We start from the raw sequence: 144,179 nt of genomic DNA on the forward strand, positions 1-144,179 counted from the left end.
AAAGATAACACCATCATCCATCTAATAAATAAGAAGTTATCTCTGAGGGTGGCAACAGCTCGGGAAGGTCTTCAACATCATGTGTCTGTGGAAGATATCGGGCTGGTTGCGGGTTTTTTGGACAGAGGACAGACATGGCCCCTCTTACACTGGTGTCTTCACGTAGCAAAAAGCAGTTATGCCTTTTTCCTCCTTCTTCTCCCATAAGCGGTAAGAAAAAAACTCAACTAAAGGAATCTCCAGTGTCAGGCAGGATGGAGACTGTTGTGGGGAGATGGGCCCATTAAAAAAAGCACAGCCTGGCATCCGCGACTGGCAGAACACACCTACGCACACCTGGACACACATGCCAACGCGCACAGCTCATTAGGTAAACAGGAGGTCCACCCCGTGCCGTTCATTTCTGACCAGTCTTTAGACTGTGGTCCACTTATTTCTTCTCCAGGTCACACTGGATAACCCCAAGCAGACAGAGTTGTGGACAGAGTTTTGAATGAAGGCCCACAAAAGACAAAAAGCTCACACAGGCGAGGGCAGGCAGAGTAGGAAAGGTCTGCTGGCCCGTCCCAGGCAGCCCTCACCGTGCGGTCCTCAAGAAGTCCTTTCTTTCTCAGGCTGCCGCAGGCCATTTGGAAGAACGCCTCCTCTGGGCTCTTCAGACCACTGGAAGGAAGGAAAAACAGGTTAAGCTCTGTGGGCCAGACCCCAGCCAGGCTGGGAAAACTGGCTTGGGACAGAAACTCGGGGATGCACCAGCCAAAGTCACCAGGCTCTTCTGGGCGGACAAGTCCACCTTCTGCTGGTTAAACCGCAGGGGCAAAAGCTCCTGAAACTGTGCTTTCAGCGCCAAAGGAAACAAGAGAATGGGGATGCGCGCTGTCATGAGGGCCTTCATTCAACTGGAGGTGATTCAACCCCGTCTGCGGCCAGTTCCCTCACCAGGGGTGGCTTACTGGGCAGCTCATGAGCTGGTCAGGGCTCTGGCAGCAGAATGGCTTCCCCCGAGGCTATTTAAGAACGGAACCCCTGGGCTTCCCTGGTGGCGCAGTGGTTGAGAGTCCGCCTGTCGATGCAGGGGACACGCGTTCGTGCCCCGGTCCGGGAAGATCCCACATGCCGCGGAGCGGCCGGGCCCGTGAGCCACGGCCGCTGAGCCTGCACGTCCGGAGCCTGTGCTCCGCAGCGGGAGAGGTCACGACAGTGAGAGGCCCGCGTACCGCAAAAAAAATAGAATGGACCCCCTTGTTGCTCAATGGGTGGGCCCTGACGGTGTCCTCTGTGACTGTTACGGGGAGGCAGCGTGTACCCATTCCCCAGCAGCTCCTGAGTCCAGCCCAGCCTGGACATCTTCCTGCTCTGGTCCCTCCCATGGTTCCTCTGGAGGTGGGAAGGTACCTGTCAACTCAAGGAGAGGGGCGTCAGCCTTGGTGGCCATCTCTGGAAGGTCAGATCCATCCCCAGGTTCAAAGCTAACATCCTCTCAAATGGGGGTAGGGAAGAAGTGACATTCACAAGAAATTTACTCTATCCTAAATGACTCTGCCAAGGTGCAGCCCGATGGCACAAAACCTAGTATAAATTTCCTTAAAAAGGCATATGCAGTTTTCCTATTGGTGCTAAAAGACAAAACAAAAATATCTATCTTCATTAGCTCAATGGATGGTCCCCTGAGGTGGAGGAGATGTGAGTGGGGCCTTCAGAGGACTTGGGTCTCATCCTAGCTCCCCTAGGGACTCAGGGAGGCACCCACGCAGGCCTTTAGCAGACTCAGTTTACCCACACCCTCCTCCTTAAGGCTATCGTGAGGGTTAATGAATCAGCACCTTCCTGAATCAGAAGGGCTGCTCATGCACAATTACGATGGCTCTTGAAATGAAGACCAAGTGAACGGCGCTCCGGGGCCTTCAGTTCCCTCCGGGTCAGATCACCAGGAGGCCTCATGAACACCGCAGCGTTCCAGCTTCCCAGGCGCTTTTCTTCCTGTCTTCTCCATGCAACCGTGAGCTTCTGGAATGCTGACTGTGCTATGGCCATACCACTCTGGACGCGCCCGATCTCGTCTGGAATGCTGCCTGTTTACTAGAGAAGGACACCCCCAGGTGGACGAGTATGGGGTGATTGTCTCCTGATCCACTACTTCCTAAAAAGGAACTCTAAGTTTCTGACAGGCTTTGTGGGTCAACCCAGTGGTCCAGAAACTTGTTCATGTGAGACTTTTGAGAGCCTGTCTGGATATATTTGCTATTTGACTCAAGGAGCCCTGAGCAAGGGATGCTCGGATGAGGGTTCCTGAGATGTGAGTTTGGCCTCATATCCAGATGTCCAATCTTTTTCGTGGATGTTGGAGAAAATATTCAAGCAACAATGGTAAACTGAAGGAAGATCACAGGATTCTAAGAGTTTAGAGTCCTTCAAGACCTTCCATAGGCCAAATCTCTCATTTCACAGATGGGAAAGGGGAGATGATTTCTCAAGAGAAAGAGAATGAACATCTGCTGAATGTCTACAGTCTGTGACACACTAGGTACTTTATATCAGTACTTATTCAATTTGCACAACATCTTTTTAACAAGCAAACTAAGGCTCAGAGAGGTTAAGTTACTTGTTAAAGGTCACACAGTCACCAGTAAGGATAAAAGAGCTCCCTTCTGAGTAAAACACACATTAGAATAAACTAAACCTGACTCGGTAGGATGAATATCCTCTTCTTTTTCTCCCTTCTTTCTGCTTCATCCTCCAAGAACTTCTGCCCTGACCTGGAGAAGGTGGTCCTTTTCTCTACCCAATAGCGTCTCCCGAGGGAAAAAGGCCTTTCCTCGAGGCAGCCCTCTTACCTGTTTCTGAGTGGCAGCAAGCAGTCCTTCCCTTCAGGAGGGCACTTGGCTTCTCGTGCCGGCAGATGAGGGCCCGGCACCATTCACAGTGTTTTCGGACCTGGCAGCAGCTGCAAAGGCGCAGAGAACACGGTCTTGGCAGGAGCCTGGCAGGGGTGCCCAGCTGGTGCAGCGTCTGCCCGAGGGGCCTGCTGGGCAGCTCTGGGCTCTAACCCAGCCTTCCCATGGGGCCTCCGGAGGGAGAGACACAGCAGGGGGCTGAGAGCTTTGCAGGGTGGTGGCCTTTGGGGCAGGAGCTGGCCACCTGTGAGAGGGCCTGTTGGCCACCCCAGAGGACCAGCTCCATTCGGCTGCTCTGCTCTGGGTTGGCAGGGTAACCTGGCAGGCAGGTACCTGGCTCCAGCTGAGAGAGGGGACCGGTCCCCCACCGGCTGCTTGCTCCATAAAGCAGCAGTTGGGTAACTCCAGAAATGCGGGAGCAGCCTCAGAACCGCTGTCAGGACTGGGCCAGAGCCACCACTTCAGGCTAGCCAGGGCTGGGAGGGCCAGGGACGGGGTCAGCCATCAGGAATTGCCAGCCGAAAAGCTGGGACTGTGCGTGGGCTGCAATGGACCCACAGAAGGAATGGAAGAATAAATCATGCACCTCCGTGGCTTCGAATCTTTTTCTGAGGACTAACATTCTCTAGTCGTGGCAAACTCATCCTCTCAGTGAACCCAAAACCCGGAGTCCTAAAGCATCAGGACCATGAATGCTCCGGCCACCCTCTGTGGGCAGGAATGAACGGTCTGCAGAGTTAGCACAAAAAAGGAACCAGAGAACCCAAGAGAAGGGCAGAAAAGGAAGCACTAAGACATTAAGTACCTACAGACACTGATGGTTGTTTCCCTTGGGATAGCAGGGAGGACTGTTTCCACTCATCCTAACCCTAAGGTATGTGTAATCTATACACCCAGTGTCTGGGGCTGGGAGGGGTCTCGTGGCTGACGTGAGCCTGGAAACAGATGAGGAAACAAGCCTGTTGCTGTGCTTCCCTGTTGGAGCCTGGTGACATTTCACGATCCCCACCCCAGCCCCTCTCTCTCGGCATTGCCCCAGGAAGGTTACTGGAGCCCCTGAATCTCTGGGCAGCAGAGCTGAGAAGGGACCCTGGGACATTTCTGCCCAAGCTGCTTCTGCCAGGGGTGGCCAGAGCAGTCTCCCGGGCCCGGGTCCTTCCTGAGCCACAGAGTCCGGGGTGGGACCAGCTCGCCCCATGCGGGAGGGACCTAGGCCTTGACTCCAGATCTATCAGTGACTGCTGTCTTGCTGTCACCTAGCCAGGAGGGCTCGCCCCGTCACTACCCAGACAGGAATGGCCCAGGGAAGTGAGATCAAGGCCTCTAGGTCCCTCTGGCATGGGATGAGCTGGCCCCAACCAACTCTGCCACTCAGGAGGGACCCCGTGCCCCGGCAACCAGCAGTCTGGCGGGGGCTTGGTCTCTCAGGGATTCTGAACTTGATCTCTGGCAAGGATGGACTTGGAAAGGACAGAGGAGAGATGGAATGGCTGCCTCCCTGGGAACTCCTCCCTGGGAATCAGAGAGGCCGCCCAGGTACCCTGGGTTGTTTCTGTCTTTAGAGAACATGGCAAAATGAGCTTTTCACTCCTCCTGGGGGGGCGCACGTGGGCACCGAGTCTTGTTCCTACGGCTCTGGGACCCTCCTGGCCACAGAAACAGGACTGTGGGAGTGACGGGCGCCCCCACATAGCCAGCCGGCCATGAGAATCGAGGCTAGTGGTCAATAGGTTGCTCCTGCTTCCCCAGGGGGTCTTCACGAGTAGCAGAACCTGAGCTATGCCCCAGCCTGCAAACATGTTTTCCCAAGACACATGGGAGTAGAACAGCCCAGCTGAGACCTCATCCCTCGCCCTTAACACTGGCTGGATCCAGGAGGAGGATGTGAGTGCGCGGCGGCTACTGTCAACAAGCTGGGGTTCTAGGGGCACCCCGTTCATTCCCAGAACCAGGAGCGTGTGCTTTAGACGCTCCAACAGCAACAGTCAATAAACAAACGGGACGGAGACACTTATTTATCTGTCCCAAACCCAGGCAACCCCAGAGGGCTCAAGTCTGGCTTCCTGCGGGAACACGCACTGCTTCCTCCAGGCCTGGCTAGAGGGACCTGTCTACTTACTGTTTCCACCACGAGCTACTCTACGCTGAGCTAACCGCAGCCTTTGGCCGGTATGTCCCTTTCTTGTGCGTGTCCAATTAGGTAGCATACGCTGAGGGCTTGCTCTGTGACTTAGAGGTCTCCAGATACTTCCAGGGAACAAATCTGGCCAGATGCTGGAAATACAGCCCTAGGGCCTCTCCCTTTGCAGAGCAGTCCAATCGGGAGATATGGGCAAGCGAAGGAGGCTAAGAAACACCGGGAAAAGGGCTCAGTTGGTCTAGGGCTCAGGAAGGTTTCCTGGAAGATGTCAGGCAGAGACTGAGTTTTGGAGGAGGAGGAATAGGGCAGAGAAGTAGAGAAAGGGGGAGGCCTGTCCTAACAGCAACAGTGGCTTTAGGATTCGCCAAGTGCCTTCTGTGGAGAGGAAGCGAGGCCGCTACTGCCCACGGGAGGCTGGGAGCCGTGTCTAGTTCCCTCTGGAACCCCTGCACATCCCCATGACAATGGTGAGGGCTCCAAGCCCACGGCAGAGAGAGAGCACCTTTGGCTCTGCTTCCAATGGGGCACCTCCCAGGATGTGTGCTGCAGACCCGCCAGGACGTGTGCCTTTCACACAACGTGGCTGTCACCAAAGTTCCTCTTTGCTTTGCTAACACTCATCAGACATCACAGCAGTAAGCTGTCGTGGTGGCCCTGTTATGGCCCCGGGAGGGCCTGCAGGTGGGGGTCCCGGCCTCGGGGGTAGCAAAGACTCACTGTATCAGCACACACGTGATGATGAGGACAGTCAGGGCCACGATGGAGACCACCACCAAGGCAGTAATGGCCTGCTTCTTCTGGCTGGCGGCCACCACGGCCAGGAGGTCCGCGTGCTCACAGCGTGCACCGACGTACCCAGAGTGGCAGCTGAGGAAGACAGGAACATCAGTGTGCTCTCCAGGCAGAAGTCTCATTCTCCCCACTCCCCAGGGAGGCTGGGCCGGAGGGGAAAAGCCCAAAGGGGCCCCTCCAGCCTTTGCTATTGGAGGCAAAGGCATCAGCAAAATTTCTCCTACTCCCCTGCACAGGCTCCTCTTGTCTGGAGAACAAGGGATAACTCACCAGCTTATCATCTGAGGGGAAGGTGCTGCTGAGGCACTTCGTTATTACGGTAACCGTGCCAGGTCCCGGGGGAGTGAGGAGGGCGGCAAGTGTGTCCAAGACACGGAGCTCATTTTGGCAGTTCATAAAAATCCAGGTTATTTTTAAACTAAATGTGTGTATTCAGAATCCCTAGTGATGAGAGAAAGACAACATGCTAAACCAGCAGAAGACAAAGACTGTGGTTTGCTTTTTTATCTTCTTCATCAAGCTTAATTAGTTCTGCAGACATTTACCAGGTGGGGCGTGTACTGGACTAGAGGCCAGCACCACTATCTGGTAATAACAGCTGGCCTCTCTCCGCTAGAGGATTAGTAACGTCACAAGACGCTGCATGTTTATGACCATGCATGTAGCCTGTAAAGGGCAATAACAACACAAGGTGATAGTATTGCTTGTATTGCTACTATTCAGAGACTCTTTGGCATCAATCATTTCAGTAGCGGCCTCGTCCTAAGAGCTGAGGGCTGAAGCTGCTTCTTCCACGTAGCCCTCACCTACGCTAAACTCCCCCCACCCAGATTCTGGCTGGGGCCACAAGGGGTTCGTGCATGCATGGTGATTCCTCAGGACATGTTCTAGGCATAAGGAAGCGATGGTCATTTTCTGATGCAAGCCCTTTTTTTTTCTACCAAGCATATGATTCTTCTCAGTAGAAGATACTTAGCTTACACACAGGTCCCTTTGTCTGGGGTGACTTTTTTGTTGTAATGAAAATGTTTGATCACCACTGCCTTCTCAGGTGGGATAGCTTCCTTCCCACAGGGGACTTCCTTGAGGGGCAGTCTTGCACCAAACATCACACTGGATTTAAAGGTTTTTGTCCCTCCCCACCGCCCTTCGGACACGACAATGATAGTTAAATTTTTTTTTTTTTTTAAGAGTCTACCTTTTGATGAAATAGCCAGACTGTCACCTTCACTTTTAGATTAAAAGGCTTTGGAAGGGCAAGGAAAATGAAGGGGGATTAAGGGTCCTGGTACGCCTGCTCTTGTGCAGGGCCAGCCCCAGGGGCGTTGCATTTGTGATTCCCTTAAACCTGGGCTCCCGGGCTGCCAGACCCCACATGCCAGAAGGAGTCACAGGACAAATACAGTGCATTTTCCTGGAGTACAGGTTTTGCTCAATGCTAGCACAAATTGAATCATTTTCAGGTACTGTATGGGTTTAAGGTTATGGCAAACAGGAGATACTGCAAAAATGGCTGCTTAAGGCTACAACCTGGGATACCAGAACATGTAGCTTCTGTCTTTAACGCTGCTTAATGGAAAAGTCTCTCACTGGTGCTCTTTATCCCAAAGCCCAACTGTTATGTACCTCCTTTAAAGGTATTCTTTAGTTTGAATTCTTTTGTCTGAACTTGCTTTTCTGTTAGAGGTTAGCTTACATTTGACACATGTTTTCTCACTTACTCTTTGCACAGAAAAGTCAAGTCACTTGCCTGTGCCCACCCTGCCAGGGAAGAGAGAGAAATCCATTCCCAGGTCTGCTGACCACAGGGTCTGGGTTCTCGCTCACTCAGCAGGGCTGCTGCCCCTGCATACTATCTGGGGATTGTGATGAGAATGCCTCAGATTCAGCTCTTGATTAAGTCTGGCTTTTGGTTTAGCCTCCAATCTTGAAAGTGTAAAGGAGATTTGAGCTTTTAGGTTCAACAAGGGTGCAAAGGGTTTGCAGTCTTCAGTTAGTAAGGAAGCTGGGGAGGGCCAACCGGGATGGAAAATGCCATGTAGAGAGTTCTCTACAGACCCGAGGAGGAGAGAGAGGCTCCAGAGAGGAAGAAGATGCAGGAGCTCTGGCAAGAAGACCTTGTCTGAAAAAGGATCTGGACCACAGAAGTGTGAATAAGAACACAGACTCTCACAGACTTTGGCTAGGATGGCGATGACTGGGGGCTAGGAAACAGGGGCAAGTTTGCTTTTGTTTGGTCTTAATAACAAAATCATTTTGAGGGCAAATTCAGAAACAGCTCACCCTGTAGGCTGGGGAGAAAACAAGGCGCTGGCCCCTTCCCAGCAGGGGAAAGCTGACGGTGGACTGAACTTGAGACTGAGAGGCGATATGCAACAGGCACAGGTGATGCACAAATTGAAGCTGTGGGTGTCTATAGCGAATCCTGCAAAGGGTCCCTCCTCCAACCCATCCTGAATATTCACCCTGCACCCAGATGGCTCCCACCTGGGTTGTGGGCTTCCTCCATTTGGTATCCAACACCCCTTATCTGCAGGACCCTAACCCACCCCCTCTACTTTATCTCCAGTCACCTAGGTTTCAGCCAACCCAAGAAGTCCCCCCACCCCTAATGTCAACTAAACTAGTGCCCAGCACATAGGCACTCAGGACACGTCAGCCTGTGAATGAATGAATGAATGAATGACTACCTTCCCCTTGCCCATCTCAGCTCCTGCCACCTTCTCTGCCTGGAATATTATTCCTCACTTTCTTCCTCAAACTCCATCTCAAAGACCACATTCGCCAAGAAGATATACTTTAAAGACTCACTCATTCATTCGCCCAGTCATCCATCCATCCATTTTCCATAGCTCTTTCTATGGATCTCCCTATGGCCTCTCCTTCTCTGAAGGCCCTTAGGACTATGCCCACCTCTCTGGCTGCCTCTCCCACCAGCCTCACTTTCGGCCAGCCTCCAGGCTCCCGCAGGCAAGACCTAGCTCTACAAAAACTCTGGTGAACCACAGAGCAGAAGAGGGTTGGGAAGCCTGGGCTCTGGGATGGATTGTTAGATGTCTAACCAGGAGTTGCAGTCAAGCCAGTGAGACTTCTCTGTAGCTGGGTGTCAGTCTGCTTCCTCCGAGGGAAGGGTAGTGTGATGAGGGTTTGCACAGCTATTCGTGAAAGGTCCAGGCTACAGGAAGAGCACCTCAGGAGGCAATTTCACCCAGCTAGAGATGTTCCTACTCTAACCTGCAGGCCCTGGGAGAGGAGGATTCTAACACCTCCTCAACTGCTTGGTTCTGGAAACCCTATGAATTAACAAATCAATGCTGGGGACTCTAAGAAATCCCATTTAAATAAAATAGTGGGAGCTTAGTGCTAATTATATTATCTTATCAACGAAGGCTATGCTAAACTCCTACATGAACTATCTCTGTTAATCCCAACAATGACTACTGCATGGGAGGTCTGGGCTGCTGTTTACCTTGTTTTACAGATGGGGCGGGCAGATTCGGGAGTTAAAAACCTAAGGATCTCAACTGTGAAGGAGACCTTTCTGGGGTAATGCAAATTAATCCGGAAGATACTACTCTGGGATAGTGATTCAATGGCAAACTCACAAACTGCACAGCAAAAAGGAAGAGGGGTGGCTGATTGCCCCATAAAGAGGTCTTCCTGCTGTGGGTGTAGCAAGTTGCAAAGATGCCCCCAGACAGTGCCGTCTTAACTCACCAGGGAAGATAACCCTCTAGGCTGGGTCACATTTTGCTGACTTTCCATCCTCTTCCTGCCATGTGTGTGCTGGGCCCTTTACAACCAGCCTGGCCTCAGTACTGCCCCTGGCAGAGGTCTTTCCCATTAGGAGTCTTCATGCCAAAAAGAATGCCTCTGTCCACTTAGTGTCACAGCAGTAAACATTCAAACCCCAGTCTCATTGAGTTAGGGAGCTCAGCTTGCTTCTGAATGAAAACTTCCCCAGTGAGGCATGGGGAGCACCTGAGTTGCTGCCTAATACACGAGACTCCAGGTCATGGCCCAGGTGAGCTCCAAGAAGAGCAAGTCTTAGCACCAAGCAGCCCAGCTGCAGCTGGGAGGCAGAACAGCCAGTGGTCCAGATACTTGAGCTTCTCCCAGGACCTCCCAGGTCAAAATCTCTCTGAAAATGGGGCCTGGGTGTCTTAAAGAAAAGGCCGAGGGTATTCTGAGGAAGCCTGAGTTGAAAGCCACCGTGAAGGTTTACCAGCGAAATCAACTCTGGCTGGCCATTGGAATGGCCTGGGGAGCTTGAAAAAATCCTGAGGTCCAGGCCACAGCCCGGACCAACTAAATCAGAATCCCTGGGAGTAAGGCCTGGGCATCAGCATTTTTAGAGCTCCCAGATGATTCCAATGGGCAGCCAAAGTTGAGAACACAATTTAGACTTTCTGGCCTTGGGGTGGAGGGAGGTCCTTTCTTCTCCCCAGTCGACTGTAATACAGGGATGCTTCTCAGTTGCTCTTTACTAGCCGGGGAGCAAGAAAAGGTTTGGTGACATACATTTTAAAAAAGGTTTCCCAAGCTTCTACTAATATTAGACTTAATTACGCAATTATTTTAGCATAAGTCACACAACGAGGGGAAAAGTCACCTCACCTGGTCACAAATGAATCACACTTGACTCAGCTCCTGTCTCTACCTCAGGTAGGCACTGCTTCCCACCCGGCTGTACATTGGAATCACCTTGGAAGCTCTGGAGAATGCCGGGGCCATGGTCATACCCTTGGAGATGCCCATCCAATTGGTCTGGGCACCCAAGTGACTCTAATGTTGAGGCCTGAGAACCACTGAGGTAGAAGGTCATTTAAGGACACAGAATCAAGACCCAACAGTTCAAAATCTGCCCCTCCCCCTTCTCCTTCCTCTCTTCCCCCGTCTCTTCCTGGGCACTTCCCCAGGTTGGGAGCTGTACAGTGGGCCCTCTCATTCAGGTGCAGGAGAAATGGGAGATGCGGCACCTCTGTTTAAGAAAGGAATCTGAGGGCTTCCCTGGTGGCGCAGTGGTTGAGAGTCCGCCTGCCGATGCAGGGGACGCGGGCTCGTGCCCCGGTCTGGGATGATCCCACATGCCGCGGAGCGGCTGGGCCCGTGAGCCATGGCCGCTGAGCCTGCGCGTCCGGAGCCTGTGCTCCGCAACGGGAGAGGCCACAACAGGGAGAGGCCCGCGTACCGCAAAAAAAAAAGAGAAAGGAATCTGAGCAAAATAGGAATTTTTCTGTCACGAAGGGGAATGGCACATGTGTAAGGCTGAACATTTTCTTATAACATTTGACCATTCAATTTTATCTGTCGAGAGTGGATATCGTCAAGCACAAGACTCTGGAATGCTGATTCTGTCTTCATAATTGTGAAAATGAGGCTCTGGAATCACATGTAGGCTGTTTCCCCCAGATAAGAATAAAAAAGAAGTACATAAGAAAGAAAGGAAAGAGTGTAGCACGGGAGGGGCAAGGAGCTTGTCTGAGCTGCAGGGGCCACCGTGGCTGAAGACGAAAGGCAACGGGCTCCAGCCAGGCGAGTCCCTGACACCTTCTCATTTTTGTTACTGATTCAGTTTGGAGGTTGCTTTGGTGCTTTTCTTAGGAGCAGACTTTGTGGCTTAGGCCTCCTCATTTTAACAAGAATTAAATGATCAATGATACGCCTTTCTTTCTCCTCTGCTGAGGGTTTTCAGACTTCTAGTCCTGTCCAGTTGCTCAGTGTTTCCCCTAAGTCCCTTTTGTACCTGGTTCACAGTGCCTTTTAAAATTTTAAAGAAATAGGATAATGCATGTAGAGCTGTGCTCTTATAAGTGTGTTTTTTTTTTCCCTTAAGGAAAATGTTCTCCAACTAGAGAAAGAATGTTTCTAAGCAAATCGGAAAGGACATACATCAAAATATAATAGAACAGAAAGACAAAGAAAAGTCCACATTGTTGTACACCCTACCACCTTAAATGGCAGTCTGATTGACAAGGAGTTCTTCTGGACTACTTCTAGGTAGTTTTTAATGTAGTTAAGATTTTTAAAAAATATGATTTTGCATCAATTTCTCAGTTAACATCTCTTCACCATTTTACTATGTCATTAGGAAACTGCAGAAGTTGTTTAAAATGGTTGGAAAGTAAATTATACACGATTTGCTTCACTGAACCCTTACCGTTTAGGCTGTATCCAATTTTGATATCATAAACAATGCCAGGGGAGTATCTCTGTGTACACATTTTGTTTGCATTTGAGATTACTTCCTTGGGACAGGATCCCGCAAGTGGGCACAACATGGTACAGACTTTGGAGCCAAAGCGTCATTTGTTTGAATCCCATTCCCCGTGTAATGCCTGTGTGATCTTGAGCCAGTTACTCCACCTCTCTGTGGCACTCATTCTGCGTCCTTAAAACATGATAGTAATAAAACTTACCTCATAGAGTTATGAGCATTAAATGAGTTAACATCTTGTGAAGTGCCTGACACAAAGGAAGGGCTGTACGAGTGCCAAAAATGTAAATGAAAGAACGGGAGCATGTTCCAGGCTCTCGAGAGACACTGTCTTCATAAACAATGGTGTACCCTCTGGCAGGAGGCTAGTGCTCTGATTTGCAGCCACGCCTTTTGGCACAGGCTCCGAGATAAAGTTTTTAATATGGGGGCCAAGAACCAAGGTGACCAAGGGCCAGGGACCATGGTTTTAGAAAAACGTTTATACCAACTTGCCTTTAACATGGAGAAAATCCATAGGGCCGTGGTGGGAGTGGGGACATGAGTCGCAGGACACCTGTACTGGGTTTACCCATTTTTGGCTTCAAGAACTGGATTTACCAAGTCCTAGAACCTCTCTGCTTGGGGCGCTCGGGAGGAGTGGGCTGGAGGGAGTAGGGGCTTCCTCACTGTACAGCCCTGGGTTCCATGGTCTACCCAACTTTCACTGCTTCTTCAGCAGGACTTGGATCCTTCAGCTGTGGTGATGGTAACAACGTGCTGTTCACAATGGTGATCGTGCTGATGATGGCTGTTCTTATGCTCTGCTAGGAACTGGGCTTCAATATTCTCTAATGTGCTAACAGAACTTTCCGTGATGATTCGACAGATGAATGGATAAAGATGTGGTACATATATACAATGGGATACTACTCAGCCATAAAAAAAGAACAAAAGAAGCCATTTGCAGCAACATGGATGCAACGAGAGATTACCACACCAAGTGAAGTAAGTTAGAAAGAGAAGGCAATATCATATGATATCACTTATATGTGGAATCTAAAATACGGCACGAATGAACCTATCTATGAAACAGAAACAGACTCACAGACATAGAGAACAAACAGATTTGTCTATTGCCAAGGGGGAGGGGGAGTGGGGGACAGATGGATTGGGAGTTTGGGGTTAGTAGATGCAAACTATCACACAGAGAATAAACAACAAAGTCCTACTGTATAGCACAGGGAACTATAGTCAGTATCTGGGGATAAACCATAATGGGAAAGAATATAAAAAAGAATGTATATATATGTATAACTGAATCACCTTGCTGTACAGCAGAAATTAACACAACATTGTAAACCAACTATACTTCAATAAAAAAATACATTTAAGAAGAAATTTCTGTGATGATGGAAAGAGTGTCTGTATGTGTGCTGTCTAATACAGTAGCCGCTAGCTGCCTAGAGGTACTGAGTACTTGAAATGTGGCTGGTGAGACTGAAAAACAAATTTTATTGGAGTATAGTTGATTTACAATGTTGTGTTAGTTTCAGGTGTACAGCAAAGTGAATCAGTTATACATATACATATATCCACTCTTTTTTTAGGTTCTTTTCCCATATAGGCCATTACAGACTATTGAGTAGAGTTCCCTGTGCTATACAGCAGGTTCTTATTAGTTATCTATCTTATATATCGAGTAGTGCGTATATGTCAATCCCAAGCTACCAATTTATCCCTCTCCCCCGTATCCCCTGGTAACCATAAGTGTGTTTCCTACATCCGTGGCTCTACTTCTGTGAAAAACTAAATTTTAATTAATTAAATAAATTAAATAGCCACACATGGCTAGTGGCTCCTGTCTCGGACAGCAAAAGCTTTGCATGCATTACGGTCACTGGGTCCTCATTACAATCCTGAGAAGTACTAATCTCTCCATTTTATACACAAAGAAACTGAGGCTTAACGGTGCTAAGTCACTCAGATCTGTCTGATGTCCAAATCCATGCCTTTAACTGCTGCGTTATCCTGCCTGGTGCGTGACCCTCAGTACCTGCTTCCGCTGGGGGTAGAAAGAGGGCGTGCACTTTCTCCAGACTTGTGGGTGGGTGATGTCTTAACCGTCTTAGCCCTACACCCCACCACCTGCTGGTTATTGAGATGACAGTAGATCTACATAAAGTGGCTCACGCACCAACAAGAAAACCACTCCCAAGCCTGATGTCTCAGGAGGCGTGTTCTTGGTCACACAGGCAGTCTGCGTGCGCACTGAAGGTGGTCACCCCGCTCTGGGTGTTTGACTCTGTTCAGATCCCACTGGAATGTGCTGTGGCCAGAGCCAGGTGGAATGTTTTCCTTGGCTGACAGCAATGTGCTTTCACACTTGGCTGTGGGAAAGTCAGAGAGTTTAGTCACCGAGGGGCGTTTTTTGGATAGGTGAGACACTTCGATGAGTTGTCACTGGCTGCCAACACTGGAACCCTGAAAACCTGTCACCCGGGTGGCTTCCTTCAACTGTTTTCCTTTGTTTGAAGGTTTCTGCAGGCAGCAGACCAACGGTTTGCAGAATCTGCCTCAGGGAAAGAAACCGTGTTTGAGTCCTACCCTTGCATTTCTATGGTTTTACTTACTACCTTTGGAAATTCTTTCCCTATTTGTTTTCTGAAGTGGTTGGCTCCTAGCAGGGATTTATTAAAGGGAGACCAAAGATACAATCTAGGGTTCATCTGAAGCATAAATGTTTCAGGATAATGTTCACTACCTTTGGTGATTTCTGACTAGTTATTTGTTGTAACTTTTTTTCCTTATCTCATATTTTAGTGTGAGATGTCATTTTAGTTCTCTGGAAACCTAAGGACTATTGCTCTTATGGAAAACAAAGCTTAAGAATGACAGTATTTTAGAAAGAGCACCCTCTTTTCGGACTATAATCTTGGGCCCCTGTGGGTTTTCCTGTAAGGCCGTGACTGACACGGCCTTAACTTCAAGGTATGTCAGTTTTATTGACAAGGAAGAGTGTGTCAGCTCCCTAAAGCTGGGGTAGTTCTAAGAGCGGGGACAGCAGGTTTTGCTTTCTCTGCGTGGACTCACAGTTTTTGGTCTGGTGGGAATTAATGAATTAGAACATTCTTCTACGTACTGTAAATACAAAAAGGTATAAGGCGTGGTCCTGCCCTCACTGAGCTTACAAGCTCATGTGGCGGCAGAAGTGAGCAAAGCAGGCTGGCGTGAGCAGAACAGAGCGGGCAACAGGAATGACTGGGGACCGACTTTGGCTTCAGTGTTGGGGACCAGCAGGAAGAGGTGGAAACTGGGGAACTTGCGGGGGGAGGCAGGCTGTGTTCCAGAGAAGCTGGGCGTCTGCCTGGAGATGTAAAACCTGACTTCCAAAATGTGCACAGCTAATTACAACCACCAAAGCACGAGGCAGACTCATCTACCGTGGTATGAAACACGTCTGTGGGCTGAATACCACCCCTGGGCCGCCAAGATCCAGCGGGGAAACTGAGGTAAAGAGGCAGTAAAGGTTCACGTGGCCACGCCTCCCCACAGACGGTCAGCTTTCCCACACTGCAGCAGGGTCTCTGCTGATTCTGTAGACCCTGCCCTCGGCCCACAGGAAGGATTCATTGAGAGTCTGTGCCTCTGGAGGAAGGTTTACCTGCGGGGGGAAGGTGCCAACACCTTTCCTGGAAATAAGAGCTATTTGAGGGGAACTCTGTGAGGCTGAGACAGAGTGCCCTGAGGGGCAACAGCTGAGAACATGGGTTTCGGGGTTGGAATTGATGGGACTGAACCCCAGCTCCACCATTTATGGGCTCTGGGGCTCCGGGCAAGTCGCCTAACTTCTCTGAGCCTCCGTTTTCTCATTCATACAATAAGGGCAAGAATCTCTACTTGAGAGGGAAGCTGGGAGAACGGGAGGACTCCATGAGTCACTGTATGTGGAGTGCTGGGAGCCGGCCCGGCACACAGTTACAGCTTTTACAGAGAGCTTACTACTATTATTAACAGTAAGTGAGTGGGGAGAGAGACAGCCGGTCTTCCTGACCACCAGCACGTAATGGTGTGTAAACGTGATGGACAGTGATCTCCCTGAGCCACGAGCGGGGCTTGGGATCTGGACCGAACAGAACAAGGGAGCCACCACCCCCTGCTCTCAGAAGGCGTCCGCCAGCCGAAGGGGGCTCGGCCACAGGCAAGGTTACCTGCTGACCCAGGCTCAAGGCTGCCAGCTCTCAGAGTTTACAACAGTCCCTGATCTGGTGGAAAAACTGAACTTCTGACACACTTTTGATCAGAACTCCCCTCTCTCTCTCCCATCACACAGCCCGGGGCAGCCTGAGGTCCCGGCACCGGGCACCGCTGGAGGGGAGAGGGCCTTCCGCCTGCTGCACTGGTAGGCTTCCTGAGATCTAGGCCAAGAAGCCACCCTTCCTTCAGGGCCAGTGTTTTTCCATAATGACCAGCCTACGATCAAAAGTAATCCCATCAGCTCCCAGAGGCTCCTATGTGTATTTTAATAAGAATGATCACCATGAATGACGAAGACTATTGTCATCATCGTGCTTTGTATTTAGGGGTGGGGAGGGCTCTTGGCTCTGCAGACGTGGCCTGGGGGCCTCACCCAGGCCTCCCAGGAGGAAGGTGGCCAGCGTGCCTCTCCAGGCTTCAGAGGCACCCCGAGGGGCCCGCCCAGGCTCACACAGCTGCACCTCAGGAAGAGGAAAGCCCTACCCACCACCACTTACTGTGGCAGGCTTTCCCGGTCCCCAGTCTCTCCTGGGCTACTCATCCGATACCCTTAAGCATCATGGTTAAGAATGCAGTTTTAGGAGCCAGACAGGCTGGGTCTGGATGTGAGCTCTGCTATGTGATCTGGGCACAGCTTCTCTGGGCCCACCTCGCGGGATCATTCTGAGGGTTACACGAATTAACACATGGACCATGCTTAGAACGTGGCCTGGCATGAAGCAAAGCCCAATAGATGCTGGCTTTTATTAACATTTAGTATCATTAGTTTGGATCATACGAAATTGCTGACTTTTAACCGTTTTTGACCTATAAAAATGGCAACTTCATAGACATGGGTGGTTCTTAATGGGGGTAGAGGGCAATTCTTCCTCTGCCCCCAACCCCCCCACCCCCATCCTGGGGGACATCTGGCAATGTCTGGAGACATTTTTGATTGTCACGACTGTTGGGGGGAGGTGGTGCTACTGGCACGTAGTGGGTAGAGGCCAGGGTTGCTAACACCCTTCAGTGCACAGGCGAGCTCTCACAGCAAGGGGTTACCCAGCCCCAAAAGTCAACAGTGCCAAGGCTGACTATAGGGCCACCTAACAGTACTCCACCACGCACAGATTTACTTCCCTAAAACACCCCTTGCCACGAGTGGCACGGCTCCCACTGCCTAGAGAATAAAGGCTCACTTCCAACAGGCTCTGGCTTCCAATTCATCTCCAATCTTGTCTCCTCCCGACTGTGGCCTCGCTGACTGTAACAGCAGGTCGCCCAACACTCCAGGCCTGGAGCAACCTCTCTGCTCTCCACACCAGCCAACCCCCAACACCTGCTCCGGGAAGCTTTCCTTATGGGCCTTTCTTGCCCAGTCGGGCTGACCGTGGCAATCACTGGTGGCTCCTAACTAAAGTGACTCCTGGGTCCCATTCCTGGAGATTCTGATTCAGGGGACTAGGGTGGGGCTCAGCTATGTTTTCAGAAGCAGCCCCCGGGGGCCCATGCTCAGCCTGCAGTGGCAAATGCCACGCCCTGGCCTGCATCTTTATTTCCAAATTGCTTTGCTCTGTTACCACTCATGTACACCAACCCTCTGTGTGCACTTCTGGCTTATTTTATTAGCTGGATGAGGGCAGAGACCTCATCTTAAGAGACTCCAGCTGTTCAAAGGGATCCAAACAAGTGCCTTGCCCTCCAGAAATTCTAAGTAGTGAATTCAACTTGAACCAAAATTAGGAGTTTGGGATTAACAGATATGCACTACTATATAAAAAATAAACAACAAGGTCCTACTGTAGAGCACAGGGAACTATATTGACTATCTGGTCATAACCTATAATGTAAAAGAATCTGAAAAAGAACATATTCTTTGTATAAAAAAATATATAGGAATAACCGAATCGCTTTGCTGTACACCTGAAACTAGCACAACATTGTAAATCAGCTATACTTCAATTAAAAAAAAAGAAAAAAAGTGAATCCAGGAATTTTCAGACTTTGTTGAACCCAGGAGTCACCTGAGGTGCTTGTTAAAAATGCAGATCCCCAGGCTCTAAACTCTAGGAGTTCTGCCTCAGTGGCTCTGGGCCAGGGCTCTGGAACCTGGATTTTTAACCAACTGGGTTTGAAGCAGGTGTCCCTCAGCCCGCTGTTCTGATTCTCTAACACGTCGGCTGCAAGGCTCTCAGGGGCCTCTGGCATGGCTTCTGGAGGGAAGTGCTCTTTTAGTGGGTTGCTGGCGCGTGGGCAGCCCCAGCACCCCAGAACCCCAGGGGACACTTACACACATGCTGGCTTGTCCTCCTGCACCAAAAACCTGCAGGTTCCATGGAAGCAGAACTGACTGTGGGAAGCAGGGCAGTCATTAAAATGGGACACCACAGCTGCGGCCACGGGTGGGTCTGCTGGGGAGAGAAAAGACATTCGGCTCAGATCCAAGGCATAGCCAGACATCCCACGGGTCCACGCCACCGGAGAGGGAGCCTGGATGGCTGGCGTTTCTGGTCTCTACCAGTACCTCCTCTTCAGCTCTAACTTTCTAACAGCCAGTACAGGACCAGAGATGCCTGCAGTGTGAGCCTTCCAGTGGGGCTTTACTTATTTACTTAACTTCGTAGAAAACAAAACAGTCTTTCCAAAAGACTCAGTGTAATTCAGAGACACCAGAGCAATTTTACTTTTAGAGCCCGTTCCCCAAGAATGACCTAATTTTACTTTTGCAAGGTGATAGTGATGACTTTTTAAAAGAGAGCCTTCATAAAAATCTGTTTTAAAGGTAGGAAACCGAAGAAAGGCACAAAAGAGTACTCGAAAGCCATTAAATTGATGCTGAGGAAGAATAATGACGCAAAAAGATGTTCATGACATATGACTGTAAGTGAACTAGTGCATTTCCAATGTGGTCTGTATAGTATGATTCTATTTAAACAAACACACAAACAGAAATTTAGATGTGAGGAAGTCTGGGAAGGAGTTACATGAACATGGTGGTAGGGCCTTTCTGGGGTGGTAGGATTAGGCGTGATCATGCCATGAAGATGACTTAATGCATAGAAGTCCACCCAGGAGCGGCACAGGCAGTACTGGGAAAGCCTTGATGCGGAGGGAGAGGCAGCAGAGTTGGGTCCACTCGGAGCCCTGGCACCTGTAACTCTCAAGGGTTTGGGGCATCACCAAACCTCTCAGGCCAGCTGGAGGCACTGTAAGGAACCACACATGACCTAATGGCCAGCCCAAAGGGTATCACTTTGGATTTATTTTATTAGACTCCAATAGCCTTGTTTTGTCCAAATAACCCTTGAGACATAGTAGATAGCAATTTCAAGGTGGCATGATACATGTTTCTGTTGCGTCTTTCGGGGGCCCTCTTATATTTTGTGTTTCGGGCATTCGGGGAGTGGGTCTTTCTCAAGTATTTTTTGGGGAAAAAAATATGTGCTTGGAGTTCTTGCTCTTTGAGTGAATTAAGCCCCAATTTCATACTGTGGGATTTTTGACCACCACGAAATAGTAAACTCATGTTGCTGTCTATTACTTCCAGAAGAATCATAATTTTGGAAACCTCATAATTCCAGTGGGAAAAGCAGAGGCTAAAAATATAGCAGAGTCCGTGATGCAGAAGGCGAGAGGGCACTCAGAGGTTATGAGTGTGCGCTTAGGAGGCAGAGAGACACGGGTCTGGGTCCCGCCTCTGCCGCCTGGATGCGGTGCTGAGCTTCCGCCCCTGTGAGATGGGGAGTCCACTGCCTCAACGTGGCCCTGAGGCTGAGCGAGGCCAAGCGGGTTAAATACTGTGCTCAGCAAATTGTCTGGTACGTGTCGCTCAGCTGTTAGCTCTTCTGTTATCATAGCTGACAATCCCACTATGCTAATGAGTCCCCACACGTGACAAGACCACTCTAGTATATGATCTCCCCCTCCCTCCATAAGTTCAGGGCAGCATAACTAAAAGTCAAGGTGGGCCCTTCAGCTACTAAGATAGTGACTTTCACACGTGAGGACAAGCTGGGAAGCCCAGAGCCAGGTGCAGATGGCGACGCAGGGCTGTTGGACGGCCCTGCTCTTGACGGCAGCACATCCCTGTCCAGCAGGGGCCTCTAGGACATGGGTTCCGACTGCCTTGGCTAATAACAGCTACCTGTGAGTCCCAGGCCCAGGTGGCCGATGAGTGACTTGGCCACTTGCTGACAGCGGACGCTGGGATGGTAAGTTGAAGCTGGAAGGGTCTGCTGTAGTTCACATAACTGGTGTCTCTGTGCTGACTAAACTCATCAAGGGGAAAATACGGAGAGATGAAGTGGCTGGAGATTAGTGGATCTAATTTGATTCAGACATTAAAAAAGGCTTTTGCTAAGCTCTACAAAAGGCCATTTAGACAACCACCTCCAAGGGGCTAGTGGGAGTCCCTTGTCAGGGCTTAGAGCCGGGCTTCTTAACATGTGGTCTAGGGACCAGCAGCTTCACACCCCCGAGAACCTGTCAGAAGGCCAAGTTCATGGACCCCACCTCACACTATGGAATTAGGGTCCTTGGGGTGGGGCCCAGTAATCCGTGTGACAAACTCTCCAGGTGGTTTTTTTAGAAGTTGGGTTTACTGAGGTAGAATTGATATACAGTACCATTTGCCCTACAGGGGATTCTGATGTGCACGAATGTTTGAGAGACAGGCTTGTATCAGAGGAAACAAAGGATAGAGACAAAAGGCCTCTCAGAGAAGTAAAATGACAGGGATCCTGAAAGAGATCCTTGTTGGAACTGATCACCTTCCAGCTCTTCAAACTCCTGTGTGATACTAAAGCCTGGAATCTGCTGAGGTTCTCTGGGGTCAAGTGTCAGGTCAATAGAAATACATTAAAAGGAAAACTCAGGATCTGTCTTTGGGAGCTGACAGGGGAGGGGCAGACTCAATGCCACGATCTCGTTTAACCTGTATTTACGGCCATTTGGCCTCATCTCATAAACGACTTGAGGAGGTTTTATAAAAATAGGTACCATAAAAAGGAGACACAAATGCGAAAGACGTGTGTGTGTGTGTGTGTGTGTGTGTGTGTGAGAGAGAGAGAGAGAGAGAGACAGAGAGAGACAGAGAGGGAGGGACGGGGGGAGAATTAGGTGGGGGGAGGAGGCAGAGGAGACACACAGACAGGAAGGGAAAGAGGGAAGGAGGGAGAGACAGAGATGGAGAGAAAGGGCCAGAGAAGGGGAGCGGGGCAGAGAGGAAGAAACAGAGAGGCAGTGAGAAAGGGAAGGACAGAGCAGAGCAAAGGAATATAAGGGCAGGGGTTGAAAACAGCAAAGAGCTCAGGTGTCAGGTTACATAGGAAGACACGCGTCAGCCAGGCCCGCGCATGTGCTGAAGCGCCATGTCTCCTAGCCACCTCAGCGAGGGTGTTCACAGTCCATTAAGTAGAAATGCACCTATTTTGCATTTGCAGGACAGACTCGGCTTTGCCCAAGTCTAAGGTCAGAGAGCAACTTCTCTTCTGCAGCTGCTTTTGAAAGGGACTTCATCACGTGTTATGGTGGACGACATCCTCCACGAAGACAACAGAGAGGCATCTGCCAACGTAAACCGTCTGTCGTTCAACAGCTCACTAAGAGCCGAAGAGCCCAGGCAATGAGGAAACTCCCTGCCCTGGTCACAGTGGTGGCAGCAAATGCCTGCTGGATTTGCTCCCTCCGGTCAGAGACCAGGGTAAGGAGGGGAGTCTGCTGCTTAGAGCTTGGGGTCCCACTCCTCCACAATCCCACCGTTCCCACTCAAGCCCAGGTGCTGAGGGGACCAAGGGAGCTTGATGCTAGTCAATGATCATGATGACTAAAAGGCTATTTATTTTAAACACCTTTTTCCTGATTACAAAAGTGATACATCACTGTGGAAACCTTTTATAAATGCCAATGTAGAATAAAAAAAACATCTTAGGGAATAAAACCCATCTTCAATCCACCATTTAGGGAGAACTACGTAACTACACGCTGCCTGCGTGCCTGCACGCACGCACGCACATACGCACTCACGTAAACTTCCTGTTTCTATTCCGTTACACAAGCCTGTCCTCCTAATATAATCCCAAACATCTTAAAAGTGAGCATTTAGTTCAAGACTGCATTGGGAGCCATCGTGATCCGTAACCCCGAGCGGTTCATCGTGCATAGTGAGGGGGGTCCTGTTTCCAACAGCACATTCAGCGGCTTTGGGGGGATGTGGTTTGCACTGGGGAAGTGGACGGGGAGGAGGGAACCAAATACAGTCCGCAGGTGGGCCACATCCAGAACTTCCAGCATCTTCCCAGAGAATGAGTCTCGAAGCCTCTCTCTGTCTCTCTCCTTTCCTCTCCCTCTCCCTCTCCCTATTCTTCCTTTACCCTCCTCTACTTTCTTCCCCTTCTAATTTTTCTTTCTCTCCTTTCTGAAAACTCAAGGAAATATCAAAGTGAAGGAAGGAGAGGCCTAGACACTTAAAATGGAAAAAACCCACCTCATTTAGAAAAGGAAGGCAGTAAAGGCCAACAGGGAAACTCCAAGGGGGGGCGGGGCGGAAGTCCAGGCAAGGGAGGATAGGGCTGCCCCTTCCCCCGGGCCCAGGACCCTGCCCTCCTCTCCTCTAGGCACCAGGTCTGATTAGCACGCAGGCTGACTGGAAAATCAAATGCTCTGGTTTGAGGAACAGACATACCAAGCCCATCTGCCGCGGGAGTTTCAAAGCCGCTCAGTTCCTGTTGCTCTGAAATTTACGAGAGGCCTCTCGGGCTTGTTAACTAAACGCATGTCTCGCAGACACCCCTGTTCTCCCGAGAAGCTGTGAAAGCTTTGCCCAGAGACCACAGACCCACTCATAGGGCCTGGAGCCCCCGCCCCACTCACAGGAAGAGGGTCTGGAATAGCAATCGAGGGGCACGGAAGCCACAGATTCGATTCACAGCAGGGGTCTCTCCAGTTCAGAAGGGCTGGGAGGCAGCCATCTGGACAGCGCCTTCTGACAGCCCTGCTCCCCTGGGAGCGGCGCCCACACCGCTGAGGTGATCACCCCCTTTAAAAGCTGCCCTAATCGGACTTTCTGCTGGGCTGGTCGCTGGGAGCGGATACCTCACCCTCTTCTCCAGGTGTTAGAAGTTGCAAACACGTTTGCCTGTTGCAAAGCTTACATCATTTATAGCCGTTTCATTACTTCCTCAAATATCATCGCTAACTTTCTGACAATTTAAGAGTGACACCTGGCTTTTTAGTAGGAACTTTCAGCCACGTTTTTGACCTGGGATGAAGTATTTTCTCTTCAGATGCTCTAGTGGGAAAGCCAACTAATGCTTCTGGAATGTCTAAGAGAAAAGGCAGTAGATGAATCTAACGAAGATGGGAACTGGTCAGCAGCCCCGGTGAAGCTAGGGGAGCATATGGACCTGAGTGCATCTGAGACCCACACGCTGATGCCCCCAGGGCCAGGCTAGAGTCACAGAGTCGTCTAGGCTCAGTTCTGGGATGGAGAAGGCTCGCTTTAGACTGTCAGTGGGCCCAGTGTACAGGGATGGAATTCTAGGCTTACATGAGGCAATGCATGAACCTGCAAAATTTAGCCAGCGTGTGAAGGAAAGGCTAGTACAGAGGCTTCACACCTGGGTGGCGGAAGTGCTAAGCCAGGGCTTAGAGAAATGGATGGTACAGAGCACAGGCACCTCTCCAGACAGAGACTGGTAGGCAGGGACCCTGGTCTCCCTGGGCATTTGGGGAGTGAGAAAAAGAACTATCAGAAGTTTTATAAATGATCCCAAGGAGGAAGAGCATTGTCAGTATCAAGCATGGCAACACTGCTGACCTTTACCACAGAGAGGAACATCCCACAAAGGAAGACAATTAATAAGGGCATTTCCTGAGGCTGTGTGAGGGGGCAGATGAACAAGGGGGCAATTTCAAGCGAGCAGTGGAAGTCAGCAGAGTACAGAAGAGTAAGCCCAGCTACATTCACAGAAGTAGGAAAACACATGTTATTCTTAAGGCCTACTGGCCAATCAAGGGGAATTCGATTTTGCTGTATTTGGGATGTGTGTGGCGGTGGTATGACATAAATATAATCACTCAACTCATTCACTATTAAAACTAAGGACAGTGGATACTTTAAAAATAATAGATATAAAGCGATTTGAAAGCAGTCTGGCTTCACAGTAACATCATTTTTTTTTTTTTTTTTTTTTTGGCAGTACACGGGCCTCTCACTCTTGTGGCCTCTCCCATTGCGGAGCACAGGCTCCGGACGCGCAGGCTCAGCGGCCATGGCTCACGGGCCCAGCCGCTCCGCGGCATGTGGGATCTTCCTGGACCGGGGCTGAACCTGTGTCCCCTGCATTGGCAGGCGGACTCTCAACCACTGCGCCACCAGGGAAGCCCCACAGTACCATCATTTAAGAGGGAGCGGTCATTTGTTTTAGTTAAGTGATGAGAGAAAAATAAGTAGCCCTGCAATTCCTCTTGCCATTCCATGGATGGGGGAAGTGTAGCACTATTGTTTTTACTACCATCCCCCACCCCAAGATGCTCAATTTCCTGAGAGTAAATCTTATACTTAAAAGATATATATTTTTCCTATTACATGATCTCTGACTACAGATTTACTACTTTTTAAGCAATCTTTTCCAACACCGGCTACTTTGACCCTATTTGATCTTCACATTTTCCCTGGTCTTAAACTGACTTTAGACCCTACCCATACCTTCATCCCCACTTAAGAACACGGATACCATTTTATCTCCTAAAACCTCAAACCACCCTGTGGGGTAAGCATTACTATTCTCTGTTTTTCAGATGAGAACAGGAAACTAAAGATTAGATAAACTTGCCAGTGGACACGTAGCTAGAAAGTACTAGAGTTGGGATTTTATCTCAGGTCTCTCTGATTCTAAGAGAGTAAAGAGCTGTAGAAAATTAGGACACTATTCAAGTCCAAGAAGACAAATGCTGGGAAGGCACATAATCAAAATCTACAAATCACGTGGCAATGAGGAAGGGGAATTCTCAGCTTGTTAGGTAGTTAGGAAACTAGATTACTTTCTAGTAATCAGAAGGGCACACTTTTAGGAGAAGCAACAGGAAGTATTACTTTATCTGGGGGAGGAGTGGGGAACTATACATATGGGACTTATTATTCCCACAAGGGAGTAGTAGCTGAAAAACAAAGATGCAAAAGAGATTTCTATCTGTCCACAGATGATGCTTAACTGAGGAGTAGCTGGAAGTAGGGTGGGGGGCTGGTCCATAGGATGGTACTAAGTGGTCTCACAAAGCATGCTCTCCCCAGAGCCCCAATCTCTGGGCTACATGGTGCTCATGCCCTAGAAATCGGGAGCTTCTGGCTTAGAGCACAGCTAAAATGGACTCTGAATTGCTTTTACAGCTTTAAACAAGATGCTGGGGGAACCTAAGGGAGCATCTGAGCTAATTTAATTCCCTCTGAGCATTTCTCTCTTTGGGTAAAACCCAAGGGGAATCAGACGTGATGGAACCAAATTCAAAGAAAGGTATCGGTGAAGAAGCAGACAACATAGACAACATATTTCCTATTTTCCTACAAAGATACTGTTTTTAATAACACAACACCTGTGTGTGTGTGTGTGCGTGCATGTGTGTGTGTGTGTATGTGTGTGTGTGGTGGGGTGGGCGGAGAGAGAGAGAGAGAGAGGAAAACAGACACACATTCAGAGAGAAAGTCACCAGTGGTATTTGACCCCAATGGGGTTCATCCTGCTTGTGCCTATTTCTAAGGCAAAGGCAGAATTTGCATCACTTTTGGTATCCTTTTCTAACCCAAGAGAAGAAGAGAATCACATAGCATGAACACAACAATTTGCTAGGTTCATATCCCACCTAAAGTGGGCTTAGAGATTTTAACTGGGCTTAGAGTTTTTACCCCAGTGTGGATTTTCTGCGGTTGGACTACGATGATGCGAACGATGATGATGACGACCATTATTATGAATAGTAGCTCCCATTAATACATTGTCTACTAAATGCAAACACTATGCCCAGCATTTTATACAGAGAATTCTGTTTAATCCTCACAAAAGTCCTGAGAGGTACTCATTACTACCCCAGACTATAAATGAGGAAAGTAAAGCCGGGGGAGGTTAAGGATGTTCAATGTTGCTAAGTTTGCAAATGGCAGAGCTGAAACCAGAACTCATGGCTGGCAGTCTCTAAAGTTCCTGCTCTTCCTAATATGCCCCGTTGTCGCTTCAGGGTGTGTGTGTAGGGGGGCGCGTGGGGAGAAAGAGAGTGGGGAGAGGGCGAAAGAGGGAAAGAATGAGTTGAGGGTTAAATCCTTATGGGCACCTTCCGGCAGTTAAGACAACTCTTTCATTTGAAGAGTAAACAAATCAGGAATTACCATGAAATTCTCAGGGCTGTTTTTAGAATTAAAGGAGCTAAAAGTCCCAAGGCAAAATGGTTTTAATTAGCAAAGAGGCTTTAGGCATGGAAAATAAAATCTCAGTGACATCATGTGAAGTATGGGCTAAAACCAGACTCTGGGCGTACTCATCTAAAGATGCTCAGAATACAGATTTCAACTTGGCCTCTTACCTGCGTCCAGCTTTCACCAGTAACACCACCTCCTCCCCAAAGCGCATGAGGAAGGGAGAGGCATGCCTGAGATGCCCCGAGTAGCCCCCAAACTGCATTTTAAGTCCGTGAAGGATTAAAATGAGATGGAAATAGAAGGGAAATGCACCACACATGGAAGATTACCGCCCCCTGCAACCCAGCTCTTCCTTCTTCTCCTCACCACCCTGCTCTCCAGCCCCCTGGCTGCCCCTTCTCTCTCTACCTTGGCCTTAGTGATTTAAAGCAAAAAACCAATTAAGAAAATTGCCAGTCGTGATTTTGCTTTGAAGATTGAAAGTCAAACCTCCCCTCTCTCTTACAATTTAATAATTTGATTTCAAAGAGACAGATCATCTCTTTCTTTCACATCATCAAACCAGAAAGCCCCTTATTCTAATTACATCCTCTTGGGTGTCAACCAGCATTTTGAAAATACTTCATTTCGAATTTCCCCTTACAGAGTAAACAAGGATATCTTCGTTTGGCTCTCATCAGCCAGCTTTGAATCAAAGTGTGAACGGCTCTGGGAACTAGAGCCGAGTCCTGCTGGACGGGGAATACTCTTCTGGCTTTGTTGGAAGAACAGCCCCGTTGGAGCCTGGAGCCACCTAGGTCTGCAGTCTCTGTGTGTCTCTGTTCTCCTCTTTATTAATATCAAAATTGTTAGGTAAAGTGGTTGGCAGGAAACCCTCAATCCACCCTTAGGAAAAAATGCTTCCTCCTGTTGAGTCTTTGAACCATAATCCCTTCAAACCCTCCACACTGAGTACATGTAAATACTACTAGGACAACTGTTTCTCTAGAACACTCTATGCCCTCAGAACTTTTTGACAGATGCCTTGTTCATTTACAGTCTGCAGATGCGGTCTGGGTAGATGAAGGACACTCCTCATTTTAAAGTGAGGAAATGGAGGCATCCGGAGGTAAATTTTAGGCAAAGCTCAGCAGCCTTAAAATCACAGATGTGATTTGTGCGGCTGGGACTTTGTCCCCTGACAAATACGTGGCTCTTCCTTCTCAACCTGGCAGTTATACTGATGATTTTTGGTTGACCTTAGATAAAAGCCCTTTAATTAAGATTATATTCCAAAAGGAAAACACCGAGACGTTGAGAGGGTGGTGGGATTATGGGCAATCATTTTCCCTTTCATAATTTTCCCAATTGTATAAAATGAACATTTAGAGTTTGAAAATAAACATTATTTAAAATTAAAGCTGTACAACGTTAAAAAGATAAAGTTTAAACCATTTTCCATTGTTTTACTTACTCACAGATAAAACTGTAGTTTTATAGAAACTGGCCTTTATGAATCTAGATTTGAATCTGCATAACATAAATCATGTTACTGCCTTGTGTTTTATCATTAAAGGGGCCATAAGGAGGAGGGATACACAAAATAAATGTTTAGAGAAGATAGAGGATGCTAAGATGAAAGACGTTTAGTAAAAGCTGCCCTCAGGCTTGGCCTCTAGGTGCAGAAACCTCACATGCTCCCACTATAAACAACAATGAACCCCAGAAAGAACATGGCCTGTGTGATCCACTCCACTTCCAACTCCTATACTCATGTCTTTGTTTGTTTGTTTGTTTTGTTTTGTTTTTTAATTGAAAGAGGACATTTGGGAAACCATTCTATGAAGGAGGCAGGGAATGAGAAGAAGTAAAAAATCTGGGGCAGAAACTCCCATGAGTCCCTCTAAACCTCTCTTACTTTCCCTCCTGGACACACAGACTACATTTCCCAGACTCCCTTGCAGGTAAGTGTGACCATGTTACCAGGTTATGGCCAATGGATGTGAGCATAAGTTATATGCACCACTTTGGTCCATATAAACCTCTCCAGTGAGATCTCCCTTTTTCTTTCCCTAGCTGCTGGCTAAATGGAGAGAACTCCTCCAAAGGCATGGAGGAGGGAGGAGACCCAAGATGGAAGGAGCCTGGGTCCTTGGATAACTGCAAGGAAAGAAGTCTGTAAGGCCAGGAACACCTGCACAGGCTTTGAAATATGCAGGAAATACACAGCATTCAGGGCTTGTCTATTGCAGCAGGGAGTGTTACTCAAGTGCTAGGTCTGAACAGTGTTTGGGGGTTAGTGAATTTCTGATGAGGGAGAAATCCTCTTAATAGATCATTTCCTTTTCTCCTCTTCTCCCATAGTCCCTTCTGGGGAACTCACCCAAAATACCAACATGTCTTACACTTAGAATCTCAAGTCCATTTGACCCTTACTGGAAGCCTCCAGTTTGAAACCCTTGCTCCTCAGCTTATGGTACGTCCTGTCCACTCTCTGGTCAGGTCAACCCTCACCTACCTCTACAGGGTTGGTAATAATCTTTTGCGGGCCAGGAGTGACTTGTCCTTGCTCAATGTTTATGCGACCAGCATTTGTAACTGAGCAAAGGCTACCTCTTCACGTGTAAGTCTGAGAACACAACAAAATATAAAGCACTGTGGCCACAACTGAGAGCAGGCAGGGTCCAGCTGTCTTGTTTGAAATGACACAGCTGATGTGAGTTTACTAGATTATCAAAACTCCCTAGACAAAAAATTCACCAAGGCAGGATAGCAACGTGTCTACCACATCTTCAGTCTTCCTGATACAGAAGGTGGTGCCCTATAATTTCTCCAAATTGCCACATCTTGTATCTCACCAGTTACAAAAATCTTCAATCATCTGCCTCAGAGCATCTTGATAATATCTCATCAATATCACTGGGGGCTTTCCATCCAGGCTTTAGTTTTACTGGCGGTGTGTTACATATAAAACAACTTTTTATAACAGCCCCAGAAAGAGTTTTATAATTTGTTATTTAAAACATAATACATTTTCATCGTAGAAATTTTAGAAAATAGAAAAATCCTAAGAAAATTACTTGCCATTGCTGAGAAATAACCACTGCTTTCACAGAACATTTTATAAATGCTTATGATTTCTAGTTGTTTTCCCTTTTTTGTTGTTGTCCTTTGCATAAGGGACTATGTTTCTTTGACTTCTTTTCCCTTGTAATGATTTAGATATATCTATTTATGGTTATCCTTAAATTAAAAATATTTAACTTATTTTCTCTAATTATCAATATTAAGAATGAAAGGGCTTCCCTGGTGGCGCAGTGGTTGAGAGCCCGCCTGCTGATGCAGGGGACACGGGTTCGTGCCCCGGTCCGGGAAGATCCCACATGCCGTGGAGCAGCTGGGCCCGTGAGCCATGGCCGCTGAGCCTGCGCGTCCGGAGCCTGTGCTCCGCAACGGGAGAGGCCACAACAGTGAGAGGGCCGTGTACCAAACACACACCAAAAAAAAAAAAAGAATGAAATTGGATGTTCCATTCGATATGGAATTCAGTGTACTTTTACTTCCTCCTTCCTCTTGTCCCCAGTTACCAGTTACTACAGTCTGATTTCATATCCCTTTTGCATTATTTCTATATGTAACTTTTATTTTACTAATTAATTTTGACACTTGTACTAAATATAACTAAATCAACAACAGTTACTTGGACACACATCATCACTGTTTTTTCTACACCATATCTTTCCCATTTTGGGGGCTTTTGACCTTGATACAGCTGCTATCTAGCTGTGTAGGATCTTTGGACATTTTTCCAGGAAGGGCATGCGAGGGGTATGTCTACATCATGAACTATTATGTGTCTGAGAATATCTTTCTATGTTCTCGTCCACATTCATGGCTTTGCAGGTGAATGACAACTTGGGTCACAATCTGTAGGCCCCGTAAGGCCTCCTACCACTGACTTGTGGCTTGTAGTTGATGAGAAGCCCAAGGTTAGCTTTACTGTATTCTTTTGTAAGAAACCTGTTTTTTGTTTTCACCTGGATGCTTATGAGGTTTTTTTCTTTGCAATGAAAACCTGTCAAGTCACGTTGGAAGTTAATGCTTTCAATCTTAAGGACACATCTTTTTTCAGCTTCAGAAAGTTCTCTTGAGTTACTTCATCGATGACTGCGTCAACCTTAGTCTGCTTTCTTCTTTTGCAATTATTATTATCTGTGTATTGGACCACTTAATTCTGTTTTTCAGAATTTTCTCTTCTGTATTTTTATCTTTGCGTCCTTTTGAGCTCTACGAGATATTTCCCAGGTCATTAAAAAAAAAAAATCACTGATTTGACTTACTGTTACATCTAATCTGTTACTCATTGGTCCATTACGAATTCAAAATTAGGCGCCCTATTTTTCACGTCCTTGCAGTTGTTTCTTTACTAATAGCTCCCTGACGTGGTTTCACAGATGCAATGTCAGCTTCAGTCTCAAAGACACGAATTAGAGATAATTCTACATCTTCTCCCATTTCTTAGAAGTAGAGACAGTCATTGAAATTCCTCACAAATATTCTTCTCATATGATATTGGGTTGGCCAAAAAGTTCATTCCGGTTTTTCTGTAACATCTTACAGAAAACCCCAAACTACCTTTTTGGCCAATCCAATAGATCTTTCATGTGGCCAGTAATTTCTTGCATCATCATCTTTACAGACGAAGATCTACTTTGTAGAGTATGATGGAGAGTTAAGATAGGCTCCGTCAGAGACCGTGTGGCCCTCTTCAATATTTTTGGCCCAGATAAAGATAGAAAGGGAAAAGTTTAAATATTGGCTTTAAATATCTGAGGAATCTGTTCGGTAGAAGCCGGAGACAGAGCAAGTACAGCAAAGGGTTTTATCTCTGGGACAGAAGCTTTTTCTTTTCTTCCCTTGTTTGTGAGGCACCCATGCCATGCCAGGAGTAAGAGCTGACGGAGTTCATCATTCAGTGTGGCCCTGACTGGCGTCCTTTCTTGAGGTGTGGACAGGATCCTGATGGACCTTCCCTAACCCTACTGCCACATGGCCAGCTCTCACCTGCATACCCTGGCCTTCCAAGGTGTGATTCTGCTGCTGACAATCCCCTCACCTCCTGGAGGGGTGGATGCTGTTCTGGGGGGGGATGCGTCCCATCTGAACATTCACTGGCAGAAATTCTTCAGAGCCTCTAGTACTGATACAAGTTTAGAAATAGTTTCATGTTCCACCGATCACTCATTTCAATCAGCATCCACGGGCAGATGGGAGAAAGGAGGAGTGAAAGTGGTATGCTCACGTCTCCCTTCATTTTCCTATTGACATTTTCTTTTTTTTTTTTTTTTTTTTTTTTTTTTTTGCAGTACGCGGGCCTCTCACTGCTGTGGCCTCTCCCGTTGCGGAGCACAGGCTCCGGACGCGCAGGCTCAGCGGCCATGGCTCACGGGCCCAGGCGCTCCGCGGCATGTGGGATCCTCCCGGACCGGGGCATGAACCCATGTCCCCTGCATCGGCAGGCGGACTCGCAACCACTGCGCCACCAGGGAAGCCCCCTATTGACATTTTCTACATTACGGGTGACCCGTGTAACACTCCCTCACCACCCCCCACCAACGCCCTTAAGTTTCTCCAGGAACTGCATTCTCAGTTCTCCCTATGGAATCCCCAGTGAAGTGTCAGCAAGTACCTTTGCATGCTCAGAGTGGACTGGTTTCCCCCGGTAGATGTCTGAGCCTTACCTGGCCAGTATGCCCCAGAACTGCATACTCAACCCTCTCTCCAAGGTCTGCTGGGACTCCCAAAGAGAAAACTCAGTGCCAGTGTTCCTGTCCCTTCCATGATCTAAAGGCTTTGTCTCATAAAAAGTTGGGAATTCCTGGTTTTAACTCCACAGGCTAGATGTAAACCAACGACATCAGAACTCTGTTCTTAAAAGGAGAAATGTAAGGGGATTCCAGAAACACCAAGGTCATTTTACCTCTTAATAGCTTCTCCAAGCCACACTGGTTCAGAAACAAAGATCTTATATTTTGATGAAACATTTCTTTTCTATGGAAAGTAAAATAAAAAAAAGAAAAAAGCCCTTATAGGGTCCCATCTCCCCAGATTCCTCCCTAACCAAGGAATGAAATATTACAGAGATGGAGGTGCTCAAATCCAACTTTCTAGCTAGCCCAGAGACCATCCTTCCATATGGTGTCCCTGAGGGGGGCACCCCACCTGTGCTTGACTTTTCTTTTTTTTGTTTGTTTGTTTTTTGTTTTTGCGGTACGCGGGCCTCTCACTGTTGTGGCCTCTCCCGTTGCGGAGCACAGACTCTGGACGGGCAGGCTCAGCGGCCATGGCTCACGGGCCCAGCCGCTCCGAGGCATGTGGGATCTTCCCGGACCGGGGCACGAACCCGTGTCCCCTGCATTGGCAGGCGGACTCTCAACCACTGCGCCACCAGGGAAGTCCTTGACTTTTCTTATACACAGGGCTCACTACTCCCTAAGGCAACTCCACACGGCCAGCTCTCTTTGGAGCAGTTTATTGCAAGGAGGTCCCTCCTTAAACCAAGTTGACATATGCCTGCCTGAAACCTCTCTGTTTATTGGTTTGACTGTTGGAAGCCACACAGAATAAGTCTCCCTCTTCTAGACAACAGTCCTTTCATGTATCTGCAGTCGGTTTCCAAATCTCTGAGACTTTGTGGTGATAAACCCAAAGATGGCTCCTCCAAGATGGCTCGTAACGATCCCCAGCTCCTGGTACCCATGGCCTTGTGAATTCGCCTCCCACACCGTCTCAGGATTGGCCTGTGTGACTGACAGAATGTAGGTGGTATGAGACTTCAGAGGCTAGGTCACAAAAGGCACTGTAACTTCTGCTTTCTTCTACTCTCATCATTTACCCTGGGGGGGAAGTTAGTTGCCAGGTCATCAGGAGAGGTCCATGTGGCAAGAAACTGAGGTCTCCAGACAAGAATTATGTGAGTGAGCCCTTATCCAGACCCCAGTCAAGCCTTCGGATGACAGTGCAGCCTTAGTTGATATCCTGACAGCAACCTCTATAAGAGACCCTGAACCAAAACCTCCCAGCTAAGCTGCTTTGGAATTCCTGACTCTCAGAACCTGTGTGAGACACATGTTTACTGCTTTAAGCTGCTAAATTTTGGGGTAAGTTGTTACACAGCAAGAGATAACTAATAGACACTCCAGTTCCTATAAATGTTCTTTAAGTGAGAAAGTCTGTTGACTTTTTGTCTGACATTTTTTTTAGTGCCATTCTTATAATTGTCCACTACAGGGTAACACTGACGACAACGACTATTACAAAGACATTTACCAAATGCTTTAGGTTTACGTGCATCATCTAAGTTAATTCTTATAAAAGCCCTGTGACATAGCTCTGTGACTCTAACCATTTTACAGATGAGGAATACAGGTTTAGAAAGGTTTAGGGCCTTGCCCAAAGGCACAGAACCAGGAATGGGCAGAGGGGAAATCCAAAAACAGGTGGTGTGACCCCCAGAGCCCACACCCGAAAGCTCTGGGCTATGGGAACAGAGGACAGCAGGAATCAATCTCCTATGATCTGATTTCTACAATAATATAACTCAATTCTCCATCAATTTGCTAGCAGTTCTAGAGCTTATATAAGCTTGTGGTCAACTAAAGCCTCTAGCTTTTCTCCACGTATATGATTGTCAGAATTGGCCTCATATCCTTCCTAATCAAATAGTTATTCTTAACCTAGATACTGTTAAATGTGTCACTGTTCAATTTAACCTGGTTGGTTGGCTTTGATCCACTGTTCTAGCTCAATACTTTTTTTTTTCCCCTTTTGAGTCTTTATTCTATCATCCAACGCTTCAGCTATCATTCTGGGCTTCTGTCACCTCTAAAGTGGATAAATTTGGCTTATATGTCTTTTGTCAAGTTGCTCATAAAAATCTCAACAGAAAAGGTGGACAAATCTTGCTGGCAAACCCTTGAGGCCCCCTCCCAGGTCATATGAATACATCAGTGAACACTTTTGGGGGATGTTCTGATTACAAACTTCCTGTCCTTCCCAAAAGTTCACTGGTGAATCTGTGTAGGGTATGCCTGGGGATTCACTCATTTAAGGGGGTCTCTACCATTGTTCCATCTTACTGATCAGCCACCTTTTTTTTTTTTCTTTTTGCGGTACGCAGGCCTCTCACTGCTGTGGGCTCCCCCGTTGTGGAGCACAGGCTCTGGACGCGCAGGCCCAGCGGCCATGGCTCACGGGCCCAGCCGCTCCGCGGCATGTGGGATCTTCCCGGACCGGGGCACGAACCCGTGTCCCCTGCATCGGCAGGCGGACTCTCAACCACTGCGCCACCAGGGAAGCCCGATCAGCCACCTTTTTAACTCCTGTTTCTCCATTTTGTACTACTGAATACTTTGATTTGGTCCTGTGCCTTGCTGAAATCAAACTGCGTTACCTTGATAACATTGCCCTAGCTGCATTTTCCTCATCAATCTATAACACTAAAAAGGAAATAAAGTTAGTCTGCTATAACTCATTTTTGATGGATTCATTGAGAGGCCCGAGAATTCATTCTCTATCCCCTGTAACAGTTAGATCTGGAGTTTTTCTGAGAGTATCATCAAGTTTTCTCCTCTATAGTCTAAAGAATCTTAAGGTGTTTACTTATTTAAAGTCAGAAACATCTTTGTCTTTTTCTTTCACTGAGCAATTTTTACATTTCCTACTACTTCTTAAAAATTCCCAACAGGGATGGAAAGATTTTTGCTACAAGAGTCCTCAGTATACGGAAGTGTAATTCATCTGTACCCCTGAAAATAAATTCATTTATGGCCTTAGGTGGTCTTACTAGGATCCTCATTTGCCTTTCTATTTCTTATTTGCTATGTTTTATCTTCTACAGTTAAAATTTTAGCCAGCAGTAGTCTTTTCTCGGTTCTGCACTAACCTCATTCCAGCTGCCCCAAGGAACGGACATATTTCTTCCTTCTTTACCTGTCTGTTCCCAAGTACAGGGTTAAAAAGTCATTTTCTTGTGTGGCCAATAGCCATGTGGGCAAGGCTCTGTTTCTCATGTCCTTCAGTTTTCCTGACATTCTCGTGAACACCTGCCAGTGCCCAGAGTAACACCTGGCACCCAGAAGGCACCAACGTGCTTGTTCGCTTAACAAAGTGTCATTCAGTACTGTTCTTTGCATCTCTTGGGGCATGTCTTTCTTTTGATCTTCTCTGCACCACTTATTAAATGGTATCGCAGGGACCTCCCTCTGCAGATGCACTCGGGTCTTCTTCAAATGTTTACTCTTCGTCTTTATCATGCACCCTCTGACTATAAACTCGGAACCATTATGAGCCTTCCAACCTCCCCAGGCCATATTCCTTTTTAGAATCCTACTCATGGGGTCACATTTGGTTTTCCTCTGAATTTTTGGAGACTCTGCTTTTCTGAAGTTGAACTATGCCTAGTGTTTCCTTCTTTCATGTTAGAAACTTTAAAATGACACAGAGACACACCAGCCTGTTATCCTTTCTGGTCAAGGCTGCATTCAAAGAAGCAGGTGTCCCTGTCTTCTCTACTTTCTGAGTGATATGACAGCCAACAGGTGTGTAAAGAAATTTTCAGCTGTCCAATTTGTGGCACATTGAGACTTCCAGAAAATGTACCAATCTGACATTTGCTGTTAAACCACATTCTATCCTTATGACTACTTTGGAATCAGGATCCATGCAGTGTTAATTACTTGGATAAACCATCTACCCATAGAATTGACCCATGATGATATTACTTTTGGTATTCCCTTTTTTTTTTTTTTTTGCGGTACGCGGGCCTCTCACTGTTGTGGCCTCTCCCGTTGCGGAGCACAGGCTCGGGACGCGCAGGCTCAGCGGCCATGGCTCACGGGCCCAGCCGCTCCACGGCATGTGGGATCTTCCTGGACCAGGGCATGAACCTGCATCGGCAGGCGGACTCTCAATCACTGCACCACCAGGGAAGCCTGGTATTCCCTTTTCTTTAACCTTGAATTAAACATTCATGTCTCTGTTGAGCTCATGCTCAACAATTTAGGGCTGCGTGGCAAATATTTCTCCACTTCCAAACAGCACCCAGATTTTATTTTGGGGAATTACTTTTTCCACCATGGGTTTATACTGGTTTATGGCCACAGTCAGACACCTACCGTCCCTCACAGAATTTGAACCTTGAGAAGACACAGAGATAATGAGGGCGGAGTTCATGCACTACAATGGCAGTGTGTTGAACACAGTTCTGTCCTGAGATGCCTGGCTCCCTGGAGGCACCTTTCCAAGCATGATTCTCTAGCTTTCTTGCAGATTTTGTGGGCTGTCAACAGCCTTCCAACAAGGCTGCTTTTGTTTAAGGTAGCCAGAATTGATTGCTGTAACCCCAAAAGCCTAGCTGATATACTCCAGGACAAGGCATATTCTCCAACCACTTATTCCAGTGACGTTCTTCCCACCAAGTCTCCAATGCCCACAGCATCATGGAATCACCCATTCAGTTCACTAGACTCATCCAGTTATTTGTTTTTCAGAAACAGTTCCCTAACAAGCCCACATGGCATGAACCGGATTGCAATTTCAAGTTGAATTTATTCGTTGCCCCCAAAGAGAGCTCTGAGACTACAGTTACCAGAAGTTTTAAGTATTGTTGATAGTAATGCTGTATTCTGCATTATTCTTGTTCTTTGCTAAGCTCTCCCTTCCTAAATTGTTATAACTTCATGGCCTCCTTTAAGGTTTTGAGAAATTTAAAAATAAATTCAATATTGTAACTGAGAATTAAGAATCAGCTCAAAGGGGCTTAGTGCTGCTTAATTTTCAAACTACACTTGCCACCCTCTCCGCAGCATCTGGCTTTATATTCTTACTGGAATCTTTATCTTTCTCACCCCCAAATTTCTGTTTAAGGACATACTGATTAGCTGGGGGGCTCTTTTGCCAAACACGTGCTTACTTCCCTGTTTACACGTGCTATAGTCCATCTCTTGATGAAATCTTTATACGCCATGGTCATATATATATATATATATATACATATATACACACACACACAAGTATATATGACAAAGACCAGACACCTACTAATTAGCTACACCAGGATCAACACTGTACCCTTCAACAGGATGTAACAGTTCACAACTGTGTTGCTTCCTCCTGGAATTGAGGACTCGTAGGGTCTTCTACTCTTCAGGTGGTATCACGGTGACGCTATTTGAAAGGCAAAAGCTCACATAACTAGTCTCTTAATTAACCTGTCCTGAATATATTTTTCCTAGCCTTCCAAGTCAGAAGTCATTGCTTTCTACTACCCACTGGAGTGTAGCTGTCCTGCATGTACCCACTTGTGAGATGCTTTTTGTGAATGGGGAAGGTCTATAGTTGCCTCTGGGCAACGCAGCAGAAATGTCCTCTGTAGACCTAGACAGTGAAACCACGAACACTCTGATCTATTGCTCCTTATGGGAAGGAGGGCCTGGGGAACAGGGCAGGGTGTTTTACCTCCTTTGATCCTGGTTTGGGCACCTCTAGGGTGCACTCCTCCTAGTGGTACCAGGCCCCGACCACAAGCCACTTATATAGTCTCTCAAAGACAGCTGAGCAAATCCCACCCAGATTCTTACAACTACACCTCCTGCCTTTCTTTTGTCTTCCTTGTTTTAATAACTTTTGAAATTTCCAAAAGCAACATATGTTCAAGGCAGAAAACTTGAGAGAATAGAAAAGCACAAAGAAAGAAAAAAAAAACTAAGTCACTTGCAAGCCCACCACTTATAGATAACCACTGCTGGCCCATCACTCAGGGATCACCAGTATAAGCACTTTGGAGTATAACCTTTGTCTTTATTCTGTGCCCCCACTCTGTCCCCAACAGGAATAAATGATGCTATCATGAACATTTCCCCAACTCAGTAACATTATAGTACAAGGTAATCTTCAATAGCTGAAGTTTTCCACTGATACACATTTTCTTTAACCAATCTCCTCTTGTTGGACACTGTGATAGCTTCCCAATAACTCCCTACTGTAAATAATACAGAACTGAAGACTCTTCTACACAGACCTTTGTTCAAGCACATTTATGATTATTTTCCTGGGAGCAGAATTGGTGTGACAAAGGAATGTTCATTTCTAAGACTTCTGAGGCATATTGTCAACCTGCATTCCAGGACATTTGTAACAATTTATGCTCCAGTGAGGAGATGAACGCTCCTAACCTTCCCAACACTGGATATTACCTTCCCTTTCCCTCCTTGCCAATTTCATGGAGGCTTATGGAAACCTCTCATATAAATTTGCATTTCCTTGATTACATATGATGTTGAATGTTTTTTTCATATTATTATTAGCATTTGTGTTTCAGCTTTGGTGAATTAGCTGCTTATATCTTTTGTCCATTTTTGTACTGATATGTTCTTTCCTGTTTGTTTGTAAGAGCTCCTTAAAATGATAGGAATGATAACTTGGTATCCTGTTATATACACATATATACATATGTATAGACAATAATCTGTGGTTTGCGTCTTCATTTTGCTTGTGCAGGAATCACCTCAGTGTTATGATTAGAGGCCTTCCCTTCCTTAAGATTATGCAAATATTTACCTATATTTCCTTCTACTATTTCATCGTCTACATTTAACCCCAAACAATCTATCATTTATTTTACATTTATTTATAGTGTGTACTTTATTGTTTTCTAAACAGCCAACCAATTTTCCCAACACCATGTATTGAATAGCTCATCATTTCCCTATTGATTTGAAATGTTATCTCTATCATAACTATACTTAGTTTTTGGTCTTTCTGTTTAGTTCCACTGAGATTCTATTTCTATATCAGTACCAAACCACTTTATTTACTGTAACCCCGTAATATGGTTTCATACCTGGCAGTACAAATTTGTTGTTCTCCCTTGCCCCCATGACACATTATTAAAAAAGAAAACTGTCAGATATTCTCATCTGTTTATCTTTTCCAGTTGAACTTTAGAATCACTGTCAAGTTCCCTCCCTGATACCCAAATATTTTGGAGACTGACATTAGAAATTAACTTAGAGATAACTGGATAACATGACGTCTTCCTAGTCACAAACACGCTATGCTTTTCCATTTATTCAAATCTCCTTTGTGTGTCTTGCAGTCTAGTTCTGTGGAACTCTGCACACAACAACCATCGCTGCTGTGTAATGCCCTTGGCTTGGTGTGAACTGTCCCTGATAGGATCTGCAAAGGCCTCCAGCCTCGCTGGCCTGCTGTAGCCCTGTGCGCAGGAAGATGCAAGGGTGCGCCAAGGCTGGAAGGATGGCATCGTGACACACTGAGGTGGCAGCCTGGGTCCTAGTGGTGGCTTGGACACCCACTCTTCATGACTTTGGCCAAGTCACTCCCTTCCCTGGGTCTCAGTTGATTCCTCTGTAAAATCGGTTCCCAAGGTTCCCTTCACGTTAAAATTCTGCTTCTATCAAAAGTGAGACGGTGGATGAGAGAGCCCTTTGAGGAGGATGGAGTCTCACAGAAATGAAAAGGTAATGTCTGTTAATAATGGTATGCTTAGATGCTGAAGGAGTAAGGAAGAAAAGGTGATTATTTAAATGCAGCTAGTTTGGTCTGAGGAAGCTCGCTGGAGAAAGTGAGCTTGAACGTGGGATCTTCAGAAGGGCAGAGCAAATATGTGCAATCAGTCCCCTGATGCAGAACACATGTGCAGAGGCGCAGAGGCAAGAGGCAGGCGAGCGGGTGGGGGAGGCACATTCGATCTGCTCGGGTGGGTCTGGGGAGCGAAACCACAGTGGCCAGAGTTTGAGCAAGTTTTCATACATCTGTTTCTTTTAGCTCAGTCTTGGCCGTTCTACAGAATTCACCCACTCTCTACACAGAGGGGCCTAGTCCAGAAAGTCCAGCCCGGTCCTAAGACTTCCTTGGTCCAAAGATGGTCAAAGAATCCAGGTAAATTAAGTTAGGGGTCTTGGCCTTGAATCAGACCTTTCCAGGCATTGAGAGGGCGTGGGGAACACAGAGCGAGATGATCTTTCCCAGCTTGGGGGACAGGACGGGGCCTGGAGATCGTTTGTGGGGTCCCCAGACGGGAGGCGTGGGCAGGAGCTGCCCCTCCAGTCCACAGCCAGGCCCCAGAGCGAGGCTCAGACAGGCCGTGCCCCCAGAGCTCTGCCAGGGCACCCGCGTCCTGGTGCTCGGCACCGCCGGCCTCTCCGGGCAGTGAGCTGCTGGAGAGGCGGGCGTTGGAATGCTGCTTCCAGGCACCCTGGCATCGCTCAACCTGGTGTCTCACACACCCATTCCTTAACCTCATTCTCAGCCCATTTCATTCCTTTTCCCACGCAGTGTTTACCGAGGTCTCTCATCCCCACCAGACGAAGCACGAGACCAGCGTTCCCGGGGCACGTTCCCTCAACCAGGCGAGCCGCCAGAGCACAGAACACAGGTCGCCACCCTATCGACTGCAATACCCAGCCACCCACTCAGGGGTGACAGACCCCAATCTCCACCTCGGGGGTGACTCATGTTCTCAAGGACACACCGTCAAGTGAGGTCTGAGAAGGAGGGGTTTTTCCTTTGGGGTTTGCAAATAATAATTTTAAAACCTCATAGGAAAAGGAAGATGAACTCTGGTGGCTTTGCTGTCTGCTTACACAGCAGGGGACAGCAGTCAGGGGACACGCGGGAACCTGAGCAGCATATTATCCTCACTGTGTCTGCCATGTGGCATCTAGCTGTAAGTTCTCTTCTGTAGTCTAGGACCTCACTGCTCAGTGCGGTCGGTCCGCAGACCAGCAGCACTGACACCACCCAGGGGCTTGTCAGAATGCAGAGTGTCAGGCCCCACCCCGGAGCTGCCGAATCAGAATCTGCATTTTACCCCGACCTCCCCGTCCCCCACAGAGGGTTGTGTACACACTGCAGTTTGCTAAGTGCTGTTTTGGTCCAGCACTTCTCAATCTTGGCCACACATTGGAACCACCTTGCAAAAGTACCTATGCCTGGGTCCAGCCCCAGAGATGACAACTTAACTGTTGTTGGGTGCAGCTGGGACAATGGAATTTTTTTTAAGATTCCCCAAGTGATTCTAATATGCAGTAAAGTTTGGGAACCACTGGTCTAGTCTACATAAATATATTAAAAGAAAAAAATTAAGAAATTCCTTCTGGAATTCCTGGACTATAAACAGAACCACAGAAACCTTTGCAAACAACTAAGCAAAATTCACTGAGAAGAAACTGGACATATAACCACTGATGTGATGTGCCTTTGCTATATGGTGTCAATAAATGATGTCCTTAAGAAAGAGAAAAATAAAAACAAGGTTGAATCATATTCTTTGGTGAGGTTAAAAGGTAACACGTCCTCTCTCCCATCTTCTGACTAATAAAAGAAAACCCTCCTCATACAACAATTTCCAAACCATGGCAAGTGGGAATATTTTTATGCTCCTGTCTTATTAGAACATTTTTACTTCTGCGTTGCAAATTTCGGGTCTGATAACGCATTCTGCACTACGGTCCCATAAGCACAGTGGAAGTTCTTGTATTCACTGGCAGAATACAGAGTATCCTTTTACTCACATACTCCTTTAATGTAGTTGGACATCAATCTTTCTAGCCTAGAAAGGAGGTTTTATTTCATTGCCAGGGAACAGAACTTCCAAAAAACACAAATGTCTTTCAGCATCATGTTGGGTAAATAATCAAGGGGGTATGAATTGGTCTCTCTCTGACTTCCTGCCTTATTTTGCTTTAAACTCATAGGTGAGCTATGAAAAGACATCTGCCCTCGTGTTCCAGCCACCTAGGCAGGAAGGACATCAGCCCCAAAGCCAAGTCTCGGCTTACAGGGCTTCCTGCACTTTGCACATTTATCTGGCCCTGGAGCCAGCACAACAAGGTGTAGACATATCTGTGGACCACTCAGCGTCTTTCCTTTCAATTCAAGCCATTCATAAAAGTGACTCAGGAAAATATAAAGTGACTCCTGGCTTGGGTTTCCCAAATCACATCAGGTTTGACACACAACATGACCATATTCAGTGGGAACTGACAGTGGAAAAAACGGTCAGTATTCAGTATTTCAAGCCCAGGGGCAGCACAGAGTTCACCCACCTACCCACCCACTTTAAAAAATTTTTTTTTGCGGTACGCGGGCCTCTCACTGTTGTGGTCTCTCCCGTTGCGGAGCACAGGCTCCGGATGCGCAGGCTCAGCGGCCATGGCTCACGGGCCCAGCCGCTCCACGGCATGTGGGATCCTCCCGGACCGGGGCACGAACCCGCGTCCCCTGCATCAACAGGCGGACTTCCAACCACTGCGCCACCAGGGAAGCCCCACCCACCCACTTTTAACTCCTAAAGAAGGCACTGTTAGCTCCCATGCCCCACCAGAAACCCAGCACGTTCTCTGAGAGCCGGGCTGAGGACCAGGACCTGAGCTGCTGGCTGGTGCTTCCCTCAGGCTATTCAGCCCCAGGTGTGCAGTGTCAGCAACGGTGCTGGAATGGGGTCCCCCAGGACAAACCCACGTAGAGGAAGGCGACAATTAGGTGTCAGGAGGTTGGCCAGGACCAGCAGCTTACAGTGTTCAGGGGACCCACAACCTTCCAGACCAGACCAAACTTTCCAGTGTGGCATGGTCTAGAAGCCACTCCACCACGCATGTGCAGAGGAGAACTGCCCCAGTCTAGAGGGCCCCGCCAAAGCCCGCCTGTGCTTCTGGGAGTTTCCTCGGCCTGCGAAATGGCCTTTATGAAAGCTGGTTTTTAAAGACATTCATTCCCTTCATCTTCTTGAGAATTCACAAGGAACACAAGCGTATACTGTGAGAAGTCTCCCTCTCACCCTGCCCCAAGCCAGCCAGGCCCCCTTCCTGAAGACAGTGGCCTAACAAGGTCTTACGCCCATTACTGTTGGTACCACTTTCCTTCTCAGAAGCGCTCCGCTCTGATGAGTGAAAGGGTTTCTTTGCTCTCCTCTGACCCCCTAAGAAAAGGCTCGTATACATCTTCTGCGCCATGTGGAAGAGATCACGACTCTGTCAGTTTCCTACCCTCATCCCTTGGGAACTCCCAGGGCGCCAGTCTGCACAGCACGGACTACGAGTTCACACAGTCCAGGAAATGAGTTGCACAAGGTACATCTCCAGTGTCTTGGAGATGAGATCTTCAATTCTACAATTTTTTAAAAGCAAATATTAACTGAGCTCTTTACCTGTACAGGAAAACTTAGTACGGAAGAGAAAAACCACAAGCAAGTCATGCCCTACCTTCAAGGATCTTATATTCGGGTGAGGTTACTACTCACACTCCAGTTTGTGCTGATACAAAGAAGAGAAAAACAAAGGTATCAAGAGGGATGAGAGGAAAGGAGGCAAGACTACAGACAAAACCTGGGTCTCAACACAATAAGGGATAGAGAAGGGGAAGAAGGGCAACAGAGCTTGTCTCCTACTGATGGGAGCCTTCCACAGCCACCATGGGCCATGACAGGTACTGGAATGTGGCACTTCCTTCTCCACACCTGGCCAAGGTGGGGAGAGGGGAGAGGATTCTAGAGCAGTAATTAATGAGCTCCATCTTGGATCGTGGTCAGTTGAGCTGGGCTGTGCACCTGTTGAGGTCAGTCATCATGGACAAGATGAGTGGCTGCATGTGTCAGCCATCGCCCGTATTTCTCACCACCACCAGACAAGAAGGTATTTTTTTCCCATTTAATAGACAACGAAACAGACTCAAGAGGTTAAGTGATTTGCCCAAGGTCGCTCTGCTGGTTGGCAGCACAGCCATGACTGGTTAATCAAGCCTGGGATTCTTTTTTTCCCTTTTTTTTTTTTTTTTACTGTGCTAGGCTCTTTTGGTCACCTTGATGTTCCTTGATATCCCTTTTGATGACTGAAATGATATCCGATGTTTAACTTCAAAACCCCAGTTCCATTTCACAACGTTTCCACATGTTGGGATAACAAGTTAGAACGGCACCCCGCCCCCCGCCCCGGCATGGTTCTCAATCACCAACTGTGCTTCCAATTGCTCTGAAAAACAAAGATGTCTATCAAGTTATTCCCTGATAAACACAGCTTTACTTTTGGTGTGCATGCTAAATTCTACAGTAGTTCATTCCCAATGGTGATAAGACGAATTCATTCTCATTTTAAAATGTAGCTTGGATCCCTCATAGGAACAAACTTCAGTTTGAAAACTACGTGTATGTATTTATCTTTAATATAGTCAAACTCAAACAGTTAACGGATACTGATTGTGGTTCTTGTGCTTATATGCAGAGGAAAGAATGTACGTGATAAAACCACGAAATGCCCGTGTACCAATTAAACATGCATATACTCTAGTATCAAGTGACAACTCTCACTGCTAATGTTCTGAACAGTTTTCTTCAGCAATGTTTACTGTGCTCCTTCTGTGAGCCAGAGAGCAGACCACATGTGCGGAGAGAAGATGAATAAGGCCCACTCTCTCTCCTGGGCAGGTCCTGTGGGTCTGCTGGGCGAGTGACTACGGACACCTGAGCTGCTCCACGGCAGGGCCGTGGTGTGACATTATAGTCTCAAACTTCTCATTCTGCATCTGCAAAACTCTGCAGTGATTTGGAGTAGGGGTCTGAGTAGGCGAGATCTAGAAAATCCTCCTAGAAAGATCTCGGATCACCATGGGAGAGTCTGTCAGGCTTGCATGGCCAATCTCAGGTCACTTTGTAATGCATTTGTTGTAGTTCTAACGGCTTCTGACCTCTGTGTGTGTCTTCACTTGACTCCGCAGCACTCACTGTGATATTCCAAGATCCTCCGTATGAGGACACACCACACACCCCAAAAAGGATAATGCTAACAATACTGTAGTCAGCTTCCAAAACAAATCAGCTAAAATGTATTCACCAGCCTCACACACTTATCAGTGTCATAATGATGTATTTAACGACGGTAAACAAATGCTGAGGAAGACCAGAACTTTATAGCAAGAAGTGAACCTTAAGGATGAAGACAATGAGATCTAGAGAGGTGACTTCCCAAAGTCACGACCAGAATCTAGGTCTCTGAACTTCTCATCCGGGACCAACTAATGTATAACTGCGGCTCAAGTATAAGTTTGATTTTTCCCCCTTTTCCAAATGTATTTGTTTTCTATCGCGCTATGCCAAATTACCACAAACCTAGTGACTTTTAAAACAACACAAATTTATCATTTTATTGTTCTGGAGGTCCGAAGTCTGAAATGAGTCTTATGGGGCTGAAATCAAGGTGTCATCAGGGCTGGTTCCTTCTGAAGACTCTAGGGTGGAATCGTTCCCTTGCCTTTCCCAGCCTCTAGAATCAGCCAGAACTAGTCTTTGACTAGACGCAGCATCACTTGAATCTCTGCTTCCCGCATCTCCTCTCCTGTTCTGACTTTGGGCCTCATGCCTTCCTCTTATAAGGGCCCTTTTGATTACATTGGGTCTGCCCAGATAATCCAAGACAAGCTCCCCATTTCAAGGCCCTTAATTTAATCAACCTGCAAAGTTCCTTTTTCCATGCAAGGTCACATATGCACAAGTTCTGGGGCTCAGGATGTGGACATCCTTGGGGGACCATTATTTAGCTACCATACCTAACAAAAATAATTCTATTTGTCCAGTAATCTGTTGTCTGCAGAAAAATATTTGCAAGTTTGATGGCCCTTCTAAAATGCAAAAATTGGTAGAGCGGGAGGAAAAGGAAACCTATATGTATATATGTTTTTTCTTAATAAATTTTAAAAAATTTATTTATGGCAGTGTTGGGTCTTCGTTGCTGCATGCGGGCTTTCTCTAGTTGCAGAGAGCAGGGGCTACTCTTCATTGCGTGTGCAGGCTTCTCATTGAGGTGGCTTCTCCTGTTGCAGAGCATGGGTTCTAGGCGCATGGGCTTCAGTAGTTGTGCCACGCGGGCTCAGTAGTTGTGGCTCGTGGGCTCCAGAGGGCAGGCTCAGTAGTTGTGGTGCACACGTTTAGTTGCTCCGCAGCATGTGGGGTCTTCCCAGACAAGGGCTCGAACCCGTGTCCCCTGCATTGGCAGGCGGATTCTTAACCACTGCGCCACCAGGAAGTCCAAACCTACATTTTTTGCTTGTACAATTATAATCCGAGGGCCAACACAGTTATAAGTTCAATCAAATGACTATGTCCACAGGTACTATACAAACCTAAGCAAGTGTTCAATAGTTCAAAACTATAAATGAGAAATGTGGACCCCAATTCATAGTAACCTGAAAGACACAAACCTGAAAAACTTCCATCAAAATGAAAAAACAAAGCCCTAAAAACAGGCCATCAAATGCATCACTGCCATTTACTTGTACACTTCTTTGGCCCCTCAGATGGTGACCTGAGCGCTAAAGGTTCTGTGTGGTCCAGTAATATGGACACAGGCTCTGCCCACCAGAGCAATCCTAAACCTTCCCCAGCACCTCTTACCATCTCAATACTTGGAGCTTTCCTGAAAAATATCTTGCTGCCATGAACATCATCGTAGCTAAGTCATACAAATCTACCCACGCTTATTTCCTTAGGATAAATTCTTAGAAGTGTTATTTCTGGGTCATTGGGTAAGCAGGGCATTTTAAAGACTTACGATGAGCATTATGAAATTGCTCTCATACACGTGAGACTTACAACGTACACACTCAACGGTATGAGTCTCCAACCTTACCTATTTTGTACACCAATTTTTACCTTAGCTAATTTGATCAATGAAAATGATATCTTGAGTTAATCTGCATTTCTTTGATGACTAGCAAGGCTGGATATCTTTTCTATGTTTATTGCCCACAGGTACTTATTATCTTGTGACTTATCCAAATAATTTGCTTGTTCTCTTACTGGTATATTAAAATTTTTGTTATTGGTTTGTGAGAGTACTTTATGTTTTAACGACTGGCAAATATTATCTATGACTTTTCTTTACAGTGTTCTTTCTGTGATATTCAGAAAATTATGATTTCTATATATCTATTTTCCTTTATGGTTTCTGTCTTCAGTGTTCTGATTAGTTCTCCTTTTGTGTAAGTCATAAATATTCACCTATATTTTCTTAGATAAACTTTTTGCTTCCATTTAAACAATTACTCTAGTCAGCTAGAACTTATTTTAGAATGTCGTTAGGTTTTCCTATCTTTGTCTCTTTTTCAATGTTTAGCCTGTGACCCCAGAATCATTTATGACATCATCCCCTCTTTCCCTAGGGATGTGAAATGCCACTTTGTATTATGTCAACCTGTTACATGTAATTGGCTCTCTTCTGGAACCTTCCACACTGGCTCATGAATATATCTATTCTTTTTTTTTTTTAAAGAAAAACATCTAATGCCTTTAAAAAATTATTTATTTTATTTTTATTTTTGGCTGCATCGGGTCTTAGTTGTGGTCCGTGGGATCTTCGTTGAGGCATGCAGGATCTTTTGTGGGGGTGCATGAGCTTCACCCTAGTTGTGGCATGCGGGGTTTCTCTTCTCTAGCTGTGGTGCGCAGGCTCCAGGGCACGTGGGCTCTGTAGTTGTGGCATGCGGGTTCCAGAGCACGAGGGCTCTGTAGTTTGAGGCACGCAGGCTCTCTAGTTGAGGCGCGGGAGCTCAGCAGTCGTGGCGCACGGGCTTAGTTGCCCCACGGCATGTGGGATCTTAGTTCCCTGACAAGGGATTGAACCTGCATCCTCTGCATTGGAAGGTGGATTCTTTACCACTGGACCACCAGGGAAGTCCCGAATGTATCTATTCTTGTGTCAGTGTCATAATGTTTTAATTAGTGCAGCTTTATATTAATTGTTAATACTTGATGGCACAAATCCCTCCACCTTTTAAATCAACATTTTCTTGTGCCTTCTTCTTAAAGGTAAACTTTAGAATCATTTAGTCAAGTTGCCCCTTCCCCATTCTGATCCTGTGTAAAGACTATCTAGGACGGCCTTGGGTTTATAAAGTAATAATAGGCAGGACTAACAGTTCATATCATCGTGCTTTGCTCTGGAGGCATGGCTCTCTTTATTTAGTCAAATCAGTTACCTCAAAAGGAAAACTTTATGGTATCCTTCAAACAGATGCTGAGCACATCTTTTAAAGTTTATCCCTACAGAGTCTATAGTCTATGTTTCATAACTATTTTGAAGGTGACCTTCCCCAGCACACTTTTAATTGATTTTTAGGAAACCACTGATTATTTTCTTACTTGCATCCTACTAGATACTCTTAATATTTCTAACAGGCATTCTGGTGATTTGTGTGTTTTCCAGGTATATAACAATATAGTTTTTAAAGACAGCAGTTTATCTCCTTTCCAACCAGTTTACTGGGCCCCCTCTGTCAGTCTTCTAGTCTAAGAGGTCTGGCTCTGACAGATCTCAGTGCTGCTGCAAAGCTGCTGCTACAGCACACAGGAACCTCAGAAGCTCCCGCTGCTGGGGAAGTGTTGTTACCAAGCATCATCGGTGTTGCCTGGAGCTTAGCCCTGCTTTCCATTTGCTGCCATAATTATTTTTATTTTCCAAAATCTAGACTTTAAGACATGCATTACTTCTCGAATCATCCATAACCCTCAGGCTCAAGCAAACGTCTATAGCTCCCTCCAAAATATGCTTCTGCTGGAACATTTCCTTGTTTCCACCAGGTTCTTTTGCACAAAACTGTGGGAAATGACCTGTTTCAAGGGCCATGGACAAGAATTTTTGAGTCACAGGAATAAACAAAATACTTGCTCTTAACAAATCCATGAAGGTACAGAATAAGGCAAAAATCTGAACATAACCTCAGACCTGACTCTGGTACAAATTTTTGCAGACAGGCAGACTGAGATCAAATCTCAGCCCTTTGTTACTAATTCTGAGCTTGGGCGAGTCCCTGAAACCCTCTGGGCCTCAGTTTCCCCATGTGTCCATAGTGAGTGTTGTAAAGATGCAGTGGTAACGTAAAGCACAAATTCATTCATTTCTCCATTCGCTTACACAAATATCAAGTGTCTTCTACGTGGCCAGCATTGTGCTGGGCACAGGGAGCCGTTAATGAACTAGCCAGACAAGATCCCTGCACTCAAGGAACTTAGGGCGACTGGGGAAGGCAGGCAGATGATAAGTCAATAAACACATGAAATCATTACAGACAGCAGTGAGTGCTCCGAAGGAAAGGAAGAGAGGTGTGATGGAGAGCTGCCGTCGGAGGTCACCATCCAGGGAACAGCGCTCTGAGATCTGAGACCCTCAGGACACAGACAAGTCAGTTATGGAAAAACTGCTGAGAGAGCATCCCAGGCAGAAGGGAGAGCAAGTGCAAAAGCCCCGAGATGGAGAAGGGTCTGACACCTCTGAGGAAAACAAAGGAGGCCAGAGACTTGGAGCACGGAGAGGAAAGAGGAAAGAGGCGTTTGCTGAAGAGGGAGGTTGGAGCTGCACGCGGCGGGGCCTCGTGGGGCAGGAGCGCCTTGGGTCTCTGGCTGCTGCTACTGCGGCGGTCAGTTCTTATAGCTGATGGTGATGTGGGAGATGCTGCATTGGGTTGAGGTTCAAACCAGAGCTCAAATACGTATTCAACTATCTTCATTTGCAAGAAAGCATACCAAGGAGATCTGGCCTAAGCAGGCTCATTTTCAGATTGCTAAGCATTTCTGTTTAATTCAACGAATCTCTGATGTCTGTACGAGACCTGACACCATGCACAAATAAAGGAAAAACATCAATTGCACCTGCCATGTGGGAGGCACTGGAAATAAGGAGAAGCTGCACCTGCCGTCCCTGCAGACAAGGAGCCGAGCCCTGGAGCTCTTTTCCTTTGGGCACATGGCACTTCAGCCCTGCTGACTTCTGAGAAAGAGCTCAGGTGGAGAGGACGCTCTGGCTGATGGGCAGGAAGGAAGTGGGCTCCAGCTTTGGAAAGGTCAGTGTGGCCTGTAATCTGATGCTTGACATACAACCTCCACTGACAAGTTCCTCGGCCGTATTAGCTGGACCGGTAAGAATCATTTCAGAGGATCTGTATCACAGCTGTCCAGGCTGATGGATGCTTTTGATCCTTCTATAAAGTCAACAGTTCGCATCAAATGCACAAAATGGGTTATTTTCATAAGTGGTACTGCATTTATTTCCTGAGAGGTACTCTTGCATTGTTCTGCCTTGGAAATTGTTAGACATGAGAGGAAAAGTATTTAAAACAGCTTATTCCAGCATAAACTCTCAGCTCTGTCAATGGAAGAAAGCCAATGTGGTATTGTTAAAACTAAAGAAAACTGACTTCGGAGGCCGTTCCCAGGCCTCCGAATGGCAGCATTTCAAGAAGTTGTTGCAAATCAGTTGGTTAGATCTCAGGATCTAACCTGAAATAAAATATTAAACCACAGGAAACAAGATATTATAAAGAGTGGGTAAGAGTGCTAAACCAGCTGGCCTTACCTATTGCACAACTCATCTCTCCAGTTCTGCTGAATCTGCCAGTCCTAATGATACTGCTATGGGACAACGCCTTGGATTCCAGTTTTCTGAGAATATGGATTTCCTATGCCGCTCAAACCCATCAGAAAGCAGGAAGGGGCCTCCTCCAGGGCCAGGGTGCTTGCTGTCTGCCCTGGCATGGGACTGGGGTGTCAGTGGGAAATGAGCTTTAGGGAGAGGTTGGCAACATGGTTGTAGGGGCTTAGAGCTATAAGGCACAGGTCTCAGAGTGAAGGGACAGTGAAGGGAGGGGCCTGGGAAAGGAGACGGCACAATAAGAGCCCTAGGCTAAGGGTTCTGGAAGAGATGAGGGAGAGGAAAATAGAAGTGGGGAAGGGTTTTTTTCCCCCTCTTTCGCTTCCTTTTATCATGAAGATAAGCAGAGGGGAGGGAGGAGGGACCCCACCACGCCCAATTAACTGACTGTAAAAAGGAGTTAGACGCAAAGGTGGGGAGGATGCTTTGCTTCCCCTCCTGGCTTTGGGTGGGGGAGGGAGAGGACTGGCATGTGTGCATATAAGAATGTACATGAATCCAGTTTATAAAAAGTCCACACCTGCCAGTGTATAATTATAGCCAATATTTGTTCAATATCGTAGCTGACAAATACTTTCACATTTGTTTGATCTTCACTGCTACCGACAGGTATGCAAACCAAGGTTTAGTCTGTATTGGAGTCAGGATTCAAAGGCCCTTGCTCTTTTTCCGGAACCTGTGGTTTTCTACTCTGGCCTTATACTAGAATCTCCTGGGAAGACTGAACAAATACTAATGCTTGGACCTCACCCTCAGCCTCTGTGAATTAGGGTCTGTGGGGGATAGGGCCAGGACATCAGTGTCATTAAAACTCCCCAGGTAATCCTAATGTGCAGCCAATGGGCCCCAAATGTTAGTGTGAATATGGACCAGCAAGGAGTTAAAAATGTGGATTCCCCAGCTCCACCTCAAAGATTCGCATTTGGCTTGTGTATCAGTAGATGCATCCCTCGACTTCTAGGCACACAGGCTTGGTCTCCTCAGGCCATTGTATAGGTACCGCCATATTCGTTACTTCAGGCAATGAAATGTGAGCACTGAAAAGTGACCCATAACTTGGTGAGAACATTCAGCTGTGGACACTTGACCTTACATCCCACAGGAGGTTTAACCTGAACCATCGGTTTCCCTGCAGAGTCACCAGGGCCCACGGTGAACTTTTTATTTATTTATTTGGCTGTGTCAGGTCTTAGTTGCAGCGCGCGGGCTCTTTGTTTCGGTGCACAGGCTTCTCTCTAGTTGTGGCGTGCAGGCTCCATAGCACGTGGGCTCTGTAGTTGTGGCACGTGCGCTCTATAGTTGTGGTGCACGGGATTAGTTGCCCCGTGGCACGTGGGATCTTAGTTCCCCGACCAGGGATCGAACCGGTGTCCCCTGCACTGCAACCACTGGACCACCAGGGAAGTCTCCCACAAGACTTTAAATGGGTGAGAAAATTTTGCTGTTAAGGCAATGAAATTTTGTTACTACAGCATGACTTAACTTCTGACTGAACCTGTTAGTCTAGAGTGAAGCCTGGGAATATTAATTTTTATAAGTCTCCCGCTGATTGTTATCCTAGCAGCCTGTGGCCTCCACTTGTAGAAGTAAACCCAATGCTATGTTAACTTGCTGTATTTCGTGTCTTTATACAGAACTTGGTGTTAAAGAGAGCTAGTGTTCATTTACTCATTCAACTTTTACCGTGCGCCCGCTGTGTCAGGCGTGGAGTTAAGCATTCACCTTATATAGAGAAGAACAAGACACTCCCTTGTCCTCAAGCATTACCACAGGAGAGAAGGCAGCAGGGGGGAAAAACCAAATATTCCCAATATTTCAAAACAAGAGGATGCGACAGAGGAGGGACGAATTAATCTTGCCCCAAGATGGTCAGAGAAGCTTTCTAAAGGAATAGATGTATGACTTAGATCTTAAAGGCCAAGTCCACATTCCCTAAGCAGAACATTGTTACAGGTACAGGTACACGAGAAAGCACTGGACACATGCGTTGGAGCAAGATACTGGGATAAGGCTGATGAGAGAGGAACCAAGGGGCTGGCTTTTCGGGGAAGACCCAGGATGGAGGGAAGTGATGTGAATGGGAACAAATGTGCTGCAAGGCCCTGGGGCTGTGTTGTCTAGTAGCAATTAACCTCAGCCGCTTGGGTGATTTGGCATTTTCTGAAGGTCACCTCTCGGGAAAAAAAGTGAAATTGATTTGAATATTTTATGTAACCCAATATGGTCAATATAGTGTCATTTCAACAGATGACAAGTATTAACAGATATTAATAAGATAGTACATAAAAAGAATAAGAAGTCTTCAAAACCTGGTGTTTATTGTATATTTTAACGTATGTCAACTCGGCTCCGTAGCCACTGGCAGCTGCTGTATCGGACAGCGCAGTTCTAGACAGCTGCCAGAGGTTTCTAAAGACATCCTCTCTTCAAGGAGGATACACCGAGCATTGAGTGCTCATCCTCTTAAAGGCAAACCATGAACTGAGCATGCTCCAGATTTTTAATTATATAAGCCTTTGGAGACCAATACAAATATACTGATATTTAAAAATATTGACATTGTCAAAGCCTCTCCCCAGACAACATCCTGGTTCAGGGGATTCTATTTACTCATAAAGTTATACTATTTAAGCCAAGTTAAAAAAAAAAAAAAAAGTCAGCCTGCAGCATTAATGGGCAAAGACATACCTCTGAAGAATTACTTTGACTTAATTAGCCAACACGAGTCTTTACAAGAATGACCATTTGCATAGCTCTGTAATACCAACACTCTTTACCAAGGTTGATCATTTTCACTTGAAATGTGACCAGGAGGAAGCAAGGCCCGCTCAGTGGACCTCCTTCCCTCAAGAACAGTGAAAACAGGCTGTCTGTGCCTCCCCCGCTGTGCCCTAATCACAGGTGCCCCTTGTCCTTCTAGAGGAGCCAACGGAGGGCATGAGTGGCACAAGGCACACCAAGGTGTACACGGGGAACGGGGGGCCTAGACTTCCCCTTGTTTCAGAATCCTCAACAAATATTACATTTCATTTGTTGAAAATGCTCGGGAGGCCGTATCCTTTTCCGTGGTTCACAGATGAGAGATCCTGGACCCTGAACCACTCAGGATCCTCCAAACACACATTTTCAAGCCGCCTATTGTTGCTGAAGCTGATTTCAAGCTGAGAAGACTGTCCCTGGAGCAGAACACAGATTATTCACAGAATTCACTTCTCTAAGGAGCCTTCTTCAGGCCCTCGGGCAGAGGACGGCCTGCACCTGGCCCTTCCTGACAAGGATTTATTTATAATTCTGGTGGGCAGTCATTTACAAACTTTTTAAAAATTTTATATTGGAGTAGAGTTGATTAACAGTGTTGTGTTAGTTTCAGTGTACAGCAAAGTGATTTAGCTATACATGTATCTATTCTTTTTCAAATTCTTTTCCCATTTAGGTTGTTACAGAGTTTGGTGGGCATTTAACTCAAGTACGGTTCGAAGTTTTACTCCTCGCTTTTCCCAGTTAAAGGGCCCTGAGCGTGGGGACTGTCCCTTGCCCATCTCTGATGCCCAGCACAGCTGTCTGTAGTAAGCCCTCACAGTCATATGAATATTTTTTTTAAATGTTTAAAAAAGAAAGTCAAGTCAAATTCGGCCAAAGATCCCTTCAGTATAATATCCTCTTTCTCAAGCTAAAAGCCATTTAATCCCAATAGCTCACAATCCTCAATTAGGTATGTTCTCAGTTTCACTAGCTAATTATTTCTCCATCTTTATACATTTCTAACCTGTGCTTCCACTTAGATTCTGAAATCATTAGAATCAAAAGGGGAATTAGGACTGAACTCTTCTCTTCTAATCGCTATAAATAGTCCTCACACAGGATCACCAGCCTCTCCCTGAAGCCTTCACAGGAGGGAGAGCAACCCATTTGCACTTTATTTTAAACAACGGTGTCAAAGGCCTTCCATGTAGCAGGAATGTGAATCCCTCAAGCATGTGACTGTGCGGCCTGTGCCAGGTACCCCGTACAGGGAGCTGAGACCTTCGCCTTGCTCGTCTGCCCTCCGGTGCCTTGGCTTCTCATGGTGGTTCAGTTTCTCCAGCTTCTCTACGTCCCTCCTCAATCTCACTACTCAGAATAGAGCACAACATCCCACGTCTCCCATCGCTGTCACCGAAGGGCCAGGCTGTGTTTCCTCTACGTTGGGTACCACAGTTCTAAAAGGAGAGCTTAATTTTGGGATCTTCTAAGTGGCAGGTTCTATAGCACCACTTCCCAACAGGCTGAGTGGGGCTTCCTCTGACCTTTCCTTTAAGTTTCAAGGGCAAGCCCCTGAGCGTGGAGTTATATGGCTTACCCCGGCTCAGTCCTTTACAACTTTAAACTCAACTCGTGTCCCGGCTACCAACTGCTTCAGGCCATCTCCGTATTTCGAATACCGTTTCTCACAGGTATATCGCTGCTTTCACTATCTTTGAAAAGATTTATGTGACCAATACACAGACCTTACTCTGCACCTTGCCCTGTTTGAGCACTTTACAAGGTCATCTCTTTAAACCTCACAATGACCCTATGAAGGACGCTCTGTTGTTACCTCTACTTTACAGATGGGGAAACTGAGGCACAGAAAAGTTAACTTGCCCGGGATCACAGTCCCCAAAGGGCACAGTTAAGACCTGAATCCAGGCTGACTCTAGATTCTACTGTAACTACTGTGCTATCAGCCTTACGATTTTTATTTTTAGGCACCTTTTCATCAAGCCACACTTAAGTAGGTGAAAAGGCATAATTCCCTCACCTGCTAATGAGAAGCTGAAATCAAGCGAAACTGAAGCTCTAAGAATAACCGAGAATTTCTAACTACTTCCACTGGATATACACCCAAGGCAGCTAGCAAATGGGGCCATCACACATGACAAAGCTAAAGAGTGGGAGGGCTGTGTTATCACCCACATGGACTTTGTGACCTTGGAGTTCTCTAGATTTAACCCCTTGTGTTTCAAAAGCCGAGTTACAACCACCTTAGGTAAATCTAGGAAAAGGTTCCCTCAGGAAGCACCTTTCTGTGACTAGATCTATGCAAACATTTACAATGATAATAATCTGTACACCTCAGAACAAAGTCCACGCATGGTCTTCCTCAGCTGGCTACCGCTTTCTTCCAGCCTCACCTCCACACACCTGCAAGCACATCCTCTCCCCAAAAGTCTGCCTGCCTAACTCCATCTCAGCCTCCAAAACTCAGTTCAAAAGTTACTTCCTGTGAGACGCCTTCCCTGATGCCTCCCAAAGAACAACTTTAGGTTCCCTCTCTCCCTCGGCACCTTGTGCACCACCCAACAGCACATGTGCCACCCGCGGGTGTGATTATCTGTTAGCCAGACAGTTCTGCCCTGAGATGCTGAGATTCTCAAGGGCAGGAACGACGTCTTAGTTGTTCCCCTGGGACTCAGCATATCCTAGGATTGAGTCAGTCTTCGCTGAATGGAAGAATAAGTGTATAAAGGAAGATTCCACAGTTTTGTGTTAAGAAGAATGTAAAATTAAACAGAAGCTTATATATGTATACATATATGCTCACACATGCGCACTCACATGTGCACATGCATATATATACATATACATGCCCATGCTTTGCTTTAAGATGTAGGTCTAATTTTTAGTGGAAAAGAGGATTAAAAACCCAAGAAAGTTGGTCCTAATTTGTCTTGTGGAAGGTAGAAAAAAAGAGAATTAGAGAGTTATTTAATGCTAGGTGTTGGTAAATCTTCCCTCAAGTAGTATCTGTGGTTTGAATGAGATACACGTGTATCTCTGTGTGTGTATTTCTCAAGCCTAGTGATGAAGTGCTTACAACAATGCTGTTACCTGGGTTCAAAGCCCAGTTCTGCCGCTTTCTATGTGATCTTGGGCAAGTTACTTAACTTCTCTGTGCCTCAGTTTTGCCAACTGTAAAATGGGGCTAATAATAGTACCTCCTTCCTAGAGTTCTAGGAATTAAATGCGGATATATAGAAAAGTATCCAGCATACAGTGAGAGTTCTATAAGTGTTAGGTCACATTACTACGTGAACTCTGTTGTGACCGATAAAATACAAATTTACTTCGAAGTGTTCCTGAGTTCTCACTGCAACTTTCATATATTAATTAATTTAATATTAAAGGCACAACTGGGCTTCCCTGGTGGCGCAGCGGTTGAGAGTCCGCCTGCCGATGCAGGGGACACGGGTTTGTGCCCTGGTCCGGGAAGATCCCACGTGCCGCGGAGTGGCTGGGCCCGTGAGCCATGGCTGCTGAGCCTGCGCGTCCGGAGCCTGTGCTCCGCAACGGGAGAGGCCACAACAGTGAGAGGCCCGCGTACCGCAAAAAAAAAAAAAAAAAAAAGCACAACTACTATCTATGAAGTGTCACATACTTTTTTTTTTTTTTAACATCTTTATTGGGGTATAATTGCTTTACAATGGTGTGTTAGTTTCTGCTTTATAACAAAGTGAATCAGTCATACATAAACATATGTTCCCATATGTCTTCCCTGTTGCGTCTCCCTCCCTCCCACCCTCCCTATCCCACCCCTCCAGGCTGTCACAAAGCACCGAGCCAATATCCCTGTGCCATGCGGCTGCTTCCCACTAGCTATCTACCTTACTACGTTTGTTAGTGTGTATATGCCCATGACTCTCTCTCGCCCTGTCACAGTCACATACTTTTGACGTTCAAATTAGGTTTTTATTCTGAAAAAGGTTGGGAAGCACCGACCTAGGGTTAAATCCTTAGGAAACTGCCTACAACGACAACTATGATGTGGTTATCATCTGGTTAGATGTGCATCTAGGTTTCTAGAACCTTTCGCTGGGCTGGGCTGTGGTTATTTAACAGGATATCAGGTGGAAAGCCTGCTAGACCCAGACTTTTATAGAGGCTCCTGTGGGTGGTTACATGATTCATGATTGTATTTCCATTTGTCAGGCCCCAGAGCACCAGGAAGATTCATTAGTGCCAGATTTCCTAGTAAGAGCTAACATTTTTCACTTTCAAGATTCAAAAAATGCCTTCCTAGACCTACTGTGTAAGGCAGGGAGAGATGTTTATTATATCCCAAGCCCCCAACAGTCAGGACAAAAAGGGCCAGAAAGAGAGCTTCCTAGGCGGGCTGCTAAACGACCACTGAGAAGAAAAGCAGCCTTCTTCTGAACCTAGCTCCATGGCACGAGTAAAACTGAGCCCTCCCTTCTATTTCATCTTACCCATTTTCCCCCTTGTTTAGTGCTAGCATGTTTTGGTATTTCAGAAACATTTTAGTCAGTGCAGCCTAGTGATTAAACGGTCAAACATATGAAATCACCTTCTGTTACACATTCTGATAAGAAAGTTGCACGATAACTTTCTAGACAGGAAACGAAGAAGAGAGATTCAGAATGAAACTGTAAGTCAAAGTTACTGAGGCTGCTAGGAGGACATCTGAACCCGGCTCCATCAGAGCAGCTAAAGGTCCCTTCATTAGTAAATAACCAGACATCCAGGCTGTTCCCCAAACTCAGAAGCAGGAGGTGTGGGTCAGGCTCTCAGAAAACAAAGCTGATGCCTTACCCAAAAGCTTCCGTGTTCATCATTTCGTCATAGCAAGGCTAACAAGAAAGAGGATGTTTTGAGGTGATGGCCCAAGTTCTGAGGTTTTGGGTTGTCTTTACCAAGCTTCCAGGTGAATGCTAGAAAGTCAGTCCTGGAACACAAACAATTTCACAGACTCCCAGAAACCGGCTCTGTCCAGCGAAGAAGCAAGAACTCCAGGGACAGGGAGGGGCTGCTGTCTTACGGAGAAAACCCCTCAGCCTACAAGGGTGTGTACCACTCAACTTCTTCCCATCGGGCCTTAGCAAAATGTGGTTGAGGACCAGAAGTGCTGATCTGGGCCACATGATGACGGGGGCCCAGAAATCTGAATTTTAACACAGTCAGCGGGATGACTATTCTGCACATTGAAACACGAGAACCACTGCCTTAGAACTGAACTGCAGGGGATAAAAGCGCCCATAAAGATACAGGTCTGGCGTCATGACTGTGCATCACCAATAATACAGTAAGAGGCGTAGCAGCAGAGTACCTATGTGTGTGTGCACACAGCTCCAAGTGTTTCACGTGTAATCTTTGCACCCTCACAACAACCCTAAGAGCAGGTCCTATTACTCCTATTTCGTAGATAAGGAAGCTGAGGTACAGAGAGGTTAGGTGATTTGCTTAAGGTCCCACAGCTAGTAAGTGGCAGAGGGAGAATCTGAACTCTGTCCAGTTCCAGAGTTTTCACATTCTAGAGACTGGCTCTAGGGCTGGGGGCCTGGAAAAGCCCAGCTTCTCTGTTGAAAACCAGAGATAAAACTGGATCAGGGGCTTCCCTGGTGGCGCAGTGGTTAAGAATCTGCCTGCCAATGCAGGAGATCGGCAGCCCTGGTCCGGGAAGAACCCACATGCCACGGAGCAGCTAAGCCCGTGGGCCACAGCTACTAAGACTGCGCTCTAGAGCCCGTGAGCCACAACTACTGAAGAGCCACAACTCTAGGGCTCGCGCGCCTAGAGCCCATGCTCGGCAACAAGAGAAGCCACTGCGATGAGAAGCCCGTGCGCAGCTGCAAAGACCCAATGAAGCCAAAAATTAAAAAAAAAAAAAAAAAAGTGGATCAGGATTTAGGAGCCAAAGGGTCACCCAAGAAGAGTTTGGATGAGCATCCCCAGGACTTGGAGGTGAACTGGCAATTATCCTGTTGGGGTCAACATCTCCAGACAGCGAGGTCCCTGGGGGTGGGTGCCAAGCTGCAGGGACTGGGGCAGCCCTCATGCAGGCCAGTATGGCAGGTCCCTGTGCTCCAGAAACAGCGGCACTGCCCGAGCCTCAGTGACAGCTGCAGCCCTGGCAGCAAGACTGAGGCAGCCTGCATTCAACCTGTGCTGGCCAACAGACCTGCAGGGCAGGATGTCAGCCACAGCCTTTTCTTTCTTTTTAAAAATGTAGCTCCTTTCGGGACTTCCCTGGTGGCGCAATGGTTAAGAATCCGCCTGCCAATACAGGGGACACAGGTTCGATCCCTGGTCCAGGAAGATCCCACATGCCGTGGGGCAACTAAGCCAGTGAGCCACAACTACTGAGCCTGCACTCTAGAGGCCACGGGCCACAACGACTGAAGCCTGCGCTCCTAGAGCCCGTGCTCCGCAACAAGAGAAGCCACCGCAATGAGAAGCCCACGCACCACAACGAAGAGTAGCCCCCGCTGCCACAACTAGAGAAAGCCCGCCTGCAGCAACAAAGACCCAACACAACCAAATAAATAAGTAAATTTATTTTAAAAAATGTAGCTCCTTTTATTTCCGACTATAGTATTAAAACATGCTTGCTGTAGACAGGGTAGAAAAACAGGAAAGTACAAAGGAAATTAAAATCACCTACATTCCCATTAGCCAGAGATAATTAATGTTAATACCATATGGTGTTTGCCCTTTATTTTTGCATCTCTCTGTACAATTCTGATATATTATATTCAATTTTATATACTACTTTTTCTGTTTATTTACATGTGCATTCTCCCATATTGTTAAATATTCTTCAGCATGATTTTAAAGGGCTTTCATTTAAAATCTATCCACCTGTCCCATCACTATTTCCCTCTTGCTGACATTTAACTTGGCTATATTTTACTATAATGGAGAATAACCTAACATCGCTGGTTATTTTTGTAACATAGATGGCTAAAAGTGTAACTGTTCAGTCACAGGGCATGGACAATTTTAAGGTTCTTACTAATACTAAGGAAGCAAGTTCCCCATTAATACTAAGCTCTTTCCTAGAAAGTCAATATGCACATCCATAAGCAATATATGTAGCTGTCTCACCTCACACACACCAGCACTCAGTGTTGCCATTCTCAAAAATGCGCTGATTTGATAGATAAAAATTTAATAGTATGCCTATCTTTCCCAGTAGAGTATAAGGTTCTTAAAAACATAGACTTTATTTTGATCAGGGCCTGGCACATAATAAGTGCTCAATAAATCTTTGTTGATCTTTGGCACCTTGTTACCTGCAGCTTCCCCTTCCCAGTCCTGCCACAGCTGTTGGGTTACCACTTGACCAAAGGGGGCAAACCGATCCAATTCTCTCTCTTGAGACTCTGAGCTAAGTGGCGCAGAGATGGAATGAACTGGTATTAGCATGATCTTCACGGTAGGTACAGAGTAAAAGGCCACAGTCTGTGGGGCCTCACTACTCAGCAAGTCTGTGGATTGTGCCAGCTCCACAGATGCCAACCACAGCCCAGACGGCTGATCAATCAGATGGAAAACCAGCTCGGCACCACGGGCCAAACTGAGCACGAAGCAATTTATCAAAGAAAATAAAAAGTATACAGTTTGGCACTTGGATTAAAAATGGGGGGCTTCCCTGGTGGCGCAGTGGTTGAGAGTCCGCCTGCCGATGCAGAGGGCACGGGTTTGTGCCCCGGTCCGGGAGGATCCCACGTGCCGCGGAGCGGCTGGGCCCGTGAGCCATGGCTACTGGGCCTGCGCGTCCGGAGGCTGTGCTCCGCAACGGGAGAGGCCACAGCAGTGAGAGGCCCGCGTACCACATAAAAAAAAAAAAAAAAAAAAAAAAGGGAAGTCTGTATATAGTGGAAGCAGGTGTTTTCTTCAAAGAAATCCATATGGTAGATCACATGGTCTATGTTTATGATTTACTTTGAGATGTAAAAATCATCATCATCATCTGCCTGACCCTATGCTCTCTGATGCCAGGGCTCATAGTTACTTCTCATGTGTATCTCCAGGGCCTAGCACAACGCCTGGTATAAGCTAGTACCTAATAAGTGTGTGCTAAATAAAAGTTGAAAACTAAAAAGTGGGAGAACAGTAGGCTTCTATAGGCCTTGATTTTTAGAAATCCAGGAGTTGTGTCACTTGCTTTGCTTTTTTCAAAGCTGGTAGATGCTCTCTTATCTGAGCTCAACTTAAACCAGGGCCTTGATTTCCCAATCCATCCTCTCCACTCCTTCGTTAAAACAACTAGACCAATGTCCTCAGAGTGCAAAAGCTCAATTAGTTGGCTACTCTAGCTTACCAGCCCGTTTCTGTTTTTACCAGTGAAGCTATATATTTACCAAGAGGACATGTGTGTTTGTTCCCAAACCTATTTCTGTCAGTTGCACTCTTTATCGTATTTACATAATTTAATTACATATTACATAAACTAATGACATATCCATGCATAAGGAAAGAGCTGTTGTTTCTATTGTAAGTGGAGTGTTCTGGAAAGACTTGATAAAGGTGAGTAGATAAAAAGAACTGCTGTCATATACACACTACCAAATGTAAAATAGATAGCTAGTGGGAAGCAGCCGCATAGCACAGGGAGATCAGCTCGGTGCTTTGTGACCACCTAGAGGGGTGGGATAGGGAGGGTGGGAGGGAGATGCAAGAGGGAGGAGATATGGGGATATATGTGTATGTATAGCTGATTCACTTTGTTATACAGCAGAAACTCGCACACAATTGTAAAGCAATTTTACTCCAATAAAGATGTTAAAAAAAAAAAGAACTGCTGTCAAATTAGGGGTGAACAAGACAACTAAAAAAGACTAGGTGTATGGGGGGAAAAGTATACGTAAATCTACAAAGATTTACAGTCCTTACTTTGCAAGCGTCTAAGTTCTTACGCTGAAGAAATCAAATATGGAAATTACAGAGGATGCAGGAAGGGTGCAGCTTACACAAGTAAACGAATGCAGAATGCCAATATATAAATCCATGGATAACCCAAACAACAGTATCATGAAACATTACCTGACTTTCCTTCATGTAATGCACTCTGAAATTCTCTAGTCTAAACTATTCGATCTCCTTTTAAAAAATGTTGGTTGTGACCCACTAAAGTGATTTTGTGACTCACAGTTTGAAAAGACTGCCTTAATCCAACTCCTTAATTTTATCGAGGGGCAGCTGGGGTTCAGGGAGATTTAAGAGCACTACAGATGTCACACAGCTAGTGAGTCAGAATTACAATCCTGGATTCCACATCCTGGGGCCTGTCTACTACCCCAAGCAAACATCCCTCTGATCCAGCACAGTTTCCTCTGCAGAAAGTCAAAGGTAAAATGAGGAAAGGAGAAAGAGTCCCTCTCTCTCTCCTGAGGCTCCACGGTCCACTAAGTGTCCTCTCAAGTGAGCCAGTCCCAGCACCTATGGCTGTCTGTGCCTTTAGCCCCTAACAAAGTCATACCAAGTCTCTTGTGCTCCAGACACATATTTGGAACAGTGAACCACGTACCTGGGTAGGACACGTGAGCTTTCTAATTTTAGAATGACTTCAGCTCCACGTGGGAAAACTCCAGACAATGGAACGGGGAAGTGGTTTGCAGTTCTGAAAAGCTTTTGTTAGGTGAGATGAGCAATAAACAGATCCCTCGCTTGCTGGCTGACCCATGTTCTACCTGTTTTCCAGACAAGTAACGCCTTCAAAGACTGCTCCCTATAATCAGATTTGCCCTCCCTCCGCACTCCCAGCCCAAACTCGCCCTTCTCAACATAGTTAAGCCCAAAGTCCCCACCAAAATCTGACCACCATCTCCCCAAGCAAGCCGGTAAGAGTGACCTTCCCCATGAATAACAGCACTGTGGATTTTCCATGGTCTTTTATCATCACCTCTGAAGTCTCCCAGACGCTGAATTAGGTAAGGCTTCCAACACTGCCCGGTTCCCGGTGGGGGTCATTAGACACAGGCTAGAGGAAGGAGCTGAATTCAGAGGTTTAAAGAGCCACCTGAGGACCCAGATCGTGCAAGGAAGACAGCCAGGTGCCCGAGCAAGGCCCTCACCACACCCCTCGGTCATTACAGCAAGTCTCACGAAAACATGAGAACCTCATGGGCAGCCTGGGAACTACGCAACATTTCCGAGGGTTAAGCAAGCAGCCACCCAACAACTTACCCAGGATGCATTCTGTCCCGTGTCAGGGGCATTAAAAGGTGCCTTTGAAGATAGGCTGTAACTCTGTGGAGGATGCGAAGCTCTAAGCTGCAGGTGCTGCCTGCCACCCTCACCTTGCCTCCAGCTAACGTTTCTCTGCGTGCTTTACACATTGACAACCAACCGGAGACAGATTTCCTGTCCTGACTCCCAGACGACTGACTTCACTTTCGTAGCAATTATTTTCTAAATCATACACGAAGCAGTCAGCTGTGGTTGCCTTGTGTCACTATGAGGCTCTCATTACGGGTTCACCTGTGTAGTGCGGACGAGGACACAGACGTTTTCCAGTAACTATCATGTTAGAACCTGAATGTACAATAGCACCTGGCTCCAAGAGAATGAGATATGTGGCGGTCACACTACCACCAGCCTATCTGAGGCCTGTGGCAGGCACCGCCAGTCGACCACTGCCATATTTCCCGACAGTCTGAAGGCAGCCTTAGAATCCTCAGCAAAGCTTTCCAGGTAGTCTCTATCTAGCCATCAGAGTGATCACGTGAAAAACGTCACAGGTGATTTCTGATTCAAGGCCAACAGAGGAGGAAACTAAGATCCAAAGAGGAACCAGATGAATAACTTGCCCAGGGACTCGGCAAAACTCAGACCAGATGGGCCCAATGCCCAGGATGCCTAAACTTCAGCCTAAGGCATGTATCCCTCCAACGTCCCACCCAAAGCAGATGTCTGAGAAGCATCTACTGATGACAATAATGCCAGTTTCCCATGCCTCTGGCATCATCTACCCTCCACATATGGGGCTTTATAAAAAGGAAGATCGGAAGAAACCAATGAAACCTCAACAAGAAAGTCAGGAGCAACCATGAAGTCATGAGAACATGGAACTTTTCTGGGGGAAAAGCACAAGAAAGCCGCATGGGATCAGCCCCTGTTCCTTCAAGCTCATATTCTATTCCTGATTGGCACATGGAGTTTGCAATTTTCTCTCTATGCTGCTTCATCAAAACGTTAGAGCTTAATTCTGAGTGTGCCTGCAGTGCTTTGCTCCAGCACCGTCAATCAGGGATGTACCAAAACCTTATGTCCATTACTGTTTCTCATTCCAATCAACTCTGAGAGTGGAGAGACCTGCATATTTATGCCATGGGTGAAGCTCTCATAGCTTCTGTCCTAAAACAACCCATCTTCACACCTAAATGGATAGTTTGACGATTTAGAAAATGAGCCCACCAACAACCAGAGCATGAGGGTTGTAGGAGGGACTCAGATGTGGAAGTCAGTCACCCAGTATATACATGAGCACATTTTCCAAAATGTGACTGTTGACCTGAAAGGAAATATAAGTAGAAAGAAAACTATGAAAACATCAAAGGGAATGAAAATTAGGGACCTCCCTGGCGGTCCAGTGGTTAAGATTCCTCGGTTCCACTGCAGGGGGGCACGGGTTCGATCCCTGATTGCGGAACTAAGATCCTGCATAACACGTGAGGGGAAAAAAAAAATCTAGAACAACAACAAATCTAAAACGTCTCATCGTGTGACAAAGGGAATGCAAATTAAAGGAAGCGCCACGGATTTGAAGTCGGCATCATCCACCCTCCATATTTAAGGCTCTAACAAAAAAGGAATTCTTGTCGCTTTTGTGGGTGTAACTGAACTAGGGTTTTGTTTTTAAAGTTCCTACCTGTTAGATATAAGCAGTGTTCACAAGCGAAATGGACTTTGTTTTAAACTATCCCAGCAAAGATAAAACTCAAAAAGGTGAGAGAATAGATGAAAGAAGAAACTGCAGAGTGTCCTAATTGCTGAAGCTGGGTATAAGGGGATTGATTTCACTATTATTTCTTCTTTTCTATGTATGAAGATTTCTATTATAAACAGCAACAAATAGTTTTACTTCCCGAATTAGTCAAGAATTAAATACACACACACCCCAGTGCTGGGGTAGTGAGTGTGGCTGGCAGGGGTTGTCCCCAGTTTGAGCTGCACCCACAGCAGGATTTTAGCCATGTCTGGAGAGGACGGCGTCGGGGTGGCATGGGATGGTCAAGGCCTACCAGGGCCTGGGGAGTCTTCTAGGAGATAGGAAGGTCACCCTAAAGGAAGAGGAAGTTGAGCAGACAAGCCTGATTTAGTCACAAAGCCCTAGCCCTTGGAGGGGTGGCTATGACACGGCCATCACCATTTGGACTTGTCTACTAACTAGCCCAGCCCTCTCTGGACTCATGTCTCGGTCCAATGGAGTAGGGTAGAGAGTAAGCAAACATGGAAAGAACTATTCCATTAACCTCTCCGGGGCACAAGTCCCATAGCTAAGTAACCCATCAAACAGAGAGCAATGCAGAGGCCAGATGGGCAGCCCACCTCCCTTCTCCACATATCACCAACCAACTCCAAGATCTCAAGGCCCCCTGGACACTAGAAGGTGTGGCACCGCCTCTGCTCTCACCCACCACACTGGGCTACAGAGGGGCACTCAGCCAGTTACAGGGTCATGTGCAAAAGGGCAGGACACAACTGCTGTTTTCTGAACATACATCATCATGAGGGAGAGTATGTCTCTGATATCAACAAGGACCTGAGACTATCTCACAGAAGCGAGTCCAGAAAGGAAAGATGGAAGAGAGGTTGGTCACTACTGCAGCAAGGACAGTCATTCTCTGGATAAATGTCCCAGGTTTTCCCATTTCTACCCAGAAGAGCCTGTGAAACCACAAAGGGCCTCAGCAGGAGCCACGCCAGGCCCCTGAGGGGATTGGCTGAGGTACGACATCCCCTAGGCCTTTCTTGGACAAATGGATGCAATGGGAGGAGGGGATAAAATAACCAGGAGTACCCGTCCCCATGGAGGTAGCATCAACATTTGCCATCACCACAAACTGTCACCTGCAAGTGACTTAGAGGAGACCCCGGCTCTTGGCCCGCCAGGTCCTACAGTGAGCACCAGGAGAGGCTGGAGATGCACCTGGGGGGTACATGCATCCCAGAAGGGGCGGTGGGGCAGTTCTGAAAACAGCATGGGGGAGTCACAAAGCTATCTCCCCCTCCCTATATACCATATCTGAGCACTTTGTGACGGGGGAAGTAATTAAAAAGTGAAAGAACTACTTCATGGAAACTCTGGCAGACCCTGGACTCTAAAAGCACCGCTTTGGGAGGGACAGATCCTTCTACCCCGAGTCCCAGAAAAGAATAACACAGAGGAAGAAAGGCATCTGTGGCAACATGGGCCACCAAGTGGCTTGGACACCTTAATGGTTCAAGTGCATCAAGAATAACAGCTCCAAGAGGAGACTGGTACTCAGTGGGAGTGGCAGCATCACCTCCACTGTGTTTGGATGGAAAGGTCTGGAAGAAGAGAAGAGCCAAGTACCAGGGACACTGTGTGGTTGGTTAGAGAATTTCTGAATGCATAGGACCACCTCCTGCCCAGGCACCTCCCTGAGATAACTAGGGAAACACAGCAGGGGCCACTGCAACAACAGATGGGAGCATACTCCATGTCAATGAGGGAACAGTGAAACTGGCAGAATCATGCATTGCTGGCATAGAGATCAGCTCAATTCACTTGGAAAGCTATCTGGCAATTTGTTAAAAGGTTCATAAATATATTTATCCTTGCTCCTGGAGATACGTCCTAAGGAAAGAATCCAAAAGAAGGAAACACCTTCTAGGCATCAAGATGTAGCATTATAATTTAAACTGGAGGCAACAAAAATATCCCATGGGAAATGCCTAATTAAACCACATAGGTCCGTTTTCATGGAACATCATGACATTTTAAAAGGATAAATTTCAAGACTTTCTAGCAACATGGAAAAACGCACAACACCAAACCTTGAATTTAAAAAGCAGGAATCCAAATAGTTTCCTCATCATGACTAACTGTATAAAAATATTAGCGCACATGGACAAATGTTAAAGGCCGATGCTTTCTGTGATCCTCTGCCCGTGGAGGGTTTGCCTCCCACGTTTCCCAACTAACTGTATAAAAATATTAGCGCACATGGACAAATGCTAAAAGCCGATGCTTTCTGTGATCCTCTGCCCGTGAATGGTTTGCCTCCCACGTTTCCCAACTTTCCAATCTGTTGATCGAGGATCTTGCAAACGAAACCAGGGAAATATGACTACAAATGTCAAAAGATAAACTGGAAAAAAAACTAAACAAAATCACCAGGCAGAAGGAGACAAAAGGGTTTAGGAATCTGGGTTCTTCTGTAGATGGTTTATAACGTGACGGTTCCCAGCTTGTGGGTCGCGCGGGCTCTGCTTTCCGGCACCCCTGCCCACAGTGATTGTCTGATCAGAGAAGGGAGAGGGCAAGCCCTGAGGGCAGCAGTTAAGACCTCCCAGGAGCACTCCCTGGGCCCCTGGCACAGAGGACAGAGAGGGTGCAGGGGACAGCTGTGCAGGAGCTCAGCGGCCAGGAGCCCCGGGAGGAAGCTTAGAGCTCAGGCTCCACAAGGCAGCCAGGGTCTGCCGCCATGCAATGCTCCGCACACCACCCCACACCAAGGGGATGCGACTCACCACTCAGAGCGGACGTACTGTTCTCCAGGGCCTGGCACACAGCCAACAAAAGACCTGTGAGGGGAAGAAGAGAGGACAGGTGAGAGTCTGGCCAGCAGCCCAGGTACTCAGGCTTCGAGAGTGGGCCCTCACAAGGGACAGTTGGTAGTTTCACGAGGTGGCCAACGGCAGGCTTGGTGACATACTTCGGGGAGCTCAGTGCAAAGTGAAGACGTGGGACCCTCTGTCCAAAATGCAGGGAAAAAAGGGCCTATCTAATGGGCACTCTAAGTTACTAAAATATCAAGCTTTTCCCTTCCTTTCCTGGTCTCTCTGTCAACACTTGTCATGATGTTTCTTGTTTCCGTCTTTTTAAAAACACCTTATAAATATTTTTCTTGTGGTCAAACATACACAGAAGTTACTATCTTAACCGTCTTTAAGTGTACAGTTCGGTGGCTTTAAGTACTGACACACTGTTGAGCATGTCGTGATGTTTTTTATTTGCTCTTTCTGGTCTTGGAGACTTGCAGGGTGAGCACAGCTCCTCAGAGGCACCCTGGGCCCCTGCGACAGTGCACAGGTGCGCACGTGACCCCGGTCTGCCGCGTTTCCCCTCCCCCGGCGGCGGGATGGATGTGTGCAACCCAGCTGGGGGCAGGGGAGCCTAGTCAGGGGTTTCTTCTTCCCAGAAACCAGTCGCCCCAACCCAAGGTGGGCAGGTGACCCGCGAAGGTGTTGCAATATCCACCCTGGCAACCTGGATGGGGGGAGGGGAGTCAGTCATCCACAGAAATGCAGTGGGGCTGCCAGCCCAGGATGGGGCAGCTCCCAGCATGCCCTGCCCAGGATGCCGTGGGGTGTGCACACCTCACCCCAGCCTTTCTTGTGTCCAGGCCCCAGGTGGCAGGGGTGAGAACCCACCCAGGGGAGGCAGGGAGGTGACGGTAGGTGGGACCACAGGAGGCAAAAGGCCCAAGTCCTCCCCGGTGCACACCCCAAGGCCCCATTGAACTTCATTTACAAGATACAAATGCAAAGAGAAAACTGTTAAGAATTTCAAGACCGCAGCTGCACAGCGGCAGCGGCGTTAGCCCCCTAAGCCCAGGGCCCACCTGAGCAGGAGATCCTGGGACTACCTGTGAAACTGCCCCTGCCAGCAGATGACCTTATATGCCAGCATGTTACAGTACCAGAGGTTTCAGGAAACAGAGCAGCAAAATTCTGATGAAAAAGGAACCTCTCTGAGTTGTGCAATCAGCATGAATTAAGTTAGAATGACTTCCTAAAACCAAACTGCAAAAAGACGCCGTGGTGGCCATGCTAACAGGCTGGGCCGCCTGCAGGTTAGCCCAGAGGCGGCAGAGAAAACAGGCAAACACTTCTGACCCCTACCCCGATGCTCAGGACCAGCTCGCCCCCCGCGGTGCAGGCTGTGAGGGCTCCTTTCTCCTGTCCCTCAGAGTGTCGACGCACCAGCCCTTGACTCTCAAGGGAGAAACACGCTTGGAACAGATACGGCAATCTGCTCACGACTTTCCTTGAGGCCTTTGACATGAGAAACATCTCAAAAACTTCAGACCGCTTTTACTGCAGGCTTGGCATGGATTTCCCAAATACTCCTACAGAGTGTTGAACCAGACATTTGTGCTGGAGCTGGGTTGGGGGAGACCAGTTGACAGTGGGCGACAAGCAGAGAAAGTTAGTGAAATCACACATCTGCCCCGTGCAATTCTTTCTTGCTGCTCAATAGACACCAACTTTGGAAGCATGGTCTTAGGGTTCCCCTGGACATATCTAAAAGGCCCAGTTTGTAATCCGCACACCAAGCGTTAAAACGAGGCTTTCCTACCAAAGCCAGAAAAAGTCTTAGAGGTTTCTCACTGTCAGCTGGGGACCTGTCACAATCTGATCTTGCTGACACCACCACAAACCACTCTGGGCCAAAGGTGGCCCGTGACCTGTGGTACCAAAAGGAACGACTCGGGGATGCTTTGCACACCTCTCGACAGAAAGTGCCAATGGCCTGTCACAAACTGTCCCTGAACGAATGAATGACCTTCCCCTCTCCCTCCCCGGCCCTATATCCCGTCAGTCAGTATAGTTCCTGGGCTCCACGGTGATCTCTGCTTCAGCAAAACCAGAACAAGAAAGCGAATACTGTCCAACTCCAGCCGGGACAGAGATGCTCACCAGCCTGCAGGGTGTGTGGAGGGGGGCTCCCGCAGACGCGGGGTGCGTCCCCTTGCCCCCTCTGCTCCTCACAGGGAGCCCTCAGCTGCCGACTTGCAAAGATGTCTTGGGAACTAATTAGAGTTTACAAAACCACCATGTCCCACAGATGAAAGACACTGGGTTTTTATTCATAATTTGAGCAATAGGAGAAGAATAGCTCCTTTCTATACCCTCACGTTCCCATGGAAAAACGTTTCAGTGCCCTGGGCTCTCTCTGCAGTCTCCATTCGGGCACAACTGCAGTTGAGGCCCTGTGATGGGAGGCGAGGTCTCTGCTTTCCCTTCGCTACATGGTGGGCTCCCTAAGAGGGTCCCAGACCAAAACGACAGGGTCAGGCCTCTTGCAGTTCTCACGTGGGCGGATACCCCTTATTGGACAGGTGCCACTCTCAGGCCCACCACTCGCCTTTTACATGCATTATCTTATCTAGTCCTCACGATAACCCATGATACAGGGCACCTCCTGGCCTCCCTGCCGCCTGGTCCAGCCCATGGAAACACCCGGTTTTACAGATGAGGAAACTGAAGCTTGGAGAGGTTGAGAAGTTTGCCCAAGCTCCTGCAGCCAAATTCAAATTCAGGTCTGTTCAACTCCTGTGCCCAAGACAGTGTTTAATTACCACCCCAAACTCCAGTCCTTCTGACCACAGCCTGTCATGACACACTGGAAGGTGTGTGTTTACCAGTTACAACCCCCGAATGAGTCCAGACAACAGATTCAGCAGGCTTAGCCTCCAGGTTGATCCGTCTTTTCCAGAAGCTACATCAGTTACCTCTTGGGATACTCCCACTGCCTCCAATTCCCCCACTACGAGTGAGGTCTGCCGAGAAGGGTCAAGGGTGTGACTGTCCAGACTCCCTGTAGCCCAGTATTCGTAAGCCCAGCTGCCCAGACTGCCAGCCCCCACCCCCGGGCTGTGCACAGGCCTTCCAGAAACATGTGGACTTGGCAGGCTCCGAGGCTCATCAGAAGGACAGGAAATCCTTCCCTGGAGCACCTGGATGGGGACAGTACAGGCCCGCGGACAGCGCCACAGTCAGCAGCTCCGGGGAGACGACACACACTCCAGACGGAGGCTTGGCAGCCACAGGTGTCTCTCGCCTGAGGTTCAAAGCCGGACCTCGCCTGCCGCAGGGCCACCCAGCCAGCCTCCCTCTGGGCCAGGAATCCCTTCTGGGCTGCTCCTGCCAGCACCCTGTTTCTGTTTAAATAGCTCCAAAGAGGGGAATCCCTGCATCGTGAACTTTAAAAAGGAAAGGGGGTGGTGGTGAGGGGAAAACCACATGCAACGGAATAAAGACCTTATGAAAGGCGGACCCCACTCCTAGAGGTAGAGTGGGAACCCAGGCTGCCCTCCAGGAAGGACAAGGGCTGCAGTGCTTATAATTCAGCTGTTTGGAATGCAGACAGACGTTTCCAACAGGAAGAATGTCAAGAGAAGGCTAGACTACTTATCTGGTAAGCTCACAGGACCGGGCCATTGTGAAGCCCACCCACCTCTGGGCCAATGGGAACTGCTGCTGATGGATGCGGGGCACTCTTCACCCCCAGGCCACAGAGCAGGGTGCCCCCTCCATGCACGCCTTCACTCAGGCACGGGACTGGGACCCGGCTGCACCTTCAGCACGGGACACCCTCCACCCATCACCTGTTGGCCTACTGACTGCCTCGCCTCCTCTGTGGACGTTCAGCTCTAGTGCCCCAGCCTGGAAGAAGCATCCTCAGGGCCCCAGTCACCCCAGCAGAGTTGACCATGCCCTCCCTGCTCTGGCCTCTGCTACAGCCAGGATTTGCTCCTACCTACTCCACTGTATAAATCAGCTGTTCTGGTGATAGCCATTCTGACTGGTGTGAGGTGATAGCTCATTGTAGTTTTGATCTGCATTTCTCTAATGATTAATGATGTTGAGCATTCTTTCATGTGTTTGTTGGCCATCTGTATATCTTCTTTGGAGAAATGTCTATTTAGGTCTTCTGCCCATTTTTGGATTGGGTTGTTTGTTTTTTTGATATTGAGCTGCATGAGCTGTTTGTAAATTTTGGAGAATAATCCTTTGTCAGTTGCTTCATTTGCAACTATTTCCTCCCATTCTGAGGGTTGTCTTTTCATCTTGTTTATAGTTTCCTTTGCTGTGCAAAAGCTTTTAAGTTTCATTAGGTCCCATTTGTTTATTTTTGTTTTTATTTTCATTTCTCTAGGAGGTGGGTCAAAAAGGATCTTGCTGTGATTTATGTCATAAAGTATTCTGCCTATGTTTTCCTCTAAGAGTTTGATAGTGTCTGGCCTTACATTTACGTCTTTAATCCTAATCATTAGAGAAATGCAAATCAAAACTACAATGAGATATCATCTCACACCAGTCAGAATGGCCATCATGAAAATGTCTACAAACAATAAATGCTGGAGAGGGTGTGGAGAAAAGGGAAGCCTCTTGCACTGTTGGTGGGAATGTAAACTGATACAGCCACTATGGAGAACAGTATGGAAGTTCCTTAAAAAACTAAAAATAGAACTACCATACGACCCAGCAATCCCACCACTGGGCAAACCCTGAGAAAACCATAATTCAAAAAGAGACATGTACCCCAATGTTCACTGCAGCTCTATTTACAATAGCCAAGACATGGAAGCAACCTAAGTGTCCATCAACAGATGAATGGATAAAGAAGATGTGGCACATATATACAATGGAATATTACTCAGCCATAAAAAGAAAAGAAATTAAGTTATTTGTAGTGAGGTGGATGGACCTAGAGTCTGTCTTACAGAGTGAAGTAAGTCAGAAAGTGAAAAACAAACACCATATGCTAACACATATATATGGAATCTAAAAAAAAAAATGGTCATGAAGAACCTAGGGGCAGAATGGGAATAAAGACGCAGACCTACTAGAGAATGGACTTGAGGACACGGGGAGTGGGAAGGGTAAGCTGGGATGAAGTGAGAGAGTGGCATGGACAGATATACACTACCAAATGTAAAACAGATAGCTAGTGGGAAGCAGCCACAGAGCACAGGGAGATCAGCTCAGTGCTTTGTGACCACCTAGAGGGGTGGGATAGGGAGAGTGGGAGGGAGGGAGACGCAAGAGGGAAGAGATATGAGGATATATGTGTATGCATACCTGATTCACTTTGTTATAAAGCAGAAACTAACACACCATTGTAAAGCAATTATACTCCAATAAAGATGTTTAAAAAAAAAAAGGATGCCTTGGATTTAGAGATGGTGAGCAAAGGCCTATGGGGAAAGCGCTAATGCAGACGAGAGGGGCAGGAATCAGGTGAGAGAGGCAGAAGGGAGTGTGGGTGTTTGGAGGGTAGCCAGGATCCCCCCTTCCTCTCCTGCCATGCTTGGGGTCGCAGGGTCATAAGGGACAGAACAGGAGCTCAGGAAGTGAGGGTGGTGCCTAGAAGGTGAGAATCCTGCATCTCAGCATGAGGTCTTCAGGTGACACTCATGGACAGCCATATAGGGCACAAAAGTATATGGAAATGGGTCACGAGGAACCCAGGGCCTGCTGGTATCTTCTGGTACCAGGTTCTAAGGTATCTTTTCTTATGAATTATACTCCAACATCTGAATTTCATCTGCAAACATGGCAGGATTTTTAACTGCATAGCTAAAACTGCAATATTTGTGACTTTACCAGTATTTTTAAATGCAAGAGGTTTAGGGCTTCCCTGGTGGCGCAGTGGTTGAGAGTCCGCCTGCCGACGCAGGGGACACGGGTTCGTGCCCCGGTCCGGGAAGATCCCACATGCGGCGGAGCGGCTGGGCCCGTGAGCCATGGCCGCTGAGCCTGCGCCTCTGGAGCCTGTGCTCCGCAACGGGAGAGGCCACAACAGTGAAAGGCCCACATACTGCAAAAAAATAAATAAATAAATAAAAGTAAATGCAAGAGGTTTGATAGCCAAGTGAAGATGCTGGCTTCAGGGTCAGAACTGATTTGGAAGAAAGAAAAAGGGAACACACTGCAGGCAGGGACAAGGAGGGAAGCTGGTAGGACCAGGACACCCAGGCCTGCCCTGCCTTCGAGAATATCCATAAATGCCATGGTCGAAAGCAGCCACGAGGCATCCCCATCGCCCCAGTGCAGCATTTCTCTCCAAGGAAGAGCTGGCAGTTCACAAGTGCTCCTACTTACAGAGACACCAGTTACACTGGCTTCAGAGGATGGCAGGCAAAGCAGCAGAGGAATTTGTGGAGGAACTGGCCAGACGGGATTAGGACAGCTCAGGGGAAGGCAAGGAGGGTTTAGAAATATGTGACACGGGAATGAATCACCTTAGGCCAATGGGCTCATGGGACAGAGGGCTCTTTCTTTCACCATCCCAGCATCTGCAACTCTGCTTTCAAAACACAGATTGGATTCTGCTACCCAAGGAGAATCTTATCGAGAAATTATTTGAAATGGTTAGTGCTGTGTTTCAGGTGGCGAGTCCAGACACACAGAGCAAAGAAACCAACTCTGCAGGGAGAGGGCAGCTCTCAGTTACAAACCCACCCAAGTGAGGTTCTGACCCTGTGCCCAAACAGCCCCACATTGGATACATGAACTGAGAAGACACTTGTATGTCAGTGGCGGGTGGTAGAGGGAAGACCAGCAGCGCCTGATTGGTCTTCTGAGCTCCGTCCTCACACCGTCCAGCCATGATTATTATTGTGGCTGACAGCGTTATTAACAATAATAGCAGCAACATTTGAGCACTTATGACATGCCCTGCATCATCTCATTCAATACTCAAAGCCAGTCCTAGGAAGTAGGTACTATTTGTGCTCCCATTTCAGAGGTGAGAAAGTGGAGGTACACGAGATGAAGTCACCTGCCCAAGGTCATCCAGCTTGTGAGTGACAGACACTGCAGGCTCACGTTACAGGGCCCAGCTGGCCCCCCTTTGCTTTCCCTTACCCTATGAAGTACAGCCAAAGAACAGAGACATGCTAGAAAAGTCCACCTCCTCCTCTTCTGGATCTAAGCCAGATGTACTGGGATATGCAGGCTACCAAGGGGTCCAGGGACTAGGGTCATTCGTGAATGGTGTCACCTTTAGCAAGTCCCTTCACCTCTCAATCTTGGGTTCCTTACGTTTAAATGACAGAGCTGGGCCAGAAGATCAGCCCAGTCCTTAACTTCTGGGACAATATGGGGCTGTGCATCTTCTTCAACCAGCTATCTGGGGAAGGGGGGTGGGGACATACTTGGCCTCATTCCAGTGCTTTGTAGGTGGATCCCTCGCCTTGAAGAAGGATCAGGCAAGATGCAGGCTGCGTGTGCTTATCTCAGTGAGTGTGCTCGGTTTACAGTAATTTTGTCTTTCCATTTAGCTTGGCACTTCCATCAAATGTCAGAAGATGGGAGAGATCCGAAAACCGCAACCTAAAAGGGCACTTTTCATTTCTACATTTTCAATGCCGTCTTTTCTCTCTCTTTTTTTTTTAATTTATTTTTGGCTGCGTTGGGTCTTTGTTGTTGTGCACGGGCTTTCTCTAGTTGCAGAGAGCGGGGGCTACTCCTCGATGCGGTGTGCAGGCTTCTCATTGCAGTGGCTTCTCTTGTTGCGGAACACGGGCTCCAGGTATGTGGGCTTCAGTAGTTGTGGCTCACGGGCTCTAGAGCGCAGGCTCAGTGGTTGTGGTGCATGGGCTTAGTTGCTCCGCGGCATGTGGGATCCTCCCGGACCAGGGCTCGAACCCGTGTCTCCTGCATTCAGGTGGATTCTTAACCACTGCGCCACCAGGGAAGCCCTTCAGTGCAGTCTTGACACTGGCTTGATAATATATTCCGAGCTTATAGTCCGTGAGGAATGTTCTTGGGTCAGTGAGCTTGGGACGCTTCCTAATGACCCCTGGGTGGCCACAAGCAGCAGAGCCCAACTTGACGCGTCTAAGGCAATACCTCATAACTATGACATTGTGGAAAATAAGCCAGTGTTCCCTGAATGCTCATGGGTATTGTGGATGGGAAAACCTCAAGTATTCAGAATGAGCCTGCAGGATGGGGAGGTGAAGGAGTCAGGCGGATGGGTGCCTGCATTGCAAGCCTGTACCATTTTCTATTCCTGACTCAGGGTCTATTACGGCAGAGCAGACAGGAGCCTTGCCGTCAGGCCTTTGTTCAAATCCTGGCTCTGCCACTCAGCTGTGGGACCTTGGCTAAGTTATCTAACCTCGCTGAGCCTCTGTGTCCTCCTCATCCATAAATAAGGATAATGCTTCCTCACGTGACTACTGCAAGGATTAAATAAAATGGTGTACGCAGAGTCGGAGGAAAATGGACTCTTCCATACTACATCGAAGGCAGATGAGTATGGGCTGCGGAAGCCAACACGGAAACCCCATGTTCCCATAGACACCTGCCCACTTCCTGGTCCCACGCACCACCTCCGATCCGGACCCCTCTCCAGAGGCGTGCGCCTCAAACGTCGTGTTCCAAAGTAAGCTCACCTGTCTCCTGACCGCTCCACTCCTCCTCCTTCGTTCTAGGTGGGGCTGAAGACCTGACAGCTGTCATCGAGCCCTGCCTCTCCTTTACCCGGTATCCAAGCCAAGGTCTCCTACACGTCCTGCCTCCACCTCATCCATCCCCCTGCATCCCCACTGCCCCAGTTCAGCCTCGTCATCTCTCCTGGGCTATCACAATAGTTGCCTGGCTGGTTTTCCTGACAACAGCTTTTTCACCTTTGCTCCTGCTGCCAGAAGTGAGCTTCCAGAGCACTTCTGGGCCATCAGACTCCTTCCCTCTAAACCCCGCTCACAGAGCCCCCTCCCCCAGTCACGAAGTCCCAAGCAGAGATTTCAGGGGCATAACCTGGTCCCCAACTCCATTTCCATCTGGCTCCTCCCACCCGCTCCTGTTAGGCACCAGCCTCCTGGCACTGTCCCCCTTCCCTGCACACGACCTGTCTTCACTCAGCTTGGTGCCTTGGGGCTCACGCCACTAGGGTCCTGACTCGAGTCCTTGCAGCTGTGTGACCTTTGCTTAGTTGCCTGAGTCTCGGATTCCTCCGCTATGAAAAAGAGATAACGATAGTGGTCTCCCACACAGGGTTACCATAAAGACTGAGTGAGGGGACTCAGGAGAAACGTGTAATACATGGAGTGGCCCGTCACAACCATGCAACATGTGGTCGCTGCTATGACCGAGAGCGTCCATTTCTATGCTGCTCTCTGAGTCAGCCAGCCCCTTCCTCTACCTGTAAACAAATTTGCCTCTGAAAGCCTCGCTCAAATGTCAGAAACAATCATTTCTTCCTCAGTGCCGTCCTTATTACATCCCACCTTGTAGTTAAGAAGTTTTTACGTCTCACCCCTCCCCGCCAGCGAGGTCGGCAGCTGTGTCCTGCTCATCTCTACCCTCACACCTGGTGCAATGCCTGGCACCTACTTAGGGTTTAGATACATGTATGTTGAACTGGATTTCTCTAAGAGGTCACCAGCTTGAAAACAGAGTTGGAGGGGGGTGAGTACTGACAGTGTACAGGTGGGGAGTGGGAAAACCCACCGACCCCCCGGAATTCCCCCCTCACTTCTCCCCCAGCTACACCTCTCAGTGTCGGTTCTTTTTCTGATTTCAGTGGAGTTGGAGAACACGGAAACCTGGCATTCACTCATTCAACAGTGTTTACTGAGCACCCACTACGTGGCAGAGACTGCTCTAGAGGTTGCAGAGATAGGGGAGGGACTCAAAGGCCGCTCTCTCACAACATCTGCAATGTACTCGTCTTGGGAGGAATAATTCTTCCAACCCTTAGAAACCATCACACTGAACTCCATTATAGAAGTCAGGCTGCATCATCATTCAGTCGGGTGCTGAGTTAAGATGCCTCTTCTCTTTCAATCCTAGTTAACGAGTCTCACTAGAATATAGAGAAGACCACGCAGGATGGGGAAGCATCGTCCTTCTCCTGAGCCTGGAGTAAGTCTGCTGAACCAAGATCCTGCCAAGATGATCCTGAGTCGTTTGGTCACCTGATGAGATGACCCCCGAAATGTTTTACACCCTTAACTTATTTTGTCAGTTTTTCCTGAAATCTTTATGAGAAAGCAGGAAGATACGGTTGAAGCAAACACACTCACCTGTGTCCTGGGAGCCTCTCCCACACTCGCTATTCAAGCCCTTTGCTCCACCCAAATATGTCCACCTGGCCCAGGCCTCTTAAATATTCTCACTCGCTCTCTCCTGCCTGGAAAACCCTCAGGCTGCCCTGACCTCACTTCTTTGCAGCCCCCAGGCCCAGACCTCTTTTCCCACCACCTCTGACTTAGGAGAACAGATGACTATCTTCCTCTCCATACTTCAAAGGCCAAATGAGAAGATCTGCAAACTGCTTTGGGCTCTTGAGAGTCCAGGTCCTAATAAATGCCCAAGACTTATACCACATGCACAGGCATCAGAGAAGCAATGCAGCCATAAAAGGAGGTGGCACGCTCATCCTGACTTCTGGAAAACACGCAAAAAAGAAATGACTAAATAAAAAACCCACAGAGGCCCTTGCAGGAGGGGGTGGGTGCTGCCCTGTTGAGAAACCTTTGTTTCTGAGGCCTGGCAGGTGTGATGCAACCCCTCACACTGCTACATACATATCTTCCTCTCTGCTCTCCCCAGCACCCACCCACATCAAAGCCTTACAGAACAGTGCTGCCTACTGATCCGGTGGTCTGAGAGGACCCCCTCCTACAAAGCAAACAGCACACAGGAGCAAAATATCTTTGCCAAACAGTAAGTTAACCAGGATGCACAAAGCATCTCCTCTGGGCGAGGCGGGCCCTGTGCTCGCTCCCATCTGTGCCCCACCCTTTCTCGTTAGGAGGAAGCAGAGCTGAGGGTTTATCAGAGATCTGGACCAGGGCTGGCAACTGAGTCAAACTTCCTCTTCCACAGGCCCCGCTCCCATGCTGGCTGGCCGAGGGCCCCCGCCAGGGATTGCAGGGCAGCGGGGCGAGTATCGCCGAGCCCTCCTGGAGTCTCCCGGCCGCTGAATCACCAACAGGCTCTACCAGGGCTGAGCTCCGAGGCCACAGGAAGCTGTGCGGAGGTGCTCGCGACCCCGTTGCAGCCGACTGACACTGACTTGAGGAGTAAAGGTGTCAGCACTGAGGGCCACGCTCGACTTTCCCAGAGACCCGGAGGAAAGGAGGGGCGGGAGAGTGGACCTGAGACAGGGCCGGGATCAAGTGGTCGATGCAAGGACACCCCCTGCAGGGCCCGGGCCCCTCGGCTGCCCGGAATTGCAGAAATCAAACACCAAGCCCCCTCCCGCTTCGTGGAGGCCCACTGGCCCCATGCCAGCTCCCCCTGGCCTTGTGGTGTCCCCATAATCACCACCCTCCGGGCCCAGGGTCAGCAGTGGCTCTGCCTGTGTGGACCTCAGCCCAGCAGAGCTAGCCTCTTGGCAGCCCCAACAAAGCCAGGCCCATCCCTCAGCTCTGTCAAGGCCCTATGTACACATCACTCACCGCTAGTGGCTTGGAAGTAGGCTACGAGCGGGGAGGTAAAAAAAAATAAGCAATCCTTGAACTCTGCCCCATTTCCTCCATGTGAATAGCTGGGTGATGACAAACTCATCCCTTCCCTGGGACCCCTCTGTAGAAGGCATGACGAGGCGTGGGGTTTGAGCCAAGATAAATACCAGTATGACTTGGCCGAATTTCAGATCAATGCAGCGTCAGCCTTGGGGGCTGGGGGAGGGGTGGACGGAGGGGACAGCGCTGCGCCAATGTTAATCGCCACCGTCAGGCTTCCATCATGTTCTGTGTTCTCGGGGCTGACCACAGAACACCCCTCAGGAGAACTCACTTGACTGTGTGAGGACCACTGATTGAGAAGCAGGGTTCAAATGGAGAAAACAAATCCTCAGAAGCCCAGATTTTCAAGAGTTAAGGGAAAACACCCTGAAGTTCTTGAAACCCCACATCACACTGCAGGCTGGAAAAATGTCTACGTTCTTCTCCTTGGGCCCTGGAAGTGAGGGCAGGAGGAGGAAGAGGGGAGAGTAGATGAAAAAGGGTGTGGGTGAAAACAGCGGGTACCAGCTGCTGAGAAGGGCCCGGATGAGGAGTGGGCAAGAGGCACTGAGAGTGACCCCTTTTAACTAGGAGACCCTGACCAAACCACCCCTAGCCCAGGGGTTCTCATTGCTGGCAGGGCCTCCTGGGGGCATATGGTAACAGGTGGGGTAGCTTTGATTGTCACAATGACGTGAGGGGCTCTCTTGGTATTTAATGGGTGAGAGCAGGGAGGCTAAACTGCTGTGATGCACAGGGCTTTGTCCTGCCTAAGATGCTCACAGTGCACCTTGTTGAGAAAGTCCAGACCCCAGCAGGGAAAGTCCCTTCAGCCACAGGTCATTCAGCCTCCAAAGGCATGCGGGCAGAAGCACCCTAAACTCAGGGGAGATGGAACAAGCCGGCAGTCACAGGAATGGACAGGGTGGCCCAGGAGAGCCTTGCTAATGGTCTGGGGAAGCTCGCAGCAGGACTGTGGGGTCAGCCTGCCCTCAGGACACTGGGAAGCTCCCTTCCCCATTCAGTGATTCCCTCCATTCTCTGTTCATCTGTCCGCCTCTCTGTAATAACCTGAAGCATCTGGGTTGCACAATAGGAAGCCTACCTATAAAGAAACAAGACCGACAAGCCATCCACAAACCTGCTCCCGGGGATTTGTAGTCATGGGGCTCCAAGCAGACCCCTGGGAGCCCGGAGAGGGAGGGAACTGCAGGAGGGGTGAGGCAGGCAACTGTCTCTTGGTGCACTGAGTTTAGGGCCCCTGACGTATTTCCCTTTGGCCAGTGTATGTTCTTCTGGCCACATATGGCAAAGCTGTTCAGCGAATGTCCCCAAAGCACTTAGTCGTATGGGAAGAGTCTCATGTACTGACCGGAGACAAACCAGTGAGGAATGAGGTACACCTGACCCCACAGTTTTGGGTGAAGAGCATCACGTACCTTTTAGTATATCAACTTAAATCATTTTAAAGGAAGACACAAAAACCCTGAGGAGGCACGGTAATTCTCCCCTACCAACCCTGCTTCTGCCCTTCCCTTACTTCCCTCATTGACTTTTGGCAGGGAGGGTAGAGGTGCGAAGCCAAAGAAAAGAGGGAGGGAAGAGAACGTTTTCTGCTAGGATGGTTTAGCTCGAGCAAGAGGAAGATGACGGAAAGAAGAATGTGTACGGCATCCCTGGAACATTCGGCGTATTTCTGAAGCACTGCCCAGGAAAATCAGACTCCTCTAAATGAAAGTGGTGCAGGAACCAGAACAAGCCGATGAAATGGTACAGCCACTCTGGAGGACAGTTTGGTGGTTTCTTACAAAACCAGACATAGTCTTACCATAGGGTCCAGCAATCGAGCATCTTGGTATTTACCCGAATGATTGAAAACGTATGTCCGCACACACGCACAGAAAGCTGCATACAAATGCTTATGGCAGCTTTATTCACAGTTACCCAAACTCGGAAGTAACCAAGACGTCCTTCAGCAGGTGAATGGATAAGCTGTGGGAAGTTCAGACAATGGAATATTATGCAGCAATAAAAAACGAGCTCTCAAGCCACAAAAAGACACGAAGGAAACTTAAATGCATGTTCCTAAGTGAAATAAGCCAATTGGAAAAGGCTATGTACTGTGACTGTGTGATTCCAACTATATGACATTCTGGAAAAGGCTAAACTATGGAGACAGTGAAAAGATCACTGGTTGCCAGGGGGTTGGGACAATGGAGAGAGGGATGAACTGGGGAAGCAAAGAGCATTTTTAGGGCAGTGAAACTATTCTGTGTGATACTACAATGGTGGACACATGTCACCACACATTTGTCAAAATTCATAGAATGCACAAAGAATAAGCCCTAATGTAAACTAGGGACTTTTGTTTACATTTAACCTTAGTTAAAAATCATTAACTTTCATTAATAATAATGTACCAATATTGGCTCATCAATTATAGTGAATGTACCACACTAAAGCAAGATGTTAATAACAGGGGAAGCATATGGGAACTCTCTGTACTTTCTGCTCAATTTTTCTATAAGCCTGAAACTGCTCTAAAAACACTACAGTCTAGGGCTTCCCTGGTGGCACAGTGGTTGAGAGTCCACCTGCCGATGCAGGGGACACGGGTTCATGACCCGGTCCGGGAAGATCCCACATGCCGCGGAGTGGCTGGGCCCATGAGCCATGGCCGCTGAGCCTGCGCGTCCAGAGCCTGTGCTCCGCAACGGGAGAGGCCACAACAGTGGGAGGCCCGCGAACCGCAAAAAAAGAAAGCAAAAAAACCCTACAGTCTAGAGGGGGGCAGTGCTCAGCCCACCTGGACCCTCGTGGCCAGAGGAGGCACTGTTATGGAAGCAACCTAAATGTCCATTGACAGACAAATGGATAAAGAAGATGTGGTACCTATATACAATGGAATATTACTCAGCCATAAAAAAGGAAAGAAATTGGGTCATTTGTAGAGACGTGGATGGACCCAGAGTCTGTCATACAGAGTGAAGTAAATCAGAATGAGAAAAACAAATACCGTATATTAACGCATATATGTGGAATCTAGAAAAATGGTACAGATGAACCTATGTGCAGGGCAGGAATAAAGACGCAGACGTAGAGAACGGACGTGTGGACGCGGGGGTGGGGGGATGAACTGGGAGATTGAGATTGACGTATGTGCACTGCCATGTGTAGCTGGTGGGAACTTGCTGTATAGCGCGGGGAGCTCAGCTCGGTGTTCTGTGGTGATCTAGATGGGTGGGATGGGAGTAAGGGGTGCCAGGGAGGTCCAAGAGCGGGGAGATATATGTATACATATAGCTGATTCACTCTTTTGTACAGCAGAAACTAACACAACATTGTAAAGCAATTATAGCCCAATAAAAACAAACAAAAAACTACAGTCTATTACAGACAACTGTATACTGATGGTGGCTGCCAGGGAGAAGCTTTGATCAGTGGCTGATCTGACTGGACTGAGCCACCATGGACCCTGAGCCTCACTCTCAAACTGGGAGTGTGTCAGAGTGGGAGGAAGCCGAGGAGAACCCTCTGGACATAGGCCCCGTATAAGGCAGGCGGGAGCCTGGAGGGGAGGAAAGGGAGGAACAATGGGCGAGGGGTCTCCCAGAGAAGTCTTCCTGTAGAGAGGCTGATAGGCACCACCGGGAATCTGAGCAGCTTTTGCAACAGCCAAGGAAATCCAGTGCCCTGGTTTCAGGCAACTGGCCTTGCTTCTGTGGTTTCTGACGTAAAACAGATGATGTATCCTAGATGTTCCTTCAGCTGAGGACAAGTGATCAATACAATTTTCAATCTGTAGCCAGCCAGCTGTCACCTCGGAGACCGAGGGAGCAGAATTCAAGAGTTGCTAGAAGGATGGTTTCATCCTGCTTCTGGACCCTCCTGCTATATCTAAGAGGGGGGCTCCTATGCGGGTATCAAGCACAGCCTTTGGCGTAACAAAATGCAGCTACCGTTACAGAGAACTCTTCCACCCTCCTCTTCCTGTCCTTTCTTACACTTCAGGTAGGAAAGGAACAAAAATTGGTGTCAAAATCACGAGATTCTGCCATTTGTTTAGCATCAGTGACAGATGTTTGATAAATGTAATCGCTGGTTTTCCTCAAACATTTAATTCCTTTGATGCTGTCAAGAGCATTACGCACATTGAACGTGATGCAGGCATCATTTGGCTTGTATCATTAATTTTACTTAATCTATCACCTAAAATTAATACTGAGTAAATCAGATTTAAAGTTGATATTTTCAGATGTGTACCTTTGACTTGCATTCTTTATCAATTACCTTTATCAATAAAATCAACAGTTTTTTAAAAAAAGAATATTAAAAAAAAAGAGAGAGAGAGAACTAGATGGCTTTCAACTGCCCGAAAGTATCCTTCTGTGAAGACCGATTTGCAAGGTAATGAAGCTGGTGGCTCATCCCCATCCCCAGCACTGTCAAAACCTGACATTTTATTGTAGGTTTATTTGTTTATTTTCTGTCTCCTTGGCACCAAGTAGGGGACACCCTCTAGGGAACAGCGCCTGACGCATCGACAGCTCTGAACAAATACCTCCTGAATGAATTCAGTTCCTTTTAAAGCCAAACCTGGGAGACAGTTCCACAGAGATGTCTAGGAAGTGTGAACTAAAGAAGGTGACACTTAAACTCCTATTTGAGCAGGAGCCTTTTATACAGACTTTGTGGAATATAGGTTCTTTCCTTCTGGAATAAGAAGACACCATTAAAACTTTTCTGTGATGACAGTTCTCCAAGAAATAATGCAGACACTGGAGCATTTTCTTCATCATGGGTGTGGCATAGATAGATAAAGTCATCACAGATGTCCTTTCTGAACAGGTGACATCTAACAAAGACCTGAATAAAATGAGGGAAGCAGTCCTGCAAAAATGTGGAAGAAGAGCAGTCAAAACTAAAGGAACAGCAGGTGCAAAGGTCCTGAGGTGGGAATGAACTTAGCATGTTCAAGAAAGAGCAGGAAGGCTGGTGCAGCTGGAGGACAGTGGTGGGAAATGAGGGTGGAAGGATGCCAGGCAGGTGTCTGTCACAGGGAGCAGTAGGAATCCGAATTTTTCCAAGCTGGGCAGCCACTGGAAGGTTTTGAGAAGACGAGCCACAGCGTCCGATTAGATGGATCACTCAGGGTCCTGAGAACAGAAGAGGCCTTATAGAGGCAAGACTGGAAACCAGAGGAACGGATGAGGCTATGGCAGTCCAGGCGGAAGATGAGAGAGGCATCTGGGAGGGCATGAGGAGTGGTCCGGTGCAGAACAGAATCAGAGCCAGCAGGACGCGGGAACTCGGGAGGGCTGAGCGTGGGACCTCCTCTCCTCACCCCATCTCTACCTCTACTATTTCCTTGCCTTCAAGACCAGCTCAGACATCACTGTCTTCAGAAACCTTTCCTGACCACCTCAGATGGAGGACCCCCTCTCCCTCAAAAAATTAAAATAGCAAGCAAATGAGTCAACAGGGACACAGGTCTGAAGAAACCCATTCGCAAGTGCCAACAAGCACCAAAGCCACAGAAGTCAATCTCTTCTTGGTCCTGATGTTCTCACAGTTCTCTAAAGAGTGTTCATTAACAGGGCCCAGCCAGGGTCTGTCCACTACCCCCAAGATCCTCCAGGATGCTACAAATTGGAATGAAGGCTCTGGCCCTGCTCATCCCCAGACAGGTGCTAGGAATCTCAGTCCAAGGGCAGCCCAGGCTTACCTGTGAGACTCACATTCAACATCCAGGATACGTTAGGGTCCAGACAACAATGGCTGTGCCCAAGGCTTTCTGGAGGCTCACACAGTATCTAACCCTGCTCACCATACACCCCTCTGCTACCACCCCTGGGGTGCTGAGGCATCCCAGACTCAGAAGTGAAGGGCCCACGAGGAGCAAAGCGAACAGGCTCCGAGCCAACCTGTGACCAGAGCACAAGCAGCTGCAGACGTACAGACCCAGACACCATTCTCTGCTCCGGGTTTCTCTGCCCTACAAGTCCTGCCTCTGCCGCAACCTCTATACCCCATGTGGACACAGCCCTTCTCTCTACTTTCTTTCTTATCCCCTCACAGTGCCTGTGCGGGACGATTAAACAGGGATGGTCACCCCCACTGATGCGGGTGTAAGGATGTTGATGACTGCTGGGGCGGGAGTGCCACGACATGCTACATATCCTCTAGGGAAAGGAGTCCCTCCCTGTAAGAAAGTGAGATATCAGTGTTCCCTTCTGACTAGCAGGCAAGTCAGAACACTCCTGCTAATAACCCAATGAGGGCCCAAGATCGGCAGACATGAACATCAACACAGAGCTTTGTCATCCAGCGTTACCTGTGGTTTTCTGCTTCTTACTTTGAAGGTAGGCAAACACCCCCTGTGTCCTGAACGGCGACAGGATGTACCAGTCCATACCCTCACAGGCTCTCTGCCTTGCTGGATGCTAACCCTGCCTAGCAGAACTCAGTGGCACTTATACATGGTTATGGTATTAGGTTCATGGAACACATTTTAAAAATTAGAGTACTGTATTTTTTAAAAGGCAGGAAATGTAAGCAACACCAGTGGGAACATCTTCAAATAATTCCTTGGAGAAACATATGACTTTTTCTCATTCTTAAGAAAAATGGCCCACCATCTCAAGCAGGAATGCAAGTATATGTGACACCACCTCCACACTGGGTCCACAACAGACATTACTAATTGATCACAGCATTATCTCCCACTGAACTCAGATGCAGCCTCCAAATCCTTAGAAACAGCCATTTCCAAGGGATCACAGTTGGCCTAGAAAATGGAACTATTTCCCACTTCTGCTCAAAAAATACCTGCTGCTATGTTAGTGATGTTTTGAAAGTTAGAGGTGGGGAGAGGAAGGAAAGAAAAGAGAAGTGAAGAGAGACTCTGGGGGTAAATTATTTGTCATCAATAGAAACATAAGGATCAATCATTAAATGTTAGGTATTGTGTGAAGCACTGCAGAAGTTGAGGATGGGGGCAAGAGGAAATCTGAAATAAAAAGCCCATGAAGTAGGAAACGAAACCTCTAGATGAAACACATGCACACATTCCCACACCCTTGCACACAATTATTGTCAATGGAGCAAGATGCCATCTGTTGGTATGGCTACAAATGAAAGTGGATTCTTCTTTTCTCCGCCAGGATAAGGGAGGCAGTACCAGAGAATACCAATAACTCTTCCTACCAATTTGTCCACCTCCTCAAAGCAAAAGGTTTTTATATACATCAAAGCCCTAGATTTTCGAAAATTTCTGCCTGTGTAGCCTCTGAAAATATCTCAGGTGATAAACAGCCCAGGTGAAAACAATGACTGAACCGATGATAAAAGAGGCTAAAGTGGAAACGACCCAGAGCAGCACAGAGATAGGTAGTTAGAACGATGCAGATTTCTAATTAACTTACTGGGAACCTAAACATGCTCATTCACAAAAGGTGATGACTTTATCTTCAAGGCCAAACAGTGAGGCCACGTGCCCACTTCGGCTCTGCTTACAGTAGAATCAGATGACATCACAGTCCCCAGAGAACATTCCTGGCTGGGCCAGGACCGGCTTCTGGGGTCACAGCATGCTCAGGGATGAAGACCACACACCTAGAAGGGGGTCTCACCTTGCAGGCTGGTACCTGCCTTGTTTAAGGAAGTATTTTTAAGGGAAGGTGCCTATCATATCCTATTTCTTTAGGATAAAAAACATACCCCCCCCCCCATAGCCCTGTGGTTCACTTTGCAAGGCTGAGAGCTCAGATAAGCTCTCCATCCGCAGGGCGGGCTGGTGAGGGCTCTCAGCAGTGGGGGCTGCCTCTCCATCCTTGGCCCGTGAACAGTCACCCACTGGAGCAGAACCCTCTCCCTGCTTCACATGGTTCTTCCCACAGGAGCGCAGAAAATGGCCGGAAAGCGTCGTTCCCTGATTAGTAGGTAAAACACATGTGTGAATGCTGAAGCACGTTTATTTTCTTCCTGCCGGAAAACAGCTAGGCTTATTTCCCTAGTCTTTTCCTCATTATCACACACCAGCCCTGTGCAATTTTGGTTCCTTGGGTTCTGAGGCACAAGCTGAAAAGATGAAGACATTGTGTCCCCAAAGGATTACTCTGTTCCAAAATGTTAAACCTTTCTTTTTTTCTCTCCTGTTGAGTGTCACAACTAAAGAGCATCAATCAGAGGAAGAAACGTTAGATAGCAGGTCCCTAAGACATTAGAAGATGCAAACAAAGATCAAGGAAGCCTGCAGCCCAGTGTGGAGAAGACCGTGGAGAATGCAAGCAGGCCCTCTGCTCTGAGAATATCAGGAGTTTCATAAGCAGCTACTATCTGTGTGGGTAACTCTCGGGGGAGAGTTTAGGTTCTTGGCTCCCTTAAAACATCAACTTTTTCTCCCCCATGGCCAACTGGATGGGCTTTAACACAATTCCCAACTAGTTAACCTTTTCTTGAGAGGAGTCGCCACAGTAGAGGCAACCTACTTTAGGCAAACCAGAGATGTGAATGCTTTAGATTTACAAACCAATTAAGGAGAGATTGTTCTAGAAAAGGATTATCAAATAAGGTCCTTTAAACAAGATACAGATTTTTTTAAATCCCACATTTTTTTTCAGAAGCTCACTCACTGCAAAAGAGGTCTGTCCCACTGGCTGCTTTCTGTGTTAGTAACACACTGATTGCCAGTGCATCTGACCCCATTACCTTTACCTACAGGGAAAAAAAATCACCTTGAATCAACCTTTGTCGACTGTCCACGCTGCGGCACTGTCCTAACACCTGGGCATCCGATACTCAACTGTCTATTCAGAGCTACAAAGGCCATCAAAAATGCTGCCTGCTGAATGAATGAAGTTCCCACAAACAAGTGAAACAGTAAATGCTCTTTCTGTTCTGATCCGAGATTCTATCAAGTCTCAAATTTATTATTAGAGGCTCCCTGGTCGCAACAAAATATATTTTAAGTCACACACACCTCATGTGATTATCTGTCTTCTGAACATCTGAACTTTTGATTGAAGAAGGGGGGATAAAACCTCTACCACTCTTGTTTCTTTACATTTCATGGCATTGTGAAGTAGTAATATTTCTTTTTAGCCAGCATGACCATTACCTTCATGGCAATTACTCTCAATATGGTAAATATTATTTAGGGGAGCAGCTGTCTGAAAGCCTGATTACACTTAATGTCTACTCCAAAACGGCACTCTCACACATGACTGATGCCAGGAACTTCAGTATCCACAGCCTTCCATGGATGACCTGGAGAAGCAGAACAGCGGGAAGGCTAGGACAGCAGGAAAGGGTCCTGAGTTCAAATCCTTGTTCTGCCACTTGCTGGCTGTAGGAACTTCAGCAAGTTACTTGACATTTTTGTGCGTCAGTTTCCTCACCTATAAAATGCGGCTCATCACCGTATGTCACAGGATTGCTAGATGGGTTAAAGGAATGTGTGCAATATGTAAGGCACTTAAATTACCATGTGCCAGGCACTGTTCTAAGTACTGGCCATATCTCCTAAAAGAGTGTCTTGCCCCGTCATACCAAGAACGCTCATCTTTTCTTTTTTCATTTTGGCCGCGCCACAAAGCTTGTGGGATTTTAGTTCCCCAGCCAGGGATTGAGCTCGGGTCCTCAGGAGTGAGAGTGCAGAGTCCTAAACACTGGACCACCAGGGAATTCCCTCAAGGATCCTCCTCTTGAGCCCAAGGTATTCAATGTGTACCTCATGTCATACTGTGAAAAACTGTGTGTTTTCTTCTGCTACAATCTACAAAGAATTCAGGGGCTGGGGGCAAGGGCTAGGTCATGGCCCTCTTCGCTTTAATATCATCAAACCCAGCAGACGGTCTGATACACAGTTAAGTGTTTGCTGAAGTGAACAATCCATGTATAAAATAACCTAAACAAACAAACAAACAGCAACCCTCACTTTGAGCTGACAGACCTTAGTTTTGTTATTCACCCCTTGGGCTCTAGAAGTGAATAAAGTAGCTAGCTTGGGTGAATTAAGAATAAAAGGTTAGGCCCAGTTCACAAAAATCACAACCACTGTTTCATCACTTGGATCTATTCTACATGGGATGACAGTTGAGATACTCCAAATGCCTCTGTTATTACTGTTAAGAGAAAAATGTCCTGCCTTTTATCTGAAATCCAAAAAAATCCAATTTAGTTGAAAGGACTTTTTATTTTTCCCTCTGTTCCACAGTAGGGGAAAAGGGCACTTCACAAGAAAGTAAATCAATACTACATGGTGAGTTGATGTTTTTCTAAGTGTAAATCTCTAACTCTCAAGTGATTCACTGGGGCATAATCCATTCACCAAAACCTTCTACAACCTACAGAGGGTTCAAAATACGAACTGATTTGAAAGGATGGCTTCAGTCAATGAAGGTCCCACCACCTTGATCCTAACAGAGCACTAGTCCAGGAACCTGGAGTAATGCCTTTTATATATTTTTCTCTCTCCACAAGGAAAGTTAAAATAGAGTTCTGCTTAACTAAGGAGGAAAGCTCTCCTCGTTCGCAGGTAGTAACGGAAGTTTTGCATTAACTACAGGTACCACGTGTGGATAAAGGGTTTACTAGTGATGATCTTCAGGCACTGGGAGACCCTGAATCATTAAAGAATCATTAAAGAATGATGAAATTACATAACAATTTTTAACCTGTATGCACCTAACAATAAGACATCACAATACATGAGGCAAAAATGAATAGAACTACAAGGAGAGATAGATGAAACCACAATTACAGCTGAAGATTTCAACACCCCTCTTTCAGAAATGGACAAATCCAGCAGGCAGAAAACAAGAACACAGTTGAACTCAACGACACCATCAACCAACTGGATATAATGGATATCTATAGACTCCTTCACCCAACGACAGCTGAATATGCATTCTTCTCAAGTTCACATGAACATCCACTGAGACAGACCACATTCTGGGCTATAAAACACATCTTGACACATTTAAAAGAAGAGAAATCATACAATGTCTGCTCTCAGACAATAAAGGAGTTAAACTAGAAATTGATAACAGAAATATAGCCAGAAAATCCCCACATACTGAAGATTAATCTAAATAACACATGGGTCAAAGAAGAAATCTCAAGAGAAGTCAGAAAGTATTTTGAAGTAAATAAAAATGGAAACACAACTCATCAGAATTTGTCGAATGAAGTGAAAGCAGTGTCTAGAGGGAAATTTATAGCACTGAATGAATATATCGGAAAAGAAGAAAAATCTAAAATCAATAATTAAGTTTTTGCCTTAGGAAAACTTAGAAAAAGGCAAATTATATCCAAAGGAAGCAGAAGAATGATGAAGATATTCATTTTAGTTACTATTCTGCTCTAAGTATCTGAAAATTAGTCATCCACATGGGACAGTACTTCTCAAACTTTTCCATTAAAACCCCCAAAATGGCAAAGAGAAGGAACTCATACCCACTCCTCTAGAGTCTGGGGGCACAGCCTGAAACAATCGAAGTGAAAAAAAAAATCATAATTTATTTGAGTCTTGTATCCGAAAAATTAATTATGACATTTCAATCTTGCATTCTATTTGCTAATATATCTGAGTTTGCTTTAATATATAAAACAATGTTATGACTTTCCAGTGAAGTTCCTTTCTGATTAATTATTTCCTTTACTATATCCTGGGAGATGTGCCAGGTTTGGTCTGTGGCTCCAGGTATGCCATGGCAGACTCCACCGTCCTCCCATTTGAGAAGGCGACATGAAAATATACAGTGTCAGTTAACCAGAATGTCACATGGAGTGAGGACTGCAGGCCTGTCTCATGTCCCCCAACTCCTGCAAAGCACAAAGTTCCAGAAAAGATAGGAGGGCAGAGGCAGGTTCACCATGCCTTTCAGGACAGTGAGACTCAACGCCCACCCAATGCCTGCCTACTTCTCAAGATTTTTCTGCCCCAGCTTCCTGGGGCAATAACACATTACCAGCCCCAAAGAATGGTTCATTAAAGGGTGAGCCTCAGATTAATGGAACAGAACAGAAACTCCAAAAAGACTCGAGTATGCCTAAGAAAGTCTCAAGTGACAAAAGTGGAATTCGAAATCAGTGAGTAGAGAATAAATCCAACAAATGGTGTTTGAGGAACCAGATCATTTCGACAAAAAGGCAAGTTAGAGTTTTGTCTCACATCTGACACCAAAATGCATTCCCAAAGAAGTGAAATTTAAGTCCAAAAAAGTAACAACATAAAAATACAAGGGGAAATGAGAGATCAGAGAGTCACAGCAAATCCCTTCCTACCACAAAACAAAAGTAGAAATCACAAAGAAATAATGAACAGATTTTAAGTCCTTAAAAGTTAAAAACAGAAACAAAACCATACTTCTGTAAACCCAAACATACATGTAAATTTAAATGACAAAATAAAGAAAATATTTAATATATCTTTTATAAAACTGTTTACAAATCAATGAGAAGATAATTCACCCACCCAAAACGTGACCTGAGGACAGAAATGGGTAAGTCCCAAGAAAAGAAATTCAAATACACAAACATGAAAAAGCATTCAATTGTAGCAAACTTTGGTTTTAGCCAAAGAAACACAAATTAAAACAAGGAGATACAATTTGGCCAACGTCATTAGCAAAGTCTAGAAAATGATAATATTCATCCTAGGTAAGTTTGCTGCTGATAAACAGGCAGTCACACATAGGACAGAAGTATAAATTTGTCTACCTTTTCTGGAAGGCAGATAGTCAAAACATACTGAGAGGTGAAAAAGTGTGTACCTTTTGACCTAGTAATCCATTTCTGGGGATTTGACCATAGAAGATAATTCAAAGATGCTGGTAATGTTTAGCTGTAAACATTTTCATTTCAGGTTTGAATATTTAAAAGTTTGAAACAACCTACATCTCTATCAATAAGGGGTGGATAAATGAATAATGACAGAGCTGTGTAACGGAATGCGTTAGTCATTAAGAATAGATTGATAGATACATTTGTATCTTTGCCACAGAAATATTTTCTCCATACACTGTAAGTGAAAAGCAGATTTTAAAATACCAAATGCCATTTTTGAAGGAAGAAGAGTGAATATACAAATATATCTGTAACCACACACATAAACGGATCTGGTAAGATCCCTGACAGTTCAACCTCATTAAGCAGATGTCTCTGATGAGCTGAATGTGCGGGTGTTTTCTAGATACTTTTGTTTGTAGATTCTGATTTCTATTTCACTGTGGAAAAAGAATGATTAGGATTTAGCGAGGCTGGCAGAAAAGGAGGGTACCGAGTGGCCCACATGGGAGGTGGCGACCACAGGGTGTGTGTTCTGGTAACACTAAGTGGCCCGCACTGGGGCCAGCACAAATGATGTGTTTGTTTTTTTTTTTGTTTGTTTTTTTTGTGGGGGTCGGGGGGCCTTGGGAGTCTTTGATGAGGTTTAGGGAGAGTCCAGATCCAGAAGGATTCCCCATCAATGTGATCTATGAGTTTACCTCACCTCCCTAAAAAAATGCTCAGGCCCCGGGCTTGCTTTCATTCTAGCTCAGGGACCTATGATTCATCCCCTGAAACTCTAATTATAACACCCAAGGTCTGCTATGTGCAAAAACATCTGTCATTGTTCAAATGTGCTAGCAGAGAGTGTGTACGGCATGCAAACCGGCCTGTTGATGTGCTCCTTCAATGCCAAAGTGGTAACCCAGAAACCAGTCCAAGGTGAGAAGTGCCCAAGCCCAGAGTTTCCAGCTGAGCTCAGTGACAAATAAAGTCACCAGGTTATGTCCCTCGGCAGCTCACATGCCAATTCCTCAAAGCCACCGCCACGGTGAAAGTTACCAGTCTTACGTGCTTTCTTTCAACCAAGAAAAGTCTCCTAAGTTTGTGTCTTCCCTGCTGCCAAGGCCTGGCAGAGGGAGGGGAGCAGAGTGTGTAATTGCAAACCGCTCGTTTATCAGCTTTGGCTGCTTTTCTGTCACCACTTTACGCGTACCATTTAGCCAGTTAATCTCCCGTACCTCTTGGAAGTATAGTAGTTACCCAGAGAGTGCCTCAGCCCTGGAAAGAGATGACGGAAGAGCCATCAAGGTATATCTATTCTCTAAGCACCCAGGAGAATTGTTTACTAACCTCATTCAAACTCAGATTAGAGGCCTAAAATCCAAGAGGAAGACATGGTCTCTTTGTCAGAACCCAACATTTTTTTACCTAGAAGTACTGATCTTAAAAACAAGTGAAAAAAATAAACAAAAAGCAAATGAACAAACAACAGAAATGTCCCATTTTCTCCAAACACTACAGTAACATCTAATAGACACAATAGTGTGTCTGGAGGTTTTTAAACTTTTGAAAGCTTAGGAAACCATCAGGAAGCCACTTAGCAGCCTCTGCTAGAAATCACAGTGCCATGCGTCATCCAAATCAGAAATGGCATTATTACAACGACTTTGGCACATGCATTTATGCAAACAGACCATCAAATATGAAGCTTTGACTTGAATTTGGTTGATGATTAAAAAGAGGTTTTTCTTCAAAATATCATTATCAAGAAAAACAAATTAAAAATATATTTTATTTGGGGGGGCCTAAGTGTTTGCTTTGTTTCATATTTGGTAAAGTCATATTAACTGAGGTTGCAGGTGCAAAAGAAAAATTTTTAATTAAAAGGAGATTGTTTATAAATCTGGGCTAAAGCTTTAGAAATCTGAATTGAATAGATTGTGAGGAAAATAAATAATTACCAAAAACACCTCAAGAAGTAGAAAACTTGAACTGATCACTAAAAAGGGACCAAGCTCAGAAGTTTCATAAGCAATTTCTTTCAAGCTGACAAAGAACCATTTGATTCCCATGATATTTCAGCTACTCCAGAGTGTAAACCAGATGGAACATTTTAATATTTATTTTAGAAAGCTGACAGAACACTGATATCCAAACCAAAAAAAGAAAAAAGGCCCCAAATACTTCAGAACAGATCAAATCTAGCAGTAGATACAGAGAATAATACCACACAACCAAGAAGGTTCATTCCAGGAATTTAAGAATGGCTTTAATTTTTTTTTTTTTTTTTTTTTTTGGTGGTACGTGGGCCTCTCACTGTCGTGGCCTCTCCCGTTGCGGAGCACAGGCTCCGGACGCGCAGGCTCAGCGGCCATGGCTCCCGGGCCCAGCCACCCCACAGCATGCGGGATCTTCCCGGACTGGGGCACGAACCCGTGTCCCCTGCATCGGCAGGCGGACTCTCAACCACTGCGCCACCAGGGAAGCCCCAAGAATGCCTTTAATTTAACTGAGTCAATAAATATCCTCAAAACATTTGGAAAAACAACAACAACAACACATTATCTCCCCTGCTTCAAAAAACAAAGCAAAATACCAAATCTTTTAGTAAGTTATGAAGAGAAATATATTTTACTAACATGATAAAGTTTATATGCATATATATAAATATACAAATATACAGTCACATATATATGTATATTATATATAAATAACTGAAATGTCAGCCTCTTGTGTGACTTAGTTAAATGTTACAAACATTAGCAGTACATCAAGAAAAATACAAGGATATCTACTGCCTTTAAAAAAATGTTGTTCTTAAAGTTCTAGTCAGCATGATAAGAAAAAGTAATGAGATGAAAATATAAAAGGAAAGAGGCAAAGTTATCACTATTCAAAATTACATGATCATCTACATAAGAAACCTGAATCAACTGAAAGACTATTAAAATTAACAAAACCCATCACAAAATACAGTTGATCCTTGAACAACAGAGGTTTGAACTGTGTGGGTCCATTTATATGTGAGGTTTTGTTTTGATAGTAAATACTACACTACTACACGATCCGGGTAATTGAGTCTGCCCATGGGGAACCTTGGAAATGGAGAAACCGGTGATGTGAGGGCCGACCGTAAATTAAAGGTGTATTTCGGGAGGGTTGGCCCCCTAATCCTTGTGTTGTTCAGGGGTCAACTGTAAATATAATTCTTAAAAAGCTTTTAGATAGAGAAATGCAAATCAAAACTACAATGAGGTATCACCTCACACGAGTCAGAATGGCCATCATCAAAAAATCTACAAACAGGGGCTTCCCTCGTGGCGCAGTGGTTGAGAGTCCGCCTGCCGATGCAGGGGACGTGGGTTCGTGCCCCGGTCCGGGAGGATCCCGCATGCCGCGGAGCGGCTGGGCCCGTGAGCCATGGCCATTGAGCCTGCGCGTCCAGAGCCTGTGCTCCGCAGCGCGAGAGGCCACAACAGTGGGAGGCCCGCGTACCGCAAAAAAAAAAAAAAAAAAAAAAAAAATCTACAAACAATAAATGCTGGAGAGGGTGTGGAGAAAAGGGAACCCTCCTGCACTGTTGGTGGGAATGTAAACTGACACCACTATGGAGAACAGTATGGAGGTTCCTTAAAAAACTAAAAATAGAACTACCATACGACCCAGCAATCCCACTACTGGGCATATGCCCTGAGAAAACCATAATTAAAAAAGAGTCATGTACCACAATGCTCATTGTAGCTCTACTTACAATAGCCAGGACATGGAAGCAACCTAAGTGTCCATCGACAGATGAATGGATAAAGAAGATGTGGCACATATATACAATGGAATATTACTCAGCCATAAAAAGAAATGAAATTGAGTTATTTGTAGTGAGGTTGATGGACCTAGAGTCTGTCATACAGAGTGAAGTAAGTCAGAAAGAGAAAAATACTGTATGCTAACACATATACGGAATCTAAAAAAAAAAAAAAATGGTTATGAAGAACCTAGGGGCAGAATGGGAATAAAGACGCAGACCTACTAGAGAATGGACTTGAGGACATGGGGAGGGGGGAGGGTAAGCTGGGACAAAGTGAGAGAGTGGCATGGACATATATACACTACTAAATGTAAAACTGATAGCTAGTGGGAAGCAGCCGCATGGCACAGGAAGATCTGCTTGGTGCTTTGTGTCCACCTAGAGGGGTGGGATAGGGAGGGTGGGAGACGTAAGAGGGAAGAGATATGGGGATGTATGTATATGTATAGCTGATTCACTTTGTTATAAAGCAGAAACTAACACACCATTGTAAAGCAATTATACTCCAATAAAGATGTTAAAAACAAATAAATAAATAATTTTTAAAAAAAGCTTTTAGATATCAATAACCAATTAGAATACAAAGCAGCGGAAAAGGTCTTACCTACTAGAATACAAGATCCATGAGAACAGGGATCAGTCTTGGCTGGTTCCCTAGCACCTAGAAGCAGTTGCAGCACAGAATAGGTGCTCAATAAATATTTGTAGACTACCTGAAAGAACAAGTTCACAACAAGGGCAAAAATACAAAATAAAAGAACCAAACTGAAATCCCACGAACAGATTCAAGTTTAGAAGAATTTAGCATACGATAAAAAAATGGAATTTCAAACCACAGTAGGAAGGATAGATTATTCCACAAATGACAATTGACAATATTAACTGGTTGGCTGTTTTAAAAAAAATGAAACATGAGTTGTACTGATACCTCACACCATACATTAGAATAAATTACAGGTAGATTCGTTCAATATAATGAGACCACTAAAGAATTAGAAGAAAAAAATAAGTAAATGTTTGCCTCAACTTAGGATAGGGAAGGTTTTCCTAATTATACAAGCAAAGGTAGAAAGCTTAAGGGGAAAGATTTACAGTTTCTCTTACATAAAAACAAAAACCTTAGGCATGTCAAAAATATCATAAACAAAACAGTAAAAGACAAACAATAAATGAACACTTGCCAAGTATTAACGACCTTTTTACATAAAGTGTGTTATAAAGTTCTAAGAAAAGGTTGATCCATCAGTAAGAAGAATTTTGAAAGGTTAAGATGCAAATAACAAGATGATAAATGACGCACAAACTTACTCACCCTAACAAATATGAAATTGGGCTAAGACTTTTTTTCTCCAATCAACTTGGTAAATGTTAAAACTAACTTTTGGTTATAGAAGAATCTAGAAAGTAAGCATTCATATACTGCTGGTGGGAGAAAAAGCCAATTTCTAGAAACTAAATAATCAAAGATGAGCCAAACATTTATATACAAGAATGTCTGTTGTGTCATTTATGTTCCTTGACTTTAGCATTATAAATTTAATATATGCTTACTATAAAAGACTAATCAGGGCTTCTCTGGTGGCGCAGTGGTTGAGAGTCCGCCTGCCGATGCAGGGGACACAGGTTCGTGCCCCGGTCCGGGAAGATCCCACGTGCCGTGGAGCGGCTGGGCCCGTGAGCCATGGCCGCTGAGCCTGCGCGTCCGAAGCCTGTGCTCCGCAAAGGGAGAGGCCACAACAGTGAGAGGCCCGCATACCGCCAAAAAAATAAATAAATAAAAAATAAACTATAACAGTGTGGTACTGGCAACTTTTTTACTGGCAACTTGTTTACTATTATAAACAAGTCAACAATCATCCCCCTTTACATTTTTCTTCACACTTCTAGACAAGTATTTTTGTAGCATATATATCAAAAAGTGAAACTGATGACCCAAATTATACCCACGTAAAATTGATAGCTATTGTCACGCTGACTTCCAAGAGAAGTTGTATCAATTTATATTCCCAACAACACTGTGTGGATTATTCATAACAGTGAGAAATAAGAAACATCTGTATGTCCAAAGGGCTTCAAAATTATAGTAAACATAATCAAGGGATTATTTCCCAGCCACTAAGAATGATGTCATGGATGAATGTTAAACGATATAAAATGTTTATCATGAAAGATGGTTAAGTTACAAAAATAAGTTAAACAGTGTGAGCCACTTGGAATTCATACCAGTTTTTAAAGAATATCTATTGACCTATACATTAATCCATCAGGCTGTGCAATGGAATGTTAATCATAGTTATCTTTGGGTGGTGGAATTACAGGCCACTAAAATAACTTTTCTCTTATGCTTTCCTGAATTTTCTATGTTCTAGAGAAAAAAAATATGGTTTTGCAATCAAAACAAATCATAATCTATTTTAAAAAAACAATAAAACACTCTCTGAAAACTAGTTGTATAGAAGAATTTATATGCAACCACTCTTGACTATCATGATGAAGAGTTTTTCAGGATAAATGTTACCTACCCAGCCAAGTGTTTGCCAACTGAGTCCACACTTGGAGTATTCAGTATGGGGCACCCCAAGGAGTCATCGAGTGCTCACTGGTCTCCCCTGAAGGTCGGCCTGTGCTCAGGGTGCCAAAGGCAAAGATGAAGACCAAGGGGCTCTGCCCTCAAGAAGCCCTCAAACTAGAAGGGAAGAGGGGGCAAGTACCAGCCAATGTTAGTTGAAGGCAGGACTTGGAGGGGTCAGGACACGCTGTTGAGGTTCCCAGCCAGAAAAGTTAACACATTCAAAAATTAAAACCAAAAGAGGAAAGGCAACAGCAGGCTGGAGTTATACAAAGTTATACAAGCTTGTTACAGAAGGGAGTTATTTGTCAAATCTCTCCTAGAGGAAGCCCTAACCATCTGCAAGTACTTGAGAAGTGTAAACTCTAAGGTGGGGAAAACTAAAAGCTTTTCAAGGTACGAGGACAGCAGAATATTAAGGACAAAACTACTGGGCATATGATACACTAGACTAGGGAAGTGAAAGAAAATTTTGTTTCCTCTGACTTAAAAGAGAAAGAAAAATACTAGCAAATACATAAAATTCCATTTCAATAAACTTCCTACTCTTTCTAAGCCCAAGTAACAACTATTCAAGTCATATTTAATACAACTAATTCCTAATGCCGCAAAAGAATTTACCCCAATTTTTAGAGAGGGTCTAAAGGGAATGTGCCTTGTGCTTAAAATGAAGAGCTCCTAAGAGATGGTTCTGGTAGCCTAGATTTCTGGCTTTCCTGATTCTACAAAAGATTTTTATACTTGACATTTCACAGGAAAAAAAAAAAAAACAAAACAAAAGTCACCATAAAAGTGCCCCAATCCTCTATCTAGATGCCATCTAACACATACTAGCTTGAGCATTGAATTAAGTTCATACTTTAAAATGAGGGGATGAAAAATATTTGAAATGACAGCAACACAACAGTCAATTTTTGGTGATCCACACAAAAGAAAGCGTGACATGATTAGCTTTGGTCAGCTGGAGTTTAATAACATGGGATTATTACATTTTCCATAGGTAGAGTACAAGAACATTTAGAACAGGTAAGAGTTCTCAGCACGACTTCTAACTCTGCTCTGGTAAACAAGACAGGCCGTAGAAGCGCCTTTAATAATGCTCAGAAACCCATGGCAGCATTTAAAACATCAAACGCAAAATGCAACTCGTTAGACAAAATGCAACTCATTAAGCTGGAAGCTTCCCTAACAGCACCAACTGTAGAGCGATGGGTCTCAGAGTGTCCCTTTACTCTCCTCCCCACCAGCAGCACAAACCACACTGGGGAATTCTTTACACAGCTAAACTCTCCCACCTCCTGCCCAGCCATCTGGTTTACCAAGCTCTCCAAGTGGTTGTAATTTGAGGATACGGCTGTGGAACACACTACAGAGGTTGTGAGTGTGAAACCAGGCACAAGATGCCCAATTCAGCGTGTCAGGCCAGTTCCATTTTGTTTGACCCAACCTCCACTTCCCATCCCCGTCCCTTTTAGTGGGCAGCCAAAAGAGCAGGGCCTTGTTCAAAACATACTTTCAAAAGGCCTTTAGAGATAGGTCTAATGGAAAAACCATCTATTTTTCATATGTTACCACAGGAACATGAAGCATCATTTACTCCTATAAGAAAGGTCTCCTTTGCAGGGGACACTGAGTATTTACAGAAAGATCACTTTATCCTAGGAAATCAGATTTTGGAAAAGTAAATACAGGAAACTCAGGCTCTAAGCCTTCCATATACACCTTTACAGCCCTTGTTCAAAGTGAACTTTCCCTAATTTTAGCTGCCCAATAATGAAAACATGTGTCCTGGGCAAACCTCCACTGTTCACTCTGAAAGACAACATTACCAAGTAATGGAGAAGAGAACCGTCTTACTTCATGCCCCCTGCTGGTCCCTCAGCCCCGAATCCACAGGGAAGCTGACCTGTTTCCTCTCTACCCATCCTTCATGGCATTTCGTGTCCTAGGACATCCTTCTTTAGCCTACATTTAGTCCTACTTCTGGGAGCTGCCATAAAAATAATAATGCTTTTTTTCCATTATAAAATCAATGTCATTTTGTGTGTAGTGTTAAGATTTATTTTTATTTATTTTTAAAGTTTATAAATAGCTTCCACATTTACCATCTCATTTTATTCTCATAACAACCTGTGAAGTGGGTAGCTTTATTATTCTCACTTTATAGATAAGAAAACGGGAACTTAGTGCTGACTTCAATAAACAACTGACCACTGAACAGTAAGGAGGAAATACAAATGTTCTGCATCAAAAATTAAAGAATTCACAAGGTCCAAAAGAACTCCCAAACTTTCTTGAAGTTGTCATCTGCCAAACGATATTCGCTAAAATCTCTGAGCAGGTTTTTAGTTTAGGTGGTATTTTCTGTCTTAGGAAGGGTGGGGAGATGGAAAATGAGATAAGTAAGACAAACTCTCAGTTACAGAATGGACATAACCTGCAATGATACCTGGAATTCTATGAGGTTCAAAGTGACAATGACGATGATTGATTAAACTCTTACTACGTGCTAGGCACCATTCTAGGTTCATTAACTACATTCAATGATCCTATTAATATCACCATTTTACAGATGAGGAAAACAAGGCACAAGGAAGCTAAGTAACTTGCCCAAGATTACACATCTTTCTCCCTTGACACAGGGAGGACCTGGGACTGGAGGAGCCAAGCCCCTGTGAGGTTTGCTCCGCCAAGGACGGAAACCTGACATGGGAGCGCAGCCACCACAGGAACCTAGATTATGTTCCCAATGTTGCCACTTAAGCAACAGTCTCCACATTCTCTTGGCCAAAACATCAATCAAGTAATCAGAAGAATCAGCTGAGACTCCTAACAGTTCCTTCTCAGACCGTTCCCATGGAGGTGGGGAAGGAGGGGAAAGATCCCGGTTTTCTAGATCTTGATTACTGATGGAACACTGGCTGATTTGCCTGGAACTGCCTTTAACTAATTTAAGAAAAATTAGCGAGGAAAGCAGCTCTGGAGGAAATGTGCAGAATAAAGATGCACATGGCACTGACAGGTATTTAGTAATCTAGCAGAAAGGGAGGTGGGAGGCAGAAGCGGTCGTCAATGTACAGAACGACATTGGCTACTTTTGGCCAAGTTCAATGGCTTTTTTTTTTTAAAGCAATATAAATAAAAAGGAATCCTCACTGGTGTAAGTTCCTCCTGCCTTCTTTTCCTCTACTTTTTTCAACTGCTCATAGTTTGGACCTGTATGAGCCAGATTTCACATATTGATCAACCTTTGCAAATTTATACATCTTTTTCTTAAGGGAGGAAACAAAGATCAAGTTGAACTCAGGCAAAAGAGAAAAATTCCATGATGAATGAATGCAGTCTTCATGGGCAAGTATAGTATGATGGCGGGGAGGGGGTGGGTGGGTGGGGGGTGGGAGGCAGGGGCAACTTTACAAAGCTTCCTCAAATTTGCTTACCTTCATTGTTTCTTGCCTCTGATTTTCACTGAATAACCTAAGACCGCCTTGAGATCCTGAGAGTCCAAAAGAAAACCCAATTAAAACAATCTCCAGGGTATTCCACCCATCTCGACTCGAGGAAAAGTCCCAAACCTAGGAGATGGAACTACAGTGACCACAGTTAGGTGACTTTTAATATCCACATTCCTTCCACACTCTCGTAATTCTGGCCCAACTACCTACTAACTGTGGGACCATGTGCTTCACTTTCCTCCTCCATAAAATGGGGACGATAATACTTTCTTCATCAGGTTGGTGTGAAAATTAAATGAGTTAATACATGCACAGCACTTAGAACAATATCTGGTACAGAGTAAGTGCTCGAAGAGTGTTAGCTATTAATATTATTACTATTAGCATTTGCAAAAAACATTACATAGGGACCCAAATACAGGAGGCTTCTACTGTATTGGTAATGTTTTACTGCTTTAACAAAAAATCTAAAATTAGAACCATCAATACAAAAATATAAAATGGTCTTGGGAAAAGAAAAAAAAAGCCACTCAGAGTCATGCCACCTGTTGGGGAGTTTCAGGTGAGGGTACACCTCGGAGCAGCTGTGGAATCCCGTTCCACGGCTGCTCTGTATTTCCCTTATATGATGCCTCCACTTCTGCTGCGGTTCTTAATCAGCGTTTCATGGGCAGGATTACGGGCGGGTCCGTGAACCCCCTGAAACTGTACACGGAACTGGGTGGGGCTGCGGCTCTGGGCATTTTGCAGGCAGGGGTTCTATAGCTTTTCTCACGCTCTAATAAATGATCTTGTAGGGAGCAACTTGCTTTACAGGGTTAAACGCAGGAGATAGGGACTGAACAATTCATTTCACGGAAGCTACGGCAGTAACCAGGACACCCGGGCTGTCAATCTGCTATCTCAACACGAGACCCGGCGCCGCGAGGGGCAAGAGCCGGCCGGGCAGTGACCTTCACCGTCGAAAATCTCACCGGCTCCCCAGACCCGACTCGGGTTTGCCGGGTTTAACTTCCCCTCCCTTCCCCCATCCCTCGTTCTCTTCCAAGAATAAACTCAAAGGAAATCAGCAGCGCTTCGTCTAGGGTTTCACTCCTGCCCTCGGCTGACACTTAAACCACTTCTCCAAGGGAAGTTAATTAAAACAACAATTAATCCGCACAAAAATCCACCCCCAAAGCTCGAGAACTCTCAAAGTTAGAAGACTGAGGCGCCGCTGCTGATGGTGAACATCTGCCGGTCGCTGGGGCTCACGGGTAGGCGGCGGGTACGAAAGGGAAGCAGCCAAGGTCCGGCCGGAGGGTCGGACGCTGGCCACCCTCCGCGAGTCTACGCGCTACCGACGCCGGTGAAGACTGGCTTGGAGGCAGCCAGGTAAGCAGGTAGGTGTAGGCAAGTGTACGAGCACACAGAGAAGGCGGATTAAAGCTCAAGCCCGTTCACCCACCGCTCCTCCTTCCCCGGCGGGTGTTCTCACGCACCGCCCGGCGGCCACTTACCGGGGAAAGCCTGGGCGCTCGACGGTCCCCCTCTTTGGAATAGGCTCCCCCAATTCCTAGTAAGCCCGAGTGGCTCCCCTTGCCTCCCAGCCTTCAAGCCTCGAAAAGAATTCGCCGCCCTCTCCTCTCCTAGGCGGGCGCAGAACACCCCCGGGAGAGAGAAGTGGAGGGGACAGGGGAAAGCGGGGTGTCGCGGAGGGCAGGTGCCACCGGGCGCGCAGTAGGCAGTGTACATACCCAGCACGAAGAGGGCGAGCTGTCCAGCCGAGGTAACCATTTTACGGGCGGCAGGCGGCAGGCACTCCAGCCTCCTGCCCTACCTGAGGTGCCCAAGTGGCGAAGCGGCGCCGCGGTGCGGGGGAAAAAGGCGCCGGCTAGGCAGGGCCAGCCCCCGGCGCGGGCGGGCGGAGGGAGGACCGCGCGCCTCTGCTGGCACTCGCCCCGCCGCGCCGGCGGCCGGGCGGAAACGGGAAGACGGTTACCGTCACCTCCGCCACTCGGCTACTGGGCCTGGCGGACCACCTTCGCGCCCCGGTTGGGGGGGGCCCCTCTAGGGGCAGGGGGGTGGGGGTGGAGCGGAGGTGGGGTTGGAGCAGGGGCGGGGAGACTGCGCGCACCGTGCCGGGCGGGGCGGGGCGGCGCGGCGCGACCCGGGAATCTCCGAGTCCGCGGCGCGGGCCGGGCACCCAGGCCGAGGGAAAGGCAGGAAGCGCCTGATTTCAGACACCACCCTCAGACTAGCAGCTCAGTGCGGAGCCCGAGCGGCCGGGCGCAGTGGCCGCTTCTAGCCAGGCAGGGGAGCGGAGCGGCCCTGGCGTCTGTCACTTGCGCCAACGGCAGCTGCCGGGGGCTCTCCCGGGCAAGGCGCTGAGACTCGACCCGGAACGGGACCTGCGAGCTTCACCTGCCCCTGTCAAGACTTGGCCCAAGGAAAGTGCTCCCCAGAATCGAGCGAAGAATTTGTTCAACCAGATTTCCCACCTGCGCCCCCATCCGAGAGAACGCTGGATTTTCGGGACGCCTGCCGCGGGAGCACAGCCACCCCACGTTCTCAGGCGGCACGTTGTTAAGATCAGCGGGCTTTCGTGCATCTGGTCTGATGCTGACAGTGAAGATGGGTCTTTGCTGTGGGGCGCCTGGTTATCTATCACCACCAGTACCCCCAGACCACTCCACCCCATCCCGCCACAGGCCGTTGAGGCCGAGAACACGGTAGCATGCAGCCATATGTCCCTGAGAGAGGATGTGTATGGGCAGGAGCTACCTGACTGGTTCTTTCAAGGATTTGTAGCCTTGAGCTGGCCCCTGGTGCTGGAATTTGGGGAAGTAGAGGGGACAGAGGGAAGACATTCTGGGCAGAGAATGGAAGAATTATAGGCTCCCTAGGGACCATCCATAGGGGACAGTGTGCCCTTGAGAGGCTGTGACTGGTGTATTCTCCAGATGCCCCGAGCTCAAGGATTAAGTCTTCTCCTGGTCCCTCTAGCCTACCTGCTCAGGGTAGACCCACTCTCCTTGAAGGGGCAGGGAGCAAAATCTCTTTCTGTTTCCTTGGCGCAATGCTCAGACTCTCAGAGTTGATGTTTGTTAAGTTTATTTCATAGGAGCTGAGTTTCAAAAAGGAAGCACCAGGCCATTGGCCTCAACATTTGAGCAGGAAACACCATGTAGAAAGGGATTTTGAAAACAGTGTAAATTTACTCTGAGAAACCATTCTTTGCAATACATTTGTCAGAGGATATTTTGCTGCTCTTTCAACCGTTAATGATTGGTGGTGAGGGTTTCATGATAAGTCCTTGTTCCTAAGTCCACACGTATGCATGTACAGAGCACACACACACTCTCTTTAGTGAGTGGTCCCTGACTCCCTTCAGCATCTGTGTCTTCATCCTTCAGACTGGCCTTGACCTGTTCCAGTGGCTCTTCTGTCTCCTTCCTAGACTAGCCTGCCTTGTCTATAGGAGGAAAGAAATCAGGAGTTCTCCACACCCTTCTCCTATTCTCCAGGACCCCCAGCTAGGAGTGGAGAATTGACCTGTCAGCTTGTTTCCTGCTGGGACACACACATCAAGTTCACTGTGGCTGAGGGCTGACTGTCCAAACTGGCAAGAGTCAGGTTCAGCAGTTTCCCCTCCTCTGCCCCCTGCCTGCACACAAAGTCTTGGGTGGAGGGAAGTAGCAGCAGAATCAAGACAACGAGCTTGTCCCCTTCAGCGTTGTAAAATCTTTGTAATCAGAATATAATTTGATATCTTGCAGGCTAAAGAGTACTCACATCAAAGGACATTCTGATGCTTGGAAATCATGAATTCTTCCCTCAAATTGTCAATAGCCAGTCCACATCTGTAGTTTTATCAACCTTCCAAATCATTCAAGTCAAAGAGACAATCAGGCGTTGAAGTTTTTTTCTAAACATCTACAACATTTTTTTGTAAACTGAAAAATAATTTTTGGACATTTATAGAACTAGGAGGAAACCCAATATCCTAAAATGTTAACACTCTGACTCTGGCATCTTGTATATCTGATTGAATCCTCACAATGACCCTATGAGGTAGACTCCATCCTCCTTTTATATGAAAACAATCGAGACCTAGAGAATTTAGTAACTTACCCAGAGAAACAAAGCCTGCCATTGGCAGAGCCCGATTTTGAAAGCAAAATGAGCCGGTCCCAAAGCCTCTGTATTGGCTTCTATACCATGCTGCCTCAGTTCCCATGGTTTTCATAAGGATAATACTGAACTCACTGGGTTGACGTGAGGACTAAATGGAAGAATTTATTTGTATGCTTAGCACATTATTTAATATCAACAAATATAACTATTGCTTAAAGAAAAACTCTCTCAGTGGACATAAATTTCCCACTCTCAATTTCCTACCAGTGTCTTTTTTTTTTATTATTATCATTTCCATATCAGTTCTTTGCTTGTGCATGTGTACACCTTCCTACGGGGGATAGTTTCACAGGTAAGTCAGGAGCTATGAATTTGTTTCTCAGCCTGTGGTATAAGAAGAATGAGAAAAAAAATGACAGAATGCGATTTAGAGGGAAGAACTCATTTTTCCTAGAGGAAGCTGTGATGTTTTTGTATTTTAGCAGTATGGAATAATGGCACCCCAAGCTGAGTGAAATTCCAGCTGTAGCCCCCGGATGCTGCATAGAGAACGCCGCTGCGTTCCTTTACCTACAGGCACAGTAGCTGTCTCGCGTGGCCACTGAAAGTCCTGTTTCTGTGTGCGTGGAGACTGACCAGCGTGTGGCCTTCCTCCTAAGAATATGCCTGGGCTACTGCTGCACATGCTTGATTCAGCTGGCCTTGAGCTCAAGGATAATACCTTCTGTAAAGCCAAGCATAGCCTTTTCTCCCCGTGCAAACAGGAGAACTGCTCTATCTTCTGCTCAGAGGCCAGCAAAGTCCCACTGTCAGTTTCCCCTTTCTTTTCTTCCACATACTTATTACAGAGTATGTTTAAAGAGTCTCCTTCTTCACTGTAATCAGCCGCCCCCTCCTTCCTGATTCATTTGTGGAAGTGATTGTGGGACCACTAGCATCAGAGTCTTCCCTGAATGATTCAGGCCAGCAGAATTCGCTGTTTAGATCGGCAATTAACCCAGATATTAGTGAGTAAACAGCCCAGACATTCTTAGGGAGGAAGCACTGCCATGGGCCACTGCATTGAAGGAATTACAATTCCTGCAGACAAGCCTTGGAGGGCAGTGAGCAGAGAAGTCTTCTGGTGGCTGCAGGACCTTCCTCGGTGGCAGCAGTAGACAGGGGGACTCAGAGGAAATACAGGAAAGGGTGCCTGACTCAGTAGGATGTCAAAGGTCAGATGTCATCTGTGTATGAGAGAGAGAGAGAGAGAGAGAGTTTTTTTGTTGTTGTTTGTTTGTTTTTTGAGGTACGCGGGCCTCTCACTATTGTGGCCTCTCCTGTTGCAGAGCACAGGCTCCGGACGCGCAGGCTCAGCGGCCATGGCTCACGGGCCCAGCCGCTCCGTGGCATGTGGGATCTTCCCAGACCGGGGCACGAACCCGTGTCCCCTGCATCGGCAGGCAGACTCTCAACCACTGCGCCACCAGGGAAGCCCGAGAGAGAGGTTTTATAAAGGACTCTGGAGAACTGTGTTCAGGCAGAGTGAGGTTTTAATGTGTTAAGGGATTTAGGAAAAGAAATCTAATCCAAAGTAAGGTATTGTTCGAGTATCAGCCCCCTGCAAAGCCTCAGCTATTAGTGTATTCCTTATCTCTAGCCAAAAGAAAAAGTAGGAAACCTTATGCGGAGTCCACTTTTACAGTTTTCATCACCAGCATAATGGGTGAGGTAAGAAGCCATCAGCGGCGTTTGCTTTGTCCTCAGCTACCTAGGTGGTTTTCATGCCAGTATTGTCGGAAGACTGGTCTGACCTTCTGCTAACATCTTCCATCTATCTCCCAGCTCTCAGGTCTACCTTGGGAATGCACATTCAAGTTGTGTATTCAGCTTGAATCCTTCCTTCGCAAGGGATATTGCAGGATGGCTCCAAAGCCCAGTATTGAAGTCTGGAGGTTGATGGTTCCACAGGTGGTCCAAGCGGCTCCAAGATGTCAAGGTATTAGTCAGAGTCTCTAAGACTCAGAGTTACCAGGCGGCTGCTACAACTAAAATCCTTATCTTCTCATATAGCTCGTGAACTGCCTAGTTGACCAGCATGCAGGAGAGGTACCCAGAGGATTCAGCACAGCTGATGCCAAACCATTCCATTAAGCACACTTGGAGACAGAAGAGCTATGCATTCAATTCTGTCCTTGCTGCTGTCCCCCGACCTCCTGCAGCCTCAGCCGTACAGCCAGAGCTGTCTGAAGACTGGGAAGATTGCCCTCCAAATTCTCAGGAGTGCTGGCGAAAAGTCCTAAATCAAATGCCTAGCTATCCTTATGCAGGTGAAACTAATGGTATTGATGGGAAAGAGTAGTGATGATCAAGAGAAGCAAAAGAGAGACAGGAAAAAATATATAAAGAATTGAGGAAGGAAAAATCAAAGAAAGATAGAGAGCTGCAAAATGGACTTAAATATTTTTTAGTGATGGGTCAATCTGCCTGATAAGCTCAAAAAATTCTCCCCAAACTCAGAGGAAACGGAAAAAAATTATGAGAGATAAGATATGAGACAGAGGGACTTCCCTGGTGGACCACTGGTTAAGAAGCCACCTTCCAATGCAGGGGACATGCGTTCTATCCCTGGTCGGGCAACTAAGATCCCACATACCACGGGGCAACTAAGCCTGCACACCACAACTACTGAGCTGGTGCGCCCTAGAGCCATGCGCCACAACTAGAGAGAAACCCACATGCTGCAACTAGAGAAGACCACGTGCCGCAGCTAAGACTGGACGCAGCCAAATAAATAAATAAATAATTTTTAAAATATATGAGACAGAGAAGGACAAAGCCAGGATATCCAAAATATTTTTAACAGAGAGCCAAAAAGGGAGCATATTGCTGATAGAGGAGAAACTGTTCTTATGTCCCAAGACAGGAGGGGTCCTCAATAAGGGGAGGGGGATATACATCCCACAGATCTATAAGGGGGAGGCGATTTTGAGATAATAAAAAGTGCAAGGACAGACTTCTATTCTGTGACATACGTTTAAACCATCACATTGAACTTCTCCTCCTGCCTCTCTTTCGAACTCCCATTGCAACAGGCAAAGGAAAATAATGACGGGGGGAAATCTACCATTGTTCAAAACTGAAAAAGGATTCCACCCACATAACAGACATTTTAAGGAATCTCTCTAAGACAACGCAGATGAGACCAGTTTGAGAGAAGGCTTTGACAACCTTCAATTTACCTCACAGAAAAGAAAGGTATCTCTAGGGAGCCACCCCCATCAGAACCCAGCAATGCTCCTGAGGTTGGTTGTAACAAAGGCTGTAGGCAGAAATGAACCACAGAAAAGGCAGGAGGGGCAAATCTCCATCCTCTTGAAGACTCCAGGGAGTGTCCAGGTACCGGGGTGCACACAGGGCAGGGATCCCTTGGAGGGGGCTCTCACATTTGATGCCTGGCACAGAGAGCACATTGCCGAGGGGGCCGTGGTGAGGGCAGCCGCACTGGCTCCCAGCTAGCGTTATGTGGTTACACGTGCAGGGGAAAGAAACTCTTCAACGTGCAGGTGAAATGCAGGGGCTCTTTCGGGAGTCTCCCACAGACACCTGGCTCTTTTTTCTTTCATCCATTCATTCCACACATGTCCATGACAAGCCCGTTACGTTCCAGGCACTAGGGATTCAACAATGGACAAGTAAAGTGCTCTCTTCTTTGTGAAGCCACACAGGCAGAAGAATCAGGTAACCTCTGAAGGAAACACATCATCTTCATGTTTGCTGCATAAATGCCCAAACCAACAAAGCAATATGTATGGAAAATGCATTTTGGGGGGAAATGATTGTAACACAAAATTCTGTTTCTTACCAAGCTATTTCAGACAAGCAGCTATAAAAAATGTAAATCATTCATGTACCACCCCAATGGAAAAATAGATAAATAAAAAGACTCCACCGAAAATATTCCAGCCAAGCAAATAAACTCAGTAATGTAAAAGAAATAGTGTAATGGAAATGGCAGTGAATGATAAAGCAGTAACACTGTTGAGCCTTACTCCCGATTTTTTTTTTTTTTTTTTTTTTTTTTTGCGGTACGCGGGCCTCTCACTGTTGTGGCCTCTCCCATTGTGGAGCACAGGCTCTGGACGCGCAAGCTCAGTGGCCATGGCTCACGGGCCCAGCCGCTCCGCGGCATGTGGTATCTTCCCGGACTGGTGCACGAACCCACGTCCCCTGCATCGGCAGGCGGACTCTCAACCACTGCGCCACCAGGGAAGCCCCTTACTCCCGATTTTTAATATATTGTGGCACTCACTGTTGGATGCCAATAGAATGGACATTTTCCTTTTCTTCCTGCTAACAGAATCCCAGTTTTGTGTGATTGACAGCATGCGCTGACCCAGGGGATGAAGCAAGAGGATTCCTTGCCCATTGTTGATGATTGGCTTAGGGCTGGACATGTGACTAAGTTCTGGCCAATAAAATGTCAGGAAAGTCTCCTGTTAGGCTTCTTGGGTAGAAATTTGCTTCTTCTTCTTCTTTTTCCTTTTAATTGAAGTATAGTTGATTTATAATATTATATTAGTTTCAGGTGTACAGCATAGTGATTCAGTATTTTTGCAGATTATACTCCATTATAGGTTATTACAAGATAAAGGCTATAATTCCCTGTGCTATACAGTATATCCTTGTTGCTTATCTATTTTATACATAGTAGTTTGTATTTGTTAATCTCATACCCCTAATTTGTCCCTCCCCCTTCCCTCTCCCCTTTGGTAACCACGTTTGTTTCTGTATCTGTGAATCTATTTCTGTTTTACGTATACATTCATTTGTATTTTTTCAAGATTCCACATATAAGTGATATCACACAGTATTTGTCTTTCTCTGTCTGACTTTTTTCACTAAGTATAATATTCTCTAGGTCCATCCATGTTGCTGCAAACAGAATTTTGTTCTTTTTATAGATGAATAATATTACATATTTTGTGTGTGTGTGTGTGTGTGTGTATGTATACCACATCTTGTATACACACACACACCCCACATCTTCTTAACCCAATTTGAACATTGGGGTGCAGATTATCTTTTCAAATTAGTGTTTTAGTTTTTTTGCAGATATATACCCAGGAGTGAAATTGCTGGATCATTTTAGTTTTCTGAGAACCTCCATACTGTTTTTCATAATGGCTGCACAAATTTACATTTCAACCAACAGAGTACAAGGATAGCCTTGTGAGAGTTCCCTTGTATGTTATTTGTTGTAGCTTTCAGACTTAGTAGCGTCTGAAGTCTGGGAGGTGTAACCTCCAGACTTTGCTCTTTTTGTCAAGATTTCTTGGGCAATTTGGGGCCTTTTGTGGTTCCATATGAGTTTTAAGATTATTTGTTCTAGTTCTGTGAAAAATGTCATGGATATTTTGATAGGGATTGCATTAAATCTGTAGATCGCTTTGGGTAGTATGGCCATTTTAACAGTATTAATTCTTCTAATCCGAGAACATGGGATATCTTTCCATTTCTTTGTATCAGCTTCAATTTCCTTCATCAGTGTTGTATAGTTTTCAGAGTATAGGTCTTTCACCTCCTTGGTTAAGTTTATTAGGAATTTTCTTTTTGAAGCCAGGCAATGAGGTAGCCTGATCTTTCTTCCTGTCTTGAAGATGGTTGTCTAAGGATGAAGTATCTGGAGTGTGACATCCATCCTGTGACCATGAGGAAAAGGCCAAGAGAATCTGAGAGCACCTTGGCATTTTAGAGCTGCTGAACGAAACATAGACCTGCTGAACCAACCATAGACCTGCTTCCATTCACTCTCCTTTCTATGTGGTGTAATTAAATGTCCTTAATGTCTGAACCACTGTTAGGTGAAGCTGAAGGTATGGTTGGAAATTTAATAAAACTATTGAAGATAATTCTTGAAAGAAAACATATATACATGGATTAGTAGTCAGGATTAAATCATAGTAATAATATAAATCTAAAGGCCCAGATTATCGTTATAGAAACTGGAGGGACAGGGTGGCATAGAAGGGAAAATAAAAATGTGCTTATTTTGTTATCACTCACTGAAGAGAATTAATAACTACTATAAAATTATTTTCTTTGATAGATATATAAATTCATTCAAAGATTTAAAGGTCACTAGTAATAGAATAAAAATACAACATTTAACATCCAAATTTCTAGAGGAAAAAAGGGAGCAGAGAGAGATATATTGAGTTAGCAGGAAAAGGGAATGAGGAAAAAGTCCAAGAAATGTAAAAAATTATACATATGATCAGATGGTAGAAGTAAGCACAAATGTATCTGTATTCCAATTAAACATGAATAGTTTTAATTCCCCTTTTAAAATACAAAATCCAACTAGAGGCTTTTAAAAAACTCACCTGTCGGTGATATAAAATCAAAAAGTGTAAATACAAACCAAAAGGAATGCGGTAGGGTAACATAATTATGAGAAAACTAAAATTTGTCGCACAAAAATGAATTCGTATATAAACAAGATTATTTTGGTCAAAACTATTAGAAATGCAAGGAGAACTACAAGAACAAATTTTCATCCTTTTGTGTGCTAGACTCTCACGTCGATGGTCCCCAATGACGCATACTTCCCCGATACCCATGCTCTTGCATTGCCCCCTCCCACACTGAGTCTGGGTTTGACCATGTGTCTTTCTTAGTTCAATGGGACTTCAGTTAATGGGAGGATACAAGCAGAGACTTGAAAAACTCCTGTGCAGTAGAGCTTGCTGTCTTAGAATGGTTCCACCACCATGTGCAGAAGCTCAGTCTGGTCCACTGGAGGATGACAGGCCATGTGGAGCAGAGACAAGCCACCAGTCCTGAACACAGCCCCTGTCTGATCCACCAGTTGAATTCAGCTGTAAGAGTGAACCCAGCCCACTCAGAATCCTGAGAAATAATAAAATGTCGCTGTTTTAAACCACTAAATTTTGGGGTGGTTTGTTATGCAACAATAGATAAGGGATACCCTTTTTGAAACTGGAGCATCTCTGTGGCACCTCAAAAGGAAAAAAAAACTTAGTAAATTTACAATGAATTTGGATAATTTATCTAATGTAATTAATTTAATATGTACAAATTAAGATTTTGTATTCTACAAATATACATACATTCCTTTCAAAAATCCTTAAAGATTTTTAAGAAATGAACATATGCTGACCTTCAAATGAAACCTTAAATTTCAGGAAGAAAAAACTTCTTTCTTAGGCTACAGTCATTAACTATAATTCAATTAGATTAGAATTTAATAACAAAGGACAACTTAAACATACAATAAAAACATTTTTTCCTAAATTACTATTGGATCTAAGAGAAAATTAAAATTATACTTCAAAATAGTGATGAGAACAAAGTCAAAATATTTGGGATTCGGCTAAAGCTGAAATTTGTAGCCACAGATTTTCTTTTATTATTAAAAAATAATTAAACTAAATGAAGTAACAACTTTACTGAAATAGAAAATAAAATAAATCTAAGGGAAACCGAAATGTGGGGTCACAATTAAAGCAAAAATTAGTGAATTAGAAAAGGCAAAAATCAAGGAGTTCCTTGGCAGTCCAGTGGTCAGGACTTGATGCTTTCACTGCTGTTGCCCGGGTTCAATCCCTGGTCGGGGAACTATGATCCACCTGGCGCAGCCAAAAAATAAAAAAGGCAAAAATCAGAATAAATGAAAGAGCATCTTTGAAAAGAATAATAAAAGCATGGCAAGATTTATCATGAGTGAAGAGAAAATACAAAATTTATAGTGTTGGGAATGAGATGTGAAATAGAACATATGTAGAAAAGATTTTTTAATTATAAGAAAATAGTAATGTATAACTCAATGTTAATGAATTTGAATAATTTCATTAAAATAAATAATTTTTTAGGAAAAATATAATTGCTGTATCAACTCAAGAAGTAGAAACTAGAAACAACTAATAATCAGAAAAGAAATGGAAAAGTTGTTAAAAAAATTACTCCATAAAAGATGCTGTTTCCACAGAGTTATAAAGTATATTTCTTTTAGCCTTCAAGGAATTTAATGTCTTTGCTGTTTAAGTAAGTGTTCCAGAACATAAAAGAGGCTGGAAAGTGTCACAGTTCAGTTTTTCAAACTAAAGCAACCCTGATATACCAAACTAACAGAAGTAGCAAAAACAAACAAAAAAGAAAAAAAAAGCTGTAATGACCAATCTGACTTAAGAGGAAAGATGAAAAAAAGTAAATAAAATGCTAGCAAATCAAATCCAAAATGTCACTAAAAACAATATACTAGGACCAAGTAGAGTTTGTTCTGGTAATTCAGATAATATTTTATTAATAAATAATTACATTTAAAAATTGACATGTAATTGACATTATATTAGTTGCTGGTGTACAACATAATGATCAGATATTTGCATATATTTTGAATTATCACCTCAATAAATCTAGTTAACATCCATTCTACACATAGTTACAAATTCTTTTTTTTTACATTTTAGCATCAAAGATAAAATGTAATTGTCTCTATAGTTACAGGAAAAATATCTTAGATATAGACTACCTCATTAACATTAGGAATACCTACATCAAATCAGCATGTGTAAAATTCTTCACATGAAAACATTAGAGGCAGGAACCAAACAAGGATGCTAATCTAACCACTATTCTATAACATTCTCCATACAATTTGATTTGGTGAAGAATCTTAAGGTTTTTGATAAGTTTTGATACCCATTAACTTTATCCATTCTTTCCCTACTGATCTGAAATAATACCTTTATCATACCATAGATCTGTTATATTCTTGATCCTGCCCATCCCCCAAGCTTTGTATTCTGTATTAATAATTTGTCTATCTCTGCTCTCCAATTTACACTGCTTTGCACTATTTTAACTTCATAATATGTTCTTATGGATATTTTAAATCATACACACACACACACACACACACACACACACACACACACACACACACAGGATTACCCAAATTGCCCTACAGAAATGTTTAACCGATTCACGTTCCTACCAGCTGTGTGGTAGGTGGTCTCCTACATTGGGAATTTTCCCCCAAGCCAAGTTAATATAAGTCATTGGTTTTTGGAGTCACATATATCTTGGAGAATCTGGTGAAAACTATGAACTATCTTCCCTGCTGCCCCCGTATAGCTAAGTCTTTATCTATGTCCTTATCTTTATCTATATTTGTGTACCAAATTGTGCATATGATTACATGCATTTATAGACTCTCTGAAGCTTATGCATGGGCCCCAGGTTAACAACTGAAATAAATATTCATCTGTATTTATTCCACCACCTTTTACAATTAATTCTTTATTCCAATTGACATTTTTTTGGGTGATGATTTACGATGCATCCCTAAGCAATGTACAGTATGATCCACATGTTGCTCCTCCCCCCATAAATATGTTACTACACATGCATCAGGAAACAGAAAAAGGCTATAGATACACCAAAATGGTTAGCACTTATGTCTGGGTGTTTAAGTTGAGTGATTCTTTGTCTATTCTTCTCTCTTCGTCTTCTGATTTAAATATTCCACAATGAATTTGTTTCACTTTTGCAATAAGAAACAAACTGCTTTCTCTCAGCAAGAAAAGCAGTGAGCGCAGTTGCATGGGTTTCAGTGTCCCCGAGAGTGAGCGATGAGAGGGTTTCTCTTTTTTCATTGAGGTAGAGATGATCACGGGGGTCGGGGAGAGATGAAGCTTGAACACCAACTGTGTGCACTGCTGCACAGCATGGGGGAATCAGGGCCCGTACCACTGGCCCAGACACAGGGCCTCAGTGTGCACTGGGGCCTGTGATGGGCAGACACTGTGCTCCTGGAACAAGGGCCCTGTGTCTACCACCATCCAACACAAAGGACAGAGGTCCCCTGTTTACTTTGGATTCGAAACGTTCAAATGAGGGAGAGCAGAAACATTTGAGTTTTCCCTCTTTTCAGTTTCTTACAAAAAAACAAATTGTAGTGAGTCGGGGATTTTTTGGCATCTTCCCTGAATAAAAATCAAGCAGACTAGATTGCTGAGGGAGTCTTAAAGAGCTTCCCTTGTTTATTATTTGTTTTAGATTTATGGCTTAAAGGCTGAGAAGTAGCAGTGATTGACTAGGCCCCGAATTGTCCATTCATTTCCCAGGAAATGGGGCATACTCAGTGCCTCGGTCAGCTGGAAAAAATGACCTCTGACCTTTGGCAATAAACTCATTCTAGGCTGGAAGCACCCATGTCTTCATGGCTGTGCCTCGTCCTCCCTCCCTTCCACCCAACCTCTCACACACTGGAACACTCTTTTCCTTTCAGGTACTCATTCAAACCCCCACCTGTTAGAAAATCAGACCTATAAAAGGATAGAAGTTTTATCATACAAAGGAGTCTTTATTTTATTTTTTTTGCCGTTGCGGAGCACAGGCTCCGGACGCGCAGGCTCAGCGGCCATGGCTCACGGGCCCAGCCACTCCGCGGCATGTGGGATCTTCCCGGACCGGGGCACGAACCCGTGTCCCCTGCATCGGCAGGCGGACTCTCAGCCACTGCGCCACCAGGGAAGCCCCACACAAAGGAGTCTTTAAATCATAAAAGTCAAGGTGGTTCTACAGGGAAAGACCGTGCCTGGGACTATGTGGAACGGGCTCTCAAGTTTCTGAGTTCAAATCCTAGCTCTGGCAATAGTGACCCAAGGACAACTTTCTGAACCTTTCCAGTTGGCAATTTTCTTACCTATAAAGTGGGGCTAGTCATAACACTCAGCACACAGAGTCAATAAGGAAGACTAAATTAGATGACGCGTGTTAAGGGTGTAATCAGAGCCGGATGCATGGAAGCCATTCAGTGCACGGTGGATGTCACTGCTGTGACTCGCAACTGTTGTCACCTCATGGGGATAGGCAGGTGCAGTGTCTGCCTAATTTGGGAAGATGAGGCTAAAATGGTACAACCGCAGGACTGACAAAGCACAGTTTGTAGCGACAGTGACTTTCTGTCTGATGCTGGCTTGTTCTCGAGCATAATATCGGTACTAGTGAAGGGGGTGGACACAGAAACCTTGGGGAGGGGCTTTTATATTTCATGTCTGACCTGCCCTCAGAGTCTGATGTGCTCTTCTAGCAGTGAGAGATTGAGAACGGCCACCTGTGATGAGAGATGTCCCCAGCAGTGGTGTGGTGTGCAGATGAATGGTATGGAAAGGAGAAAGGTGAGACCACTAATTTATATCCATGTTATCATCCTCCGGCCTGTTAAATCCAACCTGTTACTAGCATCATCAGGGGCAGATATCTGAACTGACATGTACTTGGCACATTTCAGATCCTAAGGATTCTTCAGTCAGATCTTCTAGGGATGCTATTCCAAGTCGAATCTCTGGAGATCTGACACAAAGCAGTGGAATAGCTGTCCAGTAAGGCAGGGCATGCCCACTTCTTTCTCTCTGCTCACTTTTATTGACCGCCAGCAGGAACATAGGAAAAAAAAGTAAACCAACAGGTTTGAAGCTACAACTAAGATCACACAAAGAAAATTCCTAAAACTTAAGCCATTCCTTCACAACAAGCATTTCTTCCTAAAACAGGTAGATGAGCCATTTCTAGGCTCTGAGAAATAATCAGAAAACCAGTCAGGAATAACTTACTTTGGGGTCCGTGCTTCAAGTGGCAAGAGCAGTTTCTTTGGCTCTATTTCAGCTTGCCCTCCTTGCTGCCTCCCGGGACCGCTTACCCTGCCTTGCTCTCCGGTCAGCTTTTCCTGTTCTTTTCCTTCCTCTGCCCATCTCTCACTTTTTCCTTCTCTTTACCAGCAGTATAAGATACTGAACATTCAAATGACTTTTTAAAATTACTTTACTGAAGTATAGTTGATGTACAATGTTGTGTTCATTTCTGCTGTACACAAAGTGATTCAGTTACACACACACACACACACACACACACACACACACACACACATATATATACAGTTTTTTTCATATTCTTTTCCATTATGGTTTGTCACAGGATATAGAATCTAGTTCCCTGTGCTATACAGTAGGACCTTGTTGTTTATCCATCCTGTATATAATAGTTGGCATCTGCTAATCCCAAACTCCCAATCCATCCCTCCCCCACCTCCCCTCCCCCTTGGCAACCAGTCTGTTCTCTATGTCTGTGAGTCTGTTTCTGTTTCATTAAGTTCATTTGTGTCATATTTTAGAAAAATACATAAGTGATATCATATGGTATCAAATGATTTTTCATTTAATTTTAATGAGTGAGAATTTATATTTTACCCTTAGTTTTAAGAGAGTGTGTTGACCTTTTATCTTTTTTTAATTAAAAAACCCTGAGTTTAGTGGCCTTTATTCAGTGAGTCACGATTCACTTAATTTTTTGCCCTTTTAGTATGTACATAATTCTAAATTAACAACAGCAACAAAAAACTTTGACTTCTCTCCTGGTCTGAAAGATACTTGATGTTGTCATTTTATTTCTTACTCTTGTATGACTGGACCTCTGGTATTTTTTAATTTATTTTTCCCTGTGAACAATCGTGTAAACCTTCAGGTGCACGTTTGCAAATACAGCAATAAACAGTTCAGCATAATCTGGTTGCTGCCCACAACCCAGCCTTTGCCTATGCCTGAAATGGCACCCCAGATCTAAGAGCAGATGTGCCTGCCCACAGTATCTCTCGCCTGGTCCTTTTCTTACATATCACTAGAGATCTGGCCTGCCAGTTCTCATGGGTCTCCGGATGCCAGACAGGGATATGCCAGTTGACCTGCTTCTCCAGTTGGGCAAGACCTTGGAATTCCCCCAGACCGGACCTCCAGGTGGGGCAGGTTCTATGATATTGTGGTTGGATCACACTGAGTAAGGTAACCAGCAATTCCTTCTCATGGCTCCAACTTACAAAGAGCTACGGATTAATTATCTCATGTGATCCTTATATCAACCATGTGCGATGAAGCTACCAACGTATCCCCATTTTACAAATGTGTAAGCTGAGGCTCAGAGAAATTAAATGATTCTTCTGGGGTCACACAGCCAGGAAATGTCAGAACAAGAATCTGAACTCTGGCCTGCGAACTTCAAATCCAGGGCCTGGCACAGAGTGGGCTCAGTAAACACTCATCCCCCTCATTATACCTGCCACAAGCTAAACAAAGGTCATTGCTTCTCTCTTGCAGGGTCATCTCTCCGAGAAAGGACATTATCACCACCAGGACCCTTGGCAAAGAGGCACTGAAGACACAGTCCTGCCGTGATGGTAACTATTCAGATCTCAGAGCTCTCTTGGACTCTTTGGATTCTCCCTGACAGCTCAGCTGATGAGATCGCTGTTTTATATACTAGCTGCATCAAAAGAAAGGAATTCCGCCTACCATTTCTCTCAGAAAATAACAGTCAGTAGTCATTGTTACAATATAATAGAAATGTTAACAACCAGATTCACGGAAGCACTAAGTGACCCTGGTGAATCGCCTCTGACTCTGTCCTGCCCACCTTCCACTCCATCCTGTCTGTAGTTTCCTGGGTGCTGGTGGGGGTAAGCTATACAGCAGTTTCTGACAATAACCAAGAAGGCTTTTTCCTTTTAAATAACAATAGAATTGGCATAATTGAAAGTGAGGATAGAACTCGGAGCCAAGTCAGAGAAGACAGATTGTATGTAGAAGGGCTGTTGAAAATATAAAAGTTGGCTGCATTATTCCTGGGGTCTCAAACTTGGGAAGGTTAAATACCATCATTTTCTCATTTGTTCTGCATTTTGATGCTGAAAAGAGAGCTTGCTTCGCCCCTTTCTTTTTAAAACTTGTGACAAAAAAAAAAAGAGAGAGAGAATGATTGAAAACATTACAGCCGAAAGAAGCTACAAAGGCTCTAGATAGTGAACCCAGTGACTAAGAGAATGAGGAATGATGAGTATGCCTCCCTTTGGGAGGGGTTCTCCCTGTGCAGATCTTCACATACAGGAATCTTAACACCAAACGTGTTCTTACATGTGTGGTGGTGGTGAACAATTTGAAAGAAATCGAAATCAGAACAAAGGAGAGTCTGGTACATGTTTAATGATTTACCTCTATAGATCATTCTACACAACCTAAAATTTGGGAGACATATCCAAATTCCCTGGCTCTTACAGAATTCAGCTGGGAAGTAAGAACCAATACCTGTTCCTCTGGGAATGTCTCCAAAAGTCCCAAGAAGGTAAGAACTATCTAAATGTGAGATTTAGTTGAAGTAGCCCTACTCACCAAGCTATACTCACAATCAAAATGTCATCCTTCTAATTCTAGTAATAAACTTCTCTCCCTTACTAACATTCTCAGGAAACACACACACACACACGCACACACACAAAACCTTCCACACCACCAAGACTAAAACTTTTCTAGTTCACTCCTACTCTCCTTCACGGCTCAGCTTAAATATCACTTCTTCCAGGCAGCCTCCTCTGATTCCTCAGATGCAGTCAGGGCCACCCATGAAGTCTGATAGTATCCTGCAGGCTTCTCAAGGGCACTCAGAAGGATGTAAAGACCATGGGCCTCCTGGGTGGGAGTGGGTGGCAGGGTGAGCGTTGGAACCATGAGGGGTCGGGGCTGGAGGAGAAGGTTGCTGATTCTGTGAGCCTGACCACACAGCACTATCTTCTCTGGAGTGGCAAGGCTTCTAGTAGATCACTGCTAAAGTGCCTATGGAATCCAGGCACTAAGTCTGTACACTTGAACCCTTGGTGGCGGCTCTCATTGGTCAAGCTTGGATAGAGAGAATGGAGCCTCCAGAAGAATGGGCTACCACTGCAGGGCAACATGGGCCAGGATAAGAGTCAGCCAAAGTGGGAGCCACCGAGCTTGAGGAATGGTCCCTATGCTATTTTCCTGCATGACATCAGCCCAAGGGTAACAGGGGTCACCAGGGTGAACTTCATCAACCTGGGCAATCTCTCCAGAGAGATTTAATTTGACTTAGGAGAAGTAAAAGATCTCTTCCTTCATCTAAATTCATAACTATTATACCCATACCACAATTATACTACATGAGGACTTCCGAAATTGTTGGTTTTTGTCTATCTTTCCCCATTAGAAGTTTATGTACCTAGTGCAGTCTAGAACATAGTCGATTCTCAATAAATATTTATTCAATGAATGCGTGAATTAATCTTTGAAAATTCTTTAAATCTTTCAATAAGCCCCAACCCCTCTTTCGGAAACTTTTACCAAAATGAAATTGTAAAACTATCACCATCCAATATGTTTTTGAGAAATCTATGTTAACACTGCAAGTTTAAAATCACAATTTTTGAAAAACAAGTTTTTTTTTTTAAAGTAAGAATGAAGTTAAGAATAACTTTCACCAGGAGTGGGCCTCAAGCCTCTGTGGATGACATACCTTAATTACGTGCTCACCCTCTACCTCTGGTGGATCCTACTGGACCACCCTGTTCTCTCGCATTTCTCCAGCCTTAACTGCTTGATCAAACGTTTTGAAAGAATAAACCCAGGAAGGAGACTTGAGAAATAAGCAGCTGAGACTGGAGTTTTCACTTTGCAGAGAACACATTGAGTGGAGGTTTCAACTGATGGGAAAGACAGTGGCCCAGTGGTTAGAAAATGTGACTTGTCGAGAGGGGTTCAGGGGAGGAGAGACAGGAAAGAGGGTCTCTTTGTGCTGAAGTCAGTACAGTAACATCTGATGTTTATACAGAAGAACAGGTCCTGTGTAAATAGCTCACTACAAGTGACAAAATAATAGCATTCTCTGAGGTCTGGCCCCTGCAGTGTATTTCTTTACACCATTCATGCACAACCCAAACCAGGCAGTCCTATTTCACAGATTGCTGACACTTCACCTCTCTCCCTAGTGACAGATCTAAACACATATATAAAAAAATGGTAGCCACAAGGAAATGACTTCTGGCTTTAACATCATTTGACTAGAAGTGTATGAGGCAGCCTCTCCCAACTTGCCTTATGTTATTCATGAAAACAAAGAAAACAACAAGAACTCAAAAGAACACTGGAAATGTCAACCCAATCAATGGCTTGACCAGATTCTGGTAGGCATTTTCATTAATCATAAAATGGGACACAGTGGACTGGTACAAACTTATCCAAGTTATGGCTCATGTAATTGAGCTCAGTGGGAAACCAGCTGCCCCTACTTTTTGTTACAGACACAGAGATCCACGGTCTGTACCTTTCTGCATTTCTGACCCACAGGAACCAAGGGAGATAATGAAATGATTGTTGTTCTTCTAAGTCACTACATTGTTTTAAAATTTTTTACTGAGGTCTGATTGACTTGTAAAAAGCTATACATATTTAATGTACACAATTCGAGTTTGAGGATTAGTATACACCTATGAAACCATCCCAACATCAAGGCCATAAACATATTCACCACCTCCCAAAGTTTCCTCCCACACCCTTTATTATTATCTTGTGTGTGTGTGTGTGTGTGTGTGTGTGTGTGTGTGTGTGTGGTAAGAACACTTAACATAGATCTACTCTTTTAGCAAATTTTAAGTATACAAAACTTAGCTATAGGCACAATGCTGTGCAGTAAATCTCCAGAACTTATTTATCTTGTGTTGACTGAAAAAATGCACAATCTAAAAGTTGAGAATTATTTTTGTTTGGGGCATTACTGAGGACTTAAGTCCAGGATACAGCCTCTCATATAGCTCTGAGGGACTGTTCTGAAGAGGTAAGGAAGGAGACAGGATATATTGGAGTTTTTGCAAAAAAATGTACCAGGTAGTAGGACAGCAAAATATTACTGCTGGGCTTCCCTGGTGGCGCAGTGGTTGAGAGTCCGCCTGCTGATGCAGGGGACACAGGTTCGTGCCCCGGTTCGGGAGGATCTCACATGCCGCGGAGTGGCTGGGCCCGTGAGCCATGGCCACTGAGCCTGCGCGTCCGGAGCCTGTGCTCCGCAACGGAGAGGCCACAACAGTGAGAGGCCCACGTACCGCAAAAAAAAAAAAAAAAATTACTGCTAATTAAGGAAAACCCAGACATCTCAGGTTAATAAATTTAGTGCTTTTCTATGTATGGTATGATGCAAGAGTCTGGGCTCATTAAAATTATTCCTTTGATATGCACCTTAACTATCTAGGGCCAGTATCCTGTTTATTTTCATCCTGAGTTCCCCTTAGAGTATACCATTGGGGGTGGCTGCAGTAGCTGAAGGTTTGATGGCCACAACATCCTTTATTTACTGAAATAGCAGGTGACATTCTTTGATCACACTTGCACAACTGAAGCTTCATACCCTTTGACCCTCAACTCCCCATTCCTCTACCCCACGTCCCTGGAAACCACCATTCTATTTTCTGCTTTTATGAGGTTGATTATTCCACATATAAGTGAAATTTTTCCACATATAAGTGAGATTTTGTCTTTCTGTGTCTGGCTTATTTCACTTAGCATAATGTCCTCCAGGTCCATCCATGTTGTCACAAATGGCAGGATTTCCTTTTTTTTTTTTGAAGACTGAATAATATTCCATTGTATGTATCTTAGTCTGTTTGGGCTGCTATAACAAAATACCAGAGACTGGTAGCTTATAAACAACAGAAATTTATTTCTCACACTGTGGAGCCTGGAAAGTCCACAATCAAGATGCTGACAGATCCAGTGTCTTGTTAGGATCCACTTCTTGTCATCGATGGCATATTTTCACTGTGTCCTCACATGGTGGAGGGGGAAAGGGAGCTTTCTTGGGTCTCTTTTATAAGAACACTAATCCCACCTATGAGGGCTCTGCTCTCATAACCTAATCACCTCCCAAAGTCTGTTTCCTAATACCATCACCTTGGGTGTTAGAATTTCAATAGATGGGTGGGCGGTGGGTGGGAGGGGCACAAACATTCAATCTGTAGCAGTATGTATATACCACATTTTCTTTACTATTCATCTGTCAATGGACATTTAGGTAGTTTCCATATCTTGGCTATTGTAAATTGTGCTGTAATGAACATGGGAGTGCAGGTATCTCTGCAAGATCTTGATTTCAATTCCTTCAGATAAATACCCAGAACTGAGATTGTTGGATCATCTGATAGTTCTACTTTTAATTTTTTCAGGAACCTCCAAATGTTTTCCATAATGGCTCTACCAATTTTCAGTCCCACCCTCAGTGTATAAGTGTTCCTTTTCTCCATATCCTTGACAACATTTACCTTTAAAAAAAATAAAGACGTCATAGCAGAGTGAAGTGATATCTCATTATGGTCTTGATTTGCATTTCTCTGATGATTAGTGATGTTGAGCACTTTTTTATATACTCGTTGACCATTTGTATGTCTTCTTTGGAAATGTCTATTCAGGTCCTTTGCCCATTTTAAAATCTGGGTATTTTGTTGTTGTTAAGGAGATAAAGGAGTCTGTTATACATTTTGAATATCAGATATATGGTTTGAAAATATTTTGTTCCGTTGTGTTGCCTTTTCATTTTGTTGATGGCTTCCTTTGCTCTGCAGAAGCATTTTAGTTTCATGTATCCCACATGTTTATTTTTGCTTTTGTTTCCTATGCTTCTGGTGTCATATCCAAAAAAATCATTGTAAATTGTCAACTGAAAAAAAATCACAACCTAAAAGTTGAGAATTATGTTTTATTTGGGGCATTACTGAGGACTAAAGTCTGGGATACCACCTCTCAGATAGCTCTGAGGGACTGTTCCAAAGAGGTAAGGGAGGAGCCAGGACATATAGGAGTTTTTGTAAAAAACAAATCAAAACAAAACAGGTAGTTGAACATCAGAAGATTACTGCTAATTAAAGAAAAAACAGACATCTCAAGTTAATGAATTTAGTGTGGGAAGATGGGAATTTAGTATGGGAAGATGAGAGTCTGGGCTCATTGAAATCATTCCTTTGATATGAACCTTAACTATCTGGGGCCAGTATTCTGTTTTTCTCCATCCTGAATCCCCCTGGTGTGCACCGTTGGGGGTGGCTGCAGTGGCTGATGGCTTGATGGCCACAACATCCTTTGTTTATGGATATGGCAGGCAACACTTTTGTCCACACAAGACATAGGTCAAGAAGCTTCCTCCTGAAGGTTCCAGTCCAAGATGGTGTCATAGAGGGCTCCTGAATTCACTTCCTCCCATGGACACACGAAATCTATATGTACACGTGGATCAATTCCCTCTGAAAGAAATCTAAAAACTACCTGAGTGACTTCTACACATTTGGCAAATGAAAAAATGCTCACATCAAAACAGGTAGAAAAGGCTGAGATATACTCTCGCCATAAACCTTATATCCAGCTACAGCAACATACAGTTGGGAGGGAAACCCTGAGGAGCAAAAGGTTTTGACTCAGAATCTAGCACCACAACTTTTAAGACTTCCACCTGAGGAATGGGCTGCCAAAACAACTATTTCCAAAGGCCCCTGGGGCTTGTGTCTATGAAACCCACTAGACGATAGCAAACAAGAAACAGTTCTTAATGGGCTCATGAGGACTCACTGTGGCTCTCCCCTCCAGGGATCAGCACAGAGGGAGCAAACAGAAATGCCCAACTCCCAGTCTTTCTCAAAAGAGGTCTATTTGCAAAAGTTGCTATCTGGGGGCCAGGATTCTAATTTAGCATACATTTGTGATTCTACCCAGAGACAGGGAGGCTGGCAGGTGTTGTCTCCACATACGCCCTCTGGCCTGCTCCGGGTCATTGGTGTCTCCCTGGAAGGAGCTTGTGCATATATCTGATGCATTGGCTTTTGTATCTGATGCATTGGATTTTGTTGGCTTTTGTTGCTGCTGCTGCATTGGCTTTTGTTGTGCATATATCTGATGCATTGACTTTTGTTGCTGCTGTTGTTTTGACACCCCTCTTGACCACCTGGCTCTGGTGTCCAATTTAGCTTGCATCTGTGGTTCCTACAGGACTGTAACAAACAAAACAACAGTTTTTAACCAGCTAGCACCCCAGGGTTCAGCACAGGAAGACCAGACAGAAAAGCCCATCTCCCAGCCTTTCCCTGAAAAAGACCTATTTGCATACTTTAGAGGCTGCTCCCTGAGAGTCAGGCTTCTAGTTTAGCACACATCTAGAGGTTGACTGCAAACCTCTCCCAAGACCAGAGAAGCCAGCAGACATCATATCAGCATTCTCCCTGAAGCCCATTCCAAATCACTAGTATATCCCTGGAAGTATTTTGTACACACAACTGATGTTCCTGTTTTGTGGCTGCTGCCCAGGGAAAGCAAACCTTGATTGCTTGGCTCTGGTGCCACGTTACACTGTGTTAGACCACAGAACTTAACAGATAGTTACAGAACATTCCATCCCAAAGCAGCTGAACACACATTCTTCTCAAGTGCACATGGAACATTCTCCAGGATAGATCATAAGTTAGGCCACAAAAGAAGTCTTAATAAATTTAAGAAGATTGGATTCAGATCAAGCAGCTTTTCCAACCACAATGGTATGAAATCAGAAATCAATTACAAGAAGGAACTGAAAAATTCACAAATATGAGTAGATTAAACAATATGGTACTGAAAAACCAATGGGTCAAAGAAGAAATCACAAACAAAATAAAAAAATATCTTGAGACAAATGAAAATGGAAATGCAACATACCAAAACTTACGGGATGCAGCAAAAGCAGTTCTAAGAGGAAAGTTCATTGCAATAAATGCCTACATTAAGAAAAAAGAAAGATCTCCAATAAACAACCTAAATTTATAGCAACTAAAAACAGAATAAATAAATCCTAACATTAATAAAAGGAAGGCGATAACAGAGATCAGAGTAAAAATTAATGGAATAGAGACTAGAAAGACGATAGAAAAGAACAATGAAACTAAGAGCAAGTTTTTAAAAAAGAAACAAAATACATGAAACTTTAGGTAGACTTAGAGAGAGAGAGAGAGGAAAGGAAGGAGAGAGAGAGAGAGAGAGGTATCTCAAATAAATAAAATTAGATACTAAAGAGAACACATTATAGTTGATACCACAGAAATGCAAAGGATAAAAAGAGACTACTATGAACAATTATATGCAAACAAATTGGACAACCTAGAAGAAATGGGTAAATTCCTAGAAACATACAACCTACCAAGACTGAATCATGAAACAATAGAAAATCTGAACAGACCAATTACCAGTAAGTGAAACTGAGTTCCCTTAATATTGTTCCTCTGCAGACTTTATGATTAACCTCTCTATCCAAAACATTATTCCCTTTCTTATCTCAAAACCTCTTTCTCTGAACATTGAGGAGTGTCAAAAAAAAGGAGGGATTGAAACTGAGCAGGACCCTGCAGGGCCCCTCCGTGTCCCCTCTTTCTTGCTTGTAGGAAAAAAAACAGGTTTTAGTCTCCTAGGCCTTCCCCTAATTCCAAAGAGTAGGCTCAAGCAGTTAAGAGGACAATAGAGTTTCAGGATTTCTAGTTCCTCCTGAAGGAATATAAATAACAATCTGATGCATATCTTTGAGTTGTTCTACAGAAACTAAGGCCCTCACCCAGTTGGAGGATGGTGACTATGCGCTGACCACCTACCCATAGACCCCAGATTGGTTGGAATCAGAAGGTTGAGATTCCAGAAACATCACCCTGTTACCACCAACCAATCAGAAGAAAGTCACACACTCTGTAGCCCTCACCCCAAGTTTTGTCTTTAAAAACTCTTCCCTGAAAACCATAGGGGAGTTCAGACCTTTTGAGCACAGATGCCTGTTCTCCTTTCTTGACCCTTGCAATAGGCTCTTCTCTACTCCAGACTGATGTTTCAGTTTGTTTGGCCTCACTGTACATTGGGCACATGAAGTTGGGTTTGACAACGTAAGGAGATTAATCAGTAATTAAAAACCTCCCAACAAAGTCCAGGACCAGATGGCCTCACAAGTGAATTCTGCCTAACATAGAAAGAAGAATTAATACCAATCCTTCTCAAACTCTTTCTCAAAAAAATCAGAGGAGGGAGCACTTCCCAACTCATATTATGAGGCCAGCATTACCCCGATATGAAAGCCAAACAAAGACACTACAAAAAAAGAAATTACAGGCCAATATCCCAAGTGAACATAGATGTAAAAATCTCCACAAACTATTAGCAAACTGACTCAACAATACATTAAAAGAAGTGTACATCAAGATCAAGCACAACTTATTCCAGGATGGTTCAACATTTGTAAATCAAACAATGTGATATAACATGTTAACAAAATGAAAGATAGAAATCACATGATTATCTCAATAGGTACAGAAAAAGCATATGACAAAATTCAATGTCCATTCATGATTAAAAACTCTCAATGAACTGGTTATAGAGGGAACATACCTAAACATAATAAAAGCCATGTATTACATACCTACAGCAAACATCATACTCAATGATGAAAAGCTGAAAACATTTCCTCTAAGATGAGGAGCAAAATAAGGATGCTTACTCTCACTATTCAACACAGTATTAAAAGTCCTAGCCACAGTAATCAGACAAGAAAAAGAAATAAAAGGAATTCAAATTGGAAAGGAAGAAGTAAAACTGTCATTATCAACACAGATGACATGATATTATATATAGAAAATTCTAAAGACACCACCAAAAAGCTATTAGAACTCATCAATGAATTCAGTAAAGTTGCAAGATACAAAGTTAATATACAGAAATCTCTTGTGTTTCTATATACCATAACAACAAACTATCAGATACAGAAATTAAGAAAACAATTTCCTTTACAATAGCATAAAATGAATAAAATACTTAGGAATAAATTTAACCAAGGAGATGAAGTATGTATACACTGAAAACTATTAGACATTGATGAAAGAAATTGAAAAAGACACAAATAAATGGAAAGATATTCTGTGTTCATGGACTGGAAGAATTAATATTGTTAAAATGTCCATATGACCCAAAGTAATCTACAGTCAATGCAACCCCTATCAAAATTCCAATGGCATTTTTGACAGAAACAGAAAAAACAATCTTAAAATTGTACGAAACCACAAAAGGCCCCGAATAGCCAAAGCAATCTTGAGAAAGAACAAACTGGAGGCATCAAACATCCTGATTTCAAACTATACTACAAAGTTATAGTAAGTAGGGTATTAGAATAAAAACAGACGCATGGAACAGAATAGAGCCCATAAGTAAATCTATGTGTATATGGTCAACTGATTTTCAACAAAGGAGACAAGATTATACACGGGGGAAAAGACAGCCTCTTCAATACATGGTGCAGGGAAAACTAGACAGCCACACGAAGAATGAAACTGGACCCGTATCTTACACCGTATACAAAAATCACCTCAAAATTGATTAAAGACTTGAATGTAAGACCTGAAACCATAAAACTCCTAGAAGAAAACATAGCAGGCGAGCTCTTCAACATTGATTTTGGCAATGATTTTTTGGCTTTGACATCAAAAGCAAAAATAAACAAGTGGGACATCAAACTCAAAAGCTTCTGCTCAGCAAAGGAAACCATCAACAAAATGAAAAAGCAACCTATGGAATGGCAGAAAATAAAAGTAATAACAATATGTTAATATTCAAAATATGTGAGGACCTTGTACAACTCAATAGCAAAAATCAAATAACCCAATTAAAAATGGGCACAGTATCTGAATAGACATTTTTCCAAAGAAGACATACAAATGGTCAACAGGTACACAAAAAAGGTGCTCAACGTCATTAATTATTAGGGAAATGATAAACTATAATGAGATACCACTTCATACCTGTTAGGATGGCTATTATCAAAAAGACAAGAAGTAACAAATGGTGATGTTGAGAAAAGAAAACCCTGTACCCTGTTGTGGGAATGTAAACTGGGAAAACAGTATGGAGGTTCCTCACAAAAAATGAAAATGTAACTACCATATGATCCAACAATCCCACTTCTGGGTATATATCTAAAGGGAATGAAACCATTATCTTGAAGAAATAACTGTACTCCCATGTTCATTCACTATAGTCAAGATATGGAAACAACCTAAGTATCCATCAACGAACGAATGAATGGATCAAGAAAATATAAAACACACACACACACACACACACACACACACAAACACAGAGAGAGAGAGAAGGAAAAGTTTATTGAGCATTAAGAAAGAAAGAAATGCTGTCAGTTGCAACAACATAAATGACCGTGGAGGTCATTATGTTAAGTGAAACAAGTCAGACAGAGAAAGAAAAATACTGCATGGTATCACTTAAATATGGAATAAAAAATAATGTTGACCTCATAGAAATAGAGAGTAGAAAAGTGGTTGCCAGGGGCTGGGTGGTGGGGGGAGTATGGTAAGGGAAATAAGAAGAGGTTGTTACAAAGGTAAACTTTCGGTTATAAGATAAGGTCTGAGGATCTGATGAAAACATGGTGACTATAGTTGATAACACTGAATTGTATAGTATTGAAATTTGCTAAGCCAGTAGAACTTAAATGTTTTCACCAAAAACAAACAAACAAACAAAGATGAAGAAGATAAATATGCGAGGTGATGGGTATGTTAATTAACTCAATTGAGAGGGAATCATTTTACATACACACACACACACACACACACACACACACACACACACACACACACACACACGGAACAAGAAAAGACAAAATGTTTCCCAATGCATTTCTCAAAGCTGGCATAAGCCTTTTACCAAACCTGACAAAGACTGCACAATACTAAATAAACAAAAAAAGTGCCTCAAGTTTGTCCCATCTCTGAATATAGATTTTTTAAAAAATGATAAATGAAATACTAGCAAATTGAAATCTGCTGTAAACTGACCAAGTAGACCTTGTTGAAGTAATATAAGAATGATATGGGCTTCCCTGGTGGCGCAGTGGTTGAGAGTCCGCCTGCCGATGCAGGGGACACGGGTTTGTGTCCCGGTCCGGGAAGATCCCACATGCTGCGGAGCGGCTGGGCCCGTGAGCCATGGCCGCTGAGCCTGCACGTCCGGAGCCTGTGCTCCGCAACGGGAGAGGCCACAACAGTGAGAGGCCCACATACTGCAAAAAAAAAAAAAAGAATGATATAATTATGAAGGATAAAAGCTTAATTTATCATGTTCTTAGGTCAGAGAGAAAAAAAGAACAATGATATTAATAGAGGTCAAAAGTAATTTGATGAGGGCTTCCCTGGTGGCGCAGTGGTTGAGAGTCTGCCTGCCGATGCAGGGGACACGGGTTCGTGCCGCGGTCTGGGAAGATCCGTGGAGCGGCTGGGCCCGTGAGCCATGGACGCTGAGCCTGCGCGTCCGGAGCCTGTGCTCCGCAGTGGGAGAGGCCGCAACTGTGAGAGGCCTGCGTACCGCAAAAAAAAAAAAAATAATAATAATAATAATTTGATGGGATTTCCCTGGCGGTCCAGTGGTTAAGACTCTGCACTCCCAATGCAGAGGGCAAGGGTTCGATCCCTGGTCAGGAACTAAGATCCCACATACTGCACAGCACAGAAAAAAGAAATTTCGATAAAAGTCAATATCTATTTTTGATTAATCCTCTAGTTAATTCGGAATAAGAGATTCTTTTATAATGTGATGGAATATGTTTAAATAAAACCAACTGCCAATGTTATTTTTAATGATGAACACTAGAGCTATTCCATTAAAAGCAGGAAAAAGACAATGCCCACTCTATCACCCACTTTTACCATTTTTCTGGAAGTTCTAATGAATGAATTAGATTTTTCATAAAATAAGAAGCGTGAATTGGAAAGGAAGAGGGGAAATGATCATTTTTAATATAAGAGCAAGTTTTCTAACTGGAAAAGTATTAGACTGATGGGGTGAGAATTCCTCCCTGTGTGTAGGCAATAAGAGGGTATATTGCCTATTTATAATTTTAAAATGATAATAAATTGACTAAAAGACTATATCCTTTTTATTACCACTTTACACTGGAAACTCTAAACAATGTCAGTGATAAAATATTCTTCTGTACAATGAAGTGAATCAGCTATATGTACACATATGTCTCCTCCCCCTTGGACATTTCTTCCCCCGCATCCCACCCATCTAGGTCATCACAGAGCACCGAGCTGAGCTTCCTGTGCTTTATAGCATGTTCCCACTAACTATCTACTTTATGCATGGTAGTGTATACATGTCATTCCTAATCTCCCAATTCGTCCCACCCTCTCCTTCCCACTGTGTCCTGCCCTGCAAATAGGTTCATCTGTATCTAGATTCCACATAAATGTGTATCGTATAACAAATATACGATATTTGTTTTTCTCTTTCTGGCTTACTTCAATCTGTGTAAGTCTCTAGGTCCATCCACATCTCAACAAATGACCCAATTTTGCTCTTTTTATGACTGAGTAATATTCCATTGTATATATGTGCCACATTTTCTTTATCCATTCATCTGTCACTGGAAATTTAGGTTGTTTCCATGTCCTGGTTATTGTAAATAGTGCTGCAATGAACACTGGGGTACATGTGTCCTTTTGAATTATGGTTTTCTCAGGTTATATGCCCAGTAGTGGGATTGCTGGGTTGTATGGTAGTTCTATTTTTAGTTTTTTAAGGAAACTCCATACTGTTCTCCATAGTGGCTGTATCAATTTACATTCCCACCAACAGTACAAGAGGGTTCCCTTTTCTCCACACCCTCTCCAGCATTTATTGTTTGTAGATTTTTTGATGATGGCCATTCTGACCACTGTGAAGTGATACCTCATTGTAGTTTTGATTTGCATTTCTCTAATAATTAGTGATGTTGAGCATCCTTTCATGTGTCCCTTGGCCATCTGTATGTCCTCCTTGGGGAGATGTATATTTAGGTCTTCTGCCCATTTTTGGATTGGGTTGTTTGTTTTTTTGATATTGAGCTCCATGAACTATTTGTATATTTTGGAGATTGATCCTTTGTCTGTTGCTTCGTTTGCAAATATTTTCTCCCATTCGGAATGTTGTCTTTTCGTGTTGTTTATGGTTTCCTTTGCTGTGCAAAAGCTTTGAAGTTTCATTAGGTCCCATTTGTTTATTTTTGTTTTTATTTCCATTTCTCTAGGAGGTGGGTCAAAAAAGATCTTGCTGTGGTTTATGACAAAGAGTGTTTTTCCTATGTTTTCCTCCAAGAATTTTATAGTGTCTGGTCTTACATTTAGGTCTTTAATCCATTTAGAGTTTATTTTTGTGTATGGTGTTAGGCAGTGTTCTAATTTCATTCTTTTACATGTAGCTGTCCAGTTTTCCCAGCACTACTTATTGAAGAGACTCTCTTTTCTCCATTGTATGTTCTTGCCTTCTTTATCATAAATTAGGTGACCATATGTGCATGGGTTTACCTCTGGGCTCTGTATCCTCTATCATTTATCTATATTTCTGTTTTTGTGTCAGTACCATACTACCTTGATTACTGTAGCTTTGTAGAATAGTTTGAAGTCTGGTCCTAGCTCAGCTCAGTGCTCTGTGATCACCTAGATGGGTGGGATGGGGGTGGGGTGGGAGGGAAGTCCAAGAGATAGGGGATATAGGTATACATATAGCTGATTCACTTCATTGTACAGCAGAAACTAACACAACATTGTAAAGCAATTTATCTCCTTTTTATTACCACTTTACACTGGAAACTCTAAACAATGTCAGTGATAAAATATTCTTCTCTGAAGAAAATACTCTGTTAAGTTCTAAACAATTGTTGCAGTTATTGTTGAGTGTATATATATATATATATATATATATATAAAATTATGCATATGCATTATATGTCATATATAGTAAGTATACATAGATACAAATATGCTTCAAACTAGCTGAAAATGAGCAGGAAAAGACAAATTATCACCTCTGTAATTAAAGCTTTTAGGATTAGTTTGATTTCAACCACACAGCTGTAAATAACAGATTGCATCCATCTGGGGCTCCACCCATGCTTCCGACCACAATTGTGTTAACCTCAGCAACCATAGGAATTGGTCTATTGCTCTGTAGTATATTGAAATGTGATCTAGAGACACATCAGTTTTTAACTACTGTGATATCAGTGAGTTAAGTCAAAGTGATGCAGCTGAAGCTAAAAAATATCCCAAGACCAATGTATTCCTAAAAGTCACCTGTAGATGCTAGAGGCCTTTGTTATAGGACCTGGGCTCAACAAATAAACAAACTGAAAAATTTTTAATATTATTCATCCATTCTAAAATTATTTCTGTGCCTTTCTCAGACTTTTTCCTTTTTAAGAAAAAAAGGTGAAGATCAAGGTCAAGGTCAGAAGCTTTCCAGCAGTCTGCAGTGGTTATGATGCATATGCATGTGGGTGTCTCCAATCTCAGCCTGGCTGTCTCTGGCTTCTAAAGCCTGGTTTGGATACCAAGGGCAATACTGGGGTTTCCTGAACACTATTGTAGCTTATAATTAAGGCAATGACAATTTTGACAGCCATGGAGGCTGTGCTGCCACCAGAAACATATGAATAATCATTTTTCACATTCTTAGCAGCACTCTGCAGACAACTTTTTCACTATCTTTTTTCACCTTTGCTGACTTTTCATTTGCATTTCTTTGTATACTGGTGTAGTTGATCATTTTTTCAATATATTCATTGTCTCTTCTTATTACCTCTTTATATCCTGTCACTTTCAACCAAGGCACCCTGAAGCCATAATTTAGGTAGTGCCATAAATGAATTAATGGATACATGTAGCTTTCTTTATAAGCTCTCTGGGATGTTGTTGATAGCTTGCTGATGGCATGCAAGGGGGCAACAGAACAATAAAGAAATCCAGCTTTGGTCACCACAGTGGAATGGATGGAGTATTAGAATCTCTAACTGAGAATAGTTCTGCATTAAACTGTCAGTCTGACTACCTGGTGCTAAGAGAGAAAAAAAAAGTGGTTGACAATTTAAATTTATGAAGCCAGTTTTCAGTTTGAGAGCTGATGCTTAGAGATGCCCTGATAGGACATCAAGGCATCCAGGGAAGCTCTCCAGGCCAGTGAGTCCTATGATGAAGTCTCTCCCAATATCCCCTCATTCTGTTGCTTAAAGCTACTTAATTCAACTGCATAAAGTTGATCTTTATCCTAATGTGCATATTGAAAACAAGTCTCCTGCTACTTGTCTCTGCATTCCTGCCAACAAAAGTAAATATATATATATACACATATATATTTGTAAATATATGTATATGCTTACAATATTATGCTTATAATAATATATATTATATATAAATACATAATATATAAAACATAATATGCATAAATATATAATTATAAATATATAATATGTTATATATATTTATATATAAACATAAATTCCCCCTTAACCAGCTTATAGAATAATAAAAATATGTTTCCTGCTAAACTTTAAGCCAGTGTTTAAAATCTCAGGATAGTTTTATCTCCAAACATCACCCAAGCATTGCAGTCCAATGGGAAGCATAAAACTCATAATTTCCCCTTCCTGTGATCAAACCTGACCTGAAAATGCTGGATGTAGAGCTCTCACTGAAGAGAGGAGAATATGAAAACTTCAAGTCAGAAGATAGAGCTAGAGCTTCTTAAAAGCTCCCTGGGTTTGTGTGCATCTCTAGATATTTTTGGCCACAAACCTAACATTTTAAACCCTGGGATGTCATAAGTGGTTTGATTTTTTTGAGTGGGCTGTGGTGTCATGGAGACTTGTCATATGGCAAGTCTACGAATTATATTTTCTGTCAACACTTTAGATGTTCCATTCCACTCTTTTCTTGCTTGCTTGGTTTCTGAAGAGAAGTTTTTCTATAGCCACTTTCTTTTTTCCCCTCTGGCTTCTTTCAGGACGTTTTCTTCATCTTTGATTTTCTGTAGTTTGCAAATGATATGCCTAGGTGTAGGGTTTTGTTGTTGTTGTTGTTTGGTTTTTTTTGCATTTATTCTGCTTGGTGTTCTCTGAGCTGTCTGGATCTGTGGATTAATCTGACATTAATTTGGGGAAATTCTCAGTCATTATTATTTTAAATGTTTCCTCTGTTCCTTTCTCTCTCTCTTTTCCTTCTGGTATTCCCATTATGTGTATGTTATACTTTCTGTAATTGTCCCACAGTCCTTGGATATTCTGTTTTGTTTTTTTTTCAGCCTTTATTCTCTTTGCTTTTCAGTTTTGGAGGTTTCTATTGAGATATCCTCAAGCTCAGTGATTCTTTCCTCTACTGTGTCCAGTCTGCTAATAAGCCTGTCAAAGGCATTCTTCGTTTCTGTTACAGTGGTTTTGATATCTAGCATTTCTTTTTGGTTCTTTTGTAGGATTTCCTTTTCTCTTCTTACATTGCCCATCTGTTCTTGCATGCTGTCTACTTTATCCATTAGAGTCCTTAGCATATTAAACATAGTTTTTTAAAATTCCTGCTCGGATAACAACATCCTTGCCATGTCTGATTCTAATGCTTGCTCTGTCTCTTCCAATTGTGTTTTTTGCCTTTTGGTATGCCTTATTGCATACCAGTTTTTCCAGATAGCTGGACATAAGGTATCCGGTAAATGAAACAGCTGTAAATAATCTTTTTATGATGTGGTAGTGAGATGTGGGGAAAGGAGAAGCGTTCTGTGCTAGGATCAGTTCTCGGTCTTTTAGTGAGCCTGTGCCTCTTTACTGTGTTTTTAAAAGCTAGTGTTTTAAAAATTTTTACTCCTCCCTTAGATGGGAAAGGATGGCTAGAGTGTGCTGGAGTTGGATAATTCCCTTCCTCCAGGTTAATTTTGCTCTAATGATGCCCTGGGCTCTGATTAACTAGTTTCCCCTGAGGGCAGTCCTTGTTAGGAAAAACAGAGGGCTCTGGCCATTTCAGAATAAGTCCTGTTGTCCTAAATGCCCACCCCCACCTCCCACCAGAAACACAAGAGGATTTTTCTCCAATATTCACTCCAGGAGCCTGGGTGAGCTCTTGGAGGTAAATCTTCAAAACTGTGGGGCTCCCCCTATGACTGGATGCTCCTGGAGTTTTTAAATCTAAGAGTTGTCTGCACTGAGCCTCCAGAAATTCACCAACTATAGTTCAGATTTCCCTACTGGGCACTGGTTCCCGTGGTGGTTCCCACTTGGGGGTCTCTGCTCCGGGCAGCTGAGACTCCCTGTATGGCTGGTCTGTCTCTCCAATCTGGGGGCAGCAATTTGCCTTGTGTCCTCCCCTTTCTTACGGATCCAAGAAGAGCTGTTGATTTTTTCATTCTGTTCAGCTTTTTAAAATTTATTCATTTTTGGCTGTGTTGGGTCTTTGTTTCTGTGCGAGGGCTTTCTCTAGTTGCAGCAAGTGGGGGCTACTCTTCATCGCGGTGTGCGGGACGCTCACTATCGCAGCCTCTCTTGTTGCGGAGCATAGGCTCCAGATGCGCAGGCTCAGTAGTTGTGGCTACGGGCCTAGTTGCTCCGTGGCATGTGGGATCTTCCCAGACCAGGGCTCGAACCCGTGTGCCCTGCATTGGCAGGCAGATTCTCAACAACTGCGCCACCAGGGAAGCCCTCTGTTCAACTTTTTACTTGTTTGGAGGGAGTGGCTATTTCTCAGCTTCCTACATGTGCAACTGAAAACTGCAAGTCCCCCTGCTTCATTCTTATAAACCTGTACAATGAAGAAGCTACAGCAGGGGATACATATGGACACGTGGGGAGTGTGGTATAGGTGGTTTTGCATGTACACCTCTGTGTGGGTGTGTGTGTGCACATGCACGTGTGTGTTGGGGCACCTACCAGGGATGGCCCAACTGGGTAAGACCTTGCAGTAGGATTCTAAAGGTTTAAAAATCCTTGAGGGGGACTAGTAAAATTGCCCTTATTTCGAATTTTCTGAGGAATTAAAAAAAATCGGAATCCGTGGTTTCACATTAGGAGTGTGAAATGGTTTTCTCATCTCTTTGGGAAAAAGTGATGGCCCTGAGGGGCGTACATGGGAGGGGCTGGTGCAGAAAGGGAAGGGGTGCTGAGTCTGAGCCTTTACACTTCGTTTGGAAATCGGTTTCACGTTTGGTGTCCCACGTTTTCTGAGAGTTGTGATCCACCATTTCCTATTTTTCAAGTCTATTAGAAGTCCCTTTATTTTATTTTTGTAAAAAAAAAGAAAAGTCCTCAAACAGCTGAGAGAGAGACAGGAAGGGAAGGTGGTTTGAGGCTGGTGGAACTTTAGATTCAGATGTAAACCCTGGAGGAATTTCAAACCTTTTCCTGAGCTTTATTTTCACTTTCCGGAGGGTTTCCTCAACACTCACCTCCACTATACCCCTAGAAATAGTCATTTTAGGCTGGGGGAGGGGTTGAAGCATTTTCTCAGAAATAGATTAGGTAATGGCAGTTTTTCGTAAAAATCTTTCAACATTTGAGGAAGGTAAGATACCTTAGACATCTTGGTTTAATTTAAACGTTATGTCTGCAGGCTTATTTGTGGAAAGAGGATTAACAAACATAACCAAGGGCTTCCCTGGTGGCGCAGTGGTTGAGAGTCCGCCTGCCGATGCAGGGGACGCGGGTTCGTGCCCTGGTCAGGGAAGATCCCACATGCCGCGGAGCGGCTGGGCCCGTGAGCCATGGCCGCTGAGCCTGCGTATCCAAAACCTGTGTTCCGCAACGGGAGAGGCCACAGCAGTGAGAGGCCCGCGTACCGCAAAAAAAAAAAAAAAAAAGAATCATAACCAAAAGACATGTGTGGAGGTGGGGTGAAGTAGGTGGCTGATTACAGGATTAGTTTGATGGCATTAACGTGGAAGTTGGTGGGAGGGACGACAAAATTAATTTACAACATATGGCCGGTGTAGTATTTTCACAGTTTAAGACTTCTGGTCCTGGTTAAAGACTCAGCGTGAAAATAACTTCTCAGGATGTAGTCATTCCTTCTGAGGCTCCGTGTTTGTTGTGCAAACAGAATGAAAGCCTCATTCCCTGAAAGACTGTGAGGGAAAGTGAGCATTGGCCATGCTACGCACCTCCATTTCAGGACCCACCCGAACGGCTGCATCTTTACAAAACTCTTCTGCTTCCGCCACTTCCCCAGGTGCCCTGGATATGGATTTGGGAAAGCTTTCGCTGGCCTCCAATCGCTGCACGAAGGGCTTCTGCCTAAGACACCCAGCATCCCTTACAATTCAGTGTGTTCTGGGGCTGACATTATTCTTGAGTCATCCTCGCTTACCACAGTGAGGTGAGCAAGAGGGAGGGGCTTCTTTTTAAAAAACAAAATCTATCTGCAGTGTTCGCAGGTGGATCATAGATTCCACCCTCTCCTACACATTGATGATGCCTGGTAAACTGAACTATATAAAGCACATCAAATGCTCATTCAGGAGCACATTGGATAGCTTATTCAAAAGATGCTTGCAAAGTGTGTGGTTGGAGATGGGCCTAGCACAGAAACATCCAGTGTAATGAGGGCATGTTAATCTCTTTGACCTTCAGCCCTCTGCAGTCTCTAAACCTAGGTTAGCCTGGATTCTTCAGAATTGGGCCCAAAGGAACAGGGAACGCTATTTTAAACAGTTAAGAAAAAAAGGTATGGAGGCAATGTTAGTCTCAAAAATGGTCAAGAGACTCACCTTAGCTGTAGGCCCCTGTATAAAACAGAAATTTAGGGAGTGGGTAGGAAGTGGAGAGAGGGGGTGAGTCACTGCAAAAGGATGCAGGATTTCTTTTTGCAGGTGATGGGAATGCTCTAAAATTAGATTGTGGTAATGGTTGCACAACTTTTTGCACTTACTAAAAATCATTGAGTTGTACCCTTACAGTATGTAAATTTTACCACAGTAAAGCTTTTAAATAAAAAAAAGAAAGAAAAAAAGCAGATTATGGAGAGCTATTATAGATTCAAAGAGTGATCACTCTCATTTCTCCTGCAGGATGAACAACTGCTGATAACCCAGCAGAACCCAGAGCCCATCAGAACATCTCAAGAAATTCCACTTTCTCTAAACAAGACCAGTGAGTGGAAATTCCAAAGATGCAGATTCTGTCTTGATATCAGGAAAGGACTTTTGACTGTTACAAAGGCCCCTAAAAGCAAAAAGGATGGTCTATATGAGGGCACTCCCTGGCCCTGTGTTCAAGCACAGGGCTCTACCAGGGACTCTCTATTTCCAGCTCAGAGGTTCAGGGATTCCACTATTGGGATGGGGAGAACACCTTTACCTTCTGAGGCTGTCTTTGTCCATCCAGAAGCCGGATGGTCTTTGCCACATTTCAAATTCACCCGGAATGGGATGTTTGTGTGCTGCTCTGAGATTTGCTGATGAAAGACACCAGAGAGGCACAAAGACTCCCTGAAGACTTAGACTCAGGTAATAACAGGAACTCGGCAGCCCACAGACTGCAATTGTGCCTCCATTATAATAGTAATTAATGCAAGAATAATAATTTCATTTTCAATTTCCTATTGCCACTTCTGTCCTGGGTGGCAGCTCAGAAGCCCAACAGAAAGAACTTTAGCCACTTCTGGGGTGTGGCCTCATAGCAGAATTTTTATGTTTGTTTGTTTTAGCATTTATTGATTTTCCTAAATTACAAAAGTACTATGTTGCCTGTAAGAAATTGAGAAAAGGCAGAAAGCAATGAAAGATAATACAAATTAAATGGGAATCCCACAAGCTAGTGCTAAGCACTATTGACATATGTCTTTTTATATATTGTTTTGCAAAAATAAAAATGTGGTATGTGTTTAGTAAACTGATTTCTAATTTAACAATATATTTCAGTCTTTCCAAGCCACTAAATAAAATAAATATAATAAATAAATAAATAAAATAAAACATTATTTTTAATGATTGCATAGGATTGTATTATACAAAATATATGTACATATTAATATACTTAATCCATTCTCTATTTTTGTAGATTTAGATTGCTTCTAATTATTTTTGCTATTGGCAAGGAATTTTTTTAGGTCAAAGCCTTTTTCTGAGGCCAAAGTGCTTACTGGTAACAGATGCTCTGGACATGGACCCTATGTGTAGAATTTCTGGTTCAAAAATACATAATTCAGGCTTTTTATATTTGTTTCCAAATTATCCTTCAAAGAATTTCTGTCTGGTTATGCTCAAAACAGCAGGGTATGAGTGAACTTATTTCCACATATCTTCTTTAATTCTAGGTATTATTGTCATTAGTAAATATTTGTCAAATGGGTAGGTTTACAGTGGTATCTCATTCTTTAAAATTTGCATTTTCCTAGTCATTGTTGACCTTGACCACCCTTTTGTTTGTATTTCTTCTTTTACGGGTTGCCTGCTCATTACTTTTGTTCATTTTTCTGTCGGACTATTCATCTATTTTATAAATATCAAGCCTTTGCTTTCCTTACAACCTGCAAAAATTCCCCCCAATTTGTTGTTTGCCTGTTAATCTTATTAAAGATTTGTTTTGATATACAGATTTTTAAAATATTGTCAAAATTTAATAATCTAGTTCCAATATGATTTGTGTCTTTGGTATTATTCTTAGAAAGTACTTCCTCCATCCAAAATATATATATGTGTGTATATATATATAATAGTTTTATACACATATATATATATGTAACTATTTCTTTATTTTCCTTGAGGGTCTTTATAATTTCTCTTTTTACATTCGCATCTTTAATCTGTCTGGTGGTGATGTTAATTTATTGTGTGAAGTAGGAACTTCTTTTTTTTCCAAATTGTTAGTCATTGGGCCAATTATTGAAAATTTTATCTTTTATTTAACTGCTCTGAAGAGTCAACTGTATCATATATTAAAATTTTATGTATATTTTTTTCTGCTCCTGGACTTTGTAATTTTTTTCATCAATCTGTCAGTCTTAGCTTTTGTGGCTCCCAGACTATCTCAACTAATATTTTTATTGTAATATATATTGTTTTGTTGTATATTGTATTATGTAGCTGGGAAAATTGTTGCATATTTCATATGAAGTTTATGCTTGGATATTTTACAATTTCTGTAACTATGGTCATTGGGAACTTTTTCCATGAGATATTTTGAAGTAGATATTGCTGATATATGGTAAAATCCTTGACTTTTTAATATATGTTTTAGAACATCACGCTAACTACTCTCTTATTAGTTCAAGTATTCTTTCACAGAAAGCAGAAAAATAATTTATTCCAAAAGATGAAAGGGACTTCCCTGGTGGTGCAGTGGTTAAGAATCTGCCTGCCAATGCAGGGGACACAGGTTCGAGCCCTGGTCTGGGAAGATCCCACATGCTGCGGAGCAACTAAGCCCGTGTGCCACAACTGCTGAGCCTGTGCTCTAGAACCCGTAAGCCACAATTTCTGAGCCTGCATGCCACATCTATTGAAGCCTGTGTGCCTGGAGCCCGTGCTCTGCAACAGGAGAAGCCACCACAATGAGAAGCCCGCACACCACAACGAAGAGTAGCCCCTGCTTGCCGCAACTAGAGAAAGCCCACGTGCAACAACGAAGACCCAATGCAACCAAAACAAAAAGAACAAAAGATGACAGATCAATCCTGAAGACGGAGTTTAGTATGATTCCATCACATTCGGATGGATTTTCCCTCTGAACGTATTCTGTTTCTGATTGTCCCACTGGAGTCTGGAACAAAACCTTATCTGAACACTGTGTGGTATATTTAAATATATATACTGTTCAAAAAGTTTACTACTATTTTATTTAGAAAACTTCCCCTTGTGTTGATAAAAGAAGTCTGTAAATTTTTTTGTCATTTTTGCCTACAGGGCTATTTTAGCTTTATTTTATAAATTGAGCTTTATTTTATAAGTCAGAAAGACTTATTGTTTCGTATTCTCTGGAGCAATTTCTTTAAACTTCAAAAAAAATTTTTTTCTTAAAGGCTTGTAATAACTCTCCAGTAAGTTGTTTGAATCTGTCCTTTCAGAATGTTACATCCAAGTCACTGTGAATGTCCCTCACCAATGTATTCTCTCTCCCATCCTTATAATTTGCATCCCCAGTTCTAATATCTTCTAATATATTTTGCATCCCCAGTTCTAATATCTGAGACAGTGAGGAGGGTTGATACTACAAGGTACCCGCCTCAGGTGAAGTCCTTGCAGGGTCTTCAGGCAAGAGGAGACTGCTCTCCCTGCTAAGGGGGAGGCAACCCTTCTCCTGGTGCAGACAATTCAGTGGAAACTAGGGGTTCAAGATTATTAGAGTCATACATACAAATGTCCTCATCCTGTGTCTCACAGATTCACTCTTTTTGTACAAGGGCCCTGACTCTAACACATGACACCTACTGTGGGTACAAGTT

General features: G+C 45.0%; 1 protein-coding gene across 1 annotated transcript; it reads right to left on the reverse strand.

Moving 5' to 3' along the window:
• Positions 1 to 601: 601 nt before the first annotated feature.
• TGFA (transforming growth factor alpha) lies at positions 602 to 104,719 on the reverse strand (the record flags this gene model as incomplete). Its single annotated transcript, XM_082852017.1, has 6 exons — positions 602 to 663; positions 2,835 to 2,944; positions 5,752 to 5,901; positions 18,549 to 18,669; positions 68,618 to 68,671; positions 104,680 to 104,719. 6 exons carry the CDS (start codon positions 104,717 to 104,719, stop codon positions 656 to 658), a joined length of 483 nt encoding a protein of 160 aa, XP_082708143.1. The 3' UTR covers positions 602 to 655.
• Between the last annotated feature and the right edge of the window lie 39,460 nt (positions 104,720 to 144,179).

The sequence above is a fragment of the Leucopleurus acutus genome (assembly GCF_964270905.1).
Source record: "Leucopleurus acutus genome assembly, chromosome: 12".
Classification (NCBI taxonomy): Eukaryota; Metazoa; Chordata; class Mammalia; order Artiodactyla; family Delphinidae; genus Leucopleurus; species Leucopleurus acutus.